The sequence below is a fragment of the Tasmannia lanceolata genome, unplaced genomic scaffold (genome assembly GCF_043159265.1).
Source record: "Tasmannia lanceolata isolate RefF3 unplaced genomic scaffold, GAP_Taslan_0.1 ptg000007l, whole genome shotgun sequence".
Taxonomy (NCBI): domain Eukaryota; kingdom Viridiplantae; phylum Streptophyta; class Magnoliopsida; order Canellales; family Winteraceae; genus Tasmannia; species Tasmannia lanceolata.
Window position 1 is genome coordinate 5277847 of NW_027518684.1, and position 102811 is coordinate 5380657.

Here is a 102811-nt window from a genome sequence, read left to right on the forward strand (position 1 = left end):
TGGCATGGAAGAAGGCTGTGTTTTTATCTCCCTCCAACAACCACTTGACTCGAGATCTTTGGCGCCAAGAGATTTCTTTAAGCATCAACAACTCTTTATGCTCTTGAATTAATCTTCCTTGTTGCTCATAATCCTCCGCCGAGGCCAAACCACTCTCTGCCAATGTATTTATCTCCATCAATCTGTCCTCAAGAATCCTCTTCCTGCCTTGGTCCACTTCTTTCTGCTCCTTATCCCACTCTTTTAATTTCCCCTTAATGAAGCGTAATTTTTTGCCTATAACTACGTCCCCTGGACCTTCAAAGACACTTTCAGACCACCATCGGACTAAGAGAGCCTCCATTTGGGGATTTTCCAGCCAAGCTAATTCAAATCTGAAGGGGGGCGGGCCCCAGAACTCCATTTTAGGAGACAAAAGGAGAGGGCAATGGTCGGAAATTGAATGGGGTAAAGCCTGCTGATAGACTTCAGAAAGAATTGCCAACCAGTCACCCGAGAGAAGAAATCGGTCAAGCCGACTCCGGTTCGAACCTCTGGCCCAGGTGAAAGAGGAGCCACCCAAAGGTAAATCTGCGAGCTCGTTGATTGCGATGAAATCAGCAAAAGATCTCATGCCCGCAGTGACTCGCTGACCCCCAAGTCGATCTCTTGATCCTAGAACTTCATTGAAATCCCCCCCGATACACCAAGGAGCGGAACATAGGCGTCGCGTCTGATTTAATTCTTCCCAAAAAAGACACTTCTCAGAGGATGACAAAGGACCATAGACGCCTGAGAAGAACCAGACTGAATTATCATTGCATTTTCGGAAAGCAACGGAGAGAGAGAAAACTCCACGCCAAACATCTGTGCTGTCCCACAAGACTGAATCCCAAGCCACCAAGATGCCCCCTGAAGCTCCTTTGGATGCTAAGAAAGCAAAATTCCAGTCAGTATTGAACCCCATGCTTCTCATATCTATGTTACGGATTTGCTCCATCTTTGTTTCCTGAAGACAAACAACCTCAGGGCGCCGATGTTTAACTAATGCTTTGATTTGAATTCTTTTCTCCCGAGAGCCCAAGCCGTTTATATTCCAGGATAAAATCTTCATTAACAACTGTATTCCGATGAATTCCTCCCCGCCCTGATACCAGACTTTCTTCCTTTTTTCTGGGATGTGAGACCTTTGCTATGCGATCCAGAATCATAATTGATATCCGATTGAAGTCTCACCAATTCGCGCTCCGTGCGTTTCAGGTTTACTTCGGATATGGAGAGTGGAGATGACACTCCAGCGACCTCCTGTAGTTCTGCCGCCTTTATGCTAGACCTATATTCCTCAACGGGACCCGGAAATATTAGACCCAGATGAGAACTAATGTGCATGGTATGATCCACCATCAATTCAAGCACCTGTTGGGAAGAAACCAAGCCCGAGTCATTCCGTGGAGGGACATAAGAGAGTTCTGAGTCACAAGGCAGGAGCTGAAAATCCGCCTTGCTACACCATCTCAGTGGACAAAGATGGGAGAAACTTCCAAGCGATACCCTGACGAGCGAGCGAAAAGACCACTCCCTAACTTCACCAGAGAATAAATGTTTCATACCTCCCAAACCACTATAATCAATGATCACCTTCCTTTGCCCCACCCGGCACTGAATGAAGAAACGGTCATCACGAGAGATAAGGATACACCTACTCTTGTGACGTTGCAGACTATACCCCCACACCCGGTTGTCACCGAGCTCCTCCTCAGTCTCAGAGTACGTGCGAGTAGCGCCCATTGTGCTTGAGTCGTGGAGGAGGCTCTCCTCCTGGTTCCCAGGGCACACCAGTGGAGAAGCCCAAAGGTCCTCTGAAGCAACTTCTCTTTCAGAAAATTCCATTGGACCCGAATCGGGCACGTAGATTACATCTACTCGAGAAGAGTCGCTGTGGTGCGGAGGGGATAAGGCTGAGATAATATCTTCAAAGCTGTTGACCTTAGAGTAAGGAGTAGTTGTTGCTGATGAGTCTTGAATAGGACCAGCTACACTGGACCAACTGTATGCATGTGGGGGACCCCCTTTTTGAAATTCAACATTTTGCCAGGTGAGATGCTGCTAACCGGTGCCGCTTTCTGCGCACAATAGGCTGAATGTGAAGGAATCTCCGACTCCACCAACCCGACGACCCCAGCATTTATCTCCGGCACCGACAACAATGCTGAGGCTTCATTGATGGCATTGAAGACATCATGGATTGCAGTTATGGGATGGTGAACTACTTCAGCTTCACTTACCCCTTCAGTAGGAGTATTTAAAGGAAGACCCAACTCTTCTTCGGAAACCATCTGCCCAGCCGGAGAAGGAGAGGAGATTTTTGCAGAGTTCGGGTCGTTGTCAGCTCTTTCCCGGGAGGCTAGAATCCAACGAATTGTGCCATTGATAGAGCTTTGGAGAGATAGTTCACTTCCGGGGCGTCCTTCAGACATGATCAGCATCCTACCCACTTCATATCCGAAACCCGCATAACACGACAAATCTACCTCCACCACCTGGCCTATTTTCCTTCCTATACGCTGAAAATTATCGGCGCACCATGCTTCAGGCGGAACTCCTTCTATTTTCCACCAGGAAGGCTTCCCCGCCTTAGGAAATTTTGTATCCCACTTCTGTAGATCTTCCAGAGGAGAATGGGATGGAGAGCACCAATCTCTGATTAAGTGAGATCGATTAGCGCCCGCTGGGATGGAAATTTGGATCTCTATTATAACTTATATCACTAGATTTTTCTATTTTTCCTTTATTCATTATTAGAAATAAGAGATTATAAATTACCAACGTAGGAACAATGTCGGTTCCTGGTCTAGTAATAGGATGTAAGAGATTATGAATTTATGGAGCATTAACTATGAGAGCCCCAACTGTATGTATGTATATATGTATCTTTGTGGGAATTGCTAGGCAATTTTGCGGGAAGCCATTTCACGATTGACTTTTGCATGAGAGAACAACCACCTCAGGTGAATTAAATGAATGAGACAAAATCTGTTGAAAAGTGAGCCTATGCGGTTGTTCTCTCATGCAAAAGTCAATCGTGAAATGGCTTTCTGCGAAATTGCCTAGCAAATCCCTATATGGGTGTGCGCGTGCACGCGAATATAGAATTTTAAGACGAAACTTCAGGAAATACCAAAATAAACATGAACATACACTAAAAAACCATCACATACGCAAGACGACCTTCCATAATGGTTTAATATCGAACACCTAGCGACATGTGCCGTCGCGGATGTCTGTTAATTTAGTACATACCACATTTCACTTGTAATTAATGTTAATATTTATACATAATGCATACACCACATCTCACATACAAATCATAAAAATGTAATTACGTAATAGATACTGATATTGTGCACCACCACTATTGTACTTACGATTTTAGTTTCGTTATGCGTTTCGGTTTTGTTATCATATCAGTGGGGATGGAAATAAAAACATTTCAGTTATGTGTCTATCTATGTGGAAATTCAAGACCAAGTCTTTTAGGTCTCTCATATCTTGAATCCAAGTAAGAGTATTCTAATCACGTCTCATCCGAGGAGTGCCTCCATTTAGGACTGCTAATCCCCTTCAACACAATTTGCCGAATTGCATGGGAAGAAATAAACTTCAAGGAAGAAAATAGTGGATAACACAGAATGTCACCTCATCTAGGAATTGGAAGCAAAGTGACTTATTTGAATTATACTAGATTGCTAAGCTTCATGTTATTAAATGTTGAAACACAAGGAGATTGTTACATGCAACGCTGCCTAAACTGAATCCGATCATAGCAACCCAGCAAAACCTCCCTAAGTACTCCTTTGATTGATGGTTGGACACCCTGATGTAAAATAATAAATCACAAATGGATCTCTAGTTGCGATGAGGCTTATGAGGGTTGAGATCACAATCCTTGGTATACTATTTCGCTGGGATTTGTAACTTCTTAATTCCCATATTGATGAAAGCAAATGTGGTAACAATGAGAATCAATCAACCTGTGACTAAACTCGTGACTTGTTTTCTTAATTTTATGACTCGACTCGTCACTCGCAAGAGTTTTGGGCATGTTTTTCTTCATTCACAACATTTACATTTTAAAGTTAGGGCCAAACAATTCAATGGTTCGGATCAAACAATCATGTGGACCCGTTTCATTTTTTTTAAAAAAAAATCTCCGTTTTTATATGGTGAGTGTGCGTTATTTTTCGAAAAGTACAGTGGGACCCATTTCAATGGATGAACCAAACCATTGATTTATTGGGCCACAATGTAAATTGGTTGTACACATAGATCATCTCCTCCTAACCCTCTGATCTCTAGAGGGGCTGCACATTATAGAAACATCTATAGATCGGAGGGTCTGGATCATGCTATGGAGATGTTCTATGGTGTATGGATTATTTACATTGCACACAATAAATGAATGGATTGGATCATCCATTGGAGTGGGCTCCACTGTACCTTTCGAAAAATATTGGACTACACACCCCCTCGCCATATGAAATATCATAAAAACTCATTGTCAATACCTTATGCAAGCCGTTCATTTTGGGCACACAATTGGTCCTCAAAACCCAAGGGCAGTCGATGAGAGAGAGAGAGAGAGAGAGAGAGAGAGTCGCACCTGGAATTCTAGTGTGCCTTTCGTCTCTCTTTTTCTTCTTCTTCAAGTGAATGTGAACGGTTTTAATAGAGGAGGGTTTTAAGTAGTCGAAAATATGCAGGGTTATAATTAAGTAGTGGACTCGACCGAGTCTTGGGATTTCAAGTCAAGTTGTTGCGGTTCGTACGAGTCACAAGACGTATGAGTCGTCAACAGAACCGAGTCACCCATGCAACTCAACTTGAAATCCCTGCCACTCGCTTCGACTCACGGTTGACTCGTACGAGTTTGGCAACTATGCTCTTAAGTCTTAACCCCTACTGTGGTTGTGCTGGTCATGTAAAAAGTGAGAAATCAGAGGACCTCCGATAACAAGTAGCCTTCTTGAGGTTAGTTGTTTTGGTAGATTAAATGCACTCTTTGCCTATGGGCCATGATGGGGAAGTAATTCAATGTTCACTTCATCTGAGACGTCAGTAGTGGCCAGGGATTATTGGAAGTTGAGGGGGCAAGATGAAGAAAACTGAGTGGACCCCGACACCCTACCCAATCTCTCTTCTAAATTATTAACTGTCTGTTATTGGATTCAGTCGACTATCATCTTTTTTCATGATGCCCATCCACAGATGGTGGACCTTGCTTGTTTGCAGTTCCAGTTGGGCATTTAAGACAAATTTTCATCATGGAATGCTCTTCTGGAGAGATTTATAAGAAACAACATAGTTGATTCAGCAGCCATGCATCCGTTTCATGTTATGTCCAAGGGAGGAGTTGTTTTGTGGACCTCCATGATTGGGGGTTACAGGGAAAGTTCTTTCTCAAAGACATGAGACAATTGTATGCGGTTAATGATGAAAGCTCTAAAGAGAAGCAATTGCATCATCAGATATAGGTCCCATAACCAATACATCAAAAGATGTCTTAGCATTATCTTTACATTTATCTCTACTTTTCTGCACCGCAGTCGACACAACCTATTTATGTCGTGTTCCATCACATGGACAGTTTGAATCATCCTATGGTGCGAGCCACACTGTACTTTTAATAAAGTGAGGAGTGTGATCATCAAAATACAGTAGTGCTGATAACATTTCCCTTCGTTTTACCCATTTTACATTAAGAGGTTAATCTCAAACTGAGAAATAACAGGATGAGTGGGCATATAAACACATACAAGGTGGTACGATGGAAGTACCACCTTTGATATTTGATCCAACAGCAGCTTCTAAAAAAGTGAGAAGCTGTTGGATCAAATATCAAGGGTCTATTACAAGTTTGTACATCCACTAATCATATAAAAATCTCAAACTTTTAATATCTTAGATAGGAGAAATTATATGATGAATGGGCATACAAACTCGTACTCATCATAATACCCTTGATGTTTGATCCAACAGCAGCACTCTTTTTAAGATGATGGTGTTGGATCAAATATCAGGGCGGTACTTCCAGCGTTATTCATCATATAAAAAAGGGAATTGCTAGCGTTCATCGCAAAAGGCATTTTGCAGCTGGTCTGTCGCATTTCAGGCCACCCACGTCGCTGTTGTCTCCATTCACGAGGTGGGTGGCCTGAAATGCGATGGACCCTAGCAAATCCAAAAAATGACGTTTCAATGCTAGTGTTGGTGGGTGGCCTGAAATGCGACAGACCGCTACAAAATGCCTTTTGCGATGGACCCTAGCAAATTCCTATAAAAAAAGAGAGAACATTTCCTACACACTTGTGTAGGTAAGTTACCTACACACTAGCTTAAAATACAGTGGGGGCCCACATTGTTTGGGTTATCCAAACCATTCATTTGAATGGTCCTCACATAGATAGGGTGTCCACAAAAAATCAGATCCATAGGATCATCCCAACCATTCAAACTATGGAGGCAAAAAATGGACTAATTTGTGAAGGTTTATACACGTCCATTTTACCTCCACAAATCGTAGGGTTGGGATGATCCTATGGATCTGATTTTTTGTGGACACCCTATCTCTGTGAGGACCATTCAAATGAATGGTTTGGATCACCCAAACAATGCGGGCCCCCACTGTATTTTAAGCTAGTGTGTAGGTAACTTATCTACACAAGTGTGTAGGAAATGTTTTCTCATAAAAAAAGAGAGAACATTTCCTACACACTTGTGTAGATAAGTTACAATGCTAGTGTTTTGCATTTAGGTAAATTGGAAAATATAAGGAGGGCTGCTAATACCAAAACAAGGGACTGCCAATATTAGTTCCTTAAGAAAGAAGAGAAGTGTAAGGGACATTCAAGTAATTCTTGGACTATCCAACTCCAAGACTGAAAATATCCCATAAATAATATCCATCTTCCGGGGCCCACGACTCCCATTTCCACCCTCATAAAACCGGGATTAGATATTCAACCCACAGACTTAAAACCAGTATATACAAAAGCGTTTTTGGTTCCACCCCAAGATATCATTAAACTTATTTGAAGCTCTGGGGTTTGTGATTTTGATGGCTGAGGTTGAGGAGAAGAAGAAGCGCAGGATAGCAGTGGCCGTGGACGAGAGTGAAGAGAGCATGTATGCATTATCTTGGTGCCTCCGAAACCTTCTTTCCGGGAATACCGAAGATACCCTCATCCTCTTCTACGTTAAACCTTCACCTCCCGTCTGCTCTTCTTTAGATCGAACGCGTGAGAATTTCTCTCCTTTGCTGTCCCCTACTTCTTTATTTTTGCTTGAGATCAACATATATGTTAGTTGATCGGAGCCGTTAATCTGATGGATCCATAGGGCTACACCAATGGGTCCCAAGTAGAGAGATATTTTTTACCCGTTGGGGTCACCCTGTGGGTCCATGAAATGAACGGCGCCAATCACATAACACATATGCCCATCTCAAGCAAAAATAAAGTAGTGGGTACCGATTTTTTTTTTTTTTTTTTTTTTCTGGATTAGGTCCATAGGATGATCCAAAGCGTCCATTTGATGGGCCAAAAATGTAAATAGGCTGTGCCTAAAGACCACATTTCCATTGGATGATCCTAGCCCTCTGATCCATAGAGGAAATGCATATTATGGAAACTTCTATAGATCGGCGGGTTGGGATCATCCTATGGAGATGAGTTTTGGGGCACAGCCTATTTACTTTGTGGCCCATCAAATGGACGGTATGGATCAACCTATTGTGTACCCCATACAATACTTTTCATACGGTGTAAGCCCGTATTGTCCAGTATTTGTAAAAAATACTATCTGGCTAAGGCTTACAGCATGTCTTTTTCATCTAATGAAAGATATAGAATCATCTAATGAGTGTGGGACCAAGGAGGCGGATATATATAGAAGTCAAAAAAGTGTTCAGGAAAACCTATCAACCATTCAACAACCAGTCGTAGAAACTAGAAATCTTCAATAATGCGAGCTTATACACCCTCACACGGCAAGTCTTTCAAAAGGGACAGTGAGGCCCACTTCATATAGATTATTCAAAAGTCAGGACCCACAACCATGCTTTTAAATTTCGACCGAAATTTCTTCGATACCGAAACCGAAATTATTTAGACCGTTGATATTTGCAGCCGTGTATCTTAAGTATCGAATGTCCGTTCCGGTGGGACCAAAGGCAATCTAACTTATCACATGGTGTTCTACAATATCAACGGTCATGATCTCACATACATGCCCCCTATACCCCTCCACACTAATTCAGCTTAACAATATATGCTAATCATGCTTACTGTAAATGGGTTCTGTTTGCTAGGAAATATTTTCTCCAACGATGTAATTCCAACCATGGAGAAGTTCACAAATGGCTTAACCGATTCGGTGATGGAGAGAGCTAAAATGGTCTTTCAACACTTCCACAATGTGAGTTCTTTCTCTTAATTTGCTTGTTTTTTTAATGAGGAATGATGTAGTTCATAGTGTATACACCAAACACGCGGTGTGAATACCTCCTGATTCCGTTCTGACAACCATGAGAAAGGCCCACAACTAGTTGAGCTATACACCTAACGTTTGATGTGTATATATATGCTATAAGCCTATAATATAATGAACCAGTCTATTCTCATAATTGACATGCCAATCAATATCATATACCTTCTTGATATTAACTCAGTATGATGAACCAGTCTATACTCATAATTCCTTCCCCCCCCCCCCCAAGCCGTCCATTTGATGGGCCACAATGTAAATAGGTTGTGCCCCAAAAATCATTTCCGTAGGATGATCACAACCCTACGTAGGTTGCATACGATGTAGTTTCTGTTTAGATCGGAGGGCTAGGATCAGCCTATGGAAATGATATTTTGGGACACAACCTATTTACGTTTATGGCCCATCAAATGGAAGGTTTGGATTATCCTATGGTGTGGTATTGGCGGGGCCTACGTTGTTCAAAGATGGGCCCACCATTCCACCAACGGTTTTTGTTGGGCCCACCGATTGTTCCTTTGTGTGTGTGTGTGGAGAGAGAGAGAGAGAGAGAGAGAGAGAGAGAGAGAGAGAGAGAGAGGTCAAATGGTGGGAAAACGTTAGCCAGCCGTCGGGAGGGGGGGGGGGGTAATATCAGCGCCCTAAGGGATTTGCTAGGGATCATTGAAGGCCGGTTATTCCATGAGAGAGCAGCCACCTTGTGAATATGACAAAATCTGTTGAAAAGTGAGCTTATGTGGCTGCTCTCTCATGCAACATCTGGCCCGTGAAATGCCTTCGCCCTAGCAAATCCCTTATATTAAAGATGTCCCCTAAAAATAAGGGTATTTTGGTCATTTGAGTCAGCGCATGATTTGGCCATTATGTTTTGCCTTTCTTTTTTAGCGCGTGCTGTGAAACTAGGAAATCATTTTTTACAGCTCTCCTAGTTATATTGGATTATGGAATTAAGAAAAGTTTTACTCTTGAATCAGTTAGTGCTTGCTAGCTATAAAGACCGAAAGAAAAAAAAAAGAAATAGAAATGCTAAACTAAAGGGTACAACTCAACTCAACTCAACTACGCCTTTGTCCCAAACTAGTTGGGGTAGGCACAAGGGCTGACTTTTGCAAGGCCACCCTTTAGTTTAGAATTCCTCAAAAAATAAAGGAGAAAAAAACAAACACAAAAACCCTTCTTGGACTCGTATGCTTTTGCTACTTTGCATTGGAATCAGATCAAAGTGGAGAAGAATGTTGGCAGTGGAGATGCAGGAGTCATTTTATGTACGATGGTTGAGAAGCTGAGACCTGATATGTTGGTCATGGGAAGCCATGGTTATGGTTTCATCAAAAGGTATTGAATGAAAATTAGCCCTATTTCTATCCTTTATTCATGTTGGTTTACGAGAGGAATCTGTTTCTAAGTAGTTGTTACTTGTTAGCTTTAGTTTCTCTAATCCAATTTTTTCCATATGATTGCAGGGCTCTTCTTGGAAGTGTAAGTGATTACTGTGCCAAGCGTGCCAAGTGTCCTGTTGTGATCATTAAACGCCCAAATTAGTAAAAGTTCGACTCCTTTTCTTTTCTTAACGAGGGCACTCCTCCTTTCTTCATTCAATCATGTTGTAAATGTAATTAACTGTTGAAAGCATGTACAATTCCGGAAAAGTAATCAACTACCAGCCAAAAAGGGTTCTATAAAGTGAGGAGTGCCGTTACAAAAAAAAGGATATCATTGGATATTCCCCCGCTTTAATAGATATCGGTAGGGTATATGAAGGGGTGGAGGAGCCACCGTTAACTCCATAAAACTTACGATTTCTGTTGGGCGGGGGGGGGGGGGGGGGGGGGGGGGGGGGAGGGATATTATGTCACTGCCCTTATTATTATTTTTATTTTTTAGTAAGCTTAAAAAGTCGCATTGGAACTTAAGTTGGGTTGGGTTCAGGTTGGATAAAAGGGCTCCTTGGGCTGGGTCGGGGTGGAACTCAGGTCAGGTCCGGTTTGCACCCCTAGTTTGCATCAAAGAAGTCGATTAGAAATGCCCGGAGTCGAAACCTCAGGAAAATCTTTCGACATTCTAGTTATGTGAGACACCATATGAGCTAAAGCACATAGGAAGGGAATGCTTGGGTGTTCGAGAGTAGGGGTCGCTGTCGGCTTGCGTACCTAGGTTGGAGCATTTGCCTTTTTCAAATTGGAGTGAGGGTTTTCCTTTTATAAATGGATGTTCCGTGACTTGTGGGGCGATGAAATGGTGACTTGGCGCCGAGGCAATCACTGACATTGGTTCCAGTATTGGCACTAGGTTTGCCAGGCGCTACATGTCCAAGGCATGATTGGTGATGGGACGTCGCAATGTCGAGGCAATGGCCTATTGGGTGGCTTGGTGCAGCGTGGCTTCTGTTAAGATTTGTCAAATCTAGACTGTTGGATTATCTTGGTGTAGATTAGGCAAGTGGGTTGAATGGGATTAGGCAAGTGGGTAGTAGATAGGAATTTTATATTTATCTCTTTCCTTGGTTATGCTTATCTCTTACTATGTTTAACCCTTTGAGTGCTCTATATAATAACTCATTGGGTTCTTTGTAGAGTATGGCGGCGGCATTCAATCTGAGTTTTCGTGGGCCTTGAGCCATGCATCAGTGTGCAGTTGAAGCCAGATTTTGACCCCAACATGTTGTCCCCACTTCCTTGGCCGGCACAGGAAAAATCAAAGCCTAATGTTATATTAAAATTTCAGGTTCAAGGGTTCCACAATTGATAACTTCTGTATCTGGTTGATTGGGCTGGGCATGATGGTGAAAATCATTGTCGTGTACCCCCTCCAGCAACGCTATACAGACATGGCGTACACTATCTGACTATCTGTTCTGTGTTCGGTGACCATGGCCATTGGAACTTGTCTCACCATCGCCAAATGACCAAAATACCCTCATTTTTTTTAGGGATGACCGAGATTTCACTACTTGGAAAAAGGAATTTGCTAGCGCCCATCGCAGAAGGCATTTCGCAGATGCTCTGTTTCATCTAATAGCAGCCACCCAAGCCGAGGTAGCTGCTGTCAGATGCAACAGACCATCTGCGATGGACGCTAGCATAGTGTTTATTAATGTGGAGAGTGTCTTTATCCTGGACAAGACCTTTTTCTTTCTCTAACGCCAAAGTAAACAAAAACGTTCCTTTTCTTCCGTCAAAACGGAGGTAAAGTTCATGGGTTTTTTCCCTGTGTTTTCCTACTGGTAAATTTTTTTATTCATTTTACAGTGCAATGTTCTTTCTTCAGTACTTTTATAATGCCCGTTTGTTGAATTGGGTCATCTTTTCTTTTTCTATTTCTTGTTTTAGGTACTCAAACAGAGGTTTGTTAATGGTTTTGGTGGTTGAAGAAAATTCCCATTGCATGTTATACGATTTTTTATGAACATGCAATGATACTTTAATGATATTAGATGATAAATGTAGCAAGTTCATCTCAGACGGACACGTATAATAATTTTAGGGTTCTTTTAGAGAAGGGAAGATTTGGGACGAAAGGTTTATGGAGGCATTTTTTTTTTATGGGTTAAAAAAAAAGGAGAGAAGTTGGCTGTTGGATGATTTTATTGAGCCGAATGCTCCAAACAAAGCAGAGAAGTTGGGGCATTTTCTGTTTGATTGGAAGGGTTTTTCACTGAATCTTGGTCTTCAATTTTGGCCGAAATCTGATATTTCGGCCGATATATGTCAGTTTCGGTTTGGACAGACAACGAAAGAACAATGAATCAGAAAAGTATGAGATTTGGGTGAAATTTTGCCGAAATTTTGGAAGGTTCTTATGCTATTTTACATAATTTTCGCCTAAATTTTACCGAAATCAATGAATTTCCACTGAAATTTTATGATTCCCACCGAAATTTAATGATTTCTACCGAAATAAATGAAGTTTCCCTGGAAATTTCGGAAATTTCTGCAGAAAGTACCGAAATGTGGATTTTTTTTTGAATGGTAACAAATGTGGAAAATTTTTTAAAATCAAAATTTTATAAAAAGAATTTTTTTTACTTTATTTTGGACAAAATTTCGGCCAAACCAAAAAATTTCTACCGAAACCAACAAATAAATCCTTGATCTTGGTTGTCTGGGAAGTTGCAGGTCGCTTTCTTTCATATGATGAGTTAGCAATGTTTGTGTTGAGGCTTTGATGTGTTAAAATTGGTGCTGGTTGGTTTCTCTTTGTTTACAGTGGAGAGAAAATGCAGGCTGATTTTGGCATAGTTGTAAGCTATTGTTCTTCACACTAGTGCCAAAGAATCACATGTTAAATTACAAGTAACAGAGTACTAAATGTTAACTTACCAACTTTTCCAAAAGTTTAAGCTGTTGGAGAAAGGCGTTATTTATCTTTTATATTTTAACACTCCCCCGCACGTGTGGCCCACTTGGCAAACACATGGCACATGTGGTCCCACTTTGGGCCGACCATCGCATGTGGGTTTTTGCTATCCGGGAGGTTTGAACTCGAGACATTTTGCTCTGATACCATGTTAACTTACCAACTTCTCCAAAAGCTTAAGCTTTTGGAGAAAGGCATTATTTATCTTTTATACTTTAACACTAAATTGAGTTTTACCTGCAGATTGGGACTTGGAATTATTGAGACGTGGAATTCCTTTCTGTTCTATGGTGAGTTACCTTGACGGGCTTTGCATTCTGATTCGAATTGCAGAGACTCCGATAGAATAGTACAGTGAAGAGGCCTTATTCATTAGAAAGTAGAACCCCTTTCTGTAATGTGTGAATTCATTTGAACCAGAACTTCTTGTTTATCGAATGGATATAAGTAAAACGCCTCTCTGTATTTATGACCACGGTACCACTGTTGATAAACGAAAGAATAGGGTCAAATGTAAATATTGTGCCAAAGTGATGAGCAGCGGTTTCAGTCGTCTTAAGTATCACTTAGGAGGTGTGCAAGGGGATGTATTGCCTTGTGAAAAAGTTCCCTTGGATGTGAAGGAAATACTGAGAGATGAGTTATTGGAAAGGAAGAAACAGAAATTGAGCAATGAAGTTGGACAACTGCAACACCCAAATCTTGCGTTAAAAAGGCATTTATGTTTTAAATCTCCTGAACTCAAGTCTAATTGCCATGATTCTAGCAAACCAACTGCATTACAGAAAGGAAAGAAGGTTTTAGACTCTGTACCAGGGGACAGAGTATTAGATAATGGTTCCATTCAATGCTCGATTGTAGACGCACAGAAAACTGTTAAAAGCGAAGTGAAGGACTGTTCGTCAGAGAATGTTTTCAGGCACATTGGCAGATTCTTTTATGGCAATGGTATTGATTTTAGAGTTGTTGAGTGCCCTTATTTCTCGAGAATGCTTCATTCTTTTAGTAATGTTGGAGCTGATTTTAAAGTTCCCAGTTATCACGAACTTAAAGGCTGGATCCTTCAAGAGGAAGTGAAAGAGATGCGGCAGCGTGTGAAAGTGGTCAAGCATTCATGGGAAACAACGGGGTGTAGCTTGTTGTTAGATGGTTGGACGGATGAAAAGGGCAGGAACCTGATTAGTTTTCTTGTGGATTGCCCCCAAGGAACTATATTTCTAAGGTCTGTGGTTGTTTCGGATTCTATGGAAGACGTTGATGCATTGGTCTCATTGTTTGATGGCGTTATTAAGGAGGTTGGGATTAAAAATGTGGTCCAAGTCATCACATATAATGCTTTGTGTTCTATGGAGGCTGTAGGCAAACAGATAATGGAAAAGCACAGAAGCATATTTTGGACAGTGTGCGCAGTTCATTGTATAGATCTCATGTTAGAGCAGATCAGGATGATGGCTCATGTGATGAAAATACTAAATGAAGCCAAGACCGTCACAAAGTTCATTTACAATCGTGCACCAATTTTGAAATTGATGAAAAGTTACACTCATGGAAGAGACCTAGTTAGACCCTCCAAAACGAGGCCTGCGATGCCATTTCTTACATTGGAAAACATTGTATTTGAAAAGGAGAACTTAAGGAACATGTTTGGATCATCTACATGGAACACCTCAATTTGGGCTTCTAAAACCGAAGGAAATAGTATAGCTGAGTTAGTTCGGGGGACCTCCTTCTGGGAAGGAGCCGACGATGTTTTAAGTGCGGCTATTCCACTTGTTCGTGTTCAACATTTGATTGATGGAGGCGATAGACCTCCAATGGGTTACATATATGAGACTATGGATCAAGCAAAAGAAATGATAAAAAAGAATTTTGGAAATAAGAAAGCTAAGTACCTGCCTTTATGGGAAATTATAGATGCAACATGGAACAACCATCTTCATAGCCCTCTCCATTCAGCTGGATACTTTCTTAACCCATGTCTCTTTTATTCAAGTGATTTCTTTGCTGATGATGAGGTTGCTAGTGGCCTTTTGTCTTGCATTGTACGTATGGCTCAGGATCAACGTGCCCAGGACTTGATAGTTCTACAACTTGATGAATATAGAGCAGCTACGGGTGGTTTTTCGCAGAAGGTTGCTATCGAGCAGAGAACAAAACTCCCTCCAGGTTAAGAAATATTGTCTTTACCAACTAGCAATGTTTCATTAATCTAATCTATGTTGCATGGACAGCAGATGAGGCAACTTAACTGTGACGCATGCCAAACAGCTATGTAGGCAACCTTAGTATTCTATTTATGTAGATATTATATTTGTGAGATTTTATATGATGAAGCCCGTATAGTCGAGTATTTTTTAAAACGCACTATACGGCCCACTTTATGGGATGATCAAAACCATTCATTTGTTGGGCTACAATGTAAATAGGTTGTGACCCAAAAAATCTTTTCAATAGGATTACCCTAACCCTCCTATCTATATAGTAGCCCAACAACTGAACGGTTTGAGTCAACCCATAAAGTGGGCAGTATAGTATGTTTTAAAAAACACTGGACTTTACGGGCTTGCACCATATAAAATCTCTTATATTTGTATTCATTTTAGTTACAGGAATCAAACTTTATATAACTGAATTGACATGTCGGCACGTCAGATTTTCGGCATTCCCATGATAACCAACCCCCCCCCCCCCCCCCCCACCCGCACTCATCAAAGTTACATATATCGGATGTCGTATTTATCTGAATTGGTTGCTTGACTCTATAGATTCTTATGATTTTTCATTAATTTGAAACACAGCTCTATGGTGGTCAGTGTTTGGAGGGCACTGCCCCGAATTACAAAGACTCGCCATTCGAATTCTAAGCCAGACATGTAGCGGGGCCTCCAGTTACAAGCCCAAGAGAAGTATATCTGAGCAGTTGCACACAAATGGAATTAATTTTTTACAGAAACAGAGGCTCATTGACCTGGAATTTGTTCATTACAATCTCCGACTTTCTCATCCTCAGTCAGTCTCGAAAAACAAAGATAATATTGTCTCAGAAGATCGAGACCTCATGAATGATTGGCTTGTAGAGACACAAGAGCAAGTCTGTGAAGATGATCATTTTCTTAGGTTCAATGTTGATTGTGATGACATGTGCATTCCTGAAAAAGTTGTCGATAGTGAGTCTTCCAGTTTTCTAGTGAAGGAGGAACCACTCTAACTTGGAAACATAGACTAAATATCACTATTTTGCAACCCCGACTGCGTATTTTATACCGCTGTTGCTTGGGTCTAACAGAAGGTTGGCGTAACCGCCATAATCCAATCCATCTGTCAGGTTAATTTCCTTTATGAAAATCTTTTACAGTGTTGGGCTCAAGAATGTATGGAAGGAATAGTTTGTAAATGGCAATGGAGACATGCTTTCCTGTATTTCTGTTTGAGTCAGTGTATTTATGAGATTTCAAAGTTCTAAGATATGACTGGTTTAAGGCCTTGAATATAGCTCTTTTTATTCTGTTGAAAACCGTTTTGGCACTAGTTTTGCTTATCACCTGCTGATAAGTCTACTCAACTCAACTAAGCCGTTGTCCCAAACTAGTTGGGGTCGGCTAATGAATCCTCTAGAAAATTTTCATATAGGCGAAAGGATCTGCCTAGCTCAAATTGACTAAGACTAATCTTGACACTAGTTGGGTTCGTCTACATGGATCATTTTCTTCCATTCTATCCTATCCAAAGTCATGTTCTCTGTGATGTTCCTAGCCCTCAAGTCTTTTCCTCACTACTTATTACCTGCTGATACCTATGGTTTTTTCAGATTTATGCCCTTTTAGCATACGAGATTGATGCAGGTGCATTCTAGCCGTTTGAAAATCAGATGATCAAATCCACGATCGGATTGTGCGGATTAATGTCCGAACTTCAAATTTATGATTAGATCAATTCCGACCCTCAGATTAACCGCCAAACCATTGGATCATGCGTTTTAACACATATCAAGCCCGAAATGTTGCATGATCTTTTATCCAAAGGCCAATCATCCCTGATCGTAAAGAGATCGGACAATGAGCTCTTGTTCATCAACACCTTAGGATTCGAAGTTATTTTACTTTAATTGGAATTTCGTTATTTTGTTTATCTTTTAATTGTCTTTACAAAATAAGGATATTAGGTGAGTTGTACGTCCAAGAAGGTGGAGAGTTTAAAAGTTTTAGCTTTCTTTCCTTGTTTTAGGCAAACATGAAAACTTATTTGTGGTAAGAGTAGGAAAGCTCTAAAGCCAAACTCTATAAAAGAGCACACATGTAAACGAATTTAAAGGCTTTCAGTATGGAATTATGAAATTTAGTTTGGGTGGAGAAAAGTCTCCTCTTTATCCTTATCTCGGGAAGAAGAAGATGCAATCTTTCTCCGTTTAATTAGTTATTATCTAATCCTGTTTGATGCAGGTTTATCACTTGTTTTAATGCAAGTTTTACTTACATCTATGAAGCAACCGCTTACCTGATTCTAAACTCAAGAAGCAACACAATCCGCAACCTCTAATTTCCAGGCGTATACACCAACGGCAACTCCTCATTGAAATGTAATACCATTTTCTGGTTAGTTTCAGTTTCAGCCGATTCCCTCAGGAACTAGGCATGAGAGACCACCATTTCTTTAAGCCAGACAGAATCTGTTAGGGGCCGTTTGGATACACGGATTTTAGAATCCAGGTTTTTAGTTTGAAAAAGTTGTTGTATGCTGTCTTTACAGCATTTCTTGGATTTTAAGGGATAAAATCAGGTTTTAAAAATCTCTCCTGCATCCTGAGATTTCTATAACCTGGAAATATGAGAGGATCTGCTACTCTCTTACTGACGGAAAGAAAGGCGAGAAGTTAAAAAATGAGTCAAAAACGATGGCTAGTCCGCTTCTTCTCTTGTCTCTTAGCTACAATATGAGATTTGAAAATAGGCTTTGAAAATAAAAGGGTTTTTATTTTCGAAAAGAAGATCCTTTGAAGAGAGGGAAGAAGTGCATAATTTTTATATGGTGCCCGAGCATGCCTGCTCCTGCTGGAGGTACTGCCCTTATATTTGATCCAACAACAGCACAATTTTTAAGATGCTGATGTTGGATCAAATATCAAGGGCGGCATGCTCGTCATACCGCCTACACGAGCACCCTATAATTTCTCAAAAGTGCATGTGGGGGGGTGGGGGGGGGGGGGGGGGGAGACTATAAGCCTACCCCCACAATGGATACTGAGAAAAGGGGAGAGGAGTTAATAAGTATGCCCCACTTTTTCCTCTTATTTTAAAATTCAAATGGTTTTTGCAAATACTAAGACAAATAAGACAGTGTGTTATTGTTCTACGATGCTTTTTGGTGCACTTTGTACTTTGTATCGTCGCGAGGAGTGATTAGAGCACTAAAAATTTCCCAGATTGAATCTCATCTCTTGATCACGATCTTGGTTGATCGGTGTGATCTGTTGGTGATCGATTGCTAGCAGCTATGATCTGGACCACAAGATCGCATTAGAGTGTGCACCAACACTCAGTGCTCGATTGGGTGCGATTTGGAGCATGGGATTGGGTGGCAATTGTCAGTTCTCGATCGGGGATGATTTGGACGGCAGGATCACAGCCAATTGCATACCAATGATCGAATTTTGATCAGGAATGATCCAGACCACAGGTTTGCAATCAGTTGCAATCTAATAGTCAAATGATCATTATGGAGCAGACCGAGGTTTTACACTAGCCAACAATAGTGATCAGAGTCGATTTGGACTGTGGAGTCGTGATCGGGCATGAGCTAACAGTCAAATTTCAGCCTGATTTGATCAAGTATCCTGGGACGGTGCACTTAAAAAGAAAAGGTACATGTGGGTCTTGAAAATGACTAGAAACTCAGCTTTTGCAACACCATGCTTAAATTCATTATGGTAAAAACTCTCGTAACTCCAAAGTGCTTTAACCCTATCAAAGCCTTTCTTTGGGATTATGTGTGTTCATACACAGAGATTTTGATACATTGGGTCTAGGGGTGCAACTTGGATCGGGCTCAACCTGAACCCGACAAGTTCAACCTAATTTTTGCTCGAGTTGGGTTGGCATTTCCTCAGGTTGAGTTGGGAAAAGCCAACTTGATTTAATTTTTGGTTGTAGTTCTCAAAACAACACCAAAAAGGATTACAAGTGATTTCCTAAGTCCAATCCCTCAAACAATATACAAATAACGGGACAAGGGGTATTCTCACTCAAATATATGTCAAAGAATGTCTCATGAATGTTGCTTGAATGATTAGGAGGCTTAGGACCATTTTTATGGAGCAAACAACCCAAAACTAGCCATTATAGCATTATAATGAGCAACTCAACGTAGTAAGTAACCCTTGGAGAATTGGTCGTTGCCAGTTCTCTAGGTTGGGTCGACCGACCGACCAACCCATGGCTGACTGAGCACATGTTTCTAGATCTTTATATATAAAGCCATTTTGGCCTGTGGTCGACTGGAAATTCCTTCGGTTGAGTGTAATTACATTAAAGGATTAGATTTTACAAACTACAACACTCAAACTTGACTTTGTCTTCAACTTGATCTTCTTCTTCAAGTTTTGATCCTTTAATCTTCATCGTGGGACTGTGAGAATGGACTTTACCTCGTCTATTATGGTCTGTGAACTAGACACACCTCTACCAACAGGGTTTGGGAAACTGGCCGTGACTATGTTGGACCGAACGCCAACCTTTGCCAAATGCCAATAGGGAAGTTAATTTGTTCATTACCCGAGATGTGACGGTGACCATAATTATGACTATTGGGTAGTTGGTTATTTTACACTGTGTCATGAAAACTCGATGATGTTATTATTGTTGTTTCTAAACTATGTTGGCATGGTTTCTCATGGTAATCTTGATAACTTGCTGTTGCTAAATGTTTTTCATGACGCATGTTTATAAATGAAATAATGCTTTTGAAATGCTTTTATTCATGACTAGTTGTACGGTTGATCAATATTATATAGGATACCTGTTGCACGCCTGTGAGCTTGGGGTGTGTGTGCACGCAGCACTGTCACAGCCCCTAGTTCAGAGTGTGAGAGATAAAATTGAAAACTGAGATTCCGAGGATCTTGCCTAATCAGAGACTCCACCAAAGGCAACATTCCTGAACTGCCCAAGAACACATGGCTGTTGCTCTCGTCTGACTTAAGCATCGAAGAGTCTCATACATTTTCTGCGAGAGCAGGTCATATTGATTCATAAACCAGATCAACGGAGGACTACTTCCGAGAGCCGGTCCAAATTTCAGCCGCAACAATTGTCAACGTGGGGTGGCCACGACCCCAATGGCTTGCAAAATCCCTTTGATGTTCATATACTGTACACTTGTTTAAAACATGAAGTCCTTAGACTTTTGCTTGTGGAATGTAAACCATTATGACATATTCAAACAACGCCTCCACATGGTTTATCATTTCTATTTCTAGAAAGAGCACTTTGTTTTGAATGTCAATTAAGTAAGAAAACTCAGGGAAGATCTTGTCCGCATATTTCACGATAAACGGACCACATCCACTAAATGATCTCGAATCTCTCCATCCATACCTTCCCACTACACAACGTAATCACAACCTGAACGTCTCGGTAACACAACACGTTCCTCTCTCTGCCGCAAGGCGCCAACTAAACACTTACCGGGCAATCCTCCGAAACCATACCGGACGAGCCGGTAGCTAAGAATCCAGGTCATACTATAAATAACCCTAAAAATAGCTGTAAAAGACCAATATTCTCAATTCCCCATTTTTCTCGCATTTGTAGGGTTTTCTCTCTAGGGTTTGATCTCTCATATCTCTGTCTTTTCCGTCGCAGTTATTTTCTGCAATTTCCCGGCCTCTCGATCGAGAGATATGATCCATATAGACCTCAGATCGCCGGAATTTGCTGTTTTTCCGACCGAATTTCTCCTAAATTAGGTCAGATTTTGAGTATTTATTTGGATTTGAGTCGGACATCATGTTTCTTCTCGATTGGATCTATGGGGTTCTCGCATCACTAGGTTTATGGCAAAAAGAGGCGAAAATTTTGTTTCTAGGGCTTGATAATGCTGGAAAGACGACTTTGCTTCATATGCTGAAAGATGAGGTTTGTTTCCAATCTTATTTGTTGTTGTTTTCTTGATTATTTATGGTTCTCAGATCTAGATCTTTTCATGTATTTCCTTTTTTCCAATGATTTTCGTGCCTCTTTTTATTTCTTTTTTATTTTTTCGTATATGATTGTGTTTGATTAGTTTTTGTTTTTTGTCTTATTTTATTGTTTGATTTGTGTTAGAGATTAGTTCAACATCAGCCAACGCAGTATCCGACGTCAGAGGAATTGAGTATTGGGAAAATCAGGTTTAAAGCCTTTGACTTGGGAGGGCATCAGATCGCTCGTAGAGTCTGGAAAGATTACTATGCCAAGGTTAGTTTTTTTTTTTTTTTTTTGCTCCTTAAAAGCTATTAAATCTTATCTATTCCTGCAATATCAAGATTTTTTTGGTACCTAAGGGTTCTTATTCTTTATTTGGTTATGTTCTTGCAATGAGTTCTATTGGTTATAATATTTGGTACTCATCGGTTTGATGTACCTTTCACTCGTTGGAATATGGGGATTTCCTCTGTATATTGCGTTTAATTTATTTTATTTATCATGGTTTGTGTGGTGCTGGATGGAGGTTTAAGATTTGTATTTTATTCATTGTTTGGTAATTTATTCATATGTTTTATTTACAATTTTGAAGAGTTTTCATGTCATTACAATTTTACTGCTGAAGACAGACTGTTTTTAGAGAAAGATAACTCCTTATTCAAGCGCAGTCTCTCGTTATTTCTCTCTTATATTTATAAATTAGTGAAGGATCCCAAAAGGGATAAAATTACATGAGATAAGATGAGATTTACAAGAGAGATGGATGTGATACAATTACATGAGATATAGATAGATTTAAGAGAGTCAGAGATTTGAGCTAAGAGTAGTTAGGGATGACTCTTGTAGCTTATCTTTTGTTTCTTGTAGTTTATATTCTATACTCCCCCTCAAAATGGGCCACGGTGCAGGCCAAGGGTGCAATTTGATGCATAGATTTTCAAATAATCGCCGAGAAAGTGGTTTGGTAAAAATATTGACCACTTGTTTTGCATAGGAAACAAACTTGGTGACAAGATATCCAAGAGCTAATCTTTCTCGATTCAATAATCTATCACTATGTGCTTTGTTCGTTCATGGAACACAAGATTAATTGTCATGTGAAGAGATGAAATATTATCACAAAATAGTGTGGGTAGCTGATGGAGATCGAGTCCAACATCATGCAGGATCAAGGATAACCATATGAGCTCAATGCTTGTGGAAGCATGGGCTTGATATTCTACTTGTGCACTCGATGGAGCTACTTTGGGTTGCTTCTGTGTACTCCAATAGATACAGTTACCTCCAAGATGGGTACAAGATCTAGTGGTAGAGCGGCGAGACATCTAGCCCAATCTGCATCAAAGAAAGCATGCAACACCATTGGAGTGTTGGAAAGAAGTCGAACCCATGAGTAAGCATGCCTTTGAACGTAGCGAAGAATTCATTTTACTAGTTGAAAGAGAAATATAACAGGCCTGTGCATGAACTGGCAAACATAATTTTCGCTGTAAGATATAGCTGGTCGAGTGAATGTGAGGTATTGAAGTCCACCCACAATACGTGATAGAATTGTCTATCATTGAAGGCATCATAATCCTTGGATGATCTGCGAAACTTTGTCATTATTGGCGTAGAGGTCGGTTTGCAATTCTTCATTATGGCTCTTTCAAGTAAGTGATGATCATATTTTTATTGATTCAAGAAGAGTCCTCCAATGAATTGTTGCACTTTAACACCTAGAAAGCAGTGGATGAAATAAACCCCAATTCTTTCATAGCAAACTCTTTGTTTTACTGGTGAATAAACTTTGTGAGAAATATGAGGTTATTTCCTGTCAAAATTATATCATTGACTTAAAGAAAAAGAAACAAAGCCCCGCATTTACTATGCCATGTGAAGAGAGATGAATCAACAATGCTACAAAAGACACCAGTGGAGAGCTGAAAGCTACTAAATCGGTCAAACCAAGCTCATTGAGCCTGGCGGAGTCCGTATAAAGCCTGTTGCAACCAACATCATTGGGCCTAGACGGTTCATGAAGCCCAATAGGTTGTTCCATATAAACCGGTTAACTACATCGCTCATGAAACACATTTTTCAAATCGAGTTGTCGAATGTCCCGGTGATGTGCCAAAGCGATAGTGAGAATAATGCGAATCATGGCTAGTTTAATAACTGGAGAAAAGGTCTCTAAAAAATCAATGCCAAACTTGGGTAGATTCTTTTGCTACCATTCACGCCTTCAGTCGTTTGAACGATCCACCAGCTTTGAGCTTGCTCTAGTAGATCCATTTACATCCTATGACATTCATGTCCGGATTGCGAGGGACTAACTTCTAGGTATTATTTTGGTAAAGTGCTGACAATTCTTCCCTCGTAGCTGATCACCAACCAGGATGTTTGAGGGTAGATTTAATAGACTTTAGTGCAGTTGAGATGAGAGCAGCTGTGAGTGCATAATCAGATGAGAAATATTTTGCATTGGGCTTGATAATGCCTAGCTGTGTGGGAGCGGGTGACCATGTGACGTGTCATGGAAGAGGACTCCACCAACTATGGCTGATGTGCAACGAAGGAATGGGCTTCCAATGTTGAAGACTCAATAGTCGAATGTGGAGTGTACATTGCTGGAAGTGTTGCATGATGAGATCATGGTTTTAAATTTCTACCAAAACCGACACGAAATGACCGAAATGTTTATGTTTCTATCCCTACTGAAACCGAAACCTAAATGACTGAATTGCGTAAACCAAAATTGTATGTGTAATAGTCGTATACTAATTGTGCTGATATGTTCCAGGGGGAAGGCTTGATGAAATAGGAGAAGAGAACGAGTGCTCATTTAAATAGCAAGTTATATCTTTTCTTTTGCTGGTGGAGTTATTACTGACAGTTTAGTCTGAAAGTTACTATATTAGTATGTATTATTTACTTATATTTATACGAAGTGAATGCAAAATGTGGTGCATGCATTATTTATAAATATTTATATGAATTACACTTGAAATCTGGCAGGTACTAATTTGTTTGGCATGCACGACAGTGCATGTCATAAGGTGTTTGATGTTTTAAACTATTTTGGATTGATGTCTTGCTTATATGATGATTTCTATGTGTGGATTTGTGCTTATTCTAGCCTTTCTTGAAGATTCATATTTAAAATTTGCATATGTTTTCCTTTGTTTCCTTGATTTTACAGGATTTCCACCGAAATTTCCAACCGAAACCGAAACCGAAACGTTTCTGTTTCCATGACGACCGAAACCAAAATTTAAAACCTCTATTGGGTTCCTGACGACCATTGTTTGGTTCATCTTGGGTTTTCCGTAGGAGAAAGTTAGTTTGAGTAAGCATGTTGGAAACCAACGTGGGTATTAAAGGGGAAATTATATTTAGCTGAGGATGAGTTTTCAAGTTGGGAGGCCATCGAAAACAACGTACAGGAAGTTAACTAGGAGGAAAAATGAGAGAAAGATAAAGTAGAGGTAGAGAGAGATTTTAGGGAAGATGTTTGTACGAGGTAGAGAGAATAAAAGTAAAAGAGGCTATTAATGGGAGTTGGCTTTTTACCAATAAAAAAAATGGGAGTAGACTTTTGTAAAGAGACAATTAGCAATGAGAGAGAAGGGAGAATAAAAGTAACAGATTCTATTAATGAGTGTTGGGTTTTGGAAAGAGAAAAGTAGCAATGAGAGAGAAGCGAGAAAAGACTGCTCAGATTTCTTTTTATTTCTCAACTTACCTGCTGCAGTCTCTGCATGTTTCTCTACAAACGAGAACCTGGAAGATATAAAACTGGAGAAGGAAAGCCTGAAGCTAACGAAGGAGAAGCGGCAGAGGAGCTCACCACCGATGCGAAAACGGAATAGACTATGCTGCTAGGAACCAACCAATGACGGAGAGAACAGAGAGAAGATGGGGGATTTGGAATACTTGGCCTGCAAAAGGCTCTAATACCGTACCATGAGGGAAGACACTTTTTTATAGAGAAAGATGACTACTCCCTATTCAAGGTGAGTCTCTGGGTATTTTTCCCTTATATTTATAGATTTGTAAAGGTTCCCAAAAGGGATAAAATTACATGAGGTTTACAAGATATATTCATGGGATGAGATTTAAGAGAGCCGGTGATTTGTGCCATGACGACTCTTGTAGCTTATCCTTGTAGTCTTCTATAAATGCGTCATTTTATGAGCTGTTGTCGGCTGGTAAACATCTTTTTAAATGAGGAAGGCTAAACTGAAGGGTGCTGCTGAAAATACTAGCCGCAAGGGTGCCTCCTTTGGATCCACATCATGAAAGTGAATTAGGGTGCCCCCATATAGGTATTCAATGTAGGATGAGTTTCGTAACCTTGATTTCTGATTTAATAAAACAGTTCTCTCTATATATTGTCCTTCATGTGGTTTGTGTGGTTAAATGCTTCACAAACCTGAAGGAGGATGATGGTTTCAAAATCATTCCTTTTGACCTGCTATGCATCAGTGGGATTGATCTTAAGCCCCTGTTGGGACTTGGGGCCTCAAAATGAGTTGAAGAGAAAGAACCACACAATTTTGAAATTTTGTTAAAAGCACCTAAATCATGCTCATATATTGTCTTCTAGACTGCATAGCAGGGCACTGTTTGTTTTGTTTGGTGGGTAAGTTGGGATTGAGCCTCTGTCCTCGGGGTTGAAGAACAAAGCTTTGATTGTTGAGCTAGAAGCCCAATCCTGAAGCGACACTGTTATTTAAAAATGAAAGAAATTGTTTTCTCCCCTTCCCATGTGTTTTGGACGCATTGACATGGCTTTTGGGGCAAGACCAGTTTACCCTCTGTTTCTTTTATGTGTACTCCTTTTTTTTTTGTTATTTATGCATTTGGAATGCACTTCTATTTAGCAGTAAGCTTTCGGTGCCATCCTATTTGTATGGGCATGTTGGAGTTTCAGATGACAGGGTTGCTTTTGAAAACTAGAGTTTTATAACCATCACCCTCTCTCTCTCTCTCTCTTAATGTAGTTGCCTTCTATGTTTTGGTTCATTCACAATAATGTTGATACACCATCAAACAATCAAACTAATCTTCCTATATCTCTTAAGAATTGGTTGTCTTGGATGTGTGAACATTTTATGAGCCTTCTCTCATGCCCATTGTTGGCCATCTGAGTAGAGTCTATTTGGCTAGGCAGGCATGCTTTTTTCTGATTAGCTTCAACTTCTCGTCTGGTTGCTTTGGGGGCAATGTTGTGGTTGTTTCCCATTGTCAAATCCTTATGAACGATTGTATTGCCATGATTAACAAGCTTACTCAAAAATTGGTCAACCTTCTATAGGATCCATCCAACTTGTCCTTGTTCAATTCACTGAGTTTAACTAGTATTAGGGGATCATTCCGGGGACTAATATGCATGTACCTAAGGAGGAGCTTCTATGGTCTTCTATGGTGTTCTTGTTTTTTTTTTAAATCAACTTAGACTTGCCATCTGATACCATCTTTGTGATGCTTCCATATTTTTATTTCTTAAAGCATGATTTATGATATAGTCAGGGTTGCAGCTTTAGGAACATTCTGTCTGATTTCAGTAGGTTCTCTCCCTTGCATGCCTCCAATGTGAATTTTTCGGTAGTAATATTTAGGAAAAGGATGCCATTTTTTTTGCCAACGGAGTGTCAAGTATTGGTGTTTGCTTTTGTGAGGGGAATAATATTTAGGCCCGGGTCGTTTTGGATATTGAGAATCAATTTCTGAGTCCTAAACTGACTATTGGACTCATAATTGATAATTGCATTTAATTTTGAGTCCAATTACCAGTTTTGGGCTCAAAATTCATTTAATTTGAATTAGTCATGCTGTGTGATCTCTCTCTCTCTCTCTCTCTCTCTCTCTCTCTCTCTCTCTCTCACACACACACACACACACACTCACACACACGGAATGGGTGTCCTTTTTAATGAACTTCTTCAGGTTTTATTTATTTGGACTTATATCCTTACTCTGGATGACCAAGTGGGGAGAGGCCAATAATACTTACAGGGGCGGAGCCAGATATAGCGTGAGGGTGCGCCCCCCCCACACACACACACACCACCACCCACACACACAGACACACAGACACACAAAAGAAGTGTAAATTCCTGGCTCCGCCCTTGAGTACTTGCAACGTGAGTTGGGATCTTTTTATTTAAGTTCTTGGGGTTATGATTATTACAGGTAGATGCAGTGATTTACCTAGTGGATGCCTTCGACAAGGAGAGGTTTGCGGAATCAAAGAAGGAGCTGGATGCCCTTCTCTCAGATGACTCGCTAATGAATGTCCCATTCCTCATACTAGGGAACAAGATTGACATCCCATATGCGGCCTCAGAGGAGGAGCTCCGCTACTACCTAGGCCTTACCAACTTCACCACAGGTAAGGGAAAGGTAACCCTCACGGACTCCAATGTCCGCCCCCTTGAGGTCTTTATGTGCAGCATTGTCCGCAAGATGGGTTACGGTGATGGTTTCAAGTGGATGTCTCAATACATCAAGTAAGCAAAATGATGCTTCAAACCGGAAATTAGTATTCGTCACAGCAGCCCCCAGTGTGTAGACTTTTTTGATTTGGAACATATTTTGCTTTTTGTTGCCGTTGAAGGATGAAATGTGTGTTTGGACTGACTCTATTTAATTGCTCTACTGTGTAAAAGTGAATGTGTAATCTTAAAAGTGGGTTGAGGTTTAGAGCTGCTTGTTTTGCCGTGATGCTTGTTCTTGTTACTGCTCAGGATGGTTTGGTCCTCTATTGTTCGAAAGATGCAAAGATTTTGCAGCTGAATAGTGGAGAGGATAGGCTCTGTATCATCTCTTTTTTTGGTAGGTAATCTGATTGAACGTCTGACCTCCAGGTCGAAGAACTAGAGGCTCGATCCCGGTTGTGTGACATCTTGATGCTGAAGCAGAAAACATTTAAACATCCCTGTTACGCCCCTGCCAGAAAGAAACTCCTGCCTAAAAGAAACATCTCTCTCTCTCTCTCTCTCTCTCTCTCTCTCTCTCTCTCTCTCTCTCTCTCTCTCTCTCTCCAGTGACCTCTCTCTACAGTGACTGCTTGCTGATTTGGTAATGGATTTGGGCTTCACGTGTCCTCACGTTACCTGAGTTCTACAAAATAATACCCATCTTATTTTTAGTTTTAATCCCTCACAAAGAAGCTTTTTCAGATGTGACAATCATTGACTGAGCTAAGCCTTAGTTTGGGATCCATTGTCGATGGCTAAGGTTAAAAAATCTTACTAAAGGGGGAGATCCTAATTCTATCCATCGGATCATTCAGTGCACATATGGAGACCAAACATAAAAGATGATAGTTTCATTTGCTAGGCGGATGTTCTTGACCAAATGGCTATGTTCTTGAACCTCCGACCTCAGGGATGAAAAACATTGTCTTTACCAATTGAACTAGTGGCCCAACCCCCCTGAATGACCTGTTTTCATGGCAGGCCGCCAAACATACTTTTTTTTGGTGCCGAAATCTGATCTGGCGAGGAAGAGCTGTGGATGTGCTTTGCATCATGCACGTCCTTACCTCAAAGAACACAATGTTAGAGGTTGAAGAGCTGTGGATGTGCTTCGCATCATGCACGTCTAAACCTGGAGTTTGGACAAGGGAAGACCCTCTGAGTAACGGTGCAATTATAAGAGCTTAGATCACACACCTTGAGTGTGGCGTCCTTTTATAGAGTTGGAGTCCTAGGCAGCTTATGAAGCTTGCCTTTCTTACGGAGTCTTTCCAATTGACCGATTTCCCCATGGAATCGGCTTTCATGTTTATCCGAGTGATCCTCAAGTTTTCTTGTGGAAGTCGGTTTATCTGAGCTCTTTTAGGGTTGTTGACATGTAGGGCTTAGAGTCCCGTTTTAGGCACTTTCCTATTTGGGCAGTGTTAGAGGTAAAATCGGCACTTACCGTAGATGAATGACACGTGGCACTTCCGAATAACTAGAAACTGACTTATTAGCTTTTGAAGGAAAGATAACAAAATATCATCCTCCCCTTTAATATAGCAATGTCTCTAATTGGGAACCATTCTTCGAAGAGGTAATGTGCTATAAGACGGTAACTTCAGGAAAATCCTATTAAGAATAACTTACTTGTTCAGGGAAATAGGATATCTATAAAAAATAGATATATACTTATCTCCCGGGGAAGTCGACCAATTAAGTAAGACTCCTAAAACAATAAGTTTCTTATCAATATGGTTTCTATTCTCTATAGAAGGAGACCCTCACACTTAAAATGGAACTACGTCTGACTTGATCCTCACAAAAGGGGTATGTAGGCAACTTGGAAAAGACCAAGTTCAGTCGCATCCTCCTCCATATACACTCGTTGGTAACACTTCTGCAATTCATCTCTTCCCTTTAGTTTTCCTGTGATATCAATTTGTGACTTGAGTGTCGAAGTGGTCATCTGAAGCCACAACTCTGGGCCCGCTAACACACTTTCTGTGAGTACAGTTTACTTGCAGAACCATCTCTATCACCGCTAGATCGTACCACGCGGATTTCGGCATCATCAGACGGGGTTGCTAGTAGCGGGGGTGCAAAAAGACTTTCTTGTCCTTGTTTTATAATTGGTAAAATCAGTCCTTCAAGGTCGGACCAGGGCCACGTGAGGTGGACGAATTTTAAACCCTAACATAATGGGCCCCACTTTCTCAGGCCGCTTATGGCCGAGGAAGTTGTTCTTCAGAGCTCTGGGTCTTTCTCGTCCTTGCGCCAGCATATCGATCTCGATTGGGGCTTCCCTGTGAGTCGTTAATCTCAATCTGTCCAAGCTCTCTAGGACTAGCTAGCGGCCTGGTCGGGTTCGAAAGCTCAGGTTGGCTTAGCCCAAGACTTTGTGAAAATTCAAACTATGGCGGTGAGATGAAACGTCGGCTTAGCCCAAGACTTCGTTAACTTATTTATGCCGATCTCGATACACAATGTCAGGTACTGGGAGAAAATTATTAGTGGTTGTTGCCTTAATCAATTTCTACTGTATATGTTTCATTTTCGTAGGGAGTGGAATCATTTTGATATTTTGGAGAAAAGTATAAAAATTGGGTGCGAATTTTGTTGTCACGAGGGACGGAGGGAGGAAGAGTAGGCTGCCACGTTAGGATGCAAAATGAAACTCTCCATTGTGATTTGGATCCGGATCAAATCCTTGGATTTCCAAATCAACGACTGTTAGTGGAAAAATTAAGATTTCAAAATATGTTGCGGAAATAAGTAATTGGAAATCCACATATCTAGCAGTTTGCTTCGCCCTCTTTGCTCCTCAACCTCTCCCCTCTATTTGGAAGTACCGCCTTCCCTCTCTTTCTCCCTCAACATGAGCTGGCTTATCTATTCATTTTGTATTCAAAACTCAGTTTCAAATCCAAATACAAAATATGAGGTAGCCAAACAGGTCCCTAATGTTTATAGCCATTAAAGGAGTAGCGATGACAGGTACCCTTCTAGTTAGGGCTGCAACTCGGGTCGGGCGGGTCGGGTTTTGGAGAACCCAACCCTACCCGAGAAATATCTCGGGTCGGGTCGGGTTTTTTTCCGGAAAACCCACGATTCCCAAACCCGGCCCTACCCATGATAAATCTCGGGTCGGGTCGGGTTTTTTCACGTTGACGCAATTTTTTAAGGAAGATTCTTGTTTGGCAAGGCAACTCAACTCATAGAAGCAGAAATTACACTCACATTACACTTGAATCAATGATGTAATTACACTCACATCACACTTGAATCAAACAATGCTGTAATTAAACAATGTTGTAATTACAATCAAACAATGCTGAATCAAACACTTGAATCAACTCAACTCATAGAAGCAGAAATTACACTCACATACAGTAACAGTGGGTGCGTGGGTTTTCACTTTTAACTTTTAATTAACTAGCAATAGAAAAAAATGTACATACTGTAACTTATGTAACTCGGGTCGGGCCCCTTCAAACCCGGCTCGACCCGAAACCCATGAAACCTGAACCCGACCCAGGCTATTTTCGGGTCGGGTCGATGCGGGTCGGGTAAAACCCAGCTCGAGTTGCAGCCAGGATGATCCAATGGAGCTGATTTTTTGAGCACACCCTATCTATGTCAGGACCCATCAAATGAACGCTTTGGATCATCCAAACAATGTGGGCCCACATTATTTGGATGATTTTTTGGTAGTGTTTGGATTCGGGTAGGGGCCCACATTATTTGGATGATCCAAAGCGTTCATTTGATGGGTCCTGTCATAGATATGGTGTGCCCAAAAAATCAGCTCCATCGGATCATCCTAACCCTTCAATCTATGGACGAACATTCAGCTGAGGGGGCAAACCTTAAACAAATTGAAACTACAGGGGTGTATTTGTCACGTTTTAAACTATAGGGGTGGAAGTGGATGTGTCAGAAACTAGAGGGGATGTAAATGAAATTATCCCAAAGTTAAAAGTGAAAACCCACGCACCCACTGTTACTGTATGTGAGTGTAATTTCTGCTTCAATGAGTTGAGTTGATTCAAGTGTTTGATTCAGCATTGTTTGATTGTAATTACAACATTGTTTGATTACAGCATTGTTTGATTCAAGTGTGATGTGAGTGTAATTACATCATTGTTTGATTCAAGTGTAATGTGAGTGTAATTTCTGCTTCTATGAGTTGAGTTGCCTTGCCAAACAAGAATTTTCCTTAAAAATTTGCGTCAACGTAAAAAAACCCGAATCGACCCGAGATTTATCATGGGTAGGGCCGGGTTTGGGAATCGTGGGTTTTCCGAAAAAAAACCCGACCCGACCCGACCCGAGATATTTCTCGGGTAGGGTTGGGTTCTCCAAAGCCCGACCCGAGTTGCAGCCCTACCTACTTCTAGTCATCATATCATTGACATCCAAGATCAAATACATGGTGGATCTCAATAGCCCGATCTGCATTGAACGTGGCAGATGGAGTATGTCCCCTCAGATGAGCTTTCTGGGTCTATGCATGGGTGATAAATGATGGGCCCCACACCATCAAAACATGAGGGGTAAAATGGTGGGCTCCGCCCTATCAAAACGAAACATGAGGCATAAAGAAAAGAATTTTCAAGAAAATTTTTTCTTGGAAAGAAAGCAAATGACAATGGAAAGAAACATGCTTTCTGGTGTCATTCTCCTTTTTTCCTAGAAAACTTTTATTGGAAAACTCTTTTCCCCTTAAAATATGGTTCTACTGTTACTAAAAATTGCCCACTATTTTAATTAAAATTCATATGAAAAAAAACCTTCCCATTCTCCCCCTAATATCTCCCTCTATCCCTAAAATCTCTACTCTTTCCCTATTCCACGTACACTTCCTTTCACATTCATTTTTTTTAACTCAAATGAATTTTAAAAACCCTCCGCTTTACATTCTCCTCCAAAAAATCTCTCCCTCTATCCCTAAAATCATTCCCCCCTAACTAAACCCACCCAAATGAAATCCAAGGGCAAAAGAAACTCAAGTTTAATGTTTTTTTTAATGAAAGTCTACTCTCTTCTCTCTCTATACTGACAGTCATAGAGGAGTTATGAATAATCTGATCAAGATGCGTGTGGATTTTTTTGACACTTCATGCATAGCATAGGTGGGGCCACAATTTTATACCCATGCATAGCACTATCGGGTGCACCATTTTACACCTCATGTTTTGTTGGATGGGCCACCATCTCCAATAAACCTATGCATTGGTAAGGCTTGTTGGATAAAATCTTGGGGTTTAGTAAATTAGTTCAACAAAACAAGTGATATAGTAAATAAATAAAATGAAAAGAACAAAATTACTGGTGATGATCTTGTAAGTAAACCACAAACACGTAAGCACGAATCAAACCAAATATGTAAGAAATTGAATAGAATTGAGTGGTAGAGACACGTTACGGATTAATGCTACCCTTAAGGTAGATTAATGCCCCCACCACAAGCGGTATGTAATCGGGTTCTCTTGCGACCTATCTCTAGAATACAACACCACTATACTTGTATTTGACGGTGTGCACGCACCGGCTCGGACCTTGCGAACAACGGTTGATGCCGATAAAATTGTCCACTTAAAAGAGAAACTTGCAAAGCTTTGAAAAGATTAAAACTTTCAAAACAGTACTCAAGAATAGAATAGAATAAACAGAACATTCATGAAGAGGAAAACGTGTGTATGTCAGAGGAAAAGAGAGAGTTTGTCTTGTATACACTGTTGTTGTGTATACATTAACACTCTTCAACGTCTCTTTATCTCTCGTAATGCACGCAACGTTTGCAAAATAAAGACAAAAAAAAAAGTTTAAAATATTCAAAGGCATTTAAAAATTGCATAGTAATGATGAAATTTCAACCGTTTGAAATTTGGTTCACATAAAACAAAAGGAAAAAGCTTTAAAGCCAAAGCATTAAAAGCTTTAAATGATTAAAATATCCAACAAGGCTTAGGGCTAGGGATACAAATGAATGTATTTGTTTTACATTTTGGGGAAGCTGCTTTCTAGGGATACGAATGTATGTATTTGTTTTACCTTTTGGGTTGTTTTCTGTTCTTTAATGTTTGGGAAAGTTGCCTTATTTCTCACCTACAGTGGTTGCTTGGGTGGGAAGGCAGAGGCAAAAATAGAGATTTCTATTTTTAGCTTTTGGGGAAAACTAAGCTATAAAAAGAGAAGTGCTGTTCTCTTGGATTGCGGCGAAGCAAAATGTCTTTGGTTTGTCGTCTGCCAAAGGAGAGAGAAGAAAAAAGAGAGAAAGAGAGAAAAGGTTTTTCATCTCGGGGTTTTCTCTTAGGTTCTTTTTCGAGTTTATCTCTCGCGTTATCTCTTGTGTACTGTATTGGGTTTGAGAAGCAAGGAAAGGGTTGCGGGTTTGCGATTAATCCATTGTAATCCTTGTATATTGTTTATCTCATAGTGGAAGATCGTGTTTGTCGCCCGTGGACATAAGCTTTGCCGAACCACGGAAAATCTTGGTGTTCATCTTGTGGCTTGATTTATCCGTTAATTTGTGCACGATCGGATCGGACTGTCCGGCGGATTTTCCCAACATTCAATCCTTATCTACTCTTCTACCGGTAATAAACCAAATTAAGGCAAATCCCGAAAACGCCAGGTAAGTTCAGGGTTTCGTGATCGTTTTCTCCTCCAACCGTATGCAAACATTGATGGTCATGTGTGCATTGGGAAGAAATATTTATTTTTTGGCCCTTCTGAAGAAGAGGGGAGGCGAAAAGAATCTAGAAAAGTGGTGCCAAACAAAGAAAGAAAGCAATTGTTTTCTTAGCTTTTGTGAGATTCATTTTTGGTAGAGAGAGAGAGAGAGAGAGAGAGAGAGAATGAGCTAAAGTAAGAAAGACACCTCTTAATAGGTTCCTAGCTGGTGCCTAGCTTAAAAAGGAAGTTTTGATATAAATGGTTAAAACACATGTGGTTGGATGAGATGCATGAGGAACTGTATAAGTGGTATTTTAGGAAGGAAAACTTGGGATAGGCTTAGTAAATAAATTGATGGTACAACCTCCAACCCTCACCATTCAAACCTTCCTTTCCACTCGTACATTCCTCTACAATTAGATGCAGGAAAAAAATTTATAAAACAAGGTTTTCCTCTCAAAATGAATCCCATGATGCATATTTCTTGGAAAATAAGGCGGTGACTCGATGCCATTAGGGGTATTTTCGTCATTCAATTATTAGATAAGACAAGAGAGTTTGAGTTTTCGGTGGAAAATAGAATCCCATGTTGCAATTTTCTTGGAAATTAAAGGAAAGTTTTTGTAACTTGAAAAAAATGGCCGTGATGGGGGATGGGGGCACAATCCTGTTTTGATTGGCGCACTAACTCATATCGCCTTTTATTAGTTAACCAGCTGATTCCTATTAATGAAGAAAAGACAAGCTGAGTTCGGTCAATTATCAAAAGATGGTAGTGCCAATATCGGTAGGGTATTTCAACTATTAGATAAGACGAGAGAGCGTGAGTTTTCGGTGGAAAATAGAATCTCATGTTGCAATTTTCTTGGAAATTGAAGGAAAGTTTTTATGTTTTAAAAATAGGCTATTGATGTCGGCCCTATCCTGTTTTAATCGGCACACTAACTCATATTGCCTCTTATTATTTAACCAGCTTATGCCCTATTGATGAAGAAAAGACAAGCTTAGTTCGTTCAATTATCAAAACATTGTAGTGCCAATATCAGTAGTATTTTTCAACTATTATATAAGACAAGAGAGCGTGAGTTTTCTTGGAAAATAGAATCCCATGTTGCAATTTTCTTGGAAATTAAAGGAAAGTTTTTATATCTTAAAAAAAGACCATTGATAGCGGCACAATCCTGTTTTGATTGGCGCAGTAACTTATCTTGCCTTTTTCGGTGGAAAATAGAATCCCATGTTGCAATTTTCTTGGAAATTAAGGGGCCGTTTGGATACGCAGATTTTAGAATCCAGGATTTCTTCAAAATTGTTGCTAAGAAATTTTAGGATGCGGGAGAGATTTTTAAAACCTGAATTTCTCACTTAAAATCCATGAAATGCTGCCAGGATAGTATACAGCAGCTTGATCATGAACTCTCTTTTACACTGTTTTAAAACAAAAATCCTGGATTCTAAAATCTGCGTATCCAGACTGCTAGGATAGTATACAGCAGCTTGATAATGAATTTCTCACTTAAAATCCATAGGATAGTATACAGCAGCTTGATAATGAATTTCCTTAAAATCCATGAAATGCTGCAAGGAAAGTTTTTATAACTCAAAAGGAGATTTTCTATTGATGAGGGCACAATCCTGTTTAGACTGGCGCACCAACTCTTCTTGCCTTTATTATTTAACCAGCTGATGACTGTTAATGAAGAAAAGACAAGCTGAGTTGGTTCAATAATCAAAACATGGTAGTGCCAATATCAGTAGCATAAAAAAAACTTCCGATAAAGTTGAACGGATCAATGGGACTGGGATACTACTAGGGGTATTTTCGTCATTCAAGTACTAGATCCGAGTATCCGACAAAAGAGAGCGAGGACAAAATCTCTAACTATATAAGCACCCCCATCCGTGCTATTCTCAGAAGGAGGCGGAACTTCAACTACAGATAGAGGGGGGGGGTTGTCCATATAAATTCCAGGGGGTCTGTTAATCTTCTTCGATGGGTGTAGAAAGAGATATCGATGAGCTTCCAAAGAACGATGCAAACTACACAGCTCTGACCCCACTCTGGTTTCTCGAGAGGGCCGCGACCGTTCATCCCAACCGTAAATCCATCGTGCACGGATCTCTGCAGTACACGTGGCTCGATACCTATCATAGATGCCGACGTTTTGCTTCCTCTCTTTCCAACCATTCCATCGGACCTGGAAGCACGGTAAAATTCTATTCGATTCTATTCGAATCGATTCCAATTGTTTTTTTTTTTTTTAGCATTTTTTCTTCTAATGAATGAAATCTAATTTAGTTTTAGAGTTGAAGTAATTTGATCGGTACCCCGAAAAGCTGTGATGGAACGTGTTAGGCTAGGGCCCTTTAAACATGTCCCATAGCGGACTGGGTCCCACCTAGTCCGATGGCTTTCACAGTTTCACTAAAATACCCCTTTCTAATGTCACAAATATCGTTCTCGGAAATTTCTCAGCATGGGAAAATCTCGGAATATATTATTATTATTATTTTATTTTATTGTGGGGGTTATACCGGGAAAAAATGATAAAAATAAAATTATTTTAAAACTGTATAAATATATAAAATTTATGAAAGAATATAAAATAAAAAGAGAAAATTGTAGCTAACTTAGCTACACCGACGACTTAAAATATAGTGGGCCCCACATTGTTTCGGTGAATCGAACCATTCATTTGATGGGCCCTCACATAGATAGGGTGCGGCCAAAAAATCAGCTCCATAGGATCAACCCAACCCTACGATTTGTGGAGGCAAAAATGGATGTGTAAAAACCTTCACAAATCTGTCCATTTTTGCCTCCACAGTTTGAAGGGTTGAGATCATCCAATGGAGCTGATTTTTTGGGCACCCCCTATCAATGTGAGGGCCTATCAAATGAATGGTTTGGATCACCCAAACAATGTGGGCTCACTGTATTTTAAGCCGTCGGCGTAGCCAAGTTAGCTACACGTATGCGTAGCTTCACTTACCTCAAATAAAAATATTGGTAATATCGTGATATTATCACCAAATTTTAGGATAAAAATAAAAATATCGATATATTTTAAAAATCTTGGGATTATTTCGGGATTTTGTATGTTTATCAAAATGCCGTGATAAAAATGCGATATTTTGAAAATATTGGAGATATTTGTGACATAGGCCATTTCCACATGTCACCTCTTCCTTGACCCACACTCTGTGACTCAAACACTAGATGTGATGGCTGCTCTGATACCAAATGTTAGGTAACTAACCAATTCGAGAAAAGCTCCAAAGCTGATAGAAGGCGGCCTTAGGCTGGGCCCTACTCAGGACCGTAACATGATTTTTCTCTGGATCAGCTGTTGAATTCTTTGTACTGCTGGTTGGTGGAGTTTGGCTATTGAATTGCTTGTTCAGTTAGTTTGTGGAATTGGGATTAGAATTTTTGTTTATATACGGTTTTGGTTTTGAAGTTGTGCTAAAGAGGAATCAGAATTGCTTTTTCAGTAGATTGAGTTGATGCTGTTGAATATGTTACTAGCTGCATGTAAGAATAGAAGTTTATTTGCAACAGATTCCTATTTTGAATTTGAGCTAACTAGAAGAAGAAGAAGAAGGATTTGCCCATGCCACCATATACCTGGCTGTAAGGTCAGGTATATTTTTCCCATTAAATATTGACCGTTGACCTTTTTCTTCAGCTGTCCTCCAGAAGAAAAAGGGCATAGGGCTTTCCTACAGTAGGGTCTTCTCATAGGTATGATATAGAGATTGTGCTATGCACTGGACTGAAAAAAGAAATAGACCACCAACCCTATCCTAATGACCTGTCTCAGTAACCCAGGAAAGAATCGACACTTGATAGACTCACCATGGATCTTTCTAAGTCTCACTTAATCTTCACACCTATCATAAACATAATCCACCCTGTGAAAACTCATCTACTTTATGATTAGAGGTTCAACAGGTTAGATATTGCCTTATTTCTTATTGGACATTAACCACCTTCAATCGGTTTCCTTTTTGAGATTAATTGGATTGATGTAATCGTCTAAGCCTTTAGCTAGAACATAGTTTGATTTGATGATATTGATGTTACCGTCAATATATCGATCCATCCATAACATATATTGAACCTAAAAATGCCATAACATCTGAGTTGCCTGAAATTAGTATATGTTTATGAATAGAATTTTGATTTGTTATCAAAAGAATCAGCTGATTGAAATTAAGTGACCATTTAGTAATCTATTAATTTGTTCTGAGCATTGTTAATAGATGTCCTATAGCATAGAAACCTACTTGGAAAAATGTTTCTAAACTGGTTTGAGACCATTCTCTAAACTTTCTAAAATGTTTAAACCATACTGTTTTTTTCCTTTCATCTTTTCATGTTCAAACCACTAGCTGCATGCTTGGGAAATGAAAATGAGATGCAATTTTGGAAATGGGAATGGAGAAATGCACTTTATCATGTCGAAATATAACCCGAAAACATTCCAGATCAAGTTCTGATGCCGGTTATCTGAGCACCTCTAATCTTGATGAGTTGGCTTTCTGTCTGCAGGCCTATCACAGACTCTTCAGGTTCCTCACAGAACATATCTTCAATCGGATCCATATCCATAGCATTACTGAAATTTTCATCCCTAGCTCTAACCATCAGATCGTTGATTCTTTCGTCTAAATCAGACACTCCTTCTAAAATCCCTCCCCTGCTAGGGAGAACACAATGAATCCCACCAACTGAGACAGCACCCAAGGCCACTTTGGACCTGTTGGAAACCAGTAGAACAGTTCTACTACTGGTTTCCTTTAATTCTGTCAAGAGCAGGATCTTCAGGAGTGTTCTTTAAAGCCCCTAATTTTCTTCTGCTCTGCTTGCTATTGCTCTTTTTTTTCCTTCCTTTGATGATTGTCAACAGTCAAGTGTAAACTCGCTACAGAGGACCCATGTTTTCCCACCTGCTGAATCACTCTAGGTCTTTATTCCTGAGTATTTCAAACTGTCAACGCAAGCTTAGTCTGATCTGCAGTAACCTCAATTCTTCCCATTCTTAGAAATCCCTCTCCTCTGATCTCGACTATTTTTGGCTGAGAATTGGTGGATTGGAGGCACTCCACAGTCACTTCAGTATAGGATTCAGATCTGTTAGCCACTAATTGATTCCCTACTGCCAAACCAGCTAGGAAAGATATATGATCAGCTATCGCATCAAGTTGATTCTCACAGTCATCAGAATCTGAAGAATCACTGCTATAGCTCCCAGCGTCAAGAGGCAACAGCTACCAAGAATTGGTGTTCACCTTTGACAAGCTAGGCTACCCCAGACAGTCCTGTTCATCTCTCGAGTTCTTCACCTGACTGCCTTGGCTCTTACCTTCTGTAATGGTTGCTTTTTCATGTTCCTTTTGATTAGAAAAGGAAGTTTTTACCCAAGATTTGGAGCTGCATTGGGATGGCCTTTCGTAACCAGACTTCAATCCTTCTTTCTCAGGCATATTAACTCCCAGAATCCTGATATCTCTCCTTTGCTTCTTTTCTTGAAGCCATGGTTATGAGCAACTCTTGATCATGTTGGAGTCCATCCTACTTCTTACAGTGGAGCGATCACACCTGGTTCTCGAGATAGACATGGGTTCACAGTGCTGTTCATTTTCTGAAATGAGATTTTAACATCATGTTGTGCTACTTCCATTGCCATTGAGGCCAGGAATTTCCAAGGAAAATATTCAACTCAGTCACCTAATGCTTTTTTGTATGCCACTTAAATTTGTCCTTGTTTGCAAATAGGATTATTTTAATTTAATCATTATTTGAACATGGGACATGAAGGCCGCCATGGAACCCATTGACATATCATTTCTAAACATATAATAACTGTGTTTATTTTGCAAATATTTAGCATCAAAACCATTTGCGTGTAAGAATATATACAAATAATTTTTAGAGGTACTCAAAGAGGCCTTAAATCCTGGGAAGTTGTTATTCTTTGGCTATTGTTAGGCATGCCTCAAGCCTCATTAGGTTGGTATCAATTATGTTTTCAGATGGTTCTGTTATTTGTATCTTGTATTAGACATTCAAGACTTCTGCAGCTGCCCTTGTTTCTGGATTCTTGTTTCCTCAATTCTGAACTTTTTAGGCATAACTCCAATAAATTGCCCTACACTTTTGCTATTCTATATTGAATTGAACTATATTGTCTATGAATGTTGTTTTTAATTTTTTATCTGATTTTTTTTCAGGTTGCTGTAATTGCACCGAACATTCCAGCTATTTATGAAGCTCACTTTGCAGTTCCCATGGCGGGAGCTGTGGTGAACTGTGTCAACACTCGGCTAAATGCAACGACGGTTTCTTTCCTTCTTGGGCATTCTTCAGCTGCAGTTGTTATGGTGGATCAGGAGTTCTTTTCCTTAGCCGAAGAAGCTTTGAAAATCTTAAATGACAAAAGCAAAGGCAATTTCAAACCACCACTTCTGATTGTGATAGGTGATGAAAACTGTGATCCTAGGGAACTTCAAAATGCTCTAGAAAAGGGGGCCATTGAGTACGAGAAGTTTCTGGAATCTGGTGACCCTGAATATGCTTGGAATCCACCAAAAGACGAGTGGCAGAGCATTGCTTTAGGTTATACTTCTGGGACAACATCCAGCCCAAAGGGAGTGGTGTTGAGCCACAGGGGAGCTTATCTCATGGCCCTGAGTGGTGCTCTTATATGGGGGATGAATGAAGGGGCCATTTACTTGTGGACTCTACCAATGTTCCATTGCAATGGTTGGTGTTACACTTGGTCTCTTGCAGCTCTCTGTGGGACGAGCATATGCCTTCGTCAGGTATGCCTTCATCACGATCGAGTGTTCTCCATAAATCCATGCCAAGAATCATGCGTATCTCTGTAACTTATCTTTGTTATTGATTCTATCACGTAATGTCATGGACCTGCTAATCCCTTAGCCTCACACTCACGCAACCCTCGAGCAACACACCAACCTTAGCCTTCTGGTTAGCCTACCTCAAGTGAAGCTAGCCTTGTACCTAAGGCAAGTAGGATAGTTAAACACATGCACAAGGATACATACAGGTGGATTAGGAAGAATGCCTTGTATTACACTTGAGTATTCCTACGACACTTGGAGGTTTCAAAGGATTAGAGGTGTATGACTAATGGGGAGGCCTCACTTCTGTCATAGCAGCGGTTTGGATTTTGCCACTTGGGAATCATCCAACAGCTTATGATGCAGATTATAGGCACAATAAGTGGCATATTTGCCCATTAGGATTTATAGGATTTTTATTTCCGTGTTATTTAGTTTCTAGGATTTTATTTCCATATTTAGTTTTTAGGACTTTCATTTTTCATGTGTTTAGAATTATAGAGTTTATTTATTTTCCGTGGAATTTTATTCCAATTGCCTATAAATAGGCCTCATGTATTAGGAATAGTAAGTTTTGGATGATTAATTGATTTATTGAGATTTTACCCCTCTAATTCTTTCCTTCATCTCCTTCAAGTTCTCCTCTCCTCTCCTTCTCTTCTTCCCCTATTCTTCTCGTCTTCTCCTCTTTTTTCTACTTCTCTTACCTTTCTTCTATTTCTCTTCCCGGTACTACTTCAAATTTGGTATCAGAGCAAAAGATCCAAAGGCTGAAGATGATCATATGTGACCTAAAGGTACTTTTGAGAAGATCAATTTCTCTAGGAATAACAGCTGCCTGAAGGTACTTTCTTCTCTTTTCCTCTCTTAATCTCAGCCCCTGCTTTATTTAAACCCAAAACCCACATCCAGTCTCTTCATTTGGTAGCCATATTCCCTTTTGGAGCCTCTGAATACATAAGTTCTGGGGATTCTTGAAGTAATTACTTAACTGTTGTGATTAACATACACGGACTCTACTCTTTTCGGCCGATTGGGGAGAAATTTTTTGGTGGTAGGTGGCTTTAAGTCCCCAAGCTGTTACGCATGTTAAGACAGTTGTTACCAGAGTTTTTCTTCTAGCTTTGGTGTTCTTGTGGATTACCCAAATTCTCATTTAACTTAGTACTTGAAATTCGTCTGAACCTTTGAACTATTGAAACAATAGTTGCCTCAATGTGTAACAATGAGTTTAGACTGCCCATGTTCGTGCTTTTGCCTTGTACAACGTACCTTGAATGGACCAGTTTGTTGTAGACTTCCCATGTAAATGGAATATGAGTTTAGACTATCTGCACTTCAGACTCTTATACTTAAACAACATTTGAGTTTAGACTGCCCATTTAAGTGAAGTGAAATGCTTTATTAATCTAAAGGAAACTTCCTTTTACAGTCCTCCCAATTATGCCACGTACTCATCAATATATCAATGAACATTTTGAATGTAAAAGTGCCGATATATCTAGATAAAATGACAAATATACCCTTATCTAGGTCTACCTGACAATATTGGGATTGTTTTTTGGGACAACCCGAACACAAGTGTCTTCATATCCCCCTTTTATTTTTGTATGTTCATGTGCACCCAATATTGTCTTAAGAAGAGGAAATGTAGAGACAACAGTATCCTTAAGCGTATAAAAAGTATTAGATTCCTAGTATCAGATTGCTCTCTAGCTTAAAAGTATAGATAAAGAAGTGGAGTTTGTTCAGCCAGTTTGAGTCCTTCCAAGTTGTCATAAAGCTTGTAGATGAAATCTGAAAATTGCTTCGTAGGAATTAGAATAGATGCAGTTAGGTCTTTGAGATTTTCAAGCATACATTATATTAATTTTCTTTTGTTAGAGAAAGTTTCAAATAGGGCTTGTATTCTATTGGTTTCTGTACTTGTTGATTTGTTTGACTGATTTTATGCTTGTCACGGTAGTTTTGTTCACAAGAATGCCTATTGTTGCATAGTAGCATTCATATACTCTGGGCCAACTGTTCTTTGCTATGGAGCACTTTTCTAAAAATATATATATATATATATATATATATATATGAGGAAAATGATTGTGAGCTTGAAGCTCATATAGCTTATATGAGCTTGAGGGCTCAAACACATGGGTCCCACATTTTTTGTGATGATCCAAACCATTCATTTGCAAGGCCCCATCATAGATAGGGTGTGTACCAAAAATCAGATCCATTGGATAATCCTAACCCTTCCAAAAGTGGAGGGGAAAAATGGGCAGATTTGTGGCAAACGGTGTCTGTCCATTTTGCCCTCCACATTTGGATGGGTTAGGATGATCCTATGAAGCTGATTTTTTGTACACATCCTATCTATGTAAGGGCCTTTCAAATGAATGCTTTGGATCATCCTAACAATGTGGGCCCACATGTGTTTGGGCCTCAAGCTCATATAAGCTATATGAGCTTCAAGCTCACAATCATTTTCCTCTCTCTCTCTCTCTCTCTCTCTCTCTCTCTCTCCATATATATATATATATATATATATATATATATATATATATATATTACTTCTTGATATTATTAGACCCTATTAAGTTCTATCCTCCTTTTGCAATTAGTTATAAGAAGGCTTGCATTCCAACACTTGAGTTTTCTCTAGTCTCCAGGATATTTCTATATTATTGGATCAACAGATAAGTAGGGTCAAGTTTCTAATATGGTATTTGAGTGGAATTGGTGATGGCCTTTTATTTTCACTTTGATCTCATTATGAGTCGTACTAGTGCTGAAATTTCTCGAGATCTTCTGCAGAATTTTCTTTCTATGAAAGAGAGTTTAAGATTCAAAGTGTTGTGTTATTGCAACTTCATGGTTATGTTTCTTTGGAGCCTTTTCATGTCATAAATTAAGTCTGTTGCAATGCAGTCCTTAAATGTTTCATTTTGCCTCTACAGGAGCACTAAGGAGGTGTTATGGAAAATTTTCTAATATGGTATTTGAGTGGAATAGGTGCTGGTTAGTTATTTTCAGTTTTCAATTTGATTGAATGTTAGTCCTGAAATTTCTTGAGAAGTTGGCAGAATTTCCAATTTCATGACAGAGAGTTTAGGATTTGAATTGTTGCTGTAAATTTATAGCTGCTTTATTTGGGGTACTTATATTGTCATAAATTCAGTCAATGATACTTTTGTCCTTGAGATTTTCATTCTGCCTCCAGCAGAGGCACTGAGTAAGAGAATTCTAGAATGCTTACCTTTTCTCTTTTCTGTAAACTAGAACATAGTAGGAGAATTCACATGCTTTGCTTCATTTATTTTGTATACCAGGAGAATATAATAGAGCTATGTCAAATTCTACGTTGCCAAAAATACAAGTAAATTTCGTAGTATAACCATACTATGATTATGAGTTCATGAGCCTATCAATCTTTAGAAAGAAATTTGGGTACTGGTAGTGGTTACACATTGGCATGGCTTAATGGAGTATGTTTGTAGATTGTGTTGGCTACAATGATCAACCTGAGTAGACTGTTGAAATAGACCACACGGGTACTTACATGGGTCTTGCCATATCAAACTAGTACTATGTTGTAATGCTGTATGCCTGTATCATTGTTGCAGTCGTGCACTCGTGCTGCATTTGGTGACACCAAGAGCCAAGAGAAGACCTTTTTTTAGAATATTAAAAGAGAGGATATCTATGTCCTTTAGGGATATAATCTCCAATTTTCTTTTTTCCCATCCAAAATGTAGCTTTTAGGAACTCAATGAATCCCTAGGCTGATCCCTATGAAGTCTGAATGCTCCAATCCTTCATCGAGGATTTGTTGACATGGAGATGCCATAGCCTGAAAAATCACTCAGTGTGGACTGTTTATCAGTTTTTTAACTGTCAATTCACAGTCTAATGATGAATGGTTAAGATTGTATAGGTAAAATGTGCCCTCTCACCTCTCTCTAAGAGTGAGTTGGAATTTAACTAAGGGCACTGCCATGAGATTGGTTACTCCTAGCCATTATCCGACTTGATGGTCATGTTCATAGATAACAATAAACAACTCTCCATAAGCCACAAATGATGTCCCCATCACATAAGAGAGAGAGAGAAATGAGGGGGGGGGGTAAAGAGTGCCTCATATACAGTGAGACATTAGATGCTCTTGATTTGGCTAGGCAATCAGACAAATCATTAAGACTTCTAGGAATGAGAAAAAATCAGAACACACCATGCAGACACAGATCGCGCTAATCTCATATATGAGATTGCTAGTCTCCATGGACAGTCACATATCCCTTTGACCCATGAAATTGTGTAGAGGAATCACTTTCCACTGCCAAGCTGCCCTCCATCTGTATGATGAAAATGGTCAATCCTTGGTGAAGAGCACGGATCTCGGCTTCTGTGGAATCAGTGATGCCAATTGGGCCTGCAAAGGAGTAGATGATGTCGCCCCGAATCCCTCAAGATGCCTCCCTTGCCTGGGTTTCCAAGGGAGCAACCATCAACATCAAGTTATATGATGTTTTAGGAGGGGGTTTCCATCTCGCTACCACTTTATTTATGGGAACAAAATGTGCTCTGTCCTCTCATGAGACACTGAATTGCTGGAAATATAAGGAGCTTCTTGATTGTCACAAAATATATCCGTTGGCTTGTCAACCACAAAACACATCTCATCCATGACTGTTCAACCACAATAACTTACATGCATTGTGGGCCATCGCACCATAGTCCGCTTCTATAATTGAACGGGGAACCGTACTCTGCTTTGTGGCTTTCCAAGTAAAAGACTCCCTCCAACAGAAATATAATTTCCAGTAGTTGGGTCTTTGTTAAAGTGGAATCATGCCCAAGTGCATTAGAAAACTTTCCTCTCAAGTGATCACATCCCCTCTCGCCTCGTACTGATGAAAATTGTTGTTGCACCTGGTGCATCCTGCTCCTCAGATATTTATTACCACTTAACTATGTTGTTTCTCTTGTCACTTTTGTGATCTTTCTTGATCTTTGTTTTAAAAATCTCCTTATACCAACTGATATTTATATATAGGCTGATATATGATGACTATTCAAGAATATTCGTGATATATCAGCCAATATATCAAAATCAGAGGGTTGCCGACATGGCTAATATATCGGGACTTTGAAACCTTGGTTTTGATAAAATCTGGTCAACGTACCATGACTTTCAAGTACTCAATTGAGTTTCTAAACACCGGGCATCATTATCCACATTGCATTACAGGTTTGAATGTTGGATTGGAAAATTATTTGTTGCTGGATTTTTAAGGAAATAGCATGATAAAGTCTTACGCATTCCCTAAAGGTAGTAAGAGAGATGACTCTAATATCTATTTATCTTTGATGCATGTTCATTTTACTAATTTTGTAATGCTTTGAATCTGAATAGACTGAGTCTTCATAGCCAGCAGCATGTTTTGTGCAGGATAAATCACTATTATGCTATCAAATCTTCTGTAATTTGGAGTTTACTGTTTGCCTTTCAAACATCTAACTTTCTGCTGCTTTTTTATCTCCGCTGTTGTTAAACTATGGTTAAAGAGTTAAGACCGAGCAAAGCCTTCAGTTGGATTTCAATTTCATAACGATGGGCTTTAACTCTTAGCACTGCATTGAAAAATTGGTCAGTGCCGATAATGTAGTTAGTCACTCTAACTCTGCACTCTCTGTGTACTTGCAGGTAACTGCCAAGGCTATCTACTCCGCCATAGCCCATCAAGGGGTGACTCACTTCTGTGCTGCTCCAGTGGTGCTCAACTCCCTAATCAATGCTCCTCCTGACCAAACAATTCTCCCCCTCCCTCGACTTGTCCACGTGAATACTGCTGGTGCAGCACCTCCGCCTTCAGTGCTCTTCGCCATGTCTGAACGTGGCTTCCGTGTAACCCACACTTATGGTCTCTCCGAGACCTATGGCCCCTCCACCGTCTGTGCGTGGAAGCCAGAGTGGGACTCCCTCCCCCCTGAGACCCAAGCTCGTAAAAATGCTCGACAGGGTGTTCGCTACATTAGCCTAGAGGCCTTAGATGTTGTCAACCCCAAAACCATGGCTCCTGTCCCTGCCGATGGTGCCACCATTGGAGAAATTGTCATGCGTGGGAATATAATTATGAAAGGCTACTTAAAGAACCCAAAAGCCAACGAAGAAGCCTTCGCGAATGGTTGGTATCATTCTGGGGACCTGGGCGTCAAACACCCAGATGGTTATATAGAGGTCAAGGATCGGGCGAAGGACATCATTATCTCGGGTGGTGAAAATATTAGTAGTTTGGAGGTCGAAAGTGTGATGTACTTGCATCCAGCAGTGTTGGAGGTATCGGTTGTGGCTCGGCCGGACGAGCAATGGGGGGAGTCTCCATGTGCTTTTGTGACTTTGAAATCTGATGTTGATGGATCAAATGAAAGACAGTTGGCTGAGGACATTATGCGGTTTTGCCGTAAGAAGATGCCTGCATATTGGGTTCCTAAATCTGTTGTGTTTGGGCCTTTGCCTAAGACAGCTACCGGGAAAATACAGAAGCATTTGCTGAGGGCAAAGGCTAAGGAATTGGGACCTGTCAAGAAAAGTAGATTATGATTTGAAGTAGAATTTAGTGAAGAATTGGAAGATGTAGCTTCATCATTGTTATAAATTTTAGACATGTAAGAGTTGATTATATTTTATTATAAGCTTGTAAAATGCATGTACTGTGGATTCAGTTCTATGTAGCAGTGAAATCTTTGATTGTATATATAGATCTTGCAAGGTGTTTCACTCTTACGGAGTTATTGTTATCCAATGATTACACGCAAGGTTTAAAATTTCGGTTTCAGACCCTGAAATTTTGAAATTTCGGTTTCGGACCCTGAAATTTTGAAATTTCGGTCGAAATCCGGTACCACAAAGAAAAGTATATTTTATTTAATATTAAATTTCGGTCGAAATTTTGGTAAAATATTAAAATAATAATTAAAAAAAGAGAGAACGGTTCCTACACATGTGTAGATAAGTTATCTACACACTAGGTTAAAATACAGTGAGGGCCACATTATTTGGGTGATCCAAACTATTCATTTTTAAGGCCCTCACATAGATAGGGTGTCCATAAAAAATCAGATCCATAGGATCATCCTAACCACTCGAACTGTGGAGGCAAAAAATGGACTAATTTGTGAAGGTTTAAAGACATCCATTTTACCTCCACAAATTGTAGGGTTGGGATGATCCTATGGATCTGATTTTTTGTAGACACCCTATCTATGTGAGGGCCTTTAAAATGGATGGCTTGGATCACCCAAACAATGTGGGCCCCCACTGTATTTTAAGCTAGTGTGTAGAGAACTCTCTACACATATGTGTAGGAACCGTTTTCTCTTAAAAAAAGAGAGAACGGTTCCTACACATATGTGTAGATAAGTTATCTACACACTAGGTTAAAATACAGTGAGGGCCACATTATTTGGGTGATCCAAACTATTCATTTTTAAGGCCCTCACATAGATAGGGTGTCCATAAAAAATCAGATCCATAGGATCATCCTAACCACTCGAACTGTGGAGGCAAAAAATGGACTAATTTGTGAAGGTTTAAAGACATCCATTTTACCTCCACAAATTGTAGGGTTGTATGTGAGGGCCTTTAAAATGGATGGCTTGGATCACCCAAACAATGTGGGCCCCCACTGTATTTTAAGCTAGTGTGTAGAGAACTCTCTACACATATGTGTAGGAACCGTTTTTTGGTTTAAATTTCGGGCAAAAACAAAATTTCAACCGAAATTCCAAAATTTCTGCCGAAATAAACGACCGTCTCGGTTTTTGGTGATTTCGGTGTCGGTCTCCACTGAAATCCGAATTTTGGTCGAAATTTAAAACCATGATTACAGGTTGAACCCTGAGTCGCACTAACTCACCTTGTCTTTTCTTTCTTAACTGACTTTCTTGAGCTTTTGAGCTTTTTGGAAATTGTAATAACCTTTTGACAGCTCATTGAATAATAAAGGACAAGGGGAGTTTGAGCAACTATCAAAACATAATAGGGCAATGATAAATTCGCACCCTCTGTAGGATAATTCACACCACTGTAACCCCTGTAACGTGAATTGACGTTAAAAGCCGTTAAAGTCTGCCACATACCTTCCTTTCCAGGGGTGCGAATTTATCATCTCTCACATAATATTGGCAATGTCAGTCGCTTAACAAGTAGGAATAATGCTAGTTGCAAGCGCAATTTCTGCATGTATAGCCCGTGACTGGTCTATTCTAGTGGGTCCCGCACACAGAACAAAGTACAAGATAATTCATTCTAGAGTGCTGCTAACCAAGAGTGAAACCGAGCAAATCCCTACACACCAAATGGCATAGAGAGGGGTATTTTTGTACTTTAGGACATGGTTTTTTTTGTAAGAAGTGGGCCCATGATCTAGGGCTTTAATATCCTAACAAAAGCATGTGTTGGTATAGCATTGTGGTTAGGGCTGCAACTCGAGTTACCCGACCCGCATCGACCCGACCTGAAAATAGCCTGGGTCGGGTTCAGGTTTCATGGGTTTTGAGTCGAGCCGGGTTGAGCATTCAAAAGCCCGCATGAATCTCGGGTCGAGCCGGGTTTGAAGGGGCCCGACCCGACCCGGCCCGAGTTACATAAGTTATAGTATGTACATTTTTTTCTATTGTTAGTTAAAAGTTAAAAGTGAAAACGAACGCACCCACTGTTATTGTATGTGAGTGTAATTTCTGCTTCTATGAGTTGAGTTGATTCAAGTGTTTGATTCAGCATTGTTTGATTGTAATTACAACATTGTTTGATTACAGCATTGTTTGATTCAAGTGTAATGTGAGTGTAATTACATCATTGTTTGATTCAAGTGCAATGTGAGTGTAATTTCTGCTTCTATGAGTTGAGTTGCCTTGCCAAACAAGAATTTTCCTTAAAAAATTGCGTTAACGTGAAAAAACCCTACCCGACCCGAACCGATCCGAAATTTATCATGGGTAGGGCCGGGTTTTGGAGAACCCAACCCTATCTCAGGTCGGGTTTTTTTCTCGGGTAGGGTTGGGTTCTCCAAAACCCGACCCGAGTTGCAGCCCTAATTGTGGTACATATGACAACATGAACATAGAACAACCACGTTAGGTAATTGTCTTTGCCAGCGACTGTTTATTATTTGGGGAAGGACCGGAACCCAAAAGGTACCCTTTAATTGGAGGGTGGGTCGCATACCACGTGAAGGGTGGAAACAAAAGAACTTTTGTAACTGAAATTTACTTTAGGACATGGTGTTTTTTGTAAGAAGTGGGCCCATGATCTAGGGCTTTAATATCCTAACAAAAGCATGTGTTGGTATAGCATTGTGGTACATATGACAACATGAACATAGAACAACCACGTTAGGTAATTGTCTTTTCCAGCAACTGTTTATTATTTGGGGAAGGACCAGAACCCAAAAGGTACCCTTTAATTGGAGGGTGGGTCGCATACCACGTGAAGGGTGGAAACAAAAGAACTTTTGTAACTGAAATTTACTTTAGGACATGGTGTTTTTTGTAAGAAATGAGCCCATGATCTAGGGCTTTAATATCCTAACAAAAGCATGTGTTGGTATAGCATTGTGGTACATATGACCAAGGTTTAAAATTTTGGTTTCGGTACCAGTTACGGGCCTTGAAATTTCTGCCGAAATTACTGAAATTTCGGTGAAATATTAAATTAATATTAAAAAAAACAGATTTTTTGTGTCAAATTTCGAAAAAACCGAAATTTCGGCCGAAATAAATGACCATTTCGGTTTTGGGTGGTTTCGGTGTCGGTCCCGAAATTTCGGTCGAAATTTAAAACTAGGCATATGACAACACGAACATAGAACAACCACGTTAGGCAATTGCCTTTGCCAGCAACTGTTTATTGTTTGGGGAAGGACCGGAACCCTAAAGGTACCCTTTAATTGGAGAGTGGGTCGCATACCACATGAAGGGTGGAAACAAAAGAACTTTTGTAACTGAAATTGCCCCACTCATGCAGATGAGGACACTCCCTCACTGTACAACATGCATGAAGGGATTGCGCACAAAATCAACTTAAAAGGGAGGACCCCATTGACCTAATTATAAAAGCTTTTGTAATAGAAGCTGGTCCCTAGAAGAGTATCTTGGCTATTTAAAATTAGACAAAGCTCTTACAAGGATATGTTGGCGATTCAAAGGACATGTCAAAGGTGAAGGGACCCTACCCACATGGAAGGGACTTGCCTTACATGGAATTAGGTGTCATGCGTAGGTGGACGCCAACATGTATGGAGGTGGTCACATGCTTAGAATCATCGGTCGCTTATGTAGGACAGAAAAGGCCTGGGTAATTGAAGTTGGATCCGTAAAGTACTCATTTAATTTGCGTGACAGAATAATAGAAGTTAGGCACATTTTGAGAATTATTCTGTAAAGTACTCATTTTAAATAATTAATGATTCTTGGGCTTTGTTTCCTTTAACGTTGCCCGGCTCAGGTCGATTGAAGGGACCTCCACTGGTCTAGCTGGGGTGGAGTGGTCGGCAGAGCTAAATATGCCACTACGATTAAAGATGAACTTTTTCATGTTCAATCGTGATCCAATCAATGGCGGACACAAGTCCATAGGCAAGCAAACACATGGCAAATCGATTAATGGTTTATCCATGATCAACCTTGTGGTACATTCATATAGAATAGATGCATTTAGGGTTGTCTTAAATCACTAGATTATTAAACCTTCATGTTAGATCCTCATTAAATTCAGGATTCATCCATAATTAGAAATGAAATTGCATAGTGAAAATTTCATAATTACTCCCTTGAATAAGATTTATTAAACCATTTGATTAGTATTTAACTAAATAAAGTTCTCAAAAAGTAAAGACCGGTGTTTACCGGGAGATAATGGTGCCTAAGGCCTTCCGTTCTCGTAATCAAGCAATGAACCCCATCATGGGATCGCAGGCTTAATCTTGTAGAGTAATCTTGTAGAGTCACTTATGGTTCTGGCCCTGACACAGTTGCTGACTCTAGCTAGTCATTTTTTGTGAAGTTCAGATTTCTTACCCCAAATTCACAGGAAAGGTGAGGAAAATCAATCACAGTCATCAAACACACCAGTAGAGAACAAACACCGACACTAAACGGAGTCGTGGTCCTTCCAGCTGACATGCCCGGCTTGCAAGAAGCTCGCGAAGCACTTTCCCCCAAGTTTGTTAGACCGAAGAAAATTGCCACTCGTGGGTGCGAAGGGATAACCTCCCGAAAGGCTCCACATGTGTCTTTGCATCTAAGATGCAAACAAGCATATCGTCTTTCATCGATTGCTTGAGTGCATAGAGTGCTCCTCCGGCTTTGGCATTCACTTCTGTCCAGCATCCGTTGGCGGCTCCGTTCTTTCTCCACAAGTCACACCCCACAAGTTGCGCCCTTACAAATATGACTCCATACACGATTTTCATATATCGGAGTTGGAGTTGTTGAGCTTTCTTAAAAATGAGAAACCTGAGTCACCAAACATCTTCTTCTTCTATCAAGTCTCTTTCCGATGCAAGACCAAGATTGCCTAGAAGCGAATCCTTGATCAAATCTTCAAGAACGAATCCTCCCAGGTTCCTCTGAAATCAATTGTAGAAGAAAGAGCTCAAGAAAGAAGAAAACTAGAAAATAAAACAAGAACACAACCACCAAAGTTGAATAATTCCCAATTCCAAGTCTAATTCTACCAATGACTCCCCATAGCCAATCGAAATACATCATCCCACATAAGAGTCACTATGATTCTCAACGCCAATTACTCCGAAAGCATTAGCTATTAGAGTTAGTGTTATTTAATCATGAATACTTCAACGCAAAAGAAAGGTGAAAACTTGAAAAAGATTTTTCTTTCTACCAATTTCCATCACTTTCCTGCTAACAATATAGGCCCTAAAATGATTTCATTTCCACCACTTTTTCATTATTATTAATGAGAATGAAGTTATTTTCACAAAAAAAGAGCGAGTGATAAATCGACCCCCATATATCTTAAAGGGAAGTGATATATCCGTCCCTTTTGACTACTTGGGACACCTAGGTCGAGTGTACGTGGCAATCAGCCCCATTGAATACTTCTGACGTGAAGTACATCAGCCTCAATGCAGTCATTGATACACTGCTGCTAGGTGTCCCAAGTAATCAAAAGGGACGGATTTATCACTTCCCATCTTAAATAGACCCCCTTTTTAACTTGAAACGTTAAAAAATGGATAGGCAAAAGGACATGGAAACGCTACGAAAGAGGTAGGAAGGAGAAGTTCCAAGGCCAGATATTGGCAGGCTTCTTTGAAGCCTTCAAGACATTTCTTCTTTCGACTTCCTCATGGAAGATAGCATTGACCTTTAAAGGATAAGAACAATAAGCAAGCCAACAAAGAGGATCAGTAAACTGCCAAAACGAGAAGTAGACTGAACATACATGAGCTAGTCAGAAGCCATAATTATTCACATTGCTAAACCACAAATTTACAATTGAAATTTTTTTTTTTAAACTGACAAATAATTATTGTAATAAAATGATATTCTCACAGCCTTGTTTCAATAATGGCACTCTACTCTTAAAACCTTTTTAATTTGTTTTGAGAGCATTTACGGAAAATTTACAACAAGCATTTTTTTGGAATTGTAACAACCTTCGAAACCTAATTAGCAAACTGTAAAAGAAGTAGCGCCATTGTTGAATCGATGTGTGAATATCATTTCTCCAATTATATAAATAGGCTACTGATGTTGGCACTACCATGTGTTAATAATTGCACAAACCCAAGTTGTCTTTTCTCTTTTAAACTGCTACCAAAGGTTAAACTGAATATCATTTCTCTTTTAAACTGAATATCATTCCTAAAAAACTCTCAAAAGCCTATTAAAAAAGAAAAGACAAGCTGAGTTTTTGCAGTTATTAAAACATGGTTGTGCCAATATAAGTAGCCTATAAATAAAGTGGTATTTTTCTTTGGGTAGTGATATATCAACCCCCAATATCTTAAATTGACCCCCATATCACTCTCTCTAAGCACTGCCCTGTATGGGGGTCGATTTAAGATATATGGGAGTCAATTTATCACTCCCCTTTTCTTTAGGGAAATGAAATCATCGCTCCAATGTTTTGATAATTCTTTAGTATTTAAAGGGCTTGTGAGAGCTTTTTGGAACCGTAATAACCTTTTGACAGCCTTTTAAATACTAAAAGACAAGAAAGTGGAGCTGAAATATCAAACATCGGCACGCTGATATCATTTCCCCTTTCTTTATATTCCAGTGGTTAGCTTCTTTTAAATGACCAAGTACAGAGTTCAGACCCAACCGTGTTGAACCAGCTAGTTGGGTCTGAGTGGGACTTGCGCGCACTCTGATTGAATTTGTTTCTAAATTCAAGCACACCATTAGCATGGCTGAGATTTCGGATAGGCATTGAAAGCTCGATAATGTGGTGGGGCGCAATTTAGTCAAAAACATCCAAACTATATTGGATAGGTTGAAGAAGACAAAAATGAAGATAGGTTGAAGAAGACAGATATCGATCAAATTCTTATATGTTGTATTTGCGTGCACTCTGACGAAGACGAAGATGAAGACCAAGACCAAGACAAAGAAGAAGATAGTTGAAGTGTAAAATTATCACGTGCATATCAAGTGGCACGAGTAGAAATGAATCATACATGCCATAAAAAAAAAGTTCATGTTTAAGTGCTAGTTAGTAGTTCTCCATTTGATTTCTTTGGGAATTCAAAAAAATAAAATATCTAAATATATAGCTGATTCGCTTATGGCCCATCTGGATCTAGGAGAAATATATATTCTATGTAAAAAGATATTTTAGGGTCTAGAAGGTTTGCAATTTTCCTTGAAAACGGACTTCTTCTTTTTTTCTTTTTTTTTTTGCGGGGGGTGGGAATCGAAGGATAGGGCCAGCGAAGTGGGTAAAAATTAGAAAACAAAAATCAGAAAATTGGTGTCTTCAAGTGGTGAGAAGTGGCTAAAAATCAGGAAACAAAAAACTCAACTCAAATAGGATAACTTTTTCATGATTTTTAGCCACCCCTCACCCTTTTCTCAGTCATGCCATCTCAAATATCTCTACTTTTCCCACCCGCCCTACCCCTCTCTCACCAATTGGAGACACTAATTTACCATGAAAAATTCTTCTGCATGCGGCCTTAATGTGAAAAAAAATGAAAAATCCAGTCTAGTAGGTTTTGCAATTTTCTAATTTTTTATTTTAGAAAGACTATCGATGAAAATTGAGTTACCCGAACACTAAAAAATTAATTTTTTATGTAACAATTTTTCCCTGGATCAAAACAGTCCCTACCGAAAAATGACCAGGAGCATTGCATATACAAAAACAATGATTACATAAAACTATAGCCCATGAAAATAATGCAAAGAAACAGTTTTTACTTTGAAATAAAATGTATAGAAGTGCTAAAGGATTATGGATTTGAGTTAGTTGGCGAACGGATTGAAAAGGCATAAATGAAATTTGTGTTGTGTCATTTGAAAGACCCATTGCTTTGCTTTGGCTGGTTTTTGAGGCATTTTGAGTTTTCAAACAAACATGAATACAAGAGTGTGGATGATTTTCTTTAAAAGTGGTCTTGATGCATAGAAAATTTAGCAACTAGTATGAATAATGGGTCTTTTTTTCTTTTTTATATCTATCTCACGACCATGGTTTTAAATTTCGGTTTTGGACCTAATTTCGGCCGAAATTTTGGGAAAATAATAAAAAAATTTAAAAAATAAAGATATGTGGTCGAATTTCCTAAAATTTCGATCGAAATAAAGTATTATATCGGGTATGTGTGATTTCGGTATCGGTCTTGACCGAACCCTGAAGTTTCGGATTTCGGTCGAAATTTAAAACCATGCTCATTGATTGATCACGATAATGAGGTGATCGTTGAAGAAAGAATAGGTGCAACTTGGGTCGGTTCAGGTTGGGCTTTTGCTAAAAAATGAATTGGAATCAACCCGAACCGGACCCAATTTTAGGGTAAAAGCTGAACCTGATTTCCCAAAAATCGGCCTGAGTTGCATCCCTGAAAGATTGCCATCAGAATGCCTGAATTATTGGTTGCCTTACCTTCTACACAGAATGTTAGGAAGTAAATTATAGCTTACTGTTTCAAAACATGTTTTATTAAGCTTGAAACCTCAAAACCCAGGTAGTTCAATGGATCAGACGATGATAAAATCAGACTGCAGGTTCGATGCTAAATAAGCAAATTCATTGACCATTTATTTCATTTTCAAGCTCCTTCAAGATTAAGGAGATGATTATAAGACTGATCTCAGGTACAACAACTTTCAAATCATTTGGTTTGAAAGTTGAGATTCGATAACAAGTTTTCATTGTGGACTCACCATTTATTCCAATTCATTCCTATGGGATTATGAGAACATGGATCTACTTCTGAGTCCAATATATGTAAATGTCAAAGAATTTCATTGACATCAAAATATTGATTCTTTACTTTCTAACTCTGCATGGTCCATTGCCAAACAAAAAAAAATACATATCAACCAAGAATAAAGAATCGTGCACCTGGGTGTGTAAGTACTTACACAATGTACACCCTGTGCAAAAAAATTTGACATAAAGAATAGACCAACCAACTGTATCATCGGAGACTGACGCCCGCTAAAGTTCCTACAAGCAACAACCGCGCAGGAAACAAGAGCACGACAAGCAAATGCACATGTTGTGATGCCACCAGCCTAGTGAACCGCTTCAATGATTGCTTCCCACTCTGAAACACACCAGAAAAGCTTAGCACCCGCTGACCCACAATACCTGATTCTGACCGCCGGCTCATGATGACACCAGCATGGAGACCCTGGGGATCCATAAGTGACCACCACGCTCTTCGGCGGTGCTCCCTCTTTGCCTTCCTAATACGGTTGAGCTCTTGACGGATCACATTGCGAACAGAGCTCAGATATGAGTTCATGTTGTGGTCTCTGTAAACGGCACCGTTGGAGCCATACGCTGATCGATCACTAAGGATCTCAAGTGGGTGGGGTGAGTTAAGGAACACGGCCTGTGCAGCCCGCAGTTGCCTTGCGGAGTCATCGGAATTTGGAACAGGATCGCACATAAGATAGAGGCCACTGCCGGAAGGGAGTAGGTCGTGGTGTGGAGAAAATTTCTCATCTGGCTGTAGGATCAGCAGCTCCCCCATGGGAGCATACAAAATATTCTGTTGTAAAGACAGCACATAACAAATGATTATGAGATTACTATTCAATGACATGCTTTAAGAAATCTATAGGGATTATCAAGATTCAAGAGGAGCATACAAAATATTCTGTTGTAAAGACAGCACATAACAAATGATTATGAGATTACTATTCAATGACATGCTTTAAGAAATCTATAGGGATTATCAAGATTCAAGAGGAGCATACAAAAATTATGTTGTAAAGACAGCACATAACAAATGATTATGAGATTACTATTCAATGACATGCTTTAAGAAATCTATAGGGATTATCAAGAGTTATAGATGTGATGACCTCCCTACTTTGAGGGTATTATCATCATTTCAGGAAACTTTATTCGATATATGGAACTAAAACTGAGTATTCATTTCTTTATAACAAAAAAAAAATACATGGGATATTTAATACAAAAATAGAGCAACCCATACCATTTAACGCGTAAATACCCATATATTACTCCAGTATACTGATTAAATCATATCAAAGAAAAGAAAAACATCAAGGAGCTTTGGCACATAAAGTTTCTCCACTCAGTTTTGTTTCTCAAATCATGGTCAGTTAATTGGTCAGCAAATTATTGACTAAAGTAGTTGATTACTGCACATTCTATCATGTGAGAACTATACCAAGCACATATATAATGCCAGGTTCGGCTGCTTTTCTATGGAATTTCTAATATCCATATAGATTATTAAGACTTCTTGAATAAATACATCAGTATTGATCCTTCCCAAGAACCAGGTTGCTAGTATGATTATTTAATGGTTTGGAAATGCAGGGACAGTCATCTTCTGTGCAATAAAAAACAGTATGTTAAACAGATCAGGGGAATGACTATTACTATTATAAAATGAATTTCTCCCGTGAGATTGGTCAAAATGTATGGAAACTAAAAAGCATGTTGATGTGTCCATATTCTTTGAAGGTTCACCCAACTCAAGCATTCATCTTCTTCATTAAAAGAGTTGGCATAAATATTCCCCATTATGATTGAAAGTCAAAAAATATAATGAATTAAGAGGATACCTGGTTTTTAAGACACGGATGATTGCGGAAGTTGTCATTGACAGCCTTTAGAAGCTCAGCCACGTGATCGGGATAGCTGCAAGAGAAAGCTCTGGGCACAATGTCTCGATGCAGTGTTACAGCTTGAACATGACTCTTTGGCAAGCCCAACTTGCAAAGGAGGTGGTCACCTCCACACATGATGGATGGCGAACCAAATGTTATAACGGGGAGTAGTGAAGAGAGTGGTGCTTCACCTCGAATCAACAACATGAGATTCACAAGCAGAGACAAGCTTCCCCCAAGGGAATGACCAGTGAAACGGAGGGTTGCAGAACTGCCATGAGATTTTAGGTGAGCTCGGACTTCTGGTAGCATCTGTTCATAGATCCCTTTGGCAGCCTCATAAATACCCCTGTGCACAAGCACATCTAGTCCCTGGACAACAAATTTTAAAGGCTTAGCTTTTGTAAGAAAAATATTAAGATTGTCAAATTGAAATGTAGTGAATCCCATAATAATGCATGAGAAATAAAAAGCTAATGACACAAAAACACTCTCCAAAGAGAACAACACATGCCAAATTGGAACAGTTTAATCATCCACTCTTAATCTCTTGACTAGTCTGCTAACACCAGGAGCCTGGTTAAGCCAATAAGAAAAAATTTGGAAACCCCTTAGGATGATTCCATCAACTGACAACTAAGGACAAATACCAAGGGGAAGGACAGATCATCTTCCATACAGTTCATACAAACAGATATCCATGTAACAAGCTGTCCTAGACCTTGGAGTACCATAAAACTACAAGACAAGGCAGCTAAGATTTAACAAGTAGGAAAAATGTCTTGATAAAATAAGCAAAAAGAAATTGGCATGAACATTCAATTTACCTCAAACTGAATGGGCTCAAAGAGTAGATTCACTTGCCAGGATGCCAATGACTCAGAACCCTGTATATACACAATTGACAGTTCAAAATCATGATCTAACCATGGAAAGAACCGTAGCAACCAACAATATTGGCCAAAAAAGAAAGAACTACCCTTCACCTGAATGACAAAATATCTCGTGCCACTGCTCTCATCATCACATATAAACCAGTCACAAGGGGATGAATGTGCCGAATTCAAGTCCTTGGCAACAGCTTGCTTCATTTCCTCCTTAGCCGCAACAACGGCTGTCACTGAATTCGTGGTGGCCATAAAAGACGCAACCTCTGTTATCTCAGTTTTTTCATCAGTACTAGTGCCTCCATCCATTGAATCTCCTGTTGTCTCTGTTTTCAGAGATTTAAAGGGGAGAATTTTCTCTGTATGAAACTGTAGATAGGATGCGGCAGTAGCGGCAATCTGATAAGCCACTGAGGCACTTATCTGATACCCATTTTCCCTCTGTTTCACATCCTCCTCTGCCTCATTTTCTATTTCTTGAACTTGGCCTGATGCCTGCTCCTTTTCAGCATTTGCAAATTGTGCTTTCTTCTCTAAAGAAGTTGTGATGAGACGTAATCCTCGGTATTTTAGGAGATTTCCTGGCTGAAACAAAAACAGGCCATCAATCCCATACTCTCCTAACCATTCAAAAAAAAAAATCCCTTACTCTCCTATGTAAAATTTGTCCCATCAAATTGGAAGTCTGTAAATAGATAACTGATTGAGAAATGTAGTACCACCCAGTAGAAAAAAAATAGAAAAAAACTAATCAGATGAAAAAGTCAAGCAAGATAACAAAAATCCAAAAACAGGTATCTCAAATTTGAATTTGAAACACGCATCAATCAAAAGCTCCAGACAGGACAAATTTCTTGCAAAAATGTCAACATTAAAAAAAAAAACAAATTTCTGAAATGGCTCAACTGATTATGAAATATGGTATCCATCCAACCATTAGAATAACAAAACAGAAAAACCTATCAGATGAAAAAATTGACCAAAATAACAAAAATCCACAAACAAGTATCTCAATTTCGAGTTTGAAATACACATCAATCACAAAAGCTCCCAGCATGACAAATTTCTTGCAAAATATCAACATAAAAAAAAACACCCATCAACCAAAAGCATCCCAGATGAAAACTAAAAATCCCCAAATGGGTGCCCAGAACCCACTACGCATAAAAATCTCCCAAAAGTATAAAAAAAAATTAAGCAAATGAGTTACCTTAATCTTGGGAATGGAATAAGCTAGGTTTCCCAAATAAGACAATTTTTCATACAACCTAGCCTCAACCAAAGACACCCTCTTAAGCAATCTAGAGAAAGAAACCCTATCAAATTCCAAGCCCTTAACGCCATCATCATCAACGCTACAAACTTCTGATTTCTCCACATCTCCACACCCACAACATCTCCCATCATTCTTCTCAGCCTCCTCTAAAATTTCTCTTTTACCCTTCCTTTGCCCCAACCATAAAGAACCCACATGCACTATTTTCAACACCCAACTCCCCCTCCTATTATTCTCTAAACCCTCCTCCATCTCTTCTCCTTCCTCTCTATCTCCAACAACATCATCGAGGGCAATTCCGTCATTTTCCCTCTCCCCGCCTGCCCACAGAGATCGTAGAGGATATGTGAATGGAAATCTCGCCGCCCAAGAAGAGGACGTGGGAGTAGAACTTTCCACCGAAACCCCATTCGCATTCGCCGAAAGTACATCACGCCCTAAACTGCTAACCTGCGCCTGGTGGTGTGTACGTACGCCGACGGATATCGGCACTCCGACTGCTTTGAAACTCAGGCTATCCATCCCTCCTTCTTCTTTTCTCTTTTTTGTTTTGTTTTTTTTCAAAAACAAAAAATCAATAAATATTATCTTTTTTCTACCTTCCTCCCAATAAATCGGGCCTATAAATAAATAAATATTTAATTTTAGTAGAACAACGCCTCACCCAGATTCTGCTTCTTCTCTCTTTTTGAACTCCAACGTCTCTCTCTCTCTCTCTCTTCTTAAATAAATAGCGATTGGTTGCGTGTAGGAGGGGGTGGGGGTCTTTCGGAAGGGTTTCAAAATATTATCTTGTATGCGAGTGCCACGTCATCAGCTGCCGATCAAACTAATACGTGTCTTAAAAGCTTTGTACTTTCGGATTTTGACGTATATCTTGTACAGATGACACGTGTACCAGTCCCCGATGTCGGTCTGCCAAGCTGGAAAAGCAAGGAATTCTTTACTTTCAACTCTCGTTTTCTTTCGCGTGGCAGACGTGTAGAAATATCTCCACCGTTCATCTTAATTTACAAAATAAAATGAGCTGGGATTTGAGATTTAATGGCACTGGTACAACTTAAGTACAAAGTAAAATGAGAAATAATTACAATTGATAGTGAATTACAAAGTACAGATTACAAGGGTCGTCGGCCGTCTCAGGCTAGCCCGCAGGTTCTGCTATCCTTGCCTATCATTGGTTGTGGCTTTGCTAGGTGTGCTCAAACCTTGAGCCCAGCCCGGACCATTGGCATGCAACTGAAGCACATGGGTGATCCCAAACACAGCCCACATAGTCTCAGGCCATGCCCACTCGCGGGCCGCACCGCCCATTGTCACTTTGACTTCCTATTATATCATTCAAAACATCCTTTTCCATCCTATTTCCTTCTCGCCTTTATACTACTCAATAAAACCTAAAACTTGACTGCCATCCCATGCTACATGTTTTTTTTGTTTTTGCCTTCACAGCTCAATTAAATTTAAAACATGGCATCACAATTCATAAGTCGCTTCTCTCTCTCTCTCTCTTCATCCGCTTAAACTTTATCGTACTTCTCTTCGAGGAACAAAGGAGTAGGACATTAAACTCCATGATAATTTTACAATTTACTGAATTTTTACCCTTTTTTTACGGGAATATTATTGGCCAAGGTGGCAACCCAAGAGGAGCTGAATTGGATTTTAAAAAAATTTGCTCTCTTTAAAAAGACTCAATTAAACCAAAGAACAAATTAAGAGAATAAGAGCTTGAAAGATAAGAACACAAGCACAACGAGATAGAGAAAGAGATAAAGTGCACCGATATTATTATAGTGTTTCGTCCCAACACCAGCCTACATCCACTCCATGAGGAAGTTCCCTCTTTGTGCTTCAATTGTCCTGGGCTTCTTACGGGTGAAGACCAAACCGTTTACAATCTGAGGCCACCCGAGGTTGAATTTGTGTCTTGTACACTAATCCAAGCTTTCAACCCAAGCTTGTCTCCAAGGGTTGACAAGGTGCCCTCCATCAAGTACAGAGAAGATAAATTATAGCTTTTACAAAGGCAAATATGTACAATGAAAGCTCTCTAGAAAAAAACAAGAAAGATTACACTTGAATCCTAAGTCTAATCTCTCAAACAATATACAAATAATAGCACGGGGGGTGTTTTCACTCAAGTATATGTCAAAGTAGGTCTCAAGAGTGATCCTGGGGGCAGGGCGATGCCACTTGAAAGGAAAGGGGGACAATTGCCCCCCCTTAATTTTTTAGAAAAAAAAATAATACCTTTATTTTTTAATATTTTTTTATACTTACCCCCTTTTTAAAAAATATGCCCCCCTTTCCACTCATTCCTAAGATAGAAAATAAAAAGTGAGCATATGTAGCTGTGTTCACTCCTACAAAAGTGAGCCGCGGAATGGCTTTCCGCAGAATTTCCTAGCCTAACCTCTCTTAAATTATCAAAACCCTTATCTTCTAATAAATGACCAAAATATCCGTAACCCTGTGCAGTCCTAAGCCATTGATTTCTGTACCCCTCAATCTTGCAAATGAGATCTTGGTCCAGCATCGGATTTTTATTTTTTGTTCAAGGTGTGTACTGAGAAGTTCATTGCATTGATTCCTTAGATCTTACAGCCTGTTCTGTATAAGAAGAACCTTTATTAGAGTCTCAACAATATCTGCCATTTCCACATGCTAAAGCTGTGCACTTCGTGTGATATGAGTATATGACATGTCATCACCCTTTTCTCACTTCTATTTATGATTCATCTCATACTTTCTAGTCATGTGATATGACAAGTGATTGAGAGTTAAAAATTGACTTTGGCAACATGGGTTGGACACAAAATTTGGAAGAGAGGCCTCATCAGAAGCCCACCTACATGACATTTGCATGATCCAGTCCGTTCATTTTGTAGGCTCTGATAAGGTGATCAAAAAATCGAATGATCCCAACTATCCAATTAGCTCAACACGGATGGATGGCCAAAATAAAATTAGCAGACCCACATCAAATTTCTATGTAATGTGCTTACTAAGAGCTTCTCGTTAGGGCTGCAACTCGAGCCGGGTTTTACCCGACCCGCATCGACCCAACCCGAAAATAGCCTGGGTTGGGTTCAGGTTTCATGGGTTTCGGGTCGAGCCGGGTTGAGCATTCAAAAGCCTGCATGAATCTCGAGTCGAGCCGGGTTTGAAGGGGCCCAACCCGACCCGACCCGAGTTACATAAGTTATAGTATGTACATTTTTTTTCTATTGTTAGTTAAAAGTTAAAAGTGAAAACCCACGCACCCACTGTTATTGCGTGTGAGTGTAATTTCTGCTTCTATGAGTTGAGTTGATTCAAGTGTTTGATTCAGCATTATTTGATTGTAATTACAATATTGTTTGATTACAACATTGTTTGATTCAAGTGTAATGTGAGTGTAATTACATCATTATTTGATTCAAGTGTAATGTGAGTGTAGTTTCTGCTTCTATGAGTTGAGTTGCCTTGCCAAACAAGAATTTTCATTAAAAAATTGCGTCAATGTGAAAAAATCCGAACCGACCCGACCCGACCCGAGATTTATCGTGGGTAGGGACGGGTTTGGGAATCGTGGGTTTTCCGAAAAAAAACCCGACCCGAGATATTTCTTGGGTAGGGTTGGGTTCTCCAAAACCCGACCCGCCCGACCCGAGTTGCAGCCCTACTTCTCGTAGTATAAGTCCTACGAGGTATTTTTTGAATGACTTACGGCTCTGTTCACTTCTTTTTCTTGGAAAACAGTCTTTTTTTCCCTGACAAGACCTTGACAAGATAGAATTTCTGTGTTCACTTCTTTTCAAGAGAAAAATATTATAAGATGTGGAATTTCTTATTTAAAAGCTGAAAATGACGTGAAAATTGACTTTTTCCCTGTTACTCGAGATTTGGTTTCCGATTAAATATATCGGAAATAGGCTTTCCAAGAAAAATAAAATCTTTTTCTTGATAGTTTCCCTGGATTCCTTTCCATTCTGTCATGTCCTTTTCTTTCCTTTACGGGGAAAATAAATGAACAGAGAAGAGAAGGGAGTTAATTTACATTCCTCCGGAGGAAAAGAGAAGGGAGTTTTTTTTCTTTTTTTCTTTGTCCTGTCGATTTCGTTCGCGAATGTAATGGAGAAACGTGAAAATATATATATCCATACCCTTTTCTTGGATGGGACACCCTCTTTCGTGTAAAATGAGTAGTTATAGAAGCACTGGTGGGGGTGGGTGGGAGAAGAAACGGGAGAGAATTTATCACTTACGTTCATTGTTGTTCAGGTTTGCGCTGTCCAAACGCGTAAACAGACTATTGACTAAGACGCGTGCACAACAACATTTGATTGTAGGTGGAGAATTTCTGACTTAAAAAATTAAAAGACCATGGAATAATCATTTTCTTTGATCCCTTTCTATTATCACCAGGCTACTCTTTCTTATCTTCTCTTGTTATCGTTTGTGAGGATAGTGCCTGACCGGATTCCCAAGTGTCATCCGCACATTACTACTTCGTTTTCTGTCTATATCTTATATTGTGTGCGAGATATAATCTATCATCACCCATCTATTGACTGATCTAGGTTAGCAATGCCATGCTTCATCACGGATCATATCCAACCCCAGTACATACAACTGCATGGATCATATCCATCTTCCCCGCAGATGCGATCAACCTTTTCCCTGCGTCATATTGACATATTATTTCTTCGTAACGTCAATAACAAGCCATTGAGCCAACTAGCTCATGGTTTCTCATCCGAACAGGTATTGTCTCGCATCAATTGGTATTAGAGCACTAGGTTGATTGCTCACTGCAAATCTTGGGAATCAAAGCGGCCACTAAGATTTGGACGAGAAGATCCAAACCCACAGAGCATCTACATAGAATGCCATACATCTACAACTCTGGTGAACAAGAGTTCAACGATTAGGTATTTGCCAAGCAAAAATTATGACAATTACAGAAAAAGGGCCAAAAGGTGCCAACATAAAACCTTTTGCACTTCTGTACAGGCACCCACGGGGCCACCGGGCCCAGCCCAGTTTTGACGGGCCGGGTGGACACGCGGGTCAATTTCAAACGGGTCATTGATTAGTGACCCGGCCCGTAATTTACGGGCGGTACGGGCCGGCCGGATGGACCCGCAGGTCCGGGTCACTTTTTGCCAGATCTACACCCACCTACCCACAAACTCTAGTAGTGCGAATTATCCTTCAGGAGGTGCCAATTTGTCATCGACCAAAAGAAAACCATATTATTATAAGAAGTATGATAGAGTAAAGTAGTAAACCACGTGGTACTTGCTAAAATACGCCCGAGTTTACGGTACGCACCCTTTTGACTTATGGCTAATCCACCTATTTAGAAATTTGAAATCTCCTATCTCTCCGGCCTGAGCTTTGAGAGACGTTAAAATTATTATTTTCCAAGCTTTCCTCAAATTTCTAATAATATTTTGATCTTTTAAAAAAAAAAATTTAATGGGCGAAAATCTGTCTCCTTCTCCATTTATATCTCGAGAACGACCCATCCAATTCCTTTTTACCTTAGAGCTTTCAATGCCTCTCTCTCTCTCTCTCTCTCTCTCTCTCTCTCTCTCTACAGTTCTTTCGTTGTTTCTTTTCAAAACCCTAACCCTAGTTTTGGCTGGCATTTGATGCTACAATGCATTAGGTCGTGATCCTTTCTACCATGAGAGGGGAGGGGGGAATTTTTCTCTTTGTAAGTTCTTGTTTCCGATCTCATGTATGTTCTTTCTTCTCTTTGTTTGGGAATGAGGGTTTTTAGTGAATTTTTTTTATATGCTTTGGTGGATGGATTTAGTTGGTTGAAGACTTTAAGTTCTTAGTTTAGTTTTGATTTAAGTTATTAATTTAGTTAAATTTTCAGTTTTGGTCAACGAATTTCAGCTGATTGAAGTTATTTTTCCTTCAGCTTTTTGTCAAATGTGAGCAATGTGTTTGAAATAAATGATGTGTAGCTTGATGAATTTATGGGTTCTTTAAAAGCCCCTTTTTGGATTGCTGGAATTTTGTAGAAAAGTTAGGAAAGGAAAAATATTTCTAAAATTTTCTACTTTTTTTTTCGTCAGAAATGTTTTTCTTCCAATCCAAACATGGCCTAATATCTGTCTGTTGCAATGCAGAATTTCTAGTAACTCATTGGAACATCATGGTGTTTTTCTATGCTGTGTGATCTGGGTTTTAGAAAATGGGGGTAGAAAAGCAAGGTTCAAAGGGCGGGGGACGTTATGTTGGTGGTTTCCTTCATCTGTTTGATTGGAATGGGAAATCGCGGAAGAAGTTATTCTCCAACAACTTTGATTTACCTGGTATGTTTCTGTGTTGTATTCAGATATTATAAAGACACCATGTGAAGTTTTCTTCTTTTTTTTCCCCTGAATTTACCATTCATGTAATTCGACTTTCAAACTACTTTTTTTCCTGCTTTCGTAGAAGTTCTACGCTAATTATACTTTGGTACTCATTGTCTCATTGTTTTGCCTGTTTAACTTATGTAGTTTGTTTTTTTACCTGTTCATTTCTCTGTAGAGGGATCAAAGCAGGGAAAGAGAAGGGGTGCCAATTTTCCAATGACACGGGTTCCTCTAGTGAGTGTTTGGGTAGTCTTTCATTTTCTTAGGTACGGTTCGTTTAAGATTATGACAACCTATTGTGAGTGCCCCAAACCGATTGTTGATTCAAATTTAAACATAATTTTAAGTTCAATAATCGGTATGGCACTCACAATAGTTTGTCATAATCTTAAGCAAACAGGCCTGTAGTTTCTTGATCTGATTCAGTGATTAAATCTGAGTTGTTTCTTTCTCCTTCTCTGCTTGTTCCAGATCCAGGCTGATGAGAGTCTAGGAGTGTCAAGTGCCAATGAAAGTAGCGTTTATAGTTGTGCTTCTTCATTGACAGATGATGAAGGAAATGGAATTAAGGCTCCTAGTGTAGTTGCCAGGCTCATGGGCTTGGATTCCTTGCCTACATCAAGTGTTACTGAGCCATATGCCACCCCATTTATTGAATTGGCGGCATCTCTTCATGGTACTCATTACCAGAGGAAAACTTCTGAATTCCTTAATGAATATCAAAATCCGGGTTCCATCAACCCCTCCAGTAATGTCGATGGCTTTTGTAAGAAAACTGTAGAACCCATGCCTCAGAAGTTGGAAAACAACAGGCATATTGAGAGGTTCCGTACTGAAACATTGCCTCCAAAATCAGCCAAGTCTCATCCAATTACACATCATAAGCTTTTTTCTCCAATTAAGAAACCTAGGTTCATTTCAGAGAAGAATGCAACTCACTTAATGGAGACAGCTGCAAAGATTCTAGAGCCTCGACTTCAAGCTGGTTCAAAGGGAAAATTCCCGTCACTTGGGTCCTCTTCAGTTCCCATTAAAGTTCAAGATTTGAAGGAGAATACGGCAGCCTCTCAGACACCATTGAGGCTTCCGGAAGTGTGTAGAAGGCCCATTGAGTCCAATGCTGTGAAATATCTTAAAGGACAGTCGTTGAACAAGAGCTGGAATGGTTCAGATGATACGTCAAATTTCAGGGCTTCTTCTGATTTGGAAGAAACTAATTCCGTTGGTTCAAAGAATAAGGGAAAATCCATCTCCCTTGCCATCCAAGCTAAGGTCAATGTTCAGAGAAGGGAGGGCTTAAGCTCTAGTAGGAAGAGCTTAGTGACTCGAAAGGACGGAGATGTATCTAAACCAAAGCAGCCACTCAAGAACCCATCAAACGCTCTAAAGAATAAGCAGACTAAATATTCTACAGCCCGTGCTTCTGGCGTGCTCAGCCAGAATAATCAGAAACAAAATTGTCCAGCAAATAAAAGCAAATTACCCTCAAATCCTTCACTTTCAAACCAGCATTGCAGAAAAGTTGTGTCTGGGAATGCTTCGTTTGGACGGAATAAATCCTTAAGCAATGTTTTGGGAAACTCCAAGGTTGGACCTAAGAAGGAAACTTTAGAGATAATGGATCTTGAAAAGGAAGTCCCATCATCAAGAACAAAGAATTTATCTCAGAAAAAGCGAGCGGTAGATGGGGGATTCCAATCGGAGAAAAGTGGGTTTATTAATACTGCTTTTGTGGACAGGAATGAGAAAATTCTCCAATCCCATGTGGGGATTAGTGAGCACAGGACTTGGAAAGAAGATCACAAAAGAAAAGGCATGGATGTTGTTTCTTTTACATTCACATCTCCCATGATTAAACCCATATCTAGATCTCAGTCCTCTAATCGGATGGTGGAGAAAAGGGAGAATATTTGTTATGTAGATTCTCATAGTGAAAGAACTGCCATAGGTGCAAAACTTAAAAACATGTCATCTCTGGGCTTGAATGTGATAGGTGGTGATGCTTTGAGTTATCTTTTGGAACAGAAACTGAAAGAATTGACCTTCTGTAGCTCGTTCAAATCAGGGACGATTAATTCACCTGCATCTGTTCTGCAAGATTTGGTAACGGCCCTTAATACTGTTAGTACCAATCCAAAGGAATTTGAAAAGATGCCCCAACCTGTGCCTCAGACAGAAAAAATGGGTTTTGGATCTGATTCTGGCTGCTCTTCTACTAATGGTCAGACTCTCAAAGTGGACCTAAAGTTTGAGGTATGTAATATTTATCTATACTTCTCATATGTCATTTTTATATTCTTTTGTCTTTTTCTAAGTGGGTACCTATGATTCTGAGATTGATACTGTTAATTGGTTTTGCACTTGCTAAATAAGTATTATAATCTTGACAGTCATGCTCTGCTCACTAAAATTATCCATGTTCTTGGCTCTTTCTCTTTTGGTCATCTGATTGTATGTGTGTATAATTTGGTACTACAATCCATCGCATAAGTAAGCAAATAAATTTCCCAAGAAGAGAGTTGATTCAGAACCCTTCTAAATTTGATCTGCTTTGTTTGTACTTTGTAGTTTAGTTGAGAATCGCAGGTCACTTTACAATTTCACACTATAGACTTGTCCGCTGGATAAAGGGTGAAGCTATTATTGAATGTTAAAAGGTTCTTCAAGCAGCCATTAAAAAAAGGTTCTTGAAGTAAACTATGTTCTCCTTTCTTTTCTAGTGAGGTTGTTGTAGAAAATTGAGGGGCAAAAAATGAGTTATTAAATTTAACATGTTATAGAGGGAAGGGTAGGAAGAACTTCTATGCCCCATTGCAAGAAGCATTGTAGCCAGAATAAAGGACACGTGTGCACTATGGCTGTGAACCTAGTTGCAATGATCTACCAATATGTTGACAGAACACAGCCAAAAATTCAAGAATTTGAGTGAACAAGTAGACAACCTTAGAGTTTATGATGCAGTAGAAATCTTCAAAGCTCTGGAATTGGCAGATGCTTAATCAGATAAATCATTGTGACAATGCCGCAAGTACACAACCTACGAAGAAACTTACTTTTGACCATTAGTGCTTTGACTGTTTCATGAGATGATAGTTCTTCTTTCTCAGCATGGTTATTTTGCGCAGGTGATTGAGGACATGAGAATTCTTGAACATTATCACGATTGCCTAGAAAATTCTAGAAATTAATACTGATATTGAAACTAGTTAACTAACCTTGATAGCAATTCCAAAATCTATTTCTGAAATTTGATCAACCCTGAAAGTTTAATGTATCAATCTAAACAACTGGCATCTAAGCTAGTTATTATATCTGTATTATCCTAGAAATAATCTGAATCAATAACCTACTAGTTGCATCTGCTAGGGTTCCAATCCTCTGGTCGCTCCCAATCCTTCCGCTATAGAGACTCTATTTCTGCTTTGGATATGGCATGTTTTGGATAACGATTGCTTAAGTCAATCTGTAAAGATTTTTCTTAAGGCAATCCTTACCCAAATCATGCTATATATTATCAATGCATGTTTCACTTCATATGTTATAAATGTCCATCAATTCTCCCACATGTAAATGTGTTTACAAGAATGTTTGTTTTGCATGAATCCTTTTGGTTAAAAATGGTTTAGAGTTGAAGCTCACTTATTAAGATTTGGTTTTCATTGTAATATGATTTCTTGGTCCTTTTTGTATGAAAATTTTCTTTGATATTCAGCAATGCATTTGTTCTGCATTGGAATTACTGCTGCTGACATCATTAGAGTTTCTTGCCAGATGCAATATTTGCATAATCAAAGCAAGAAGTTCTGACATTCTATTTCAATGTTGTTTTCATTTTCAGGGAGTTGGAGGAATTGTTGATTGTAGTAGAAGCAGTGGTGCCCTAAAGGAACTCGACTGTCAACATCCCAGTCCGGTCTCAATTCTTGAAGCCTCTTTCTCAAATGAAAGTTGCAACTCTTCAGAGAGTTTGGACAGTGGTAAACATAAATGCTTTTAAGCAAGTTCCCTATTTTTCGGATTTGGGTGTTTTTAACCCCTTGAAAATTGAAGTTTTTGCTTAATGAATGTCAAAAATTGCACCTCATGTTTCCAGGAAGCAAGCCGTGTCCATCAGTTAAAGCTCAAATGATTGTTGGTTTGAACTGTCAAAAGAAAATCCCACCAGTGGAAACTGAGATGGAATTATCTGATTCAGCCTCGTCCGCGTTTACTAGGACTCTGGACAGAGAAAAGGTAGGAGAAATCAACCTGGAAGGAAGTCATATAAGATCAGACAAGCAGGAAATTGAGTATGTGAGAGAGATACTATCCACTGCTGAAGTGATGCTCAAGGACTTCCCATTGGGTCATGCCCACGAGATCATAGATCCCCTTCTCTTTGACAGGTTAGAAAAGAAAAGACCCGGGTCGAGAAGTGAGGCAGAGGACAAGGATTGTAGGTTAAGGAGGAAGGCGTTGTTTGATTGTGTGAATGAATGCTTGGATTTGAAATGTAGTTTGTACATCAGGGGGGGTTACAGAACATGGTCTAAAGGGGTGACAGTAGTAAGAAAGGAGGGGTTGGCAGATGAAGTTTATAAGGAGATTTTGGGTTGGAGAAGTATGGGAGACTGGATGGTAGATGAGCTTGTAGAGAAGGACATGAGCAGTCAGTTGGGGAGGTGGATTGACTTTGAAACAGAAGTGTTTGAAACAGGAATAGAAATTGAGAGGGGGATATTGGGTTTATTGGTTGATGAAATTGTTGCTGATATGTTAGTGTAGGAGCTGTGTAGAATGCTTATTCTTCCATCCAATGTAAGTCTTCTCTACACTTGTTTTACTTGGTTCCTTGTACTTGTTTTTTTTGTTCCTTGATTCTTCGATTCACCTATTTCTTTTCCACGAGTCTTGCCTTTTACTTCTTCACTTTCATTGAGGGTGAATTGGTCGAGGTGATGAGTTCTCTAATTTTTGGATGCCCACTTAGGATGGAACTGAAATCATGATGTCCTACAAGATCAATAGTCTTGATTTCACATTCATGCCCTCATGTGGGACCCAAAATTGCGATTTACTATTGACCGAGAAAGTGACGTTATGGGTTGTAGTTCTCATTCATTAGTTCATCCTCATGCTGTTGATGAGCCCCCTAAAATTGATATTTGCACCCAAACAAGGATAGCTAATTTAGTTAGAAATTAGCTATAATAATGAGTTACACTGACCCAAGTAATGATAATGACTTAAAAATGAAGGGATTTGCCAGGCTCTATAATGGGGAGAAATTATATGTATGTGGCCGTGTAAACCATTTTGTTCTTCCCAATCAGAGAGGTTTGGGATTGACGCTCTTTCATATAGATTCTAGCTTAAAACGTAAAGAGACCCACTGATAACCCTTGTAAATCTTATTCTATGAAATTCAAACGGTGCATATGATACATTACACATGGGGTGAAGTTTACGAAAAAATAACACTTCAGCAGTAAAAAAAATGTTAAAATACCTTCTAAATTAAACTTGGCTGTGGGTGATCGCCTCTTGAATGTTCTATATAAACACTAATTAGGATTCAATTGCAAATCAATCAAGATTAATGAAAATCTTATTTCTGAGCACCAAAGTTATGCGACCGATAGAGTACAATGGGGCTCCTGACCTTGTGTCTAGAGTCACTCCAAATGAGTGATCCGGATTTCATCTCCTCCTTTCCAAGTGGTTCGCCTTTGATCACCACCTTAAACGATATCTGCTGACCTAATTTGTTGAACCTTAATGTATCGGGGGTGACCGTTATTGAAAGACCCTTTGGAGATTTGATGATTGCCTTGTAGACCGACTTTGGCGTCCCTACATTGGTCACCCTTCGCCGGAAAATGGCGGCAGCACGGTGTTTTTCATCCGGCACTTGGACTTGCATGGAAGGATAGTTGAGGCCATCGTGTCCAAGAGGTCGAGGGAGATCGGAGCATTCTATATGCTCCCCTCCTGTCATCTTCTTGAGAAGGGAGCTATTCACCCCCTCCTTGCATAAGAAGCCAATGTAGGAGAGCTCGTTCATGTCGTAGACCAGGCCTGGGTCTGCGGCCCTGGCAGGGTCCACCTGCCCTGCGCCATATCCAAACTCTCCAACACTCGTGTTGGTCTTGTCTTTAAAGTGATTAGCTGAAAAAAAAAAAAAAAACATAACGAATGATTACTGTTGAAGTATAAATGATTAAATAACACCATCTCTAACAGCTTAAACTTTTGGAGTAATTGGTTGTTTGACATGGTATCAGAGCTATTGCCTCACGGCAAGTCCTGGGTTCAAAACCCAACAACTCCTTGATATTAAAAATCCACATATAAGGTCAGCCCAAAAGAGGGGTCACATAGGCACGTGGCCAACCCAAAAAAAAGAGGGGCGACACGTGAGGAGAGTGTTGAAATATAAATGATTAAACGACAACATCTCTACCAGCTTAAGCTTTGGGAGTGATTGGTTGTTTCTCAATTACTACACATTAGCTTACATCTTTGGAAACCGTAAAATTCTTTCTAGGAAATCGTATGTATGAGGAATGCTAAACTAAAGGGTGCCCCTGCTCTGGCCGGAGTTAACTCATAGCTGGTAGCTATTTGATTACATTTGCCCTTTGCAGCTTGTACCTCTTGGTTGTTCTTTCTTTCTTCTATAGGCACCGAGTAAATGAAAATTGACCCCCAAAATCATTTGTCTAATTGTAAATTTTTACACTGATTTCAAATATATATAACTTTTCAATGGTTGAGAAATTTTACATTTACACCATGTCTCGCAACCATGAATTTGTTTTGTTTTTTTTCATGAAATATTCGTTTACCAAGTGTTGAAAGAGGGGTATATAGGGAGAGTTGGTCCTCTCCTTCGCCCACCCTCCATGCCCCTCTCCCACTACTTGATAATCCAATATTTCATGGGAAAAAAATTTCATCGCTGCCAAACATGGCCTTAGACATTTTATCATAATAACAATCATATGAGTTGCATTGGATGATGATTTAGAATTTTACAGAGTCTTACCAGTTGTAATGAGGGCCGACTTGATTGCAGCTGGAGACCAATGAGGATGGATGGACTTGACGTAGGCAGCGGCTCCGGTGACATGAGGGCAAGCCATAGATGTCCCTGTGAGTATGTTGTAACTCAAAATTCTATTGTCACCTTCTGTGCCAGTCACCGATGCCAACTCTGTATAAGCGGCCAAGATGTCCACTCCCGGTGCAGTTATATCCGGCTGCATGTAGATCAAGATTAAAATCTCTTAATCACAAAATTTATACACTACATCCATACATGTTGGCAATCATGATTTTTTCTTCTCATGGAATATTAGCTTACCAAGTGTTGAGAGAGGGATAGGGAGAGAGTAAGGAAAAAATTGAGAGGGCCATGGCACCAAGTGGCTGAAAATAAAGAAAAATAAAAACTCTATTTTGTGTAGACATTTTCTTTTCCTTATTTTCAGCCACTTCGAATCCTCTCCTCTCTCATGGCCCTTTCAATTCTCTCCCTCCTGTTACCTTAATTCCTAGCCCCTCTCCCAACCAGGAGTTAGCAAAGCATGTTTCAGTGAAGAAACGGGATGCGAAAAATTCGAATTTAATATGGTATTACTTTAATAAAACGTAGTTAAAAAATAGGAATACTCAATGAATGCACGTAATGCAGGGGGAGTGAAAATATCATCGCCCTTTAAAAAAATATGAAATGCTAATTGCTAACTATGCTTCCACCTCTTGATAAACCAATACGCAATGAAAAGAGATTTGCTAGGAAAACGGGGATCCGTTTTGGGAAAAAAAAAAGGGGCATCAATCAATGGAACCACGTGCACTAAAAGACAAATGAAGCAAGTTCAAATCCCTATAAAAGCAATAAATGCACCTTTAAGAAGGTCAAATCAACAGTTATGTCTATCTTTTTTGATTTTCCAAATAGAATCCCATTTTAAAAGTGTTCTCCCGTGGAAAAAACTTTCATCGCATATTAGAGAGAGAGAGAGAGAGAGAGAGTTGCCTTTAGGATAAAGGGATCCGAGCTGGGGCCTCGAGAAGAGAAGGAAGCTACAAACGGGGCGTTTTTGTTGGGTATAGTACGGGACTTGTATATAACAGCTTCAGGATTTCTGCAAAGCATCCCATGCAAAAACTTCAATTCCTCTCCTTTTTACCCATGAAATGACATTTCCATCCATTTCCCCCCTTTTCCACCTCCTATGATTTATCTTTCCCGAAAATGACTGCATTTACACTTTTTATTTCTCTTTTTCTTTATTTTCAGGAAAAGAGAAGCAAAAGGGAATGTAAATACCAATTCCCTTTTTCTTTTCTTCTTTTCCTCTCCGTTTGTTTCATACATTAAGGGGCCGTTTGGATATGCGGATTTTAGAATCTAGGATTTCTTCAAAATTGTAGCTAAGAGACAAGAGAAGAAGCGGATCAGCTGTCGTTTTTGACTCGTTTTTTACTTCTCTCCCTTTTTCCGTCAGCAAAAGAGTAGCAGATCCTCCTATATTTCTAGGTTTTACCTCATAATGTGGGAGAGAATTTTAAAACATGAATTTCTCACTTAAAATCCAATAAAAGTTGTCAGGACAGCATACAACACCTTGACCATGAACTCTCTTTTACACTGTTTTCAAGCTAAAAACTTGGATTCTAAAATCTGCGTATCCAAACGGCTCCTAAGGCTCCGTTTCTTTCGACGTAAAAATAGAAGTAAAATTTGTTTTATGTTGTAAAAGTGAACGTAATTTTTACGTCAAAAGAAATGGAGCCTGAGTATTTATATAAGGTGACCACCCATTCAAGTGATTGTAGAAGTTAAACATCAACGAAATTTCTCGAAGTAAATTTCTAGAGTGAGAGAGTGTGTGTGAGAGAGAGAGAGAGACCTGGAAGAGTTAATGTAGCTGGAGATGATTTGGGCTTCCTGAGGAGAGACTACAGCTAATGGTAAGACGAAGGTGGAAGCAACTTCATCGTTGAAGCTGTAGGGTATGATCGCCCCTGCGCCTCCAGAATCTCTAATACTCTCATCTTGAAGTACACCCCCAGGCTCGCAGTATACGATTTTTCCCTTCACCTTGTTCTTGTCCAGAGTCCCATACTCGCACATACTTCAGACAAAAAAAAAACAGCTTCAACACATGCACGTGTGATGTAAAATGATTGTCCCACACCATCAAAACAGGGGGTTTAAAATGGTAGGACCCAACCTAATGGATAGGTTGGGATAGAGATGGTGGACCCCACATCATCAATAACATTAGGGGTAACATGGTGGCCCATGCCCTACGCATAAGTTAGGGTAAAGATGGTAGGGCCCCACCCACCAAAACTTGAGGTGTAAAAGGGCAGGCCCCATCCCACAAAAAAACATGAGGTGTAAAAATTTGGCCCCCATCTCATCAAGAATATGAGATGTAAACGGTAGACCCCACCCTATGCATGGGTTTGGATGGAGATGTGGGCCCACCACATCATAACATGAGGTGTAGAATGGTGGACGTACCCCACCCATTCTAGATATCATTATAAAGTGTTATGCCCCACCCATCATAGCATGAGGTATAAAATAGTGAGCCCACCCGAGCAACTGTAAAATAGTGGCCCCCCACCATGCTATGCTTGGGCAAAGTGTTAAGCCCCACTTAATCAAATCAAAACATGAGTTATAAAGAAAAAGGTTTTCAAATAAAAAAATTTCTTGGAAATAAAGCCAAGTTGCGTAAATATATAATCAAAGTATATATATTTCTTTTTTCTAATTTCAAACTCATTTTTTAGTTGAAACCAGACCTGGGACACAGCTTCTACCCGGTTCAGTTGGAACTGGCATGTTGACAGTTTGAAAAATAAGCAATGAAATGGTCATATTTGGTGGCCATGATAGCTTTTTTTATGGAATATTAGTTTATCAAGGGGTGGGAGAGGGAGAGTATTGAGAGAACATGAGTGAGGAGAACCTTAGAAGTGGCTGAAAAACAGGGAACATAAAAACCCTAATCAAAATAGAGTCCTTGTTTTCCTCTTTTTTTCCCAGCTACTTGGCATCATCTCCTCACTCATGCCCTCTCAAATCTCTCCCTCTCTTACTCTCTCTACTCTTAAGAAAATCTGCCTTGCAAATTCGATCCGATTGTGCACAAATTAACAAAAAATTAAAATAAGAAAACAAGCCACAAGATTTTACGTGGTTCAGCCAAGCCTACATCCACGGGCAAGAAACACGATCTTCCGCTATAAGAAAAACAATATACAAGAATTACAATAGATTTAACATAAAACTCACAAACCCACAACCCTTTCTTTGCTTCTCCCATCCAAGGACCGTACAACGAGATTAACCCATGAGAAAGCCCCTAAGAAACCCTCTTTCTCCTTCGCTCACCTTCTCTCTCATATATCTCTCTCACGTTTGCTGCACACTCCCATATGAGAAAAGCATCTTGTTTTTATACTTGGGTTTTCCTAAATCATAAGGGAAATGACTTCAGCGCTCCTCGGTTTTGATAAACATGCACTCCACATGTTTGTCGTGTAGTATTTAGGAGCTTTAAGAGCTTTTTGAGTTCCGCAATATTCCTCTGACAGCCCTATAAATACTACACGACAGAAGTTGGAGCGCATGTTTATCAAAACATTGGAGCACAGAAATCATTTCCCAATCCTAAATGCGGTTTCCGTTTTGCCTTTACTTTCTCAACATCTACCCATCTCTCAAAACTTAATAAGCTAATATTCCATGAAAAAAAATCATGGTTGCCAAACATGGCCTAAGGGAAAATCAAATTACATAAAATAAAAAAAAAGGAGTACCACTATCAAAATAGGTGGGTGAAAATTAAAGAAGTCATGGAATTTTCTTACCTGGGATTTCCATCTACTGCCGAGCGATTTGCAGCATCGGCTCCGCGAATAAGAGGATAAATTTGCTTTTTTGGTGAAAATGTATTGATGGATGTTCCCTATCATTTCACGAGAAAAATCATATTAGCTTTAGAATTATAAAAAAAGAAAAGACAATGGATGTTTCGATAGTAAAAGAAAAGGATGGCAATTATTAACCAACATAAAACCAAAACTGCCAGTATAGCACTGGTAAAACCTATACTGGCAGATAATTTAATTTATCTGTGGGTCTATGATCATTGTATGCAGTACTCCTCACTAGCTGTTTCTATTTCTTTCCCCGACCTTCCCAGTCAGTTTGTTTCTACTCTGTTTGCTTCAATAAATTTTCCAACATTCAAAAATAAAAAATAAAATATAGAAAAATAAAAAGGAAAAATAAAATGCTCACCAATAGCTTCATGCCGTTGCCCAATCTAATTTTCGTCTTGAATTGCCGATCCATGGTAGTGGCTCCAACCGTAATCAACCAGGGAGCGGTGTTCACTACAGATGCAGAAAAGGGCCCATCGTTACCTGCGGAGGTAGATGTGATGATCCCCTTTCGCATGGCATGGAATGCTCCGATGGCGATCGGATCTTCGAAGTAATTAGGCGCAAACCCCCCAAGGGAGCATGAAATTAGGTCTACCCCATCGGCAATGGCTTCATCAAACCCGGCTAAAATATCAGCATCATAACAACCCTCACCGGACCAACACACCTTGTACATGGCGATTCGGGCCGAAGGCACGGCCCCACGTGCCGTCCCTTTGGCTAGCCCATAGAAACTTGCACCATGAGCCGTAGCCCCAGCTGCAGTTGAAGCTGTGTGTGTGCCGTGACCCTCTATGTCGGCCGGAGATTTTTCGTCGGAGGGAGGAGGCATTGGATTCATCCTGAAGTACTTCGCACCGATGATCTTGCTGCATGCCCACACGTTAGAAAGAACAATATGCACATATGTGAATCTCCCTACTTATTTTCCTTGCTAAATTTTGGCTACTCATATTGGCACTACCATGTTGTGATAATTGCAAAAACTCAGCTTGTCTTTTATTATTTAAACCGGCATCAAAGTTAATTTATTCACAGTTCCCAAGTTCTCAAAAGTCAATTAAAAAGAAAAAGACAAGATGGGTTAGTGGAATTATCTAAACATGATGCTGCCAACATCACTAGTCTATATTTTTATCTTTTTTTGGCCACTGATATTTGCAATATCATTTTTTGATAATTGCACTAACGCACTTTGTCTTTTCTTTTTTAATTAGCTTCTAGTTGCTTTTGGGAATTGTATTAACCTTTTGCAGTTGGTTAAATAATAAAAGACAAGATCAGGTAGTGTAATTATCAAAACGTGGTGATGTTAATATTAGTAGCCTTTTTTTAGGTTACTGACTTATGAGGAATGCTAAACACAAGGGTGCCCGTGCAATAACCAGATGAAAGGGGTGCCCCCAGTGGTGGAACGCGACCAAAGTGCATTTTTAACTAGGGGGTGTAAATGAGCCGAGCTTGGCGTAACTCGGCTCGTTAAGCTCAATACCTGGGCTCGGGCTCGAACCAGGCTCGAACTCGGCTCGGCTAAGCTCGCGAGCCTTACCGAACTCCACCATCTCTTCTCTCTGTTTTTTTAATTTTAACGAAAAATCAGGCTTCAAGCCCCTTTGAAACCCTAATTTGTGGGTATTATATAAAGGGCAATGATATATTCACACAATCGCACCCCCTCATCTCTCTCTCTCTCTCTCTCTCTCTCTCTCTCTCTCTCTCTCTCTCTCTCTATATATATATATATATATATATATATATATATATATATATATATATATATATATATATGAGGAAAATGATTGTGAGCTTGAAGCTCATATTGCTTATATGAGCTTGAGGGCCCAAACACATGTGGGCCCACATTGTTAGGATGATCTAATGGAGTGTGATTGTGTGAATATATTGCATTCATTTGAAAGGTCCTTACATAGATAGCATGTCTACAAAAAATCAGCTCCATAGGATCATCCTAACCCATCCAAAAGTGAAGGGCAAAATAGACAGACACTGTTTGCCACAAATCTGCCTATTTTTGCCCTCTGCTTTTGGACGGGTTAGAATGATCCAATGGAGCTGATTTTTGGTACACACCCTATTTATGATGGGGCATTGCAAATGAATGGCTTGGATCACCACAAAAAATGTGGGACCCATGTGTTTGGGCCCTCAAGCTCATATAAGCTATATGAGCTTCAAGCTCACAATCATTTTCCAATATATATATATATATATATATATATATATATATATATATATATATATATATGAGGAAAGTGTTCTTAAGCTATAGCCACGAATTAGGAAAGTGTTCTAAGCTTAGATCTAAGGCTCGGCTCGAATCCTTAACGAGACGAGCCGAGCCGGCCGAGCTATTGCTATAGCTTAACGAGCCGGCTCGGCTCGTCTCGTCTCGTTAAGGATTCGAGCCGAGCCTTTACCAAGTTGAGCTCGAGTGAGATTCCGCCCAAGCCAAAACTGACACCCTTGTTTATAACATGTAAAAGTCAAACATTAAATGCACTTTTGTGACACACCAGTATACCATGCACCAATGTGGACGCCCTTTCTTCTAGTTTTCGGCTTTTCGCAAGGGTGCCCCTGATTTTAGCATTCCTCACGACCAAATTAACTGGGATTTGCTACGGACTTTTGCATAAATGCATTTCGCTGCTGGCTGTTCCACGAGAGAGCAGCCACCTCAGATGAATAAAATGAATAAGACAAAATCTGCTCAAAAGTGAGCCTGTGTTGCTGCTCCATCATGCAACAGCCAGCCACAAAATGCCTTTTTGGGAAAGTCTTTAGCAAATCCCTAATTACTATGATATGAGTAAATCCCTAATTACTTGATATGAGTCGTGATCGAGTGTCACTTTAGATATGTATAAATAGGCCGAATGACTTATATGCCCTCAATTCTTTGGCTTAATAACAGAGGTACTCCCTACACTAATTCTCCAAGACACAAATTAAAATCAGGTTGGGTTCAACCCGAACCCGTCTCGGGTTGGGTATCGTTCGGGTCAGGTTCGGGTTTCCTAATCCGGGTTGAGGGCTCAGGCAACCCAAGCCTAGTGAAACCCAACATTTTTTTATCATTTCAAAAGTTTAAAAAATCGGGTCATGTGGCGTTGGACTCAGGTCGGGCAGGTTCGGGTTGGAAAGAAGGGTTACTTGGTTCAGACCGGGTTGGAACTCAGGTCAGGTCGGGTTGAGTAAATGGTTCCTCAGATCAGGTTCGGGTTGGTCTCAACCCAACCCGACCCGACCTGAGTTGCACCCTAGTGCAGAGGAATGTTGTGAATCGAGGACAGTGATACATGGTCGATAATTAGTTGAATATCATAGAGATTTTGGTAAAATTCATAGTTAAAAATTTCGGAGAGAGAGAGAGTTTTCACTTGTTACAGCCCGTGAAGTTGCCTTCATTGACGCATTTGCCCTTCCATTTGGCTGGAGGTGGGCCAATCCCTTTGTCGTGGAAGCTTGGAGCGTGAGCCCAAATACCTGAAAACCCCACCATTAGACATTTTCTTGAAACTGGTTTTGCTCTAAAAGCACCAAACCAAGAATTCTACAATAAGGGTGTTTCTTTCATTATATCATAAAAGGCCATCTTTCCCTTTTATACCCCTTTCATTTAATAAAAAATTTGAGTTCAACAAAAGTATTTTTATCTTACTTTTATCCTTCTTATACCCACTTAATTTACTAAGAGGCAAGATCCGCTGCTGTAGGGCAACTCCTGAGTAGGGAAACCTCTCCCTAACTCTTGTCAGTCCTATCTATAAGAGGAGAACATATGAAAAATGTAACCGATTCTTTCGTTTCATTGGGTCACTGGTCATCCGCCGGGAAAGTTCAACAGCCCTTATCAAATTTGTTAAATGCCAGGTTTGGAGGGAAATTACCTGTATCCATCATCCCGATAACGATGTCTCTCTCCACTTGGAGGTTTCGTTTCACCGATTGATGAAACCCGATATAATCCCATGATCTTGTGGTGTGAAGCTTCCGATATGAACTTGGGAACACTGATACCACATCATTCATGCCTGCAAATTCCAATTAAATTAGTTCAAATAGGAAAAATTGTCCTCACCCAATTCTAAAATAGGATTTTTCTTCCAGACTAGAACCCAGCCAGTGCTCATAATTTTTATCTTTACTGACCCGATAGCTTAGTGGCTTCTTCCGGCCGGAGCCTTGCCGCGAATGCATTGAAGCTTTTTTGGTAGCTATGTACCAATGCGTCTCTAGCAATCTCCTCCCTGTAAAGGGATGCAGAAAGATGAGAGCAATGTTGCATATATATGGGCTTAAAAGCAAGGAATGGTGCAGTTGTTTTGATAGTTGGAAAATCATAGAGGCAAAAATGGTCATTTTACACATGCTGGTAAAGTGGTAAGTTGCACCAGTCCTTTCTGAAATTACAACGTCAGTGGCCGTCATTTCCCCCAAGGGCATTAGTTAAATTACTGTAGCATGTACATATAAATTTTCCTCCTCTAAGTCTCTAACCCCCTCCCACAAACCACCCACCCCCCCCCCCCCCCCCCCCCCCCCGCCGCCACCTCTCTCTCTATCTCTCTCTTCTCATACCCTTGGTGGGCCCAACAGCACTCTTCACACGCTTGGTGGGGTCCAACAGCACTCCTCTCTCACCCTTGGTGGGGCCGAACAATTGAATGGAGTAAATATTTGAAGGTTTGTATTTAAAAAAAATACATACACTGACCAAACACCCTATAAAGTGTACTTAAACAAAACAAAAAAAAAATACCCACTTGGGCCTCTTTGTTAAAAGATCCAAACCGTTCATTTGTTGGCCTTAACATAAATAGGTCTGCCTGTAATATCTTGTCCAGAGGATGATCCTAACCCTCCGATCTATGGACGTACAACACCATATATAAACCTCTAAGATCGAAGAGTTATGATCATCCTATGGAGATTATTTTTTTGGGAAATGCTTATTTACGCTCAGGCTCAACAAATGAACGGTTTAGATCTTCAAAAAAGGTGGGCCTTAATGAATTTTCTAATAAATCGTTTTGTGAGAAGTCTGTACATAAGTGCCAGTATTTTTTTTAAAAATAAAGTGAGGCCCACGTTGTACATAACATCTAAACAAGAGAATTCTGTACATCTAACTTTCCCATCGGTAGAGATTTCAATATGTTATAGTTGGTTACGATGGCCCAATAGATATGACTTTGGGGGCATGACTTACTCACATTGGGGCTCGATCAACATATGAACGGATTCGATCTCCGAACAAAGTGGGCTCCACTATATTTTTATAAAAGTATACCCACCTATTATATGTAAGTATGTAACAAGAGAAGGGATACTGGCCTATTTACATTGGGCCCCACCAACTAAATGGTTCAGATCTTTGAACAAAGTAGGTGCCACTCTATTTTGTAAAAAATTAGTTGCACCTATGTGCAGACACCAAATAACAGGTATTCATTTAAAAATTCACCTTGTTCGAAGATCCAAACCATTTATTTGGTCTCAATGACTTTGATATGTTGGGATTGTTGGTCTACAAATCGAAAGGTTACATAGGATCATCCTTTAAACTACCCCACAAACCCTACAACGAGATTTATGTATGGTTTCATCAGTACACAAATCGAAGGGTTAGAATCATCCTGTGGAAATGATTTTTGGGACACAACCCATTTACGTTGAGGCCTAACAAATGAATGGTTTGGATCTCCAGACAGAGTGAGCCTCGTGAACTAAATGGTTTAGATCTTTGAACAACATGGGCCCTACTTTATTTATTTTTTAAAAATACAAATTCATTGGGGCCCACATTTTTTGAAGATCCAAACCGTTCACTTGTTGACCCCAATGTAAATAGGCATTAAACAGCGGATCCACAAAGATAAACGAAGTTTGAAAACTTCTATGAATACATATTATAAACGTGCAATCTGTGTGTGTGGAGAGAGAGAGAGAGAGAGAGAGAGAGAGAGAGAGAGAGAGAGAGAGAGAGAGAGAGAGAGAGAGAGAGAGCTTACTCTCCAATCACTTTATAAAGGAGCTCGCGATGAATTTCCATCGTGGATGTTCCGATCTTGGGAACATCTCCCATATAGACGATGTACAGCTATTATTTATTCATTTAAGCAAAGCAAAGATTGATTAGTAACTAATAATCACTTGGTTTAGTGAAAGAAATAATACATATGGAGTGTAATTTACCTTTTTTTCACTGTCATTGGAGCCATGAACGGATCCAATTCCCAGTGAGAGAATTAGGAGAACGGATATGAAGAGAACACCACAATTTTCTAATATATTCATGAGAGATTTGTAAATAAAACCAGAGACTTGAAACTAACTTTTCTTGCTTGATTAATCGAGTGAAATGAATTACAATTAAATAGACTAGAAAACTCCTCAAAAATAGCAACAACTTTAACAAACATTTTCTAAAACTACTCCACTAAAGTCTTGGTCTTCCTCTTTTTATTCTAACTGAAGATAGCAAAAGATTTCCTATGCGCGCAACAGAACTTGAAGACTCTGTCAACATTCATTATTTTTGGTGAGCAATTGGAGATGATCTTCAACACTTTCCCTCAGCATCAACACTTCCCCTCAGCACCAACTCTCTTCTATGACACCAAACTTCTTCCTGAATTTTACAAATTTCTTCGAACACAAACCTTTTGTTAAGATGTCAGCTATTTGCTCATCTGTATGAACTGACATGAGGGAAATTTCTCCACGAAGAACCTTTTCGCTTACGAAGTGATAATGTACTTCTACATGCTTTGTTCTAGCATGAAACACGGGATTCTCAGCTAGTTTAATTGCACTTTCATTATCACAATAAATACTAACCACACAATAAGTGATTTGAATCAAATCTTTCATTAATTGAACTAGCCACGCTTTCTTGCGCTACCATTGCGGATGCTCGATATTCTGCTTCAGTTGTAGATAGTGATACAGTGGGCTGCCTCTTGCTGCACCATGAAATAGCACCGGATCCTAGGCTGAAAATATAACCTGTCGTAGACCTTTGAGTTGACAGATCTCCAGCGTAATCCGCATCGCAGAACCCAACAACTTCACATTTCTTCCCTACTTCATAAAGTATACCAAAATTCAATGTTCCTTGAATGTACCTTAGAATTCTACGAATTGCATCGAGATGTGGCTTCCTTGGTTTTTGCATGAAACGACTTATAACCCCAATCCTTGGGCTATGTCAGGCCTAGTTAGAGTTAAATAGATTAAACTCCCTACTAGTTGCCTGTACATGATTGGCTCATCTAGTTCCTCTCCATCATCTAGCTGAAGCTTTGCATTAATTTCAACTGGGGTTGTAATGGTGTTGCAGTTTGTCATTCCAAATTGATCAAGTAACCTTCTTGCATAACTTTGCTGACCGAGAAATATCCCGTGCTTGCTCCGATCCACTTCAAGTCCTAGAAAGTGTTTGAGCTCTCCTAATTCTTTCATTTGAAATCGAATTCCAAGATTTTTCCTGATTCTAGTAATTTCTGCAACATCATTCCCTGTAACTATCAAGTCATCGACATAAACTGAAATGATTGAAGTATTTCTATCAGTGATTCTTACAAATAAACTAGAATCAGACGAGGCTAGTGAATACTCATTTGCTTGCAGAAATTCAGCAATCTTACCATACCAGGCTCGTGGAGCCTGTTTTAAGCCATATAAGCTTTTCTGAGCTTGCAGACATAGCGTGGGTCTTCTTCAAACCCCTTTGACTGTTCCATAAAAATTTCTCTATCCACCTCGCCATGTAAAAATGTGTTCTTAACATCCAACTGCCACAATTTCCATGACTGACTTGCAGCTAGAGTGATAAGAACTCGAACAGTAGTAATTTTCGCCACGGGACTGAAAGTTTCGTTATAGTCATGACCAAACTGTTCAGAGAAACCTCGAGCCACTAGCCGAGCTTTAAATCTTTCTATTGATCCATCTGTTCTAGTCTTGATTTTGTATACCCATTTGCATGAAATGGGTGTTGCTCCTGTTGGTCGAGGCACAAGATCCCAGGTTTCATTTTCTTTGAGAGCCTGGATTTCTTCAGCCATGGCTTTCTCCCATTTTAATTTTCCTTGAGCTTCTTTGAATGAAATTGGTTCATTGATGTGAACTTCATCATCTATTGTGACTGTCCATGCTGCAGTTAAGGCTGAATTTGCGTACCTTGGATTCGGCTTTGGAGTTCGAGATGATCTTCTAGGTTCTGTATTGTCTTCTTCAATTTCTGGTTCGTTCCACTGAGATGGTCTCACCTCTTCTGCTGTTCTGGTTTGATGCACAACTGTTTGCCATGGGCTAGATTATGTGGTTGCTCCATTTTTTTCATTGTGTATCTCCTTTTGACAAGATTCAAATGGTTCTTTGTCTATTTGTTCGAGCATAGCATCTGATCCCACGTTTTCAAGTAGCTCTACCTCGAGCTCTCTGCTGTCTGGAAGGGTTGCATGCTCTAGTGACCACCACGAAGATGCCTCATCAAAAACAACATTTCTCGAGACATGAGCACGTCCAGTAGATGGATCTACACACCTCCAACCTTTCCTTTCTGAATCGTAACCGGTAAAAATGCATCTAGGTACAAATACATAGCAAACTGAACCAAAAACATGTAAATGACTTACATTGGGCTTAACTCCAGACAATGTTTCAGCAGGTGAAATGAAATTGAGCTTTGGTTGAGGAAGATGATTAATAACATATGCAGCGGTCTTCATACATTCACCCCAAAACCTGGTTGGGACATTTTTTGCATGCATCATGCTTCTACATGCTTCAGCTAAATGTCTGTTTTTCCTTTCGGCTACCCCATTTTGCTGGGGTGTATTGGGGCAAGTAAGTTGTCTGCGTATCCCATGCTCTTTCAGATAGGATGAAAACGTATTTGATGAGAATTCACCTCCATTATCAGATCTCAAACATTTGATTTTATAGCCAAGATCATTTTCTACTTGTTTGTGAAACTCCACAAACATTTTGAACACTTCAAGTTTTTCTTTCAAAAAGTATATCCAAACATATCTTGAAAAATCATCTATAAATGTTAATAGATAACTTTTACCTCCAATGAATGGAATTTTCACTTTGCCGAGGACGTCAGAATGCACTAGCTCAAGTGGCTCTTTTACTTGGAACGCAGATTCGGTGTATGGTAGCTGATGTGCCTTCCCATATTGACATCCAGGATAGACAATGTCATGTCTAACTTCAAGTTTGGGAAGCCCTCTTACCAATTGTTTTTTCATCATGACTTTCAGCTTCATATATCCAACGTGTGCAAGACGAGAGTGCCATAAATCAACAGTCTCAATTTTTCAAGTTCTATCAACATATGCATCTTGGGCTGTCATAACATAAATTGATTCTACCCTCTTTCCTTCCATGCAAGGCGTCCCAAAAATCTGCAATTCTTTGTAGATTTTTACATCATTTGGACCAAAGATGACAAAATTACCTGAGTTAGTAATTTGAGACACTGACATCAGGTTCTTCTTCATGTTGCGAACGTGATAAACATCTTTGAGTAGGATATGCTTATTGTTGGATCTTGGAATGCAAGCGGCATCTCCTACATGATGTGAACGTCAAAATTGCTTCCCGCGATGGAGAAGAAGATTTCGAGATCAGCAAATATAAGAGAAGATTATATATAAAAAGGAGTGAGATTGAATACAATTTCAAGGGGTGTGCTTAACTAATCTCCATGAAAGAGTAGAGTTACTTACACTTTACCGAAGTCCTCTCTAATCTCTTAGAGATTCCTCTCATAGAGTAGAGTTCATTGGACACGTCTTCTTGTTAATTATTTCGTAAAGAAAACCCCTGATTACAAAGAAAAATGTCTTAATGAAAAGATGCCTTTAAAAGATAAAAGAATGCAATGCTAATACACTGAAACTATCTTCTTTCAATGTCAAATTGTAAAAATATAATGTTTAGAAAAAGAAGTTTCTAAACAGTACACAGTAAGTGCTAAATTAGGGAAAGTTTCTTAACACTACTCTTTTGAAAGAGAGGAAGAAACCAATAATAGAAATATTAAGGTGTCTATATAAAAGAGTTTTTGGAACAACCTTTCCAGACACTTGTAGATCAAAAGAGAGGAATGGATACTTGTGATTGGGTAGACTGTGGTGGATAGGCTTTTTGCTGTCTGGAGTTGGTTTGGGAAAAGTTTCTGTTTCCACTCTCTTTTTAAAGATGAGGGGAAAAGACTCTGGGAAAGGAGTGAGATGGGCGTATGTAATCGGTCGGACAGATTATTGTTGTATAAAAGAAATTGGTCCTCCTCTTGTTATGCCCAAACACACCTATTTATAGAGTTCTTTGCATTCAACGGTCAAACCACATGGCAATTTTTTAACCACAAAAATGAGCATCTGGGCAGTTTTGAAAACCACCAAAACTTGCACGTTTTCCTTTTCTTGTTTAATTTCAAACAGTTAGTGTTGTGTTGCGATCTGGATCGTCCATTTGTTGGGATCTTCAATTGATGGGCAATAGCCTAAAATTTGATTTTACATTTGTTGGGATCTTCAACCGTCCATTTTGTTGGAGATTTTACATGCCGTGCATGCATGAAGTCCAGTACTTTACAAGAAGTACAGCGAGACCCACTTCATAGATGATCTGAAACGTCCATTTGTTGGAGATTTTATTTGTGCATGCATGAAGTCTAGTACTTTTCAAAAGTACAGTGGGACCCACTAAAAATGGAGAGATCTTCTTTTCATAAAACTCAAAATGCCATGTGTATGAGTAGGCTGATGGTTACAAGATAAGTTTTAGGAAAAATTGCCAATAGGGGACATCAAAATGCGAGAATTGCAAACGGGGGACACACTTTTGAAAAACTGTTAGAGAGGGACGAAATGGGGTTATCAAGTCTCTAAAAGGGGGTTACCAACCCTCTAAATGGGGTTATCAAACTCTCAAAAGGGGGTTATCGACCTTCTGTAACAATTTTTCAAAAGTATGTCCCCCGTTGGCAATTCTCGTATTTTAATGTACTCCATTGGCAATTTTTCCTATGTTTTAATCTTCAATTTGTTAGGACCAAATGGGGGCTTCCATGTAATTGAGACCATTGATCATATACAAATAATCATGTGGTGATTCCACATGGTTCTGTGTATAATTCAAAACACATATCTCATTTGTAAGCCATCACCTATAAAAATAAATGATTTTAGCTTTAATTTGTTGAACCTTATTAGTTCATATTTAATGGGCCAATGTGCTAGGAACATCACAACTACATGTGACTGTACATTGGGCTTATGTTATGCATGGTTATGAAATGGTGGGGCCCAGCCCATTAAAACAAGAGGTGTAAAATTGTGGCCTTGTTCCATTGTTCGATCAACCATACATGAAGTGTAAAATGGTGGTTTCATTTCACTAATAATATGAAGTTTCAAATGGTGGCCCAATGCATAGGTTTGGGTAGAGATGAAAGCACCCCATGTCACATTTTAAGTTCGTTGTTAAATCCCGAACCATGGACACCCTTAATCAAAATTTGTCATCTGATGCGGTCTGATGTTGATGGATGGCCAAAAAAACTTGACATCCATATGGGCAAAGGGACCGATCTGAGTTAGTTTTGGACATGAGGATGGTCCATGCACTAAATATTGGGTCCAATTTCTGAAAGCTGATGGTCATGGATGGTACTTTTTCTCTATGGCCCTTTGAATTTAACCATTTTGTAAGTGTCCAATTGCGCCATATGTATATGATCAGATCCTTTGGTCCAAACAATGCCTTAAGACCACATTCCAATTTTAAAAACAATTTAATAATTGAATTAGGTCTTTCTAATTTGGTCTAAGCGTCGGTCATCCAGAAATCATCGAGGAATTGAATCCTTGGATTTTTTTTTTCGTGTCTACAAATGAGCAATTGGCAACTTTGCATTGTTTGCTGTCACTACCATCTTCTTTCCAGTGTACTCTGTCTCTGTGAGGAATTTTTGCCCATCTCCTGTCATATGGTTTGAACAGCCTGAGTCAACGATCCAGTCTCTAGGATAGTCTGGTTGATCTGAGACATCTTCCTCCATAGAGCTTGTAGATACCACGTGATTAGAGGCTGTTAAAGTCATCTCAATTAACTCTAATGGTTTTTCATCAGAGATAAGGAGATCTGCCCATCCTTCTAACTGATCTTCATCAATGACAAGAAAATCTGCCCATTCTTCTTCATTGTCCTGAAAATTTTTCTTTTCAACCACCAAGGATTGTTCTTCAACAATGGGGACAAAGGCGCTCCATTCGTCCTCGCTGTCATCATTCTGTTGAACATCATTCGATGTAGCAGAATTTCCTTCTTCAGATTTCTTCTTTGGTGCAGGGCAATCCCTGGCAAAATGACCAGGCTTGCCACAGTTGTAGCATGTCCATGTCTTCTTTGAACTTGAGCCTGATTCACGATTTCTGTAAGCTTCCCCTCCTTGAGTGCTCCCTTGCCAGGTCTTTGATTTTGGTTTGGGCTTGCTTCCCCGACCTGTGAAGAGTACCTCTTCATTTTCTTTCAAGGATATACCTGCAATTTGTTTAGCCAAACTCTCTTGATTGGCTAGAAGACTTTCCAATTCAAGTAGAGATGGCTGAACTGGCCACCCTTGAATAGCTGTAATGAACCCATTGTATTCAGGTTTTAAACCTCGAATAATTATCCTCCGTGTACGTGCATCGGTGATTTTGGATTCTGCGTCAAGTTCGGTGATATCATGGCAAATACCTTTTACTTTCATGAAGTATTGGGATATTGTCATGTTCCCTCGAGAGACTGATCCAATCTCATTCTCTAGCATCTGGAGTCTTGCATCATTTGTTTTAGAAAACAAAACGGCAAATGACTCCCAGGCTTCCGTAGGCGTCTTGACTTCACGAATATGGTCTAACATATCCTTCTGAATGGTGGCCTTCAGAACAAACAAAGCTTTCCCTGCTTTGATCTTCCACTTTCTTGAAGCATCCTGGGAATCGGGTGTGCAGTTGGGAGGGACGACATCAGCTCTATTCACAACCTCCCAAAGATCTTGACCCTGAAGATACGACTCCAGGCATGACTTCCAGTAGTCATAATTCGTGTTATTTAGCTTCTCGATTTCACCTATTGAGTTGGTGAGATCCATGATTGCAGCTAAACAACAGGTCTTTGAATCACGATCACAGCTAGACACGATCGCAGCAAACAGCAGGTCTCCAAATCTCCAAAACTTCAGCAACTCTCACAGAAAATCGACTCAGCTCTGATACCAAATGTAAATAAAACAGAGCAGAAAACAGAGACTTGAAACTAATTTTTCTTGCTTGATTAATCGAGTGAAATGAATTACAAATAAATAGACTAGAAAACTCCTGAAAATTGCAACAACTTTAACAAACATAAAATATCTAAAACTACTCCACTAAAGTCTTGGTCTTCCTCTTTTTATTCTAACTGAAGATAGCAAAAGATTTCCTATGCAACAGAACTTGAAGATTCTGTCAACATTCATTATTTTTGATGAGCAGTTGGTGATGATCTTCAACAAGATTGACTCAGTATTCCTCTTCAATTTCTACTAGTTGTTGGAGAGGGAGGAGTGTGATGTGGGGGTACTAATAGAGTGTGAGTTTTGAGGAGTCGTAGATAGTTGAGATTTTCGTGCCTTCTTCTTAGACCTTACTATTTTACTGCTAATAGAGTGTGAGTTTATTAATAGATTGTGTGTTTGGTGGAGTCGTAGATGAGATTTTCGTGCCTTCTTCTTAGACCTCACTCTTTGTCGAAATTCTCTTGGTAATTTGACTTTTTCTTGATTCTGATTCGAGATTATGGCTCCACCAAATATCGTGGGTGCATTTGTTTGTATCTTTTTTGTTGTTTTGGGAGCAATGGTTTTCTATCTTTGTTTTTTTAATGGCAAATGTTGGGGGTAAAATCGACATCCTCTCTGTGATTTCGACACGTTGCGCCACCCCCTAGCATGTGCTGTCATAGAAGGAAAGGTACCCTCCTCCCACACGTGCGGCACAGGAAGCATGCCTCACCTCCTTGATAACCAAGCAGTCCCCCACAAGGATGATGATACATGGTGTAAGGTCATTATTACCCCTCCTCCAATGACACCAACTATGTATAAGGACTCTAAGTCTATAAAAGGCTCCCTCTTGCTCAAAAGTACATAATCTTCTCCCGCCCCCATAAGCATGCTCAATCTCCATGAATTAATCTTGTTTAAATATTGTTGTGTGCCGACTTCTGACTTGAGCGTCGGAGGGTGCCTTGAAGTCCACACTCCGAAGCCCTTCTAACGTTATTCTCTGTGAGTGTAGGACGGCACAGATCGGAGCTCTACAAACTCAAACAGTCGGACTCGTCAACAACGTTCACCCGATGCCAAGGTACAAATTTTGGCATCATCAACAAAGAATATTATTAAAAGAAAAAAGTAACACCGAGAGGATCAACAAAAAACAAACAAGAGAAAGCAAAGCATTACACTTCTAAACCTCATCAAGGGGGAGGAAGTCAAATACTTCCAGCTCCACTCATAGTTATTATGAGATTTTATATGCTGTGTGCGTGTGAAGTTCAGTATTTTTTTAAAGGGATTTGCTAGAGACCATCGCAGAAGGCATTTCACAGACTGGCTGTTGAATGAGAAAGCAGCCACCTCAGATGAATTAAATGAATGAGACAAGCAACCTTGGCCATGAATGAGACAAGCAACGACCTTAGCCATCTTCTTCATTTTCATAGTATCAGCCAGGTTCGATCCTGGGACCTGTAGGTTATGGGCCGCTACACATTGTTCCGTAGTAGTATCAGTGTAGAAAAAGAAACCCTACAGTCACAACCGTGAAATCCATCTAATTCACCACATGGAATACATTGCAATTGGTGATTATAATTAGACATGTTTAATATCAACTTAATAATTACATATTGATCCGTAGTAGCATTAGTTTAAAAAAAGACACCCTGCAGTCACAACCGTAAACACAAACATATATGCCGGGACAACAGCTTTGTGTGCATCGTCTGGTTCATCTAGGATGTGAGAACCGACATTGAAATTACCTGCATACAAGTGACATATTACATAAGCATGCATCCCAAAAGGATATTTGCATATATAAAATCTTTTGGCATATAGAATTTCCAGCCCTTTTTCCCAACATTTCCACTACGGGTGCTACTTGGGTCGTGTTCAACCTGGACCCGACCCGACGGGTTCAATCCAACTCAATTTAATTTTGGACTGTGTTAGGGTGGAGGCCTTCGCAACTCGACTTTACCTCCATCTTCTAATTTTATTGTGATTTTCAAAATCTTAGGATTATGTTGTTTTCTATCTTGCTATTTCAATTCAACTCCAATAGACTGGTAAGAGAGGGGGGAAATCCCCATGGAAAAAACGACCCTACAAATGCGTACTCCCACCCCTACTGTTACCCTCATATGAACAGGTTCTCGATCTGTACTTGAAGAACCCGAGTGCGATCAGACTACCATTGTTGAGCATCATCACAACAATCACAAAGAGCATGTTCCATCAGCTTCTACTTTCTTAGAAGATAATTGGCAAAGAGTTCAGAGAAATAAATGAAAACAACCGGCTCTCTTCTTTCCGCCACCAGCATCCTATGTTCTGCCTTACCTCACAAAGCTTTCCCTCCTAGAAATTAAGCTAACTAAGTTCTAGGCACTGATGTGTTCTTTCTATTTGTTTGTAATTGGCATTTCCTCATTCTGGATAGGGTTTTGTTCTTTTGATCTTCATGTATATCTTTTCTTATTAATTAATATATCTGGTCGGGATCCTGCCTAACCCCAGCTTACCCATCAAAAAAAATAATTTTTTGCTATCTCCTATATTTTTATCGTAGTCTGTCCCAAAACCAATCCAACCAAATTTGGAAAGAAAATGGGTTAGACGGGTCGGGTTAGGGTGGAGGGAATGCTAGCTTGGGTTGGGCAAGGTTGGCCTCAACCCAAACTAACCGGGTGCTAAGTTGTGCCCCTTATTTCCACGCCTTCTTTTTTGTCTTAATTTGGATATGCCCTATTTTTTGGAAAAGACAAGCAAAAGGGCCGGGTTGGAACTGCTGTCATTATGTAGAAATGAAAAACAAAGGGAAATGTTATCGGCACTACTGTATTTTGATGAGGGCACTCCTCACTTTATTAAAAGTACGGTATGGCCCGCACCATAGGATGATCCAAACCGTCCATTAAATGGGCCACACACTAAATAGGTTGTGCCCCAAAAATCATTTCCATAGGTTGATCCTAACCGTCTGATCTGAATGATTGAGGTTGATCCGAACCCTCTATAGATCGGAGAGTTAGGATCCACCTATGGAAATAATCTTTGGGGAACAACCTATTTAGGTTGTGGCCCATCTAATGGACGGTTTGGATCATCCTATGGTGCAGGCCATACCGTACTTTTAATAAAGTGAGGAGTGCCCTCATCAAAATACAGTAGTGCTGATAACATTTCCCAAAACAAAATGCGTGGAAATGTGATCATTCCCAAGAGGAAAGTGTTCCTGAGCTATAGCTCAAAAGAACATGCGGCCCCATATTTGTTGGGGGATCCAAAGCATACATTTGGAAAGCCCTTCCATGGATAGGGTGTGTATAAAAAATCAACCATGTTTGATCATCCTAGCCCAATCAAAGGTGGATGGGAAAATGGACGGACAATGTGTGTCCATGTTTCTACCCATTTTTTCCCTCCACAAATGGCAGGGTTATGATGATCCTATAGGGCTGATTTTTGGTACACCCCTTATCCATGGAAGGGCCTTCCAAATGAATGCTTTGGATCCCCCAAAAAATGTAGGGTCACATGTGTTTTTTGAGCTATACCTCAGATAAGCTTATCTAAGCCCAAATGATTTTGAAGTTATATATATGAGAGAACGGTTGCTACACATATGTGTAGATAAGTTATCTACACACTAGCTAGGCCACATTATTTGGGTGGTTCAAACCATTCATTTTTAAGGCCCTCACATAGATAGGGTGTCAACAAAAAATCAGATCCATAGGATCATCCTAACCATTCGAACTGTGGAGGCAAAAAATGGACTAATTTGTAAAGGTTTAAAGACATCCATTTTACCTCCACAAATCGTAGGGTTGGGATGATCCTATGCATCTCATTTTTTGTAGAGCCTTTAAAATGGATGGCTTGGATCACCCAAACAATGTGGGCCCCCACGGTATTTTAAGCTAGTGTGTAGAGAACTCTCTACACATAAAGAGAGAGAGAGAGAGAGAGAGAGAGAGAGAGAGAGAGAGAGAGAGAGGAAACTGTTGGTGCGCTTAAGCTCACTAAACTTATGGTGCGCTTAAGCGCCCAATCACATGGGTCCCACATTTTCTGTGGTGATCCAAACCATTCATTTGCAAGGCTCTATCGTAGATAGGGGGTGTACCAAAAATCAGCTCCATAGGATCATCCTAACCCCTCCATTTGTGGAGGAAAAAAATGGGCAGATTTGTGGACAAACAATGTCTGTCCATTTTGACCTCCACAAATGGATGGATTAGGATGATTCTATGGAGCTGATTTTGGTACACCCCCCATCTATGTAAGGGACTTTCAAATGAATGCTTTGGATCATCCTAACAAAGTGGGCCCCCATGTGATTGAGGGCTTAAGCGCACCATAAGCTTGGTGAGTTAAGCGCACCAACAGTTTCCTCATAAATATATATATGAGGAAAGTGTTGGTGAGCTTAAGCACCCAATCACATTGGGGCCTACTTTGTTAGGATGATCCAAAGCATTCATTTGAAAGGCTTACATAGATGGGGTGTATACCAAAAATCAGCTCCATAGGATCATCCTAACCCATCCATTTGTGGAGGTCAAAATGGACAGACATTATTTGCCCACAAATCTGCCCATTTTGTCCTCCACAAATGGAGGGGTTAGGATGATCCTATGGAACTGATTTTTGGTACACACCCTCTCTATGATAGGGCCTTGCAAATGAATGGTTTGGATCACCACAGAAAATTTGGGACCCATGTGATTGGGGCGCTTAAGCTCACCATAAGTTTGGTGAGCTTAAGCTCACCAATACTTTCCTATATATCTATGAAAATAATTGTAAATAGAACTTGCCTCTTTCACTAGTGTCGCTACATGCGTCTTTAAGTGTAGCTCTCACAGTTTGTAATGTGGCCTTATTGTAGAATATGAAGTTCTTTAATAAACCGTCCACGCAATTTAGCACATTGTATGTTTCATCCAAACACGGCCCGTTGCAGTACTCATCTGTAGCCTCAGGAGGGACGTTGATATCGCCGCTCTCGTTCAATCTATAAGCTTCTTGGCAACTTTCATAGAGCTGTTTTTAAAAATTATTGAAAAAAAATAGATTAACAAAACAGAGAAACACAGCACCCAACAAAATTCTGTATAAAAAGCTTTGTTCAGAGGATTCATTTCTGGCTAACTTACAAGTGCATCGTTATTTAGCAGATAGATGTGTCTCAGGTTGTATGGGAGTTGATATTGGCACTATTTTTTTATATAGTGGCACTCCACCCTTTATTTTATACATGCTAATTAATCCTCTACAAAAGCGTATTATGGTTCTCAAAATATTAGCAATAAGCCATTAAAAGTGTTTAATAAAGTCAGGGGAGCCATTATTAATGTAGAGTCTTGGCATATCATTCCCGGAGTTGGATTTAGAAAAAGATATAGAGAGGAAACAATAATGGTCTGATATCTTATACAATGGATCATCCATGTCTAGAGGAATGAAGATAACAAAATCATGAAAACAATGGGCCTGATCACACTTGGAGGATTGGATGATTGTACCTTCTTGTTGGGGCCCTCACCATATATTTGCAAGTGTTGGGTCCCATTGTTACTACTAAATCATGATATGATAATGTTCATTCTGTATATAGCACGAATTGATCATTAACTCAAAAAAGAACTAGAGTTAGCTTTTATTGGAGGATTGTACCTTCTTCTCCTTACCGCAGATTTATTACCATATAGCGAGCGCAACACACATGAGGTAATATTTCCATGTAGTGGTATTAATATATGGCGTATACTAGGGTTTAGAAGAAGTGAGGTTTTTTTGTGTTTCTTGGCTGAGAGGAAAGAAAAGAGAGTTTGTAACCCTAATCAAAATTGAGAAACACTCTTCTCCTTTGGACGTATGACCACTGCGGAACTACATAAATCTTGTATTTTCTTGCTTTGTGCTTGTATTTCTTACATCTCGTCCTGTCTTAACTGCTTAAGGCGATTCATCTTGTTTTGAGATATCAGGAATATCTTGGTTTTAATCATTAGAAACCTTTAAAAATATGTAGAAGACACTAGAAGATGTCCAATAGTCTATAGATACATGTAAGATGTTCTAAAAGGTTCTTGGTGTACCTGGCTGAGACATATATATAAAGAGGATTATAGAAAATTAATCTAGAGAGTTAAATGTTAGTCCCGGACTTTTGTTGATTGCTGTGATAAGATCCAAACCATTGGTATGAGAGGAGGTACCCTATAAAGGTGAGGCCTTTCCATTTGCAGATTGAAGCAGGAGGCTCTCTACATTTCGCTCCGATCAACAGAAGAAAATTTTGAATGCGGGATCCGATCACTAAGGACCTCAACTTCAACAATTAGACGGTTCAGATCAATGATCGGGCCGAAAAACTTACCGAAGAATATTTCCAGAAGTCGGTCTTCTAAAGATCGTCATGCCGTCAAAGCGAATCCCAAGAGCGTTTCCCACGTGCCCCTCTCAAGCCAATTCGAAACCGACAGCCGGTCCTCTTTGATCCCGACCAAATGAAGATAGTTGAAGACATAATTTGGGCGTGTGCAAAATCTAGTCAATTTTATGATTTTCCACAATTTCTAATTTCAGCGTATTTAAATTTCCAATATCTAATTCGGATAAGTTTCTAATTTCAGATGAGGAAGTCTAAACTGAAGGGAGCCCTTGCAAAAAAAGAGGTGAAAGGGCTACCCCATTGGCTGCACATCTCCATCATGTTTGACTTTTCTGACTTTTCAGCCGTTATTAATGCATTATGGCGATGTGTAGCCAATAGGAGAGCCCTTTCACATCTTTTTTGCAAGGGCTCCTTTCAGTGTAGAATTCCTCATTTAAGATATCATACACTAGAACTTATAATTTCCAATGGTATTTAGAAACTTTCTAAATTAGAAAAATATTTAAATTCCTGTAACCTGAAAAGGGCATTGGAAAACAATCATTATAGCAAGTAGGACTGTTCTTCAGCATGAAATTACGTACCATTCGATTATTAAAACACCGCAATGCTTTGGTGATAATTGGAGTTGGGTTTAGCTCTGCATGATTCAAGACAGCAATAAGATAAAATATTTTGAAAATGGCAGAAAAAGAAGAAGAAAAGAGCTGAAGGATTATTTTTAGAGTATCAGCATACTGACGTGCGTTGCAGCAGGAAGTAGAAATGAAGAAGAAAACCATGACAAAGAACCCATATTTCAATAAGGGTGAGAAAGCCATTAGACAAGGGTGTATAGTGTTTCAGCTCATGATCATGGAACAGAAGAGAAGGAGAATCATATATAAACTTGTAATTATAATAACGATAGAAACATGGCTCAACTACTAAATACTAACCATACCAAGTTACCCACCAAATTTGAGAATAACAAAAATGCCCTTCATGATATCGTGACAGTAAAAATATGTAAAAAAAGAGGAATTCTAGACTGAAGGGAGCGCTTGCAAAAAAGAGGTGAAAGGGCTCTCCTATTGGCTGCACATCACCATCAATTCCTCATTAAAAAAAACATAATAATACACATATTACTCATATCTAATTATAACACATGGTTGCTAGCCCATGGGAGGTGACACGTAGCGCAGATTTTATTTTTAATTTTCTAGAACTACCCAATTGGAGGCACTAAACTGCATAAATTTTCTTTATTTTAATTTGTTTTAAATTAACCAATGTGAGGTGAAACACTGCATACATTTTACTTTTTTCCAATTTTCCTAAAATTAGCCAATGGGAGGCTATATGTTGCATACATAGTTTTATATGTATTACAGGAGGACCTATTTCTTAATTAAGGGTAATATATTTTTTTTAAAGATGGGTATTTTTGTAATTTATGTTAGCTAAGGAGATTATAGGAAGAATAGTTGGGGTTTCTTTCACTCTTAAGAATAGTTGAAATTGGAGGGAGGTGGGAGTAGGTGTGCAGAACTCACCAACTTCTACTTGTTTTTGAGACTTTTTTATGAGTTTTAGGAATGAAGCCTAAGCTTGCTTTGTGGTTTGATAACAAGGAAGGTTTTCCAATCACGGATTGCTTCTACTGTATCAACTGTTTTTGCTTCTACTTTACCATCTTAAGCTCCTATGTTTTCTTCTTCATCTATAACACCATATTTTCTTGCCTACCAAAACCAATAGGGAGATTACTTGACACTCCTTTTTTATTTTTACTTAAAATTAAAAAATTATTATTATCGTCGATGCTTCTAATCCTTTATCTGAGGCTCATAGGATGTCTGCTCAGCATGCGGCCAAGGCAATGTGGGTTGGCTCATAATGTTCTATAAAATCAATGATCTTGTCCTTACCCAAAATTATTGAGTGTGAAAGTGAGTTTCTCCAATAGTCCCACTCATACTTTTGGGGCCATTCAAGTAGGTTTTACAATTTTAATTTGTACAGCTAATTGGTGGTGGCCCATATCAGATGGTTGTGACCATTGATAAGTGTATTGGTGGAAATTTTGGAAAAAAAAAAAACCCATCGAAAAAAGTTAAGGCAAGAACCACTGTAGTTTCTGACACACACACATTATTTGGATGATTTTTTGGTAGTGTTTGGATTCGGGTATGGGCCCACATTATTTGGATGATCCAAAGCGTTCATTTGATGGGTCCTGACATAGATAGGGTGTGTCCAAAAAATCAGCTCCATCGGATCATCCTAACCCTTCAATCTATGGACGAACCTTCAGCTGAGGGGGCAAACCTTAAACAAGTTGAAACTACAGGGGTGTATTTGTCACGTTTTAAACTATAGGGGTGGAAGAAACTAGAGACGGTGTAAATGTAATTATCCCTTAAAATTATTGGCCATAGCAAGTCCCGCTTATTACTGTTGGTCCCACTCTTATAGGAATATCTTATAGGATGAATTTAACATTCAGTGAGCATGATGAAAAAATGCATCCTTCAAGATGTGTTCAGACCATTGATTTGTTCACCCCTCAATCTTGCTAGCGATCTGATTTTAAATATTTGATTAATCTCAGTTAAGCTTCATTAATAATAATATGTGCTTATATAAGTAGTTAGTGGTGAACATGATAAGAGATAATCATAAAATGAAAAAGATCATCACAATCCTAATCCAGAGAGTTACCTAGTATATCCAAAATACATGATGTACCTCACACGATCCAACGGTCAGATCTTATATTCTCTAACATGCCCCCTCAAATGCATGTGGATTGAAAAATTGACGTACTTTTGATATAACAATAAAACTCCCCAATTAAAATTCCTAAGTCGATGAACAATCCTGAAAAACAAATTCTCATCTTCTATGTCGAAGATGTTGCTTGATATATGTTGCCAATAAAACTCCCCGATTAAAAATCTCTCATTATTGTTTGTTGTGGATTTAGGGAATAATACGGCTTCCCAGATTTTTGTTGAGGAACAGAAAAAAACAAACAAATGATGTTAGTGAAACCTTTTTCGAAGCGGTGAGATGAGGTACGGACTATGCCGCTCTCTTGAAGGTAAATTTGCGCATCTGCGTAAGGTGAATTTGCGCCTCTGCGGAAACTAATTCTGATGCAGCAGATTACTGGCCGCAATCAGCCCTAGGATACAACAGCCCGACGCACTGTCGATCTTCAAGAACTGCACAATGAAGAAGATTCGAACCACCCGAACACTCCAATAGCCCAACAAAATACTTAAAATAAAAAGAGGAAGAGATAAAACTCTGTTTACAGTAGAGTAGAGAAAACAAGAAGAAACAGTAGTTTTCGTTGTTCTGTTGTTGAATAAAACACAGAGAACTTCCTCTTTTTATAAATCTAACGTGTCCGTTCAACACACCCTTTAATGAAGTAAATACATCATTTAAGAAAAGAGCCGTTTAAAAGACGTTACAGATGTCAAACGTCGCATCCCAACGTTCAGGAATGACGCAGTTATTCGGAAAATAACGGCGGCGTTATTTACCCAGTTAATTGACGTTCCAGTAAGCCAGCTTACTCAGGTACGCCGACTTACCTAATCAATAATGGCGAAGGTAAAGGGAAGTTAAACGGACAGAAATAAAAATTAAAATACAGGAGAAGGAAAAACCTTGACTCACACGCGCAGCCGGGCCTTGCCAGGCCAGGCGGCGCGCATGTGGTATAGCCAGAAGCCCACCATGTCCACTTAGTGGCTCATGCGCGTAGGCCCCATTTCTCCTCTTCTTATTCACAAAGCTAAAGAAGTGAAAAGCTATATAAACACATGAAGCTTTTCTTCACTTTCCAATACGGGGCTATTCGCTTTTGTGAAGGAAATGAGCAAACTCATTTTTCAAAACCAAAGTTGTTTCTTTTTATAAACAAAACAACTTTGTAAAATACCAACAAGGGCCACTTTTGTATTAAAATACCAACATTGTTAACCTCCAGCCTCCCAAACAACACCCTCAAGATTCCTTCTTGATTGTTGAATTTACAACCAAAATTCCCATTCCTTCTATTCTTGAATTTACAACCAAAATCTCCCATTACTTGTTAACTGACTAGGTTCACTAACCCTTCTATCACCAACTTGAATCCAAGAACTTGATCCTCAACCACCACCACGCCTACCTAACATAATTTGGTATCTAAGATTCCACCATCCACCGCGCGTCATTTGGTATCAGAGCAATCCCGGGATAAAATATCAATTTCCGCATCATTTGGTTTTTGCATATCTGGCTGCCTCTTGTGTAAGAACAAATTTGGCCTCTTCATTGCACTTAACCAGATGTGTTCACCAAAAACTAAGAAGGACAAAATTTGGGACTTTCATGAAAGTGGAAAAGAAGAAATCGTAAAAGAGAAAGCAAAAAAAAAAACTTGGCTTCATTTTACATGTTGCACTTATCAATATTACGGGGGATTTGCTAAGGTCCAAAGCCTCCATTTAATGATCTGCAACCAACACACAGACCCTTTAATTCTCATTTTGTCTTTCTGCTCCTCCCATCATGAAATCAAAAGGACGCCACGTTGTGGACATCTCCTCCCACACAAACTCTGTTCATCCTCCTGAATGAACTTTTAACGATCGTCCATATGATCCAATCATTGCCATATATATCTCACACCACAACTTTTGGAAAAGGCTCTCATCTATAGACATCAAATATCTAACCCATTCAACGGAGGGAGCTCTAAATCTCATCTATAGACATCACACAACGATCTTGTACCCCTCCCACGGTAAGCATTTATAACTTATATATTGAGCATTCATAACTCATATTTAAGGGTGTCAATTTTGGCTCGGGCTCGGAAGCTCGCTCGAGCTCGGCTCGAATCCTTAACGAGCCGAGCTGAGCCGGCTGGCCAGGCTCGGCTCGGCTCGGCTCGTTAAGGCTTGTTAAGAATTTAATATATTTAAATATATATATTACATATTAATATATACACTAAAAGGGTTGTCCAGGAGTGAAAGGGGGAGGCAAAATATGTCACTTCGTTTTTGGAACCCCATTTGTTACTTGGACCACCCCCCGTAGTGTAAAAAGAGTAGTCAAATTACACTAGATAGGGCTGTCCAGGTAAGATGAGGGGTGTGAACTTAATATAATCCGAGCTCGATAAGGCTCGC

The 102811-nt window shown here is 39.6% G+C and overlaps 8 protein-coding genes across 12 annotated transcripts; 5 read left to right on the top strand and 3 right to left on the bottom strand.

The window, feature by feature from the left end:
* The first annotated feature begins 6997 nt into the window (after positions 1–6997).
* Positions 6998–10203, top strand: LOC143881560 (universal stress protein PHOS34-like). The gene is made up of 4 exons (XM_077384694.1): positions 6998–7274; positions 8345–8451; positions 9737–9855; positions 9984–10203. The coding sequence occupies exons 1-4, from the start codon at positions 7094–7096 to the stop codon at positions 10060–10062; spliced, it is 486 nt and encodes a 161-aa protein (XP_077240809.1). The 5' UTR covers positions 6998–7093; the 3' UTR covers positions 10063–10203.
* A 790-nt stretch (positions 10204–10993) lies between these two features.
* On the top strand, positions 10994–16364 carry LOC143881562 (uncharacterized). 4 transcript variants are annotated; one of them, XM_077384698.1, is made up of 4 exons: positions 11410–11743; positions 13120–13824; positions 13906–15042; positions 15675–16364. In XM_077384698.1, exons 2-4 carry the CDS (start codon positions 13314–13316, stop codon positions 16082–16084), a joined length of 2058 nt encoding a protein of 685 aa, XP_077240813.1. In that variant the 5' UTR covers positions 11410–11743; positions 13120–13313; the 3' UTR covers positions 16085–16364. The 4 variants fall into 4 exon arrangements, with proteins under 4 accessions (XP_077240812.1, XP_077240813.1, XP_077240810.1 ...); XM_077384697.1 differs by lacking the exon at positions 11410–11743 and adding an exon at positions 10994–11244 and having other exon boundaries at positions 13120–15042; XM_077384695.1 differs by having other exon boundaries at positions 11411–11743; positions 13120–15042.
* A 4275-nt stretch (positions 16365–20639) lies between these two features.
* LOC143881563 (small COPII coat GTPase SAR1A-like) lies at positions 20640–27740 on the top strand. Its single transcript, XM_077384699.1, has 3 exons — positions 20640–21005; positions 21195–21326; positions 27231–27740. Exons 1-3 carry the CDS (start codon positions 20877–20879, stop codon positions 27549–27551), a joined length of 582 nt encoding a protein of 193 aa, XP_077240814.1. The 5' UTR covers positions 20640–20876; the 3' UTR covers positions 27552–27740.
* An 8336-nt stretch (positions 27741–36076) lies between these two features.
* Positions 36077–47828, top strand: AAE7 (acyl-activating enzyme 7). Its single transcript, XM_077384700.1, has 3 exons — positions 36077–36389; positions 40418–41008; positions 46749–47828. Exons 1-3 carry the CDS (start codon positions 36174–36176, stop codon positions 47643–47645), a joined length of 1704 nt encoding a protein of 567 aa, XP_077240815.1. The 5' UTR covers positions 36077–36173; the 3' UTR covers positions 47646–47828.
* An 8691-nt stretch (positions 47829–56519) lies between these two features.
* LOC143880849 (phospholipase A1 PLIP2, chloroplastic-like) lies at positions 56520–61254 on the bottom strand. Its single transcript, XM_077383825.1, has 5 exons — positions 60485–61254; positions 59374–59859; positions 59215–59274; positions 58343–58759; positions 56520–57294 (listed from the first exon to the last, which is right to left on the bottom strand). Exons 1-5 carry the CDS (start codon positions 61070–61072, stop codon positions 56716–56718), a joined length of 2130 nt encoding a protein of 709 aa, XP_077239940.1. The 5' UTR covers positions 61073–61254; the 3' UTR covers positions 56520–56715.
* A 4685-nt stretch (positions 61255–65939) lies between these two features.
* On the top strand, positions 65940–74202 carry LOC143881565 (uncharacterized). Of its 2 annotated transcripts, none has more exons than XM_077384702.1 (7): positions 65940–66281; positions 66682–66867; positions 67088–67146; positions 67384–69165; positions 70751–70889; positions 71006–71709; positions 73932–74202. In XM_077384702.1, the coding sequence occupies exons 2-6, from the start codon at positions 66747–66749 to the stop codon at positions 71674–71676; spliced, it is 2772 nt and encodes a 923-aa protein (XP_077240817.1). In that variant the 5' UTR covers positions 65940–66281; positions 66682–66746; the 3' UTR covers positions 71677–71709; positions 73932–74202. The 2 variants fall into 2 exon arrangements, with proteins under 2 accessions (XP_077240817.1, XP_077240816.1); XM_077384701.1 differs by having other exon boundaries at positions 65940–66257.
* XSP1 (xylem serine peptidase 1) lies at positions 72276–84246 on the bottom strand. The gene is made up of 11 exons (XM_077384703.1): positions 84088–84246; positions 83904–83992; positions 82042–82139; positions 81780–81923; positions 81270–81375; positions 78224–78737; positions 77791–77888; positions 75813–76037; positions 74936–75044; positions 73940–74153; positions 72276–73059 (listed from the first exon to the last, which is right to left on the bottom strand). The coding sequence occupies exons 1-11, from the start codon at positions 84187–84189 to the stop codon at positions 72500–72502; spliced, it is 2259 nt and encodes a 752-aa protein (XP_077240818.1). The 5' UTR covers positions 84190–84246; the 3' UTR covers positions 72276–72499.
* An 8508-nt stretch (positions 84247–92754) lies between these two features.
* On the bottom strand, positions 92755–98512 carry LOC143881570 (uncharacterized). The gene is made up of 4 exons (XM_077384714.1): positions 98374–98512; positions 98216–98271; positions 96049–96274; positions 92755–92985 (listed from the first exon to the last, which is right to left on the bottom strand). Exons 1-4 carry the CDS (start codon positions 98450–98452, stop codon positions 92867–92869), a joined length of 480 nt encoding a protein of 159 aa, XP_077240829.1. The 5' UTR covers positions 98453–98512; the 3' UTR covers positions 92755–92866.
* Positions 98513–102811: the final 4299 nt, after the last annotated feature.

Excerpts from the sequence above, each read along its gene's own strand:
- LOC143881570 (XM_077384714.1), bottom strand. The coding sequence starts at position 98,452 with ATGGCTTTCTCACCCTTATTGAAATATGGGTTCTTTGTCATGGTTTTC. Across the intron at positions 98,272-98,373 it reads TACTTCCTGCTGCAACGCAC|AGCTAAACCCAACTCCAATT; the intron begins GTCAGTATGCTG and ends TGAATCATGCAG. Across the intron at positions 92,986-96,048 it reads TAGCGACACTAGTGAAAGAG|GTAATTTCAATGTCGGTTCT; the intron begins GCAAGTTCTATT and ends ACTTGTATGCAG.
- LOC143881562 (XM_077384697.1), top strand. The coding sequence starts at position 13,314 with ATGGATATAAGTAAAACGCCTCTCTGTATTTATGACCACGGTACCACT. Across the intron at positions 15,043-15,674 it reads GAGAACAAAACTCCCTCCAG|CTCTATGGTGGTCAGTGTTT; the intron begins GTTAAGAAATAT and ends TTTGAAACACAG.
- LOC143880849 (XM_077383825.1), bottom strand. The coding sequence starts at position 61,072 with ATGGATAGCCTGAGTTTCAAAGCAGTCGGAGTGCCGATATCCGTCGGC. Across the intron at positions 59,275-59,373 it reads CGAGATATTTTGTCATTCAG|GGTTCTGAGTCATTGGCATC; the intron begins GTGAAGGGTAGT and ends GTGTATATACAG. Across the intron at positions 57,295-58,342 it reads ATCCGTGTCTTAAAAACCAG|AATATTTTGTATGCTCCCAT; the intron begins GTATCCTCTTAA and ends TCTTTACAACAG.
- XSP1 (XM_077384703.1), bottom strand. The coding sequence starts at position 84,189 with ATGAATATATTAGAAAATTGTGGTGTTCTCTTCATATCCGTTCTCCTA. Across the intron at positions 81,924-82,041 it reads AGAAGCCACTAAGCTATCGG|GCATGAATGATGTGGTATCA; the intron begins GTCAGTAAAGAT and ends TGGAATTTGCAG. Across the intron at positions 74,154-74,935 it reads CGGATCCCTTTATCCTAAAG|CCGGATATAACTGCACCGGG; the intron begins GCAACTCTCTCT and ends ATCTACATGCAG.
- LOC143881563 (XM_077384699.1), top strand. The coding sequence starts at position 20,877 with ATGTTTCTTCTCGATTGGATCTATGGGGTTCTCGCATCACTAGGTTTA. Across the intron at positions 21,006-21,194 it reads TTCATATGCTGAAAGATGAG|AGATTAGTTCAACATCAGCC; the intron begins GTTTGTTTCCAA and ends GATTTGTGTTAG. Across the intron at positions 21,327-27,230 it reads GGAAAGATTACTATGCCAAG|GTAGATGCAGTGATTTACCT; the intron begins GTTAGTTTTTTT and ends TGATTATTACAG.
- LOC143881560 (XM_077384694.1), top strand. The coding sequence starts at position 7,094 with ATGGCTGAGGTTGAGGAGAAGAAGAAGCGCAGGATAGCAGTGGCCGTG. Across the intron at positions 7,275-8,344 it reads CTCTTCTTTAGATCGAACGC|GAAATATTTTCTCCAACGAT; the intron begins GTGAGAATTTCT and ends TCTGTTTGCTAG. Across the intron at positions 9,856-9,983 it reads GGTTATGGTTTCATCAAAAG|GGCTCTTCTTGGAAGTGTAA; the intron begins GTATTGAATGAA and ends ATATGATTGCAG.
- AAE7 (XM_077384700.1), top strand. The coding sequence starts at position 36,174 with ATGGGTGTAGAAAGAGATATCGATGAGCTTCCAAAGAACGATGCAAAC. Across the intron at positions 36,390-40,417 it reads CCATCGGACCTGGAAGCACG|GTTGCTGTAATTGCACCGAA; the intron begins GTAAAATTCTAT and ends ATTTTTTTTCAG. Across the intron at positions 41,009-46,748 it reads CGAGCATATGCCTTCGTCAG|GTAACTGCCAAGGCTATCTA; the intron begins GTATGCCTTCAT and ends GTGTACTTGCAG.
- LOC143881565 (XM_077384702.1), top strand. The coding sequence starts at position 66,747 with ATGGGGGTAGAAAAGCAAGGTTCAAAGGGCGGGGGACGTTATGTTGGT. Across the intron at positions 69,166-70,750 it reads AAGTGGACCTAAAGTTTGAG|GGAGTTGGAGGAATTGTTGA; the intron begins GTATGTAATATT and ends TTTCATTTTCAG. Across the intron at positions 70,890-71,005 it reads TTCAGAGAGTTTGGACAGTG|GAAGCAAGCCGTGTCCATCA; the intron begins GTAAACATAAAT and ends TCATGTTTCCAG.